We start from the raw sequence: 109,850 nt of genomic DNA on the forward strand, positions 1-109,850 counted from the left end.
TGTAGATTATGCAATAAGTTTTGTAAACGTTATTTTAGTCACTGGTATGATTTGGCACAAGAAGAGTGTGTTCTTAATAAACGCGTGGCTGAAGAAGATTATCAAACTCGTGAATATATGTTTTCAATGACTATTTGTTTCTGGGCTCATTTTTGCAAAACAACCAGGAACAAATTTACTGAGGTGACTGAGGTGACCGTCAGAATTGACAAATGTCAGATTGCCATTGCTAAAATCTACCGAAAATATACGATTGCTCTCAAACTACTGAAATTACCGGAAACGACCGAAGTGGCTCGCCACTGTAGGTAACGTAGCTGACGGGTTAAGTGATACTTTCCGCACCATTGATTACTTTAAAGAGCAGACAAAGATATTTAATTAGAAATTGAAGAAAATTTTAAGCATGAGTTTTGTTAATTATTGTTGCAATATATTGCAATACGTTTACAAATGAAATAAATGTTTAACTAAATAATCAATTTTTTATCTTTTATAATAATGTTAATGAAAAAGCTATTATTTGTTACAATCGAGCTCCTTTTCTTCCGGAATTAATGTTTTTAGAGGTTGATTACGTAAAAAATGTGAAATTCCATAATAAATTTTGATATACGGCGCAATTTTACATCCGAACATCTTGTAGGCCAAACAAAACTTCGACTTTCTTCGCTTTCGTTTTGTGAGAACGGCTCTTCGCAAAAATGTTCTGCTGTATTATTGATGAGTTTTCTGCTGGAATTATTAATTGTTTTCTGTCTTATTTTTCAAATTATCTCCAAAATATTCAGTAATAGCTCCAATAGTGTATTAACATTTAATACAGGGTTGCTCACATGCAGCACATTATTACAAGTATGTTTCTGGTGAACGAGTCAACAAGTTATTGTAAATTATATTTGCAAAGCTCAAAATAATTTTACTCCGATATTAAGCTGATATTAAAAAAAGAAACAGACAGGAATCAAAAATATTTTGTTCCGTCTCTGTAATGGAGTTCATTTTACTGGAACCTCTAACAAAAATATTCATTTCTCATTGTCGCTGAATCAAATGCAGGCTGTAGGCTTAAACTTACTTGGAGCTAAAGACAATTAAAAGGAGAATAAATGATTATATTAATAATGGGCTATATTTTTATTGGCATCATATCCACTGGTATTAAATGTAAACATTATTTTCGTGATCCATTAGATGTGATGTACTAATCAACGCTGATTGGACATAAGATGCACAAAGAGAATAAATACAAATTAGCAAATTATGCTATCATTATACTGGTCAGTACGACATCGATTGGAAAAACAAAATACTGAAAGTCAGATAATAGATATATAGGAAATAAATAATTGGAAAATTAAAAAAGTACTATTTTGAGGGTCATTACAGGGAAGCAACCAAAATTAATTAATTGTAAAAAATTGGTTCCGAGAAAACATTTAACGCGGAGCTATGTTATTGAACTTATTCATAAGAGGTCTAAACATCATTAAATTACATACGGATTATATTCACTCTGAAGATTTACTTTTCTATAACCTTACTGTTAAGCCTACATTTTTTGCTCAATAAATAGCTAGAAGTAGTTTGCTCAAACTATTTTAATATTTGTTTACATAATTTTATATTACATTACATTTACTTAATTTAGTAATCGTTTGCCAATTAGTAGGTCAAGGGGGTAAGTTAAAAAATAACCAGAAGGTCAAATTTCTCGGGCGTATTTTAAATTTTGCTTTATTCCTTATTCTCTAAAAATCTATTTTAGATATAAGCAGAAGTTTGTGAAAAGAAAGACATAAAAATACAATGAATATGCAACATATAATATTTCTACAGGAAATTAACTAAATGAAGTTCAGAACAGGTATTTGCCTGTGATTATAAATGACCAGTTCAAACAAGTTATTTTATTTTTAAAATTTTTAGTTTTATTAAAAGTAATTAGCTAAGTTTTATTCTCAAATATACGCATTTTGGCAATTGTTCTTGGATAAATCATTTTATATTGCAATTTATTGTATTGTTTATGAACAACGTGAGTAGTGAATAAGTACAATATAGGCTTCCCCCACTCCTGTCCCTTTTGTGGGCGTGTCCTCCTTCCCCACGACTCTCTAGCTCCTCCGCCTTTACCCATAATCCCTTGAAACTGGCCCCCATTGGATAAGCAACCAGAAATGCGGTTTAATCAATCTCCCCACCTCTAGTTTGCGATGGCGGCGAAGCCAATCAGAGCCCAGATATTTTCCCACCCCTAAGAAAAGCAATGGCGTCAATGAGACTTGATCATATTGTTCGCGTGACCATCTGCACCCTCTAGCGGTTCGAATGTAAACTAGTGTACCCTCTTGGAATAAGATTTTCTTTAATAAGGTAACCCCACCTAGTGAATATTGACCAAAACATTTATTTTAAAAACATATAGTTCTGCGAATGTGTACCCACGCGGGTACAAACTGTACTTTTATTGCGCACAAAGGACAGGGGAAATAAAGACGAAAAGTGTTGGATTTCTTTTCTCGGAACTGGAAGCTGGCAGGCACCACCAATAATATCTGCAAAACAAAAAGCTGGTTAAAATTTTCATTAATAAAGTAGGATATTAGAAACCATATACCTTTTTAATTTACTAAGCAATCTACCGTGCGTTAACTTCATACATATTTCCGCATGCTTCTGTTTTAAGGTATCGTGAAATATTTGACTATTTATCTGGGAAAAGTTCATATGTCGAAAATATTATGTGTATGTGGCCGTGGTAGGCTTTCTTTACTATTATAATTTTATTTTTATTATTTAATATTTACAAAATTAATTTGTCTATCTTATTGATGATTTTGATTTTCTTTGCTATTTTTATTATTTGTTTTTATTATTTAATATTTTCAAAATTAATTTAATTTATCTATCTTATTGATGATTTTAAGATATCGCAGTCAACTTTACTATTTCATCAATTTCTTTTATTTATTGCTGATCTTTGAGGATAGTGTACATACTTTTTTTCGTAACTTATCTGTATCTACCCTTTAATTTCCTATCAAGCCATAAAGCAAACTCGAAAGGCATCTTAACTAAAAAGTCATATACTTTAAAGCTGCTGCGACTACTACATGAAAGTGTGTTTCTATGCAATCTCAACAATAATGAAATCTGGACGCTTATATTAAATACTGTAATACTCTTCTCTGCTAACGCTCTAGGAGACGCTATTTGAACCCTGTTCAAAGAAAAACTTCTACAGCCCAAATAACCCCTCTGAACCACACTTAAGCGCATCACTCTTTCACTGTCTTGCAGCCTTCAGATTAATATTCCGTACTAACTACGTATGCCATACACGAAACGTTCTCTTTTCTAATTTTTTTCTATGCGCTACATTAACGAACAGGATCTAAACTTTTCTGTCTGTGTATTTTGTTAGCCACCTTAAAAAAATTTAAAAAAAGGTATGCGAACCTAGAGGATATTTTCCATATTTTTCACAAATGGTGACAACAATTAATGCAAGTATTATGTTTAATAATAATCCATCTTTCGCTATGACACGAAAACATCGACTTTTTAATTCTAACTTTTCTCATAGAGCTTCCCTTTAGTCTCTATCTGTTCTTTAACTAAATCCCCACCTTTTTGAAAAACCAACCTCTAAAAATAGTTAATTTTCTCTAATTTAAATTTGTACGTTTTCCGCAATATGTGTGAATATTTTCGCTAGAGCATTTAGTTACTTAGTACATGTCCTAATCAATATTTTAAAAATATAATTCTAATGATACGTGTTTACGATTTGAAGATAACGAAACATTCCCCAGTTTCATAAATGAGAGCTCACTGCCAAACTACCAAACATCACAGTACAAACTACCGTACTACGCCCCCCTGGACAAAATCAGGTCAGTCAGCGTCATTAATTCTACCTGCGTTAACGAATAGCGTATTGTTAATTATGGTTTAATACGCAGAAAATTTAAGTAACAAATAATTGCAATGAAACTCACTAACATCATAAATTATTAAAAAAAAAATTAGAACAGTTGGAATTTACTGGAGTAACCAATTTGGCACTAAAAATGGAAATTTTCGATACTCTACTAGGTGCCTACAATAAATTTTACTATTATTTTTTAATGCAGAGACACAACGATTTTGTAGTTTTGAATTTGATCAGGGGTATATGACCATAGTTTACGCCGACTCTAAAAGGCATGCAGTCTATTGTTTTTGAACGCCCAATTTTGTGTATTATGTTCAAAACAGAGACTCTCTGGGCTTACGACTACAGCTACCAGCTACTACTTTCAATAATATTAACACAAAAAAAGTAGTAGGTAGTAGGGCATTTCTATAATACGTGCAAAGTTTATGTGAAACTGACTGGAAGACAGAGTAATGCACCAATATGTTACTAAACATATTTCGATAGAATTCCGTAAGAGCTTACCTCCAAGTTTCCTCATTTAGTCAGTCAAAGCATCAAATGGGAAATTCCAATCCAACATATGTAGTGGTGGAAATATATCAATCGCCTACGTTACCGATGGTACCCGACTGAAGCTTCTGCGTCTTCTTTACCCCACATGCCTACTTAAAAAGATACTGGTCTAAGTCTCAATATTCCTGTTAAAAAAAAAGAGAGGTTCTATATTGCCATAAATATGTGTTTTCAAAATTTTACCTGAATGGTTCGTGATTCCTTATATATGCAGTGTTGGCAGCAATGTGGCGACGACTACGCTGAAACTTTCCATATCTCGTGTCCCCATGACTGGTCTGTTTCATATATCAAACCTCACCTCGCACGGGTTTGAACCTCCTTTTAAAAAAAAAAACAGGCAAGACTTATACTTATATCAAAGTAATACGAGGAACTTATATTTTATGCCAAAACTTATTTCATCACCTCCAAAGGGGAGTAGGGGTTTCTAAAGTATGGTAGGTACATCTCTTTCATTTTTTAATTAAAAAAGTGACACAATTACCCGACGTAACTCGATCCGGATCGTTAACGCGTCTCAAGATGGGGGTTTAGAGATGCTGAGGTCATTAAATTGATTCACTATTACCAGTACACACTGAAACCCCTTATTTCCAAAATAAAAAAATTGTTAACTGTTAACACAACAAAAAAAACTATTTTCTCACCAATTATATTTCTGGGTCGTTTTCAGAATTTGTCCAACGTAGAATCCCAAGAGGATAGGGCCGCAATTTCGAAAAATGTTCATGTCTCCCCACTATGCATTTGTACAAGAAGCAGGGCCGGATTAACAGCAATTATATTCTTGTCAGTCAACATACAGCCGCCGATTGAATTCTCGGATTCTGCTTTACTAGTTGCCATGGTCTGTCAAATATGTTACTTAAAAATTGTATATTTTTTTTTTACAAATAATATACCTTTCCTAAAATAATTCCGCCTTTGTCAAGTGGGACACGGGCACGTCTGTCCGCTTTGAAAAGCGCAGGCGTATGTATCTTCCAAAATGATCCAAGCAGGCCCGGATTGCCAGCAAATACACAACTCCCCGATTCAATTCTGAGATGTTGCTTCACGAGTTACCATGATCTGTCAAATATTTTAATTAAAAAAAAATCTATTATTTAGCAACAATATACCTTTTTAAAATAATTTCGTCTTTTTTCAAGTTCAACAGGACACGTGTGTTCGTTTCAGTTGGACAAGGGCACGTCTGTCCGCTTTGAAAAGCGCGGCGTATGTATCTTCCAAAATGATCCAAATTGTTAACCTTTTTTTGATTCCTCGTTCCCCGATTCAATTCTGAGATGTTGCTTCACGAGTTACCATGATCTGTCAAATATTTTAATTAAAAAAAATCTATTATTTAGCAACAATATACCTTTTTAAAAATAATTTCGTCTTTTTTCAAGTTCAACAGGACACGTGTGTTCGTTTCGAAAGGTTTCGTAGTCTGTAGCTCTGTCGAATTCTCCAAAATTCGTTAAACCTTCAGATATTTTCAAAATTTGTCCAACGCAGACTTCCACTCACGCAGTTTCGAAAACTTTCTGGTCTCCCCGCCATGCATTTGTACACGAAGCCGTTCTGGACTATCAGCAAACAGCACATCCGTCATTTTTCTTCTCGGATTCCGCTTGACGAGTTACATCGATCTGTCAAATATTTAATGTAAAACAATCTTATCTATTACTTTTACCCAATATTAAGTACCTATTCAAAATTAGTAGCGCCTTTTCGAGTTCGAAAGGTTTCGTAGCCTATAGCCCTGCCGAAATGGCATTGCATTTGTACACGAAGCAGGGTCGGATTGTAAGCAAACAGCACCCCCGGTCACTTTTCTTCTCGGATTCTGCTTGACGAGTTACATCGATCTGTGGAATATTTAGCGAAAAAAAAAATTATCTATTACTTTTACCAAAAATGAAGTACCTTTTTTCTTTAAAACAGTTCGTCCTTTTCGAGTTTGAAAGGTTTCGTAGCCTATAGCCCTGCCGAAATGTCATTGCATTTGTACACGAAGCAGGGTCGGATTGTCAGCAAACACCACAAGCGTCACTTTTCTTCTCGGTTTCTGCTTGACGAATTACATTGATCGGTCAAATATTTAATATAAAAAATATCTATTTTACCAAAAATACGTACTCTTCTAAGATAAATTAGCTCTTTTCGAGTTTAAGAGGGCACGTATGTCAACTGTAGGATGTTTTATTTTTATATTTTCCAGTGTCTATAAATTAATAAACAACAGAAGCTTCCGAATACAAAAATTTCAACATGAGTTTTTTTTTCTTGAAACTTAAAAGTTCTAACCCCTAAAACCATATTTTTAATACGCTGGCGGACGTATAACAATCCCCAAAAATTACCATATTTAAATTGTTACTATTGACATATTTCTATTCCGAACTGAACTCAATACATGCAAAAAAAAAACTAGCGAATGTTATTTATTATCTCCGATGGGTGGATGATTGAGAAACGTTTAAATAAATCTACCTTTCTGTCTCTGTTTTTCTATATAGGTCACTCATTCTCTCTATCTGTTACTTTCCACAATCCGAATTTACACTAGGCCCCCCAAAAATCTTGTAAAATTTTATCTGCTTAACTTCTTCGCGTTGTTCATATGGCTGAATTTTTTGGGAGATATATCGTGCGTTATTTGTATTAAAATTCTGTTTCCTTTTTACCTACTTCAAAAACGTAAGCGAGCATTTTTGGTTGTTTTATTAAACAAAAATTGATACTAAACAAGATCCGTCTCTCCGACCTCAGCCTCCTTTGATCACTCCCCAATTTTTTTTAATTAAGTATAGAAACCTCGTCGAACATATACATAATACTAGGTCAAAATGTTACGCGGTTACTCATTAAAGTCGCAATTCCGAAAGCTTCTTACCTATCTTTTTCCAGTCTTTTTTGTTTTATTTATCCGTATATGAAACACACATTGAACACAAAACTTAAACTCGTTGGCGATATTGCATTAAGCAACAAACGCGTATAACAGAAACGAACCCTTAACACAAACGCTTCTTTAAACTTCGACTGACACGTGAAACAACCCGCATTCCTACGAAAGGCAGGTAAACCAAGCAGGTCAAATTTTAAGCTACCCTCCAGTGTCGTCATAGGTTGGGGCATAGTAAATAGCGAATACAACAAAGCGGTAATTTATAATAATTTAATGTGCATTTTATTTAACTTAAGTTGTTTTGTAGAAAATGAGATATTTCTACAATTAATCAATATACTACGAGTACTTTTCCGCTTAATTACTATTTTTGAGAAACAAAAGGAAACGTTAGATTCCATTCAAACTTTTTCGGTTTTCATGATATCTCGCGTTTATTTAGAAGCTAATGGCCTGTGGCCTTAACCAGACGTTTCCAAAGCCTGGTTCTTAACAAACACGAAAAATAGAGTTATATTGCCACCGAAAATCTGAATTTATGTTTAAAAATGTAACTTCCCGTATTTAAACTATTGCCTGCATTGGCGCCTATATTTTATAGTTTTTTTTTATCCTATTTTTTTTGTTTTGTTTGCAAATGTGTCCATTTTTCGGGTACTGGATTTTTTTTTCTCAAATTATTACAAATTACTCAAAACGGAGTTAAAAAGAGACGAGGAGAAAAGGGAAGAACCCTTATTTCTCCGACACTGACCTCCGATGTTTATAAAAATTGACGCCTTGACACCCTCCCCGTGAATATTTTACAAAGGATTTTTAAAATTTAACTTCCAAATAACGCATACTCTCGCCTAGTGTCACAGTTTTGGGCCCCATTTTGCTATGGTTAGACAGGTTTATTCTTGTACATTGTCGGGACAAAAGAAGCATCTCCTTCATCCAAATTGACTTTTTCATACCTAATACAACAGCTGCCGGGCATCATCTCGCCTTAATTGTTTCTATTGAATTAATTTTAGTTACAAAAAATTAGATGATCGTCAAAATTGGCATAAAAAGATAATCAAGATTTAATTAAAACAAGAATATGCACAAAAGAAAAGAGATAAACTCCGACACGGGAAACAAGGAAATATCGCTGAAACGGCAACTGATCTAGCGCGCGCCTTTTTTAAAAATAATAATTTTTCAAAAGAATTCTAGGCTAAGCTAAATACCTGGTGCAACAAAATATTGAAGGATCTTCATGATCCTACCTGTGAGCGAGTAGAAAATTATTTGCAAAGAGGATAAAGGTATATCTTAATATAAATAGTTTCACTATTGATAATATGTCCCCTTTTAAAATGGCGCATTATTTGATACGTACTTTTTTTTCTTGTCAGAGCTTGTCTAAAACAAAAGCTTGATGGATGGAGGTTCTCCGTCAGGTTTTTTTCCTGTCGAAACAAGTTTGTGCGGCGTTCGCTTTGGATCTGGGGAATGGGTGGGGTTATACATATATAAGCTATAAGAAATTTTAATTTTTTATTCAGTTTCCACTCATACAATTTCGTGATAAGTGCAGAGTGAGAAAAATGTCCGAAGTCGAAAATTATCCAACGCAAGCATTGGATTCGTGGGGAAGATTTGTGGTCAATGCGGAAATAATCCGCGAACAAAAATACATTTACGAGGTAGCAATTACGCTGCCGGAATTCGGACTAGAAATTACCTCAGGTCTTAGCCCAGCAAGAATCTTCGCTCCGGCAGTGAAAGTGAGCTTTCTCCCCTACGTTTTGTCGGAGAAAAGAAGCATTTCGTTCGACGAGATAGACTTCACAGAATTAATACAACAGCTTCCACTGTTATTGTTAGCAGGTCCGACTGGTAAAGTTATGTATTTAACCTGCTTCAAACTCAGCTGTCTACAATGTGATGGTGAAGTCTTGGTCAAGATTGAAAATAACGAGGGTATACTCTATATTTCGAAAGACTGGGTACAGGAATTAATTACCATAAGCAAATTGGTATTTAAAAGAATACGAGTACTGTCTCGTTTGAACTTTTACGAGTACTACGATAGAATATTGTATTTGACTATACATGAAAATTTGCTGGAAGACGCCAAAATCTTTCCGCATATAGAATATTTATGTTCTACAGAAGAGAGTGAGCAGAGCTACTGCATGGAGGACTACATGCGTTTTGGAAAAATGCAGATAAAACAAGATATCAACAAAAGGATAGCATGGGACATACCTGTGTTTTAATAGAAATTTACCTGTAAACTAATAATAATAAATGTTTTTTTAAAATTCAGTGTGTGTGTATGTTTTATCCTTACCCCCATAATAAATAGTAAAAAAAAACAAGTAATTGCGTAAAATAACTTTATTAAAGAAAAAAAAAAATAACAACAAAATATAATCAAACAAAACATAGTACCACTGGAATGAAACCTTCAGAAATTACCCCAACAACGGAGATTCTCGCACATAATTTACCAAAAAAAAAATTTGCAGTGGAAAAGTCAAAGTTCAAAGCTGGCGATGCAGTGAGCATAATTCGCACAAAATCGGTTTTTGACAAAAGCTATGAAATTAATTGGACACCCCGAAAATTTCAAGATTGTTAAAGTAAGTGGTTCCTTCCCTCTTACGTATATTTTGGAAGATATGGAGGGGCGTTAAATCAAAGCTTCGTTTTATGAAGTCGATTTACAAAAACCGTACTACCAAATAGTCAATATCGACTATTTGGTAGTACGGTTTTTGTAAATCGACTTCATAAAACGAAGCTTTGATTTAACGCCCCTCCATATCTTCCAAAATATACGTAAGAGGGAAGGAACCACTTACTTTAACAATCTTGAAATTTTCGGGGTGTCCCAATTAATTTCATAGCTTTTGTCAAAAACCGATTTTGTGCGAATTATGCTCACTGCATCGCCAGCTTTGAACTTTGACTTTTCCACTGCAAATTTTTTTTTTGGTAAATTATGTGCGAGAATCTCCGTTGTTGGGGTAATTTCTGAAGGTTTCATTCCAGTGGTACTATGTTTTGTTTGATTATATTTTGTTGTTATTTTTTTTTTTCTTTAATAAAGTTATTTTACGCAATTACTTGTTTTTTTTTACTATTTATTATGGGGGTAAGGATAAAACATACACACACACTGAATTTTAAAAAAACATTTATTATTATTAGTTTACAGGTAAATTTCTATTAAAACACAGGTATGTCCCATGCTATCCTTTTGTTGATATCTTGTTTTATCTGCATTTTTCCAAAACGCATGTAGTCCTCCATGCAGTAGCTCTGCTCACTCTCTTCTGTAGAACATAAATATTCTATATGCGGAAAGATTTTGGCGTCTTCCAGCAAATTTTCATGTATAGTCAAATACAATATTCTATCGTAGTACTCGTAAAAGTTCAAACGAGACAGTACTCGTATTCTTTTAAATACCAATTTGCTTATGGTAATTAATTCCTGTACCCAGTCTTTCGAAATATAGAGTATACCCTCGTTATTTTCAATCTTGACCAAGACTTCACCATCACATTGTAGACAGCTGAGTTTGAAGCAGGTTAAATACATAACTTTACCAGTCGGACCTGCTAACAATAACAGTGGAAGCTGTTGTATTAATTCTGTGAAGTCTATCTCGTCGAACGAAATGCTTCTTTTCTCCGACAAAACGTAGGGGAGAAAGCTCACTTTCACTGCCGGAGCGAAGATTCTTGCTGGGCTAAGACCTGAGGTAATTTCTAGTCCGAATTCCGGCAGCGTAATTGCTACCTCGTAAATGTATTTTTGTTCGCGGATTATTTCCGCATTGACCACAAATCTTCCCCACGAATCCAATGCTTGCGTTGGATAATTTTCGACTTCGGACATTTTTCTCACTCTGCACTTATCACGAAATTGTATGAGTGGAAACTGAATAAAAAATTAAAATTTCTTATAGCTTATATATGTATAACCCCACCCATTCCCCAGATCCAAAGCGAACGCCGCACAAACTTGTTTCGACAGGAAAAAAACCTGACGGAGAACCTCCATCCATCAAGCTTTTGTTTTAGACAAGCTCTGACAAGAAAAAAAAGTACGTATCAAATAATGCGCCATTTTAAAAGGGGACATATTATCAATAGTGAAACTATTTATATTAAGATATACCTTTATCCTCTTTGCAAATAATTTTCTACTCGCTCACAGGTAGGATCATGAAGATCCTTCAATATTTTGTTGCACCAGGTATTTAGCTTAGCCTAGAATTCTTTTGAAAAATTATTATTTTTAAAAAAGGCGCGCGCTAGATCAGTTGCCGTTTCAGCGATATTTCCTTGTTTCCCGTGTCGGAGTTTATCTCTTTTCTTTTGTGCATATTCTTGTTTTAATTAAATCTTGATTATCTTTTTATGCCAATTTTGACGATCATCTAATTTTTTGTAACTAAAATTAATTCAATAGAAACAATTAAGGCGAGATGATGCCCGGCAGCTGTTGTATTAGGTATGAAAAAGTCAATTTGGATGAAGGAGATGCTTCTTTTGTCCCGACAATGTACAAGAATAAACCTGTCTAACCATAGCAAAATGGGGCCCAAAACTGTGACACTAGGCGAGAGTATGCGTTATTTGGAAGTTAAATTTTAAAAATCCTTTGTAAAATATTCACGGGGAGGGTGTCAAGGCGTCAATTTTTATAAACATCGGAGGTCAGTGTCGGAGAAATAAGGGTTCTTCCCTTTTCTCCTCGTCTCTTTTTAACTCCGTTTTGAGTAATTTGTAATAATTTGAGAAAAAAAAATCCAGTACCCGAAAAATGGACACATTTGCAAACAAAACAAAAAAAATAGGATAAAAAAAAACTATAAAATATAGGCGCCAATGCAGGCAATAGTTTAAATACGGGAAGTTACATTTTTAAACATAAATTCAGATTTTCGGTGGCAATATAACTCTATTTTTCGTGTTTGTTAAGAACCAGGCTTTGGAAACGTCTGGTTAAGGCCACAGGCCATTAGCTTCTAAATAAACGCGAGATATCATGAAAACCGAAAAAGTTTGAATGGAATCTAACGTTTCCTTTTGTTTCTCAAAAATAGTAATTAAGCGGAAAAGTACTCGTAGTATATTGATTAATTGTAGAAATATCTCATTTTCTACAAAACAACTTAAGTTAAATAAAATGCACATTAAATTATTATAAATTACCGCTTTGTTGTATTCGCTATTTACTATGCCCCAACCTATGACGACACTGGAGGGTAGCTTAAAATTTGACCTGCTTGGTTTACCTGCCTTTCGTAGGAATGCGGGTTGTTTCACGTGTCAGTCGAAGTTTAAAGAAGCGTTTGTGTTAAGGGTTCGTTTCTGTTATACGCGTTTGTTGCTTAATGCAATATCGCCAACGAGTTTAAGTTTTGTGTTCAATGTGTGTTTCATATACGGATAAATAAAACAAAAAAGACTGGAAAAAGATAGGTAAGAAGCTTTCGGAATTGCGACTTTAATGAGTAACCGCGTAACATTTTGACCTAGTATTATGTATATGTTCGACGAGGTTTCTATACTTAATTAAAAAAAATTGGGGAGTGATCAAAGGAGGCTGAGGTCGGAGAGACGGATCTTGTTTAGTATCAATTTTTGTTTAATAAAACAACCAAAAATGCTCGCTTACGTTTTTGAAGTAGGTAAAAAGGAAACAGAATTTTAATACAAATAACGCACGATATATCTCCCAAAAAATTCAGCCATATGAACAACGCGAAGAAGTTAAGCAGATAAAATTTTACAAGATTTTTGGGGGGCCTAGTGTAAATTCGGATTGTGGAAAGTAACAGATAGAGAGAATGAGTGACCTATATAGAAAAACAGAGACAGAAAGGTAGATTTATTTAAACGTTTCTCAATCATCCACCCATCGGAGATAATAAATAACATTCGCTAGTTTTTTTTTTGCATGTATTGAGTTCAGTTCGGAATAGAAATATGTCAATAGTAACAATTTAAATATGGTAATTTTTGGGGATTGTTATACGTCCGCCAGCGTATTAAAAATATGGTTTTAGGGGTTAGAACTTTTAAGTTTCAAGAAAAAAAAACTCATGTTGAAATTTTTGTATTCGGAAGCTTCTGTTGTTTATTAATTTATAGACACTGGAAAATATAAAAATAAAACATCCTACAGTTGACATACGTGCCCTCTTAAACTCGAAAAGAGCTAATTTATCTTAGAAGAGTACGTATTTTTGGTAAAATAGATATTTTTTATATTAAATATTTGACCGATCAATGTAATTCGTCAAGCAGAAACCGAGAAGAAAAGTGACGCTTGTGGTGTTTGCTGACAATCCGACCCTGCTTCGTGTACAAATGCAATGACATTTCGGCAGGGCTATAGGCTACGAAACCTTTCAAACTCGAAAAGGACGAACTGTTTTAAAGAAAAAAGGTACTTCATTTTTGGTAAAAGTAATAGATAATTTTTTTTTTTCGCTAAATATTCCACAGATCGATGTAACTCGTCAAGCAGAATCCGAGAAGAAAAGTGACCGGGGGTGCTGTTTGCTTACAATCCGACCCTGCTTCGTGTACAAATGCAATGCCATTTCGGCAGGGCTATAGGCTACGAAACCTTTCGAACTCGAAAAGGCGCTACTAATTTTGAATAGGTACTTAATATTGGGTAAAAGTAATAGATAAGATTGTTTTACATTAAATATTTGACAGATCGATGTAACTCGTCAAGCGGAATCCGAGAAGAAAAATGACGGATGTGCTGTTTGCTGATAGTCCAGAACGGCTTCGTGTACAAATGCATGGCGGGGAGACCAGAAAGTTTTCGAAACTGCGTGAGTGGAAGTCTGCGTTGGACAAATTTTGAAAATATCTGAAGGTTTAACGAATTTTGGAGAATTCGACAGAGCTACAGACTACGAAACCTTTCGAAACGAACACACGTGTCCTGTTGAACTTGAAAAAAGACGAAATTATTTTTAAAAAGGTATATTGTTGCTAAATAATAGATTTTTTTTAATTAAAATATTTGACAGATCATGGTAACTCGTGAAGCAACATCTCAGAATTGAATCGGGGAACGAGGAATCAAAAAAAGGTTAACAATTTGGATCATTTTGGAAGATACATACGCCGCGCTTTTCAAAGCGGACAGACGTGCCCTTGTCCAACTGAAACGAACACACGTGTCCTGTTGAACTTGAAAAAAGACGAAATTATTTTAAAAAGGTATATTGTTGCTAAATAATAGATTTTTTTTTAATTAAAATATTTGACAGATCATGGTAACTCGTGAAGCAACATCTCAGAATTGAATCGGGGAGTTGTGTATTTGCTGGCAATCCGGGCCTGCTTGGATCATTTTGGAAGATACATACGCCTGCGCTTTTCAAAGCGGACAGACGTGCCCGTGTCCCACTTGACAAAGGCGGAATTATTTTAGGAAAGGTATATTATTTGTAAAAAAAAAATATACAATTTTTAAGTAACATATTTGACAGACCATGGCAACTAGTAAAGCAGAATCCGAGAATTCAATCGGCGGCTGTATGTTGACTGACAAGAATATAATTGCTGTTAATCCGGCCCTGCTTCTTGTACAAATGCATAGTGGGGAGACATGAACATTTTTCGAAATTGCGGCCCTATCCTCTTGGGATTCTACGTTGGACAAATTCTGAAAACGACCCAGAAATATAATTGGTGAGAAAATAGTTTTTTTTGTTGTGTTAACAGTTAACAATTTTTTTATTTTGGAAATAAGGGGTTTCAGTGTGTACTGGTAATAGTGAATCAATTTAATGACCTCAGCATCTCTAAACCCCCATCTTGAGACGCGTTAACGATCCGGATCGAGTTACGTCGGGTAATTGTGTCACTTTTTTAATTAAAAAATGAAAGAGATGTACCTACCATACTTTAGAAACCCCTACTCCCCTTTGGAGGTGATGAAATAAGTTTTGGCATAAAATATAAGTTCCTCGTATTACTTTGATATAAGTATAAGTCTTGCCTGTTTTTTTTTTTAAAAGGAGGTTCAAACCCGTGCGAGGTGAGGTTTGATATATGAAACAGACCAGTCATGGGGACACGAGATATGGAAAGTTTCAGCGTAGTCGTCGCCACATTGCTGCCAACACTGCATATATAAGGAATCACGAACCATTCAGGTAAAATTTTGAAAACACATATTTATGGCAATATAGAACCTCTCTTTTTTTTTAACAGGAATATTGAGACTTAGACCAGTATCTTTTTAAGTAGGCATGTGGGGTAAAGAAGACGCAGAAGCTTCAGTCGGGTACCATCGGTAACGTAGGCGATTGATATATTTCCACCACTACATATGTTGGATTGGAATTTCCCATTTGATGCTTTGACTGACTAAATGAGGAAACTTGGAGGTAAGCTCTTACGGAATTCTATCGAAATATGTTTAGTAACATATTGGTGCATTACTCTGTCTTCCAGTCAGTTTCACATAAACTTTGCACGTATTATAGAAATGCCCTACTACCTACTACTTTTTTTGTGTTAATATTATTGAAAGTAGTAGCTGGTAGCTGTAGTCGTAAGCCCAGAGAGTCTCTGTTTTGAACATAATACACAAAATTGGGCGTTCAAAAACAATAGACTGAATGCCTTTTAGAGTCGGCGTAAACTATGGTCATATACCCCTGATCAAATTCAAAACTACAAAATCGTTGTGTCTCTGCATTAAAAAATAATAGTAAAATTTATTGTAGGCACCTAGTAGAGTATCGAAAATTTCCATTTTTAGTGCCAAATTGGTTACTCCAGTAAATTCCAACTGTTCTAATTTTTTTTTTTAATAATTTATGATGTTAGTGAGTTTCATTGCAATTATTTGTTACTTAAATTTTCTGCGTATTAAACCATAATTAACAATACGCTATTCGTTAACGCAGGTAGAATTAATGACGCTGACTGACCTGATTTTGTCCAGGGGGGCGTAGTACGGTAGTTTGTACTGTGATGTTTGGTAGTTTGGCAGTGAGCTCTCATTTATGAAACTGGGGAATGTTTCGTTATCTTCAAATCGTAAACACGTATCATTAGAATTATATTTTTAAAATATTGATTAGGACATGTACTAAGTAACTAAATGCTCTAGCGAAAATATTCACACATATTGCGGAAAACGTACAAATTTAAATTAGAGAAAATTAACTATTTTTAGAGGTTGGTTTTTCAAAAAGGTGGGGATTTAGTTAAAGAACAGATAGAGACTAAAGGGAAGCTCTATGAGAAAAGTTAGAATTAAAAAGTCGATGTTTTCGTGTCATAGCGAAAGATGGATTATTATTAAAAATAATACTTGCATTAATTGTTGTCACCATTTGTGAAAAATATGGAAAATATCCTCTAGGTTCGCATACCTTTTTTTAAATTTTTTTAAGGTGGCTAACAAAATACACAGACAGAAAAGTTTAGATCCTGTTCGTTAATGTAGCGCATAGAAAAAAATTAGAAAAGAGAACGTTTCGTGTATGGCATACGTAGTTAGTACGGAATATTAATCTGAAGGCTGCAAGACAGTGAAAGAGTGATGCGCTTAAGTGTGGTTCAGAGGGGTTATTTGGGCTGTAGAAGTTTTTCTTTGAACAGGGTTCAAATAGCGTCTCCTAGAGCGTTAGCAGAGAAGAGTATTACAGTATTTAATATAAGCGTCCAGATTTCATTATTGTTGAGATTGCATAGAAACACACTTTCATGTAGTAGTCGCAGCAGCTTTAAAGTATATGACTTTTTAGTTAAGATGCCTTTCGAGTTTGCTTTATGGCTTGATAGGAAATTAAAGGGTAGATACAGATAAGTTACGAAAAAAAGTATGTACACTATCCTCAAAGATCAGCAATAAATAAAAGAAATTGATGAAATAGTAAAGTTGACTGCGATATCTTAAAATCATCAATAAGATAGATAAATTAAATTAATTTTGAAAATATTAAATAATAAAAACAAATAATAAAAATAGCAAAGAAAATCAAAATCATCAATAAGATAGACAAATTAATTTTGTAAATATTAAATAATAAAAATAAAATTATAATAGTAAAGAAAGCCTACCACGGCCACATACACATAATATTTTCGACATATGAACTTTTCCCAGATAAATAGTCAAATATTTCACGATACCTTAAAACAGAAGCATGCGGAAATATGTATGAAGTTAACGCACGGTAGATTGCTTAGTAAATTAAAAAGGTATATGGTTTCTAATATCCTACTTTATTAATGAAAATTTTAACCAGCTTTTTGTTTTGCAGATATTATTGGTGGTGCCTGCCAGCTTCCAGTTCCGAGAAAAGAAATCCAACACTTTTCGTCTTTATTTCCCCTGTCCTTTGTGCGCAATAAAAGTACAGTTTGTACCCGCGTGGGTACACATTCGCAGAACTATATGTTTTTAAAATAAATGTTTTGGTCAATATTCACTAGGTGGGGTTACCTTATTAAAGAAAATCTTATTCCAAGAGGGTACACTAGTTTACATTCGAACCGCTAGAGGGTGCAGATGGTCACGCGAACAATATGATCAAGTCTCATTGACGCCATTGCTTTTCTTAGGGGTGGGAAAATATCTGGGCTCTGATTGGCTTCGCCGCCATCGCAAACTAGAGGTGGGGAGATTGATTAAACCGCATTTCTGGTTGCTTATCCAATGGGGGCCAGTTTCAAGGGATTATGGGTAAAGGCGGAGGAGCTAGAGAGTCGTGGGGAAGGAGGACACGCCCACAAAAGGGAGAGGAGTGGGGGAAGCCTATATTGTACTTATTCACTACTAACGTGAAACAAGCAAGTCATAAGCTTAAACAAAAGAGGACGAATGGGTTCACAGTGACGAACACATTTTTTTATTTACCTCTGCTGCCTAGAATTCGCAATATAATATTCACACATAAAGAATTTAATACGTTATATATATGTGAAAAAAATTAAGACCTGTAGAAAATTCATGAACAAAATAACGGACTGCTAGTGTGCAACTGCGAAAACATTGCCTTTGCAAAAAAATTGTATATATATTTTGCTGACATTTGTCAATGCTGCAAATGTTTATCAGCACCAATAGATATATAAATATATAATATATAAATATAAATAGATTTTTTTAAGTATTTGTAAAAATTAGTATGCCAACTTTTGAAAAACCGTACAAATTAATATGTTTAGAAATTTTAAATATCGCAGAAACTAGCAATATTTATTTTTTCAGGAGAAATATTTTAAAGAAATATGTTAGTATTTATTATTCATTTGTATGTATTTTTATTATTTTATTATTTTTATTTAATAATATTCATCTTTTTTTTTATCTACAATATACAATATCTACAAAAATATATTATCATGTGATACAAATGATAAAATCTAATATTTTATATTAAGTTATATCACAATCACGTAGTTCAAAGAGTGATTTAACATTGAAAAGCTTAAATAAATGGAAAAATTAAGAAATAATATAAAATGATCTCTTTTTTACACTCATTTGTCATAAATATAAACATTTATGGTAAAAAAAAAAACCTACCCATTATTATCTGTCTTCCTTCTAGTTTAGATCAAGTATGTTATACTAACATAGATTCAACTTATTTCTAAGATTGAAAGCGTTTAGTTTTAAAATGGCATTTGCGCTTTACACTAGAATTCAGCAAAAATACAAAAAAAGTCTATCTTCGCAACGAAGGGACCGATATCGGTCATCTTTGGTTTCAATCTCGCTAAGTTATCCGAAAAAAAATAACCCAAACGAGATCAAGTGACCGAAGAAAAGGACAAGTCGGCCCGTAAAAAGTTAAGGGGGCCAAACCAGAGAAATTCGTCTGCAGACACACACCCTTCGGCATGGTTAGCTGGCTTGTAAAAATGCCCGTCTCCCCACCTTACGTTCTTCAACAGGTGAACCCGGTTTACCTGTAGCTTGCTCAGTACGCGAGTGGAATCTGACAAGTGGCGAACACTGCACGATACTACCTACACGATAAAGTGAGCGAGCGCTTTGGTGCGGTACCGCTTTCGATAGTGAGCTTTTACGAAGTTTGTGTTTCTTTCCGATGAACGGCTGCTTCGCGTTGGATACCATTCCGTTGGTGGATTGTTAAAACTGCGGTACGTATTTAGGCTCCATATTGGGACCTTTGGTATTCATTATTTACATCTTTGGTAAATCTTTTTATTAAAACAAAAATCAATTCTAACTAGTACTGCTAATATGCGGTTTTCTTAATATAATTAAGATTTCCACCAAATCACAACAAAAAACGGCAGCACAGTAAAATTATTTTAGATAATACTGGATGATGGGTACATAGCAAGCAAATTACTTAGGCTACGAGGTGTTGATAAAAACACCCTTGTAATCATTTATTATGCAGTTTTTAACTGACACATATCATATGGTATACAGAGTGTCCAGTATAAGATAATGTACATGGAGATATTGGAAACAGCGCCGCTTAAATGGAAGAAAAGCAGCGTATGTATAAACCAAAAAATAATCTAGCTTTGTTTTATTTTATATCGATGCCCTTACATAGATACTGGGTGAAAAAGGAAAATACCCATTTTTGAAAAATCACGATATTTTCCTCATTATGTGTAACTGGAATGTTTAATTTTTTAGGATATTGTTAAAAAATACTTCGCTGCTAAAAATGCCGTCAAACAAAAATTAGGCTTGCTTACTGCTCAAGTCCGCTTTTCGCTTTCTTATGGGCGCCATGTTGAATTTATACGTTTACAATATCCTCTATAAACATGTGTAACATATTTATGTTTGGGCAAGATAAATCCGGAAAAAAACGAAAATAAGATTTCAGGATAGTAGGTTTTGATGTCGCTGCGTTTATTTTCCATCAAGTTGATCGTGCCAGCGAATTTCAGGCGATTCGTAATTATTGTCAACAGTCAGTCAGTCAGTGTCAGTTATGTGAATAAATTGTGGATTTTAAAATGAATTACTTTTCGAATAGTGAAAAGTATGATATGTTGGAGTGTTTTATTCTATACCGTAGAAACGAAGCAAAAGCCGAAGAAAGGGTAGATCTATGTTTAGGCGTCTGAAAGACAACCTTGTAAACTACGGGGTTTTGGTAAGATTAAAAGGAACAAGCTACCAAATGAAAATAAATAACTTTGTCTTACAAAGCTTGGTTGACACACCTCGTATATCTTTACGTCAAGAGCGTGTAGTGTTTTAAAGCGTCATAGATATCATCCTTATCGTGAACGGATTTTCCAGGGACTTCAGGAGGGCGATACTATTAGAAGAATGGCATTGTGCCAGTGGTTTATTCAGAAAAATAACGAAATATTACTTTATTTCATATTCTTTAATCTACTTCTTGTTTTTATAGTTCGTGCCTTGTGTAATATATGGGTGGTTATGTTTATATATTCCTCTTTCGAAAGAATTTGTTACTTACATTTATACATATTTAAGTTTCGCTGAATATTCTAGGGGATAGTAGCTGTTGGCCTACCGCGTTCTTGGCATACAGCGTATGTCACGGATTTTCAATTTTCATATTCAATATTGGATGTTTTCCAAAATAATGCACTTTAAAGAAAACATGAAATCAAAAAGATGAAATAATGAAAAATAAAAAGATATTATTAGAAGAATATTGGTTATGTATGACCGTCAGTTGAGTTCAAATAACTCCAGTCATGTAGGAAGTTGTGCTTAGATTGGCAAACGCATTGTGAATAAAGTTCAATAATTCCTCTACGGTATGGTACATTAGTTTATTCATAAGGACAAAAAGACGAAAATCCAAGTGTGTGCAATTGAGCAATCTGGCAGACCAGTTCTAGACTCCATTATATAAATATTGACATGGATAAAGTCAGCAACATATTTGAAACGATCTTAAAATCAATAATAATAATAATAATAATCAGAAAACACTTTTAAATTTGATTGAATCAAAATTAAAATACGGAGCGGGTGTGACGCATCAACGACGGTTAACATCAAGTGATGCAAATTTTGTTCGTTAAGTTAATCCTCTAAGAGGTCCACCATGTTAATATTGGAATTCGCGGATAGCTAGTCAAGGTCGCACACTTCCGGTTAAACATGGCCATTACCTAATCTGAATTTTGGAGATCGAAGAATTCTTGCGAAATGATACGCATCATGGCTAACGCGATACTTGTCTTCCTCGCGATGAACTTACTTTATAACCAAGATCCAGTCAAATTTTGAGAAGAGAGAGTGACAAAAGTGATTCTGTAATTTTAATATGATTCTTAATTAATTTATTATACCTACCTAGTTTCTAAAGGAAATACGTTTGAAATTTTTGAAATTGTTCCCTTTAAAATAAGAAACAAAATAAGAACGGTCAAAATGGACTTTATGAGAGACGTCCACAAGTCACAAGAACTGACAAAATAAGAACTGCAGAAATTTGACAACGAATGGGAATAGAATGCTCGATAACAAGGAAATTAGAAAACAGACCATTACAATGGTATGGTCACGTACAAAGAATGGCAGAACGCAGGTGGCCAAAACGAGTACTGGAATGGGAAACTCCAAGGAGAAGACAAAGACGACGGTCAGCACTAAAATGGGAGACATACATTGGACATGCGATGATGGATAGAGATCTGAGAGTAGCTTACTGGAAGAGAACTGTGGAGCATAAAAACGGCGAACTCGTAAAGGAAAACGCCGAAGAAGAAGAATAAAATTCGAAATTAATTAATTAAAATTTATTAGTTCAGCTCTTCTAAATTTTAAAACATTGCAAACCTTAGAAAAAAATATTTAAACTCTTTTTAACCAAAAGATTATTTAGCTTTTATAATTGACAATTTTTAAAAAATTATTACAATAATATTAAATATTCTTGACACTGATTGAATAGTGAATTTAACAAAGATCACACAATAGTGAATTTAACAAAGATCACACAAAGGCTGCGTGCCATATGTCTCCAATATACTTTATTAAATTGACATATATATCCTTTGCGCGACCTTAAGTTTTAATCATGATCAATGAGGTCATGACCATTTTCTATTTGTTTTCTTTCTACAAATATTTGTACTGGATCGAACTCAGATGATATATCGTAAGGTAAAGAAACAGAATATGTCAAAGAATAAACAATGGGGAGAAATTTAAAAGCAAATTTAAAACATGTACAATGTATTCAAAGTTAAGCTGATGCAGAGTAGAAATTACGACGTTTCTTAGTAAATTAAATGGATTTTTTTTTTAGATTTTTGCTCAAAAGTACAATTTATTTACCTATAACTTCGTATTTCCCGGGTCGATACTTTCAATTTTGTTTTGAATCTATTGCAATAACAATAACTTTGGATGATAACAAAAAACTAAAAACACATTAATGTTTTTCTATTCTTGAGAAGTGCCATGAAAATTACAATAAATTATGTAGATTTTGAGGCTCTATATTTTTCAATTAAAATCATCACAGTGCTCTACTTTGCAGAACACATGAAACAGTTAAAAAGCGGACGCACGGGAGAACATGCGAAAAGCTATGTCCGTGGGAACAACGATAACACACTGCAATTGAATTAACAAATAAATTGCTGATATAATTAGATGTTCTGAAACGAACCAATTGTACATTTCTCGCGTTATAATAATATATTAACTTCGATTTACATTGTCCTCTTGCTTGTTAAATTGTGGAGATTAATTGAGAATATTGGTCTTAGAAACAGGTGCTCGTCGGCCTTAAGCCACGCGAGAAAAACATTTGAAGGCAACAAAAGAAAACGACTCTGCAAGCACTTTCATACGTATTAGTGTTTATAATTTAAAGTATTTCATTTGCTAACTTGGACGAATTTACATTTAAAATTGGTCAAACTACGTGGATTAATTTTTCATAATCTGATATGACTTTCGCACTTAATTAAAAAAAAACAACTATAAGGACTGCAGCTTACATACGGATTTTTAAGGACTCAACATTTACAGATAAATGTGAGTCAGGAACCTAAACTAATACATATACAGGGTGCGGCAAAAAGGTAGACAGGATTTCAAATAGTGGTCGTTCGGTTTGTAAAACCGGCAACACTGTGTACGCACTCGCGTTAGGCAGACAAAAGTATGCAATTTTGAGTTATCGACATGGCTTGGAGTGGAGTGCATCGTGCTTTCGTTCTCGAGGAGTTTATTAGAAATGGGGAATCTGTAATAGCGACGCAGCGCGCCGTTCGTAAGCAGTAATCAGCATATAGTCCACAGGAACTTCATGAGCGACCTCTTCACAGTCCAAAAGCCATCGTTTGGTGTGCCATCTCGAAATTCGGCGTGTGGGGTCCTTACTTTTTCGAAGAAGATGTAATAACGGTAACAGTCAACGGAGATCGATATTTTAATATGCTTAACAATTTCCTGCGTGCAAAAGTGAACGAGTTGAACAATGATCGAAGAGAACATCTTTGGTTCCAGCAGGATGATGCTACATCGCACACAACGCGTCGTTCACTAAATCTTCTTTAAGAAATGTTCCTAAACAAAGTGGTGTCTTTACGAGGTGATCTTGGCTGGCCGTCATGTTCGCCTGATTTGTCGCCTTGCGACTTTTTTCTTTGGGGTTACCTGAAAGCGAGAGTTTTCACACATCGTCCGCGGACTTTGGGGAAGAATTAAAGGCAGCCATAAGTCAAGAAATTTCCTCAATTCCAAAAGAAATGATACATGGGTTAATGATGCGCTTCCGCGAGAACCTACAATAGTGCATCGACAATAATGGTCGTCATTTAAAAGATATCATTTTAAAAAAATATTTGCTTTATGTAGTTTGGTTTTTATTAACATCCCAAATAGTACCTATCATTTTGCCGCACCCTGTATTATTCTTCCTTTTTGTTTCAGATTTTCTTCTATATTTATCATTCAACTTGAAAAATTTAAGTTTTACATTAAAAAAAGGACCAAGGACCTGAAAACAGGCCAGTCCACTAGTATCGAGTGTCGAATTAACAAAATATCCATTAGTATTTACCGTGGAATAGTTGAGTTGAGACAAACGGAATGTTTTTTTTCTAACGCTATCAATTGTGGCGGATCGACAAATTCTCGTAAATAAAACATACCATCAGGGTCGACTTTACAGGAGTGGTTTATTATACACAAAGAGACAGCGAATCATGCGAAGGCGGCAAATTAGGGCGTAGAAAAATATTTTAAGAATGCAACTGTCCATTCTTCTATATGCTTTTATCCTTCATCGCATTTGAGCAGTAGCACAGCACAGGTTCCATCTCTCTCAAAATAAATAAATTTGATTTAATTAGTTATTTACTTTACTGTAAAAATTGTGATGTTTTTAATTGTTTTCTCTAAAACCTACATAGTTTATTATAAGAGACAGAAAAGAGATTTAAATACAAAACTTTAGGGTTTAATCTATACTGTCATTGGGCAGTGTCAAAACTAACAAATACGTAAAAAACGAAATATTGAAAGCCCTCAACAATCACATAATTAAAAAGCAAGAACACGTTACGCGACGTACCATCGTGAATGCATTTTTTTTTAAATAGACCAGATGTCTTTGCGAAAATGATAAGAAACAAACCTTTACGCTAGTCAAAAATATTGCCGTGAAATGTGTATATGATAAAATATTAAAATTAAATACTGGTTTAAAAATAGTTAATTTAGATTCCTATACCGTAAGGTTTTGGTCATTGGTACGCTCCGATGAATTACAATTTATTTATTTATTTATCAGAGTCCATTTCTACATAAAACTTAGGAAACATGCACAGTCAAATTACAGACTGATAAAAAAGTAAAAACTAAAAGTAAAAGCCTAAGCTACAATCCTACAAGCTAAGAAGGGAAAAATAAATAACTAATGTAAGCTTTGTTATGTTTGCTTGAATCTGATTCCTAAACCTACCCTAAAAAAGTTCAAATACTCGTTCTCATTGGCCAGTCGGGCTGCCCTTGCGATGAATGTATTACGTCCATAGTTGGTTCTGTGGTACGATACAAAAAATGTACTATTTAGGCAAATTATTCATATTTGTGCCAAAAACCCAATTTTTGACAGAATGAAGGGACAAAAACATCGGCAATTAATAAGTTTGAACAACAACATCAAGTCGGCTTCGTCACGACGAGGTTTATGGGTTTTCAAACCTAATGAGTTTTCAAGAGTCACATAATCGATGTTAGCCAAGTCAACATCCCACTTAAAAGCCTTATAGCGAAGGAAACGGCGTTTTCTTAAGAAACCATTTCGTGTTATTTTGCTTTGATACAAATACATTAATCAAACATTTTTATGTTTTAAAAGCTACAAGAGGCAAATCACGAACATTTTGTGTTCGAGAGGAAAATAAACTAGGAATATTTTGCAATTTTAAATGGAACGAAGGGTTGAATGGTACCTTTAAAGATTATTAAAGCCTTTTTTCATTATTCTATTTATCCCATTGCTGCATCAATGCTGCAGTCTGCTGAAGTCCCATAGATGTATCATTTCGCTTAAGCAAAGAGTGAAATCAATTTAAAATGAAATTACAGCTGAGTGATAGAATAGTGAGGCATATAAAGACTACAGCTGGTAAGGTAGGTCACCAAATTACTAGCTAAAACTTGGTCATCTTTTCTTTGTCTATCTCATCTATATAAATGCCAGAAAGGGGGCCTTCTCATTACTTTAATTACATATATCAATCTTGCTGAATTCAAACAATATAAAAATAAAATAAAAGCCCATAATAATAATTATTATTATTATATTTAATTCTTTTTACTCTCTACTCTACTCCCAAGAAACAGGAACAGTTAGAAACATTAGTATCCGATTATACCAAAGTTTGCGCATAATATCCTTTTTTGTCGGTTGTGGGATTAAAGTAGACTTCTGCCATAAACACGTAGGGTTTAACGAAGACGTAAAAGTATTTTTTCATTGACGGCCCAGTCGAGTGAAAGGATAGTGTTGAATCTCTCTTTTATGTCGAATCCGATTGTATTGCCTAAACCATTTCCGGAATCGTGATTGTACTACTGATTTTTTATAGGTTTGGTTATTACCTGTTAGTCACAATATGCATGTAGCGATATATCTTTTTACCATTTTCTACTTCCCGTTTTACTTAGTTTTTATAACCGTTCGTAAGCACAATTTATAGCAAGTAACGTTGTGGACCTGACAACAAACTTAATTTTATGTAAAACTGGCCATGTCCGTATGTTTATTACATTTTACAATGTTGCCAAGGTAGCAGTTAAAAAATGTTCACAAATATTTTCTTAGCTGGAACAGACCCCAATATGAATCACCAGTGCGTGATATTCGTATGTTTACAAAACAAAGTTTTAGATATTAGCTACGTCTTCTTCGATGTACAGGGTGTTCCTAGGTGAGACTTCCTGGGAAATGTAAAAAGTTATAACCGGCAGTGGGAAAATATCCCATACAAATTTGCTTACGTCCACAGTCCTAACTTCTTATATTCCGATGTTTAAGCATCAGGAAAGAAAGTGACAGGCACAATCATCAGGCGAAAAAATATCATTAGAAAAAAAAACCGCTTCAAGGCCTGCGATGTTACAACCTACTACTTGACTGGCGATTAACAAAATCTCTAATAAACTTACTTTACAATTAAATCGAACTGCGAGTAAAAATTATAAACCAAATGGATCTTTAGCGTGCGGTTAAGCATGCCAGACACGGAAAGTTAACTAAACAAATTGCGTTAAATTAAATGCCGTAACTGCGAATTCTTTCTTTAAAAGTAAGGACGACTCGTTTGACCTAGAACCACAAGCACACATTTTAAATCGGTTTGTATCAATGTCTACTTTAAAGGTAGATAATTTAATATTCAAAAGGTTTTAGATGTATTCTTGTAAGTATATCTTTTGGGTAAATTGAAATTTGTTCCCACAATTGCCGCATATAAACATGGTTTTTGGACATTTTAATGGTTTTTTTGACGCAGTTAATATTCAGAAGCTACGAAAGAACAACCTTCGGTTTTTCCAAGCGCTTGTTATAAATCTACACGATGTCACCAGTAACATTAATAATAACGAATAATGAACGAAGTTTAATCAACGCTGACATCGAAAATACTTATAAAATATGCGCGGAAGTTAAGAACTTATTTTTTCTACTTCCTACCGTAAAAGAGCCAAATCTGCACGCACGCGTGCAAAAAATATCACTTTAAGACATCAGCTTCATTACAGATTATGGTTGTAAATAGTGTTGGGGCTGGTCAATTGACTATCAGTGGTGCACTTCTTTTATTTTAAATCTGGAAAAAAGCTATAACATTTTTGAATTAATACATTTTGAAAAATATTAATCTGTCAAACGATTTACCAATAATTTTGACTAAAAATTTGTGTGATCTATAAAAGAAAACTCTAATAAATTTTCCTATCACTCGTCAATGACTGTAGATATAGCGCAAAATTACACAGGGAAAAATGAAGACAAATAGGAAATTTCGGGAAGTAATTTCACAAATACCACAGTGTTGTGTGCATAACCCTATCAATAATAAGGATATCTTAGTATCCGCATATATATATATATATATATATATATATATATATATATATATATATATATATATATATATATATATATATATATATATATATATATATATATCAGTTGTGATATCCCCTGTAAAGTCCGTTGATAGATATAAGAAAGTGACTAACTGATACGAATTAAGGAAAGACCCGGGCAAGCTGTAAGAATGAAATATGGCCGAACAAGTCCGTACTTTGCTTAGAATTTAATTATTTGGGGTTCTGTTCAATATTTATTTATATATGTATGTATTTATGTTTAAATCTAAAATGAAATTACAAGTTATTTTTATTACCTACTTAAATTACTTAAAATTATTCACATAATATATCAGTATCACTATCGCTATCATCGCCTGTTCTAATTATTATTTGTTCTATATTATTTGCAATATGGATATACGATTGTTCTGCTTTTTCGATGTTTAACAGAATTTGCCCAACTTTGTGGAGGGATTTTAAAAACTTCGGTTTCTATAAGTTTGAATGGCTTTAAAACTGTATGCCCTTTTGTAGGTTCAAGATTTGTAGAACCTCAATTAATTGCTTTTTGATATATGTGAAAATAAATGTCGTTATACATGTAGGAAGAGGTTTTAGTCAACTGTCTACTGTGATAATTTGCATTTTCCATTACAATTACGCTATTAGGAGGAATGTTTAGAACTAGTTTGTTTTTAAATCAACTTTCAAATAAATCAGCGGTGGTGTCTTCAGGGTAATCCAGAGAAGAATCTTTAATATTTTTCGCAGACAGAGAAAGTCCATTTGGAATCCAACCATCTTTAGAGCCAGAATGCAAAATAGTTTTACCTCTTTTTGATGGTGCGTTTGCTTTACACTTATCAGTTGAGTCAACCCAACCCTTTTCCGGGATATTATAGGTGTCGAACCAGGTTTCATCCAACTAAATAATTGGCCTTTGTTGTTCTCTGTAAAACCTAATTTTTTCTAGATTTTCCAGTCGACATTTCCGAATTCTAAAAGATTCCATTAAAACTTGCCTTTTGTCAATTTTTTAAAATCTAAAACCCATATGTTGAATACACTTCCATCAGGTAGTTCTGCCACATTTAACACCGGTTACATCTTTTTCAAGCCTTCTAATTAAGATATTTAATGTAGGCACGCTTTGTTTCTCGTATAACTGGTAAATTTTACGCCGTATTATATCTTGATCACTTTCATTTACACTCGAGAAAATGTCAGCACCGCTTCTTTTTTTCCTCTCTAAAATGGGATTATTCACAATTTTTCATACAGTTGATGTTGGAATTTTCGTCACTGTGGCCGTTTCTTCTAAAGATGCCTGCTTGTTGGCACCACGTTCAATGAGAGTCAAATAAACATTGTTTATAACTTCCTTAGTCTTAGTCTTAGTTTTCTACATTTGGGCGGGAGCATCTCCTGAGATACACTTGCCTCGCACATATTTTGCATAATCCGCACACGATTCAATACACGCTGTAATACACACGAAATAAGAATGATTACTAATAAACTTAAACTAAGTAGTATACCAAACCAAAGAATATTAAACACAGGTAGGTATAAAATTATTTTCTATTACGGACGATAATTTTACCTGAATTTAAATTCCGAAACTTTAGGTAATAATCTTGTTGCATTGTATGTTAATGACCACCCTTGACTAATCCCACTCAAAAGCAATTGGTCACTTTCTTATATCTATGAACAGACCATACCTAAAAATGTAGAAACAAACTCTGATGAGTCGCCTTTCGCAATCTTTGCGCCTAAATCAAACAGAAAGCCACGGGATTTATTAGCGCCTGAGGTAAATTTTCTAATAATAGTATGTTGATTTCGACAGTCAAAAGCTATGGCAAATAAACGACTGTACGTGCTGAAATCGTGACGTTCATTCTAATTATTTCAATTTTCGCCGATCGGATTGAATTTGCGTTGTAAAATAAGTCAGGTTGCCAACGAGGATCAGTGAAAACTGACCAATTTCTAAACTATGCACAATACTATTAGCACTTAGTTATTATATTGCGAATTAAAATTAATAATCCTACTTTCGACGTTAACATTGTGAAGGCTATACGGAATCATCTTTTAATCGTAATGAAAATGTATCATTATTTAGCAAATTTCGTCGTTGATATTTTCCGTTAAATTTTATTTAGTCCCTATGACATTATAATAGGTGACTGGACTCATCATTGATAAAGTGTCTACAACATAAACAAACATTTATGTACTTAAAATAGTGGCTTGCGGCGATAGAATAGGGTTTAGAAAATGCTATTTATATTTTTTTATTAGAATCCTTTGGTTGGTACTGTCTGCATTTTTGTTCTACTACACAAGAGGTAATGCCTTTATTCATTAAAATTTAATTTACTTAAAGTCCACAGAGGCAATGAAGGAGATTGAATTTATTTTTGGTTGCTAGAATTTTTTAAGTGTTACACAGTGATTATGAATTTGACAAAATAAACAGCGTAAATTTTAATACCCTAAAATCAAATTACTTGGCGAATTTCAAAAATCATCAACAAGTAACAAATAAACTAATAATACTCCGAAACGTTAAAAATCTCTAACCTGATGGGTCAAAAATGTGTTACACGATCTATATATTGATCGTTATGCATTTGTTTGTTGAATAAAATATTTTTAGACGTAGTTGTTATATATTTATTTCTTTTCACTATAGTTCCGTTAAAAAAAACATAATATCAAACATAAACGAATCGCTTGCTGAAAATAATAAAAATAGTTTGTTAACGAATGTTCTATTAAATAAATGTCGAAAAATCAACTTGGTCGATTCATAATTGGAGTCGAAGTCACATTGGCTTACAAACTAAAAAATTTAATGCATAATAATTTTAAAAAATAACATGAATTGCCACAACCTGGTTGTCACACAAGTACGGGAAAAATTCATTTCCAAAACGTACACCCTCTTCCGTTTGGTTACATAGCCAGGCATTCCAACGCTTAAGTAAATTTATCGGGAGAAAGTTGTAAATTTTCGATGAAGTCAGAGTACTTTCGCCCCAAAATTTATTGTCCGTTTCAATTTTACGTCTCGTATAAATAATCCTTTAAGCTGCCTAAAATTGGAAAAATATTCGAAAACAAAGTGATTCATGTAGCGGGTATAATTTGGTTCGCTTCGCATGGCGGTTTGAGCTGCCCTGAAGAATACTTTGGCGGTCACATTACAGTCCAAATGTGTACGTGTATATGCATCTCGCGCGAAATAAAGGATTTCCGCTTCAAGCTGCGTGGGCTATAATAAAAGCTTCCCCTTCTTTTATTTTGATATTTGATAAGAACGTTTTCAGTAAGAATTACACCTGGAGCTTGTTTTAGTTGTGTAATTTAAATGCTGCATTTGTATGAAAGGAACGATGTACCCACCGTATATCCTATTACAAGGGACTATAGACTATTTTTATCATTTTTTCCTTTTTCCTGAAATGTCGTCGACAGGCGCAAGTATAATAAGAATAGCTTGCTATTTAAGGAATGTAGATAAAAAATAGTGTTCTTACACTTTATAAAATAATATTTATAATTTGTAATAAAATAAATATCTCTCCATTTACTACTATATAGGCAATGTTTATGAAAGATAACAACGAACAAATTGATGATATATTTACCCCCATCATTATTTTTATATTATAGTAACTTCGTTTGTCATTTTGTATTGATTCTTTTTGCGGTGGTTATATTGAAAAGCCTATTGAATGCGAATATACAATAATACAGGTTAGTAACTCTAATTTTAATAATAATCTTTGCATCTATAAGGAATATTAGTACAATATTAAAGAGAATTTATGATGATATGTTCAAAAACTGTTGATCTAAGCCCCTTGAATCAGGAGATTTTAGATGTGAATAATTAGTTAACAAGACAAGACAAGAACAAATGACACGATGAAGAGATTTGTTGGCAGCGCAACGTCGAAACAATTGCACGTGCAGATTATGGTGTCGTTTATAGTTTTACGCCACCCTGTACAGTAACGTTATGGTCTCACGTAGGAGGAGACATTAGTCGTCTGCCCTTGAAAACAACTCCATTGTGTCGGTTGGCAGTTCGTTTCAGAGAATAAGAATAAAGTGTGGCGCGTTTCGACTTTTAAAAAATCTCTGTCTCGCGGATATTTGAATACAATAATTGCATCTTCGCACTAACGCGTGTTAGTTTAGTTTTGCGGATACAAAGATGGGCGGACAAATATTTGTCTGGGCGCCAATGTCGCATAGTTTTAGGTGACAAATTCCTGTTAAATGAATCATTTTAATGTAAATATTGAAAATCACCACCCTAAGGATATATAAAATATTATTTAATAGAATATGTTTCACTGGAAAGACATATTGGTAAATTAATTTTTAAGTTAGAGACGTCCAGTCTTCGTCAAACTATCAGCACTCTCTGATCGTCAACTAATTATTTATTATTTACTTATACACTTAAATAAATCCCTCACTTAAATTGCATTTTTCGGTCTGATGTTCACTTTCATCCCATTCTTTTTAATTAACATTTTTGTTTTATATCTTTATTGTTTTACTCTAGGGTCACATGAATCAGTTAAAAACTTACCACTATACGATGTGTTCTGGATTGATGACCAAGTTTAGTAAAATGTACCGGAACCCTGAAATATCTCCAAAGCTATCAAAGCTGGAATGATAAAATTCAAGACCCGGGGGTTTTTGAACATGGCGAATTCAAAAATGCTAACAGTAATGTTGTCAAATTTACTACTTTTACGTTACACGTCATAATTTTGTAAGTTTAAATGGATTGACCGATTTATTTTTGTTTATTTATATTTATTTTATCTCATAATTTCATAATTTTATTTCTGTTAATTACTGAACCGCCGCTCTTTCAGTAAAAAGTACCTGAACGTTTAAATAATATTTCCAAATTTTAAAATTCAATACCTGGGGGTTTTTGAACATGCAGAAATTAAAAAAATGACATTGCAGCATTTTGGAGGATTTTGAATATAGAAAAACGGGTTAATGGAATTATAATTATCAAAATCTGAAAAAATTACTGTTACGGTTCTTTTTACTGAAGCAGTTCAAACAAACACAATTTGAAGTTATGAAACTTTTTTAATAAAATAAAAATAAGTTGGTCAATCCATTTCAAATTACAAAATTTTGACGTGTAACGTAATTGTGGTAAATCTGACAACATTGCTGTTAGCATTTTTGAATTCTTCATGTTTAAAAATCCCCAGGTATTGAATTTTATCCTTAAAGCTTTGACAGTGTTGGAGATATTTCAGCGTTCCTGCACTTTTTATTAACCCTGTATATTGCCTTAACTTTATTATTTTATTTTCATTCATTTCTGCGAATGTATTTAATTCAAAATAATTTCTAGAGTCTCAAATATTTTACTATTGTCATTGTTATGCCGACCAATATATTTAATTCTTCTTGTGCCCATTATCATTGAAGTTTGTAGTTCACCATTTTTATGATATGTATATTTGTTTTCCTACTCTACTCTAAAATACCCAATTTTGCACTGATCAAGGGTGCGCTGAAAGAATCACTTTTAGAGGTGAGCTTTGGATGTTTTCGGTAGATTTTGAATGGTATTTCCAGGTTTGTCAATTTTGGCAGTCAAGCCGCACATTATTCAGTGCATGTACATTGTAGAAAAGTATAGTACGTAACAAGTTGATAAATTTCTTTAGTCGCTTTTTTATTAAGCACTCGTTTTGCTTCTACCTAATCAAATTTGTGATTAATTGGCGTTTATAAAACTTCTTGCATAATGTAATGGTTTTACAACATTTCGTTTTTATTATATCTTTTGATTTACTCATCACATGTTTTAAGTAAATGCATCTTCTTTAACTATTAGTTAGCTATTTGTAATTTTTTGAGAACAAGAAAAGACGTCCCAGGCTGTACCAGGTCACATTCCAAATCGCACAAAAATTTATAATGCAAGAGTGGAACGTTTTTATCCCAATTTGTTTGCTAGGTAAAGTTGTGTGCAACATAAAACGGCTCGGTAAAGTTTTCCAAATTAATCATATCATTTTAGAACAACAAAGCGACGAGACTGTTTGCAAGAAAATGGATAAAGATAATCACTGTTACCGATAAAACATAAAGGAAGTCTATGATTCCCTCGCGTTTCGGAAAGTTTTTGTCCGTTGTATTACCCCGAAGCAAGTTAACCGGAACAAATAACACACCGGCAACTCACCAGGAGACAGAATGTGCAAAAAATTATCCGTTTAACCGATTATTGTTCCAAGAAGTCGGACAAAACCGTTGCAAAATACCAGATGACGTCTTGGTAACGAAAATTTATTTATGAATGGACGGAGTGTGGGTATAGCGTGAAGGACACCCGTTCGTATTAGGTTGACTTACCACTTTCCAATTATAGAACAATGATCTTGTTACAGTAGGAACGTATTAAAATTGTCACGCATTCAATCGAAAAAACACTTATAGTCGCAAATATAATATTGTGTTTGTACATACTGTATTATAATAAATATTATATTTATATTTACAAAATATAAGAAGCTCCCAATCTAAATATTTTTTTAGCTGCTTCTGGGTAACTTAATTTTAAAAAAGCTCTAATTGGTTAAAATCTAAAGTCACTTGCCAGTCTCCCTCATGACATTTAATCACCTGTCTAACTTTAAAATATACCCGTTCACTTCGTACTGGCTCCTAAACAAGGTTGCTCTGAGATTTTATTGTGGACTTTTGGCAGGTATGGCCGTCATGGCATCCTCATAGCTGGTTTACACTCTACTTATTTCTTATTCATACATATAAATACTATATACTTTATTGTTTGGTCTGTGCCGGCTGATCCTACTAAATACCTATTGGATATTGATAAATGCCAAGTTTGACGTTTTCTATTTATTCACTATCTTTGACGTCGAAAAAGAAAGATAATGTTTACGCAAACAAAGAAATGATTTAATTTGAATGATGAAATGTACGTGTATCACAGAGAATATACAACGATAATTCATTCAATATGTTTTACAAAATCCACGACAGTAAACAGTGAAATACAGTGAAGTTATTCGAAATTTGCTTCATTTGTTTGATTCTTGAACTATCACAGAAAATAAAATATTCGCTATTCAATTCAAAGTTTTAATCGGAATGACGACGATATATAAACGATAACATATTGCGAACTCAGCACGCGCATTCATGCTTTTATCAAAAATTTCTCACACGTTCCTGGTAATTTTCTAGGGGAATTTAGTTGAAGATTATTTTACGCGCCATTGTATTACGAAAATCCTTTCTTGTTGAGCACGTTTTCCTCCTTAAGTACCTAATTAACTTACATTCTTTTTCTTTTAATTCATAATATTTTTATCTAATGTTTCAAGACAAATGTTAATAATAATAATGTTAAAATGAAAGTCTTAAATGCGATGGAAAATAACCATGATTGCTTAATAAACGCAGTTGCTGAAGAAATTCATCGAAGTGATTTTAAACATTTTAACTCAGTGGATGAAATCGTGCTGTGTTACAAAAATATACCCAAAAACTAACATTGAAAGAAAATGTAGCATGCTACTCTTAAAATACTATTATACTTATAATTCCTAATACTAATACATCTGGAATTTTGGAAGGTAATATTTTTTTAATTCATTCAGATTTCGTGATATAACATCAAACGCAAAACAAAGAAGTCGTAGTTATTCTTCATCATTCTCCCAATTTTTATCCCAAAGTATTCAAGGCAGTTTATTAAGTTTTGGTTAGTCAAATTTTATTTAAATTCATTATAAAACATACGTGAAAGATCCCGTGACCTTTTCTCTTCCAAATCGCGCCCACAAGAAACGAAATGAAATTTAAAATTGGAAAATAAACTTTTTTTTAAGAAACATAACTGAATAGGAATGAAACTAAATTGGAACTTAAAGGAACGGGGACGTGAATCATGACATTCAGAAAATTATAAATATTAATAATCGAATAAATGAATCGAAATGGAACTAAAAAATAAAGTAAAACATAAATAAAACTGATGCAGTATATTAGAAAACGGTTTTTGATCATCCTACTCATGTGTGATGTTCACTAAATATTTTCAGATAAATTTTCAAAATAGTATATTATGCAACAAGTTTGATAAACGTCATTTTAGTATGAGTGAAGAAGGTTGGCAACGTGTTGTTTATTATAATTTTTCTTCTTCATCGCTAACACACCGGAAATGTCCGACATGGCTCGCGACAGGCTTAGGTGACCATGAAGGGGTGAACAACGAATACGCTGTCCTCGTATCCAACATTATGTAATCAAAGTCGAACATAAGATCCTATTTTCTCGGTTAGTAATAATTATTGCAGGGCGTATACTGAAAGCATTAATGCTAGTTACCGACGATTAATTCTCACGTGTACATAATACAGACTATCTGAAATGCTTTATGGATCTTAAGCGTCCAGTCGGCTACAATAAACTCTTGCGACACGCCGTTGTAATTCGAAAGTTGTTTTTTATCTCAAGCCCAAGTCCTTTGACATAAAATGCCAAGTTATCTTATTAATCGAAAATAAACATCATTGCCGAATAAATATTTAGCTGCGCAAATTGCTTGACACATATTAATGAACAAATATGAGGCATTCCTAACCTTTGGAAAGGAAGGCAAAAACAAGACGTCTTCATTTTAAATGTTAATGAGAAATTCAATTTTCCTGCATCGAATATGATAAATATTAAAGCACGAACAAAAAGGTCTCTTTGTACTAATTCCACGGTTAGTGAAATTAGAGCAATATATCCAATTACCTTGAATTTGAATAAGTCGTACGTTCCTAATTAACATTGAGAGAACAATATTTTTCTTGTCAGTTACATGCCACAATAATTATTTAATTAAACGAGTATTAGAAGTGTATGTAAACCGAAAAATCAAAAGCACACCATTAATTTTGTTTATCGCCTATCGAAATCAACAAGAATAATTTCTGGCAATTAGACAACGTTTGTTATATTATATTATATTTATAGAAAAAAAATCAATACCGAGTTAAATTAACTAAAAGGAATCCAGTCAGCTCTTAATGCACCCAAAACAAAAACAAAATAAAACTTCGGTATAATGAAAGTAGGGAGAAAACAACCTGTCTAGAGTCTAACACAACCAGACGCAGTTGATTCCATCAAAGAAAGCACTCCCTTATAACAGTGTGTTTAAATTTAGTCCGCAATATTTAGGTCATATAAAAAGCCATCCCGCAAGAGATATTAGAGTTTTTTGGCCTCTATGATATTTCAAATAATCTTTAGGTTAATGAGTTGACTTTGATTTCTCACTTCTCTGTGATCTCTCTAAAAAGAAAGAAAAAACGCCTAGATGAGTATATACACACTATTTCAACAGTTTAATTGTTAAGTTTCACAGGAAAAGAGCTGCTGGCAATAACTAACAAGACTAGGAGGGCATTTTCATTCTTTTTGTGGTAAATGGTACAAATCTGATTTATTTATGCCTTATTAACACTGGCAAATTATTAGGTTATTTTTGAAAACTCGGTAGCATTTATTATTATTATTAGACTTTTTCTTCTACACCTTTGAAATTGGAGAATGTTTAGGAACCTGAGATTATGGTACCATTCTCACGAGCACATTATAAAAGACACCAGCTTTACTGCGGTCAACATACATCATCGGGAATTTTATACATTATACGTCTTAGAATTATTAAATATTGCCTGTTGAATGTGAAATGTAATGTGGAATATGTAATGTTTTGTTTGTTTTTTTATTTATAGAAATGAAGTGTATTCAAAATAAGAAAATGTAAAACGCATAAAAAATTTTTTTAGTCGATATTTATTCGATATTCATAAACCTCAGTAAGGCAAAATCATTGTACAGCATAAAATAAAGTGGGGAGTGGATGGGCGAGTAATGAATGAAGATTCTTCACACTAAAAGAGAAGATTTTCGTTTAATACAAAAATTTGAAATTGATATGACTTGAAAACGTAAAACTGTAAAGAGGAGAAAAATAATCCTTGAAACAATAACAAGCGCATATTACAGCAGTGCCATTAATTTCTATATATTTAAATCGAGTTAAATAAACGTTACGATAAATATACCGTAATGATAAGAAATGCGTTACTAGAAGTACTCGACTAATGGGTGGTAAGTCTCTCTTCTGCCAAACAAAGCTCTGGTCTAGTTCCTCACAAATTATCTCTAGCAATTAGATGTTGCCTATAGCCCTAAATTTGCAGAGTTTCTCATTTTTCTATGATCCGGCTGGTGTTACAGTGAAGTGCTAAAATCAATTTATTTGAGTTTCAATGTACTGAAGTGGTAAAGTGCTAACAACGGTTAATGCATTTGCATGCAGCAGTGGATTGCGTAGAAATATTTTTCGTTTGATGTTAAATAAGTAGTACATTTCTAGAATACAGCCGATACTCAATCACGCGTTTTAACATTGTCCTTGTGCTATTTGAAACTATACGTTATACTCGTGGAAAATGTATTTAAAACTTAAATAAACTTAATTAAACACTTAGTCCGCAGAAAGGTTTATTTTATATATGAAGTGCCGGCAGTCTATTTGCAATCTCATTAACTGTAGATTCGGAATGTTCCTCTATCATTATTTACTTTTTATTTATATTACTATTCAGTTAATTTCGACACTATAAATTGCATTTGAATATATTATGAGTTAGGTGATAAATAAATGCACGCTTAATAAATGCATTGGCAACGTTTTTCAAAAAACATAGATTTTATTAGCTTAGACGGACGATTAAAAAAATTTTTCAAAAAAACTTCACCATACTACAATAATACTTTTTACAAAACTTCTTGATTCCTCTTGAGTCGAACTTGCTAACGTCGAGCCATTCATCCTGTTGGCTACTTCGGAGCTTGAGTAGGAGCAATCCAGAAAAAAGTATTAAAAACATTGTTAAGTAAGCTGTAAGAAGATATATCGTGTATCGTACTAAGTAAATTTCAAAGAGGTAGGAAAGGAGGCCTATGAAATGCTGGGATGTCCGTTCGGGAAATTGGAAAAATGATTGTGAGAATTGTCTGTACATCGTCGCCATCCGCGTCTTAGAGGCACTGGGGCTTTATAAAATAATCTCTGATTGGGACGGCCCCTAAGGCACAACCAGCATAATCGGACATCGGTTCGTTTTGCCAACAACAACATGGGCAGCTACGTTTGGCAAAGTAGACTGGAATCAGGAGTGGAATAGTGTCATTTACAGTGACGAATCGTGTTTTTGTTTAGGGACTTACAACTGTCGAGAAAGAGCCGGCTGAAGAGGAACGCTTCAACTTCAATTTTGCATAAAGCGTGAGACTGGGCTTACTAGGGGCGTTGTGGTTGGGGGTGCAATAACAGTTGTAGACAGGTCACCCTAACTTATATTTTAACAAAACATGAATACTCAATCTTACATTAATATCGTGTTACAAACTCATGGACTCCAAGTATGTAGGGTAATCTTAACTCATGAAGATGTGGCAACCCAGCTTTTTATATTATACTCCATGTCTGATGACCTTGTGGGCTGCGGAGAAAGGCTTACATTAGATGTTGGAGTTGCAGTTGCACAGCAGTCATTATTGTATTTTTAAGGATTATTTTCAACCAATTTGTTTATTCACTCAGTAGTGTACCACATCACTCCGAACAGTTAAGACAAATAGTACATTGCAGTTCGAACCAAACTAATTTGCGTATTAGGGAAGGACGAAATTCTATTTCTATTAGGAAAGACCTGAAGAGTCACGCTCGCGCTTGCGGATTTATGTGCCAGTTTATGCCCAAAAGCTAGATTTCTTCACCTGCCATTGACCGCGAAAAAACTGACATTGGCGCTACACTACATAATATTATAATACACGGTTTTTGCTAGTCTGTGTTGCTGAAAAAAATTACAATGTATCTCGCACAATTTTTAATTGGTACCATGACAAAGCATTTAGCGCTGGTACCGTTTTAATTAAAGCAGTTTGCCTTGTTCGGCTTTACATCTGATGGTTGGTCCGTATTACAGTGTGACGTAATTTGAATTTAAGCAGTGCTTGTAGTTCATATGACCATTATATACTGAATATTATTCTCTGTAGAAAATGTCTCACTTCTTCCTCGTTGACAATTTTACCTTAACCATATTGCAACGTTGCAGTTATTCAACAATTATGAAACTGTCTAGGGGCATATTAGTGTTGTTCAGAATTGCTTAGTTTTCTCTTTAAATTAAGATTAAGATCGCACACTGTACGAACCTTTTCCTAATTTAAGTTCCATTAACCATTTTATTGCATATTGTTTATTTATATATCTTTGTAATTATTTAACTTGTGACAAAAAATATTTTTGCTGTTTTCTAATTCATACTGACAATCTTTATTTATTTTGTGCTATTTATTAGGTATTATTAAATTAAATTAATTAATTAAATTCTACGATTCTGAATAATGTTTAAATTTTAAGGCACTCTGAGCTTTAAAAAGAAAGTTTTGAAAACATTTTTACTCTGAAAAATTTAACAATTACATTAACATTGATTAAAAATACATTATTTAAATTAGAAAGCACTTTCATTGCAAACGTGAATAAGAGTAAAGAAATATAGAATATTCGGTATTCAAAAAAATTAAGCGAAGCGAAGCGAGAAATAGCAAGGTTTCTACCTCTTTCTGGAAACTCTGTACTTTGCGAACACTCACGTATAAATCATTGTTTGTTAGTCATGTTTCTTTCATTTCTTTCTTTCTCTCATTTTCTTTTCTTTGAGTATCGTCATTTTGTCTAATTTTTCTTATATTTCAGTATATTTCAGTACATTGTTAAAGCAGTGGTGACGTAAAAAAAATTATTAGGAGAGTAGATGAATAAGCTTGCAGTCATACAATAGCGTATCATAAACGTTAGTTAAGCAAATTTCATCAACTTAGGCCAAGAGTTGCTTAAAGAAATGACTGCGTTTGTAATAAAGCCCTCGAAATTGGGTCGACAACCAGAAGAGATAATTCGTCGCCTTTAGAAAGGAATTTAAGCTTGTGCTGGCGACAACGTTGCTGCGGTGTTGCAAAAAGTCAACCGGCTGCAAATTTATATACTATTAGTCAGTCTTGGGGCTCGACGGTATGGCGTTGCGAGCTCATGGGTGTGTACCACAATAGAAGAATGTTAAAATTGAAAATTTGCTTGCCGTAGGTTTCTTTTAGAAGAGTTAATAACATGTTTATGCAATAGTTATTTAATCATCATAATGTAGTTTCCGGTTTCGATTAAGTAGGAAGCAAACAACTAAGGAATATCAACTGTTTAGACCATATCCATAATTCGTAAGTTTCCTTTACTCAACGAGTTTACAATTTTCATTGAAAGTTGAAGAGAAATTTTGAACTCATTTTGTCGCCTACAATGTGTATAAAACAGAAAAAATTATGTAATGAACACTCCCGTTAATGTTAACAAAAATTAACTGTACTGAAAAATTCCAATGCTATTTTTATACTGCGAGAGTTATGCAAATAAATATTACGTTACCTTAGTTAATAACGGACATTATTTATTTACTGTTATAGTCTATTTTTTAAACTCATTTAGAGAGTAGTATTATGTTTATCGACGGCAAACCTTCTGTATTGTCTGTTTAGAACAATGAATGTAAAACAAATGTACAAAGGGTTGTGTGACTCAATCAAATCGAAATATGCGCTCTTCTAATATGTTTCGTTTATTTTTTCTTTGGTCGTTAAAAAAAGTTGAATCATATGAATATTTTCTTTGCATTAATTTTTTTTTAATTTTTAATTTTAATGAAGATTATCAAAATATTATGAAAATTCCTAACTAATTTTTTAAACAGGTCTTTCCTCTGATCTGCGAAAGTTCATCAAGGGAAAAATCATCTGATTCGATAAACTCATTTTCACTTTCCCATTTTTCACAACAATTCTACGATTGTGTAAATAAATTATTAAAAATTAGCAACCACAAAAATATAACAGAAGTGAACAAAAATGCACCGTTTTAAAAACCTTGTAATTATTTCATAACGAATCCGTGTTGCGTGGACTGTATATCTTATGCCCGACCAACGGTGAAGTATTTTATTATAAAATAAAACTACCTATTGAAAGTGAAAGTCAAAATCATGACAGGCAATTCAAAACGAACGCGATCATATTTGCGCCAATTTTGAATAGGTATCACAAAAATGCAACGACGACCTTGACATTTTTTTGAGCAGAAGTTTTAAGAAGAGTTATAAACTGAGTTTTCTTTATAATTTCAACTCGAACTAATCGCAATAATGGCAAGAAAATCACAAATCGTGTACATAATTTAAAATTGTGCGCTACAGGAAAATTAGTGTACTGTTAAAATAAAAATAAATGCATTTAACAGGTACAGTTGACACTATGACACCAGATGTCCGGGTTTGAAACCTGTGAAAGGTCAATATAATTATAAACAGGTCTATCCACCAAAGAGATGTTGTCCTATGACCGCGACCTATGGAACACAACGGACCAGAATAAAGTCTCCCTTGATAAAACAAAACCATGGAACTGTCTTCTTGGGGCATCTACCTGATGACCGTTCAATATCCACATCATCCTCACTATAGACACTGACATTCGTGACTGTAGAGCCGGATTTTGGATTTAGTTTCGAAGACTTTACAGTAAGTAAAGGCATCCGGAGGGTTCAAGTTCTTATAACTGATTTGATGGTTGTAATTAACAACCCCCAGTTCAAAAGCAGTTGCTCAGTAATAAATATTGTTAAGATGAAACATTACAATAGCAAATTTCAACAAGTCACCTGCGTTTCTACGTGCCTATTGAAGTCAGAAAACGTTATGAAGTGCTTCCTCTCCGAAATGACAGTTCTTTACTGAAAAAACACTTTTTAAAGATTGAATCAATATTTATCTTCGCCGTTTTCTCTATAATGGGAGAAAATCCTTGAGTGTATTGGGTTATGCTGCTCACAACTACGTGTTTTGAAAACGTTTTATTATAATTTAATTACATTTATTTAAAGAGTCGTATGATCAGAGGCGTTCGCTGAAAAACGCTGCACCTAAATAGAAGAGTTGCATTTCTCGTGACAGAACCACTTTCTACACAGATTTAGCCATAATTAAGCACACCGAAGTAACATTTTAACGCAGCACGTTGATGGGAATAAAACCATCGAATAAATTTTAAAACGAGTTATTTCTCGCTTGGACTTTATGTGTTTACATTGTATTCTGTTCCGGAAAATATTTACCAGTCTGCTTCTAATTCACTAAAGATCGTTGAGCTTTTGCTAGGTCAAAGAAATATACATATCAGGATCTGCAACATAAAAAAAAGTTTTATTAACAATTATTTGGATTTGTTTTTATTTATATTAACCCACTTTGAAAGATATCTCAGAAATAATGGACTGTTGACGTTAGCGATTTCTACTTAACCACACAAATCTTTATCTAAGAAATAAATTTCTTTGGCACCACGTTGAGCCCAATCAAGACTTGCCGATGCCAAAATGCGAAAAATTTCCTTTCGTCTGTCACTTCACCTGATTAGTCAATGTTTTTACCTAATGGAAGAACATTTTAGTAGATCTTTTCAGAAACAGAAGAACCAATTGTAGAATTAATTAAAAATCGAACTATTGGCATTTTAAACTACATATAATATTTTTATGAGGGAAAATGGATCTTAACAATATTGTGATAGTACCTAGAATATTCATGTGTCAGCTAGTGCACTCGGTAGATGTTCATTCATTAGATTTATTCCATGCGGCAGTTTACTTGTTTAGTCAATATCTAAGTGAATTGCTTAAATGGTTACAGTGCGTATTGTTCCTTGGTGAAGTCACCTCATATATCAAAAACAAATTCTTTTATCCATCCGAAACGATGTTTACAGCGTATTAATGGCCTTATTTAGAATGCCGAGAGTGATTGGTGTTCCTCTCACATACGCGCGTTGCATTCCACTTAGAAACCAAGCACCTTTTCACTTTCGTTAGCTGACTACGTGCATTTTGTAGCAACACGTATATTACAATATTTTTGAATTTGTGAATAATAACATATAAATATATATACCGCGTCTTTTTTGGAATAAAATGCTTATAATTATAATTAAATAAAAAAAAGTGATTGAATAACTGTTATATTTTAATATCTTAAAATGTATGAACAGTAACGGGGTACTGGTAACTACAGCAACTTTATAGATAGCAATGGGAAATCCCTTGTTATTTATATTCAAAGGTTGTAAGCAATAAAAGATGATGGCTGCTTCCATATTTGTAGCAATTTAATTTATTTTATATGTGTCATCCCAATATTTCAACCGATATTTTATTAGTATATCACGAGTTCAATAGTTAGTAATGCAAGGAATGAATGCGAAATATGTAATTATTAATTAATCCAAATGTATTTAAAAAAATGCAGTAGAATGTTTCCCATATTTTTAATCTTCCAAAGAATCCTACAATTTTTAGGTGAAAGTTTGAAGTTTTTCAAGTTGTTCAAGCGCAGCCATCATATTCCATTCCTTACTTTGAATAAATTAAAAGAGAGTTTTCTACTACCTGGCATACGTAAAATGCTTCATAAGTACCGCCGGGAGCCACTTAGAGCATTTCCCACACTTTGGTGATGAGTTGAGAGCTATCGGATGCTTTCTGTAGAATTAAAACATTAAATTGAATTTTGAAGTTTGCAAAAATATGATGAGCACTGAAAAACGTTCTGTTCTAAAGGTGTGAATTCTAAACAAAAAAAAAGTTCTGCTTAATTAATAATTTATTAATTAATTATTATTTTGTTATTTGTCTTGTCGCTAGATTTGAATTTGTTTCCAATCTTGCAGGTCTGTATGAAATAGGCCCCAATGTATAAGAAATGAGATATGTTCTTGGCGAACCATATTCCACATATGTAAGGGACAAGATTTTTTTCCTGAGATTTTCGCAATGAATGCCTACGAAGAATTGCGGGGCATTCTTACCCATACTGTCTATATTTGCACGTATATACGTTAGAAGATGTCCCCCATTACCATAATAATTGTACAATACCATTGTTAGTAATAACGGTTACGTGCCGTTATTATGCCGATCTCGCAATGCATTCCCACGTATAGCGTCAGTTTCCTTTTTTCGTAATTGCGAGATGAATCTTTGAGCTAAATAACAAAAACCGTGTTTAATTTAATTCAATTTATAAAAAACCAAAATACCATCCTCCAGTTGTGGCCACGTATTCAGAGTTTTTATTATATTTACTAGATCTGAATTACGTACGGTAGTTAAACCCACATCACGAGAATTTTCTAAGTAAATTCTTTAGGGAAGCCTTATCAATGGGTTCGAGTTCATCGGCTTTGACCTTAAAATTTAATTAGCTTTCTAAACGATATGGACCCTAGAAATTATTTTAATTGCCTACACAAAACCTTCGAGAAAAGCAGGATGGAAAGTTAATGTTCTTTCGTACGATAACTTAATGCAGGTATTATTTACTTTTAAATTGTGGATGTCAACATCAAAAGATAACGGTTGATTGGAAATAAAATAGAAATGGCGGACATTCTTATTCCACTGAGAAAAAAAATTGAATTTTCAAAATCGCGATGTTGTTTTACTTTTACTTTTTCTTCAAGTTACCAAGGAATCAATCTTTATAATTTTAAAGTCACGTTTTAATAAAACTTTATACTCAATAACAACCTTTACATATAGGCAAAGAATACTTATCTGTGTTCTTCTGGATGTTTGTTTTATGTTTCAATAAATTTTGGCTATATAAAAATATATTCTTATTAAGTTGCAACTATGTAAATGATTTTTTCGTTTATTCGTATGTTTTTATTACTTGTTATTAAACATATTTGTTAACTTGCTCAAATGTCTAACATGCTTTATTTTAAGATTTTGTTCGTAATGTGTCATTCTAGAGAATTGTTCATTTTAAGAATTCCGTGAGCATCTGGTGTACTGTGAGTTTGCATCATTTTAAAATAATAGGATTTTTGACTTTTAATAAGCATAATAACTTAAGCGCTACTTTATCATTGTTATACACGAAATTCGTTTGTACAGCGTAGGCCAAATTCGATATTTTTTGGAGGAGTTTGGTATTTGTAGCAGAGGTAGAACCAAGGATCAGTACATATGAACTGAGCTTGTTCTTTTGCACAAGTTCTAATATGAAAGCTTTGATACGTCGTTTAGTTTCTTAGTTGGAATTTTCAAATTTTGTACTTTAGCTAAACGGAATTTTAATTTTAATTTCATAAACGAGTGATTGAAACAGTTTACCAAACGTGTTGCATACTCCACTTTTTCTACGAGCATGAGTGTTTGGGTACATTTTTGCAAAAGAACAAGAATTCATTTGCTTAGTGGGAGTTCCCAGTTCCGTGTGGTAATATCTCGGAAATGTCCTACGTGAATCCCAGCCGTAGAACACGAACCTGACGTCGTAACACTTTCCGCACAATCGATCGATGTATAACTGGGAATTTTAGAGAAGAGAGTAGAAAAAAGTTAGATAGAGATTTTTTTCCAAGACAGATCTATTCCGAAACACCTAGTTTAGAAAGTTGCCTTTTTATTTATATTTTTTTACTAGATATTTGCAACACTGATAGCCATTTTCTCAGTTATTTTGATGTAAAGCTGACGGTTCTGCATGTGTTCCATATTACTCACATCACTCAGTGAATATATAGAAAGAGTATAATATGTATCACTTTAATAAACTTCTTCAGACACTCGTCACTAAAGCGTTGTTTATAAAACTTGCTGCATAATATACTATTCAGAACGTGTGTGTCTCTTTTCTTCTGTTGCCGAAAACTAATCTTAATAACGCTGACATAATAAAAAATATCAAATTCCATTTAAATATGAGATTCATCAGTTCGAAATAGGCATTCATACACATTCAAGTTGTGGACTAAATAGCAGTATGATGATGCGTGAATTTATCTTCGTAAAATATTGTTATTAGTTATAATGGCGTTACATAAACAATTTGTTATGTTTGCGGCAAAGCGCTCTTAGCAATAATTGAAACTATTTTAATTACCTTTAATTATTCCTTCGGACGCGTTATGAAGTGTAACGAATTCACAAGCGAACCTCAGTTTACTTCCTGCATATGTTTCTATTACAATTTCGACAGTATCCGGTAGTAAAATATCAGCACGAGAACAATTAATATATTTTACTATAGCATCCGGTTTTAAAGAATGTAAAATATTTTGTTTTAACAATTTTACGAGTTCAAAATTTCCCAGTTAGCAGAATAATTGCTGCAAATGCAGAAAAAACATAATTGAATGCCGACGTTAACATGTACTTGGCTTAAATTAGACAGCAGTTGTCGTTACCACCTCGATTAGACAAGATAGTAAGTAAGCAAAAACTAAACATAATTTTTGGCTTTTTTGGTTTATATTGGTTCTTAGAAATAAAGTAAAATTCGATTATTTTCTGTATTTTTATTGCTTAATTAAAACCTAAATTCTATTAAAACCAAGAGTAAAATATTTTGGTACCTGAACTTCAATTATTTTCTTTATCCAAGTTATCACCTCCTTAGGTATCGGTTCGTACCTAGCATAAACTTTCTGTGAAAAATGAAGAATAATGCGATTCAAAAATGTAACTAATAGCTCTTTTGTAGAGTTAGCTTGAACAATGTGTATATACGTCGTATGGGCAATTGTACGTTGGAAATTGAACATTCTTCTACTGTTTTAAATTGAATATAGAGATATATTGCTTTTTTTTGAATCATTACTTAAAATTAGAGAACCTACACATTTCTACCACCAAGCAGAAAGTTTGATTAGTAAAAAACTTTACCGTATTTGTCGAGAATACAAATGACTTCCGCTAATTGCTGAAGCCGGAAACTATAGGAGATCACAAAGTTCACAATTAGATGCAGTCATATAGCTGTTGTATACTGATTTAAGAAATGTAAAAATTGATGTGTATTCAAATATACTATTTTCTACTCAAGCGTGCTGAAATTGTCACTTTAAGGTGTCAACTTTGTTACTCACACTTCCGGTACTTTCGTCACAACCTTTGGTGCGATCGGATGTCGTCCGCATAGTATTTTGAAGTTTTTCATATCTGACTGAGTGAATGTATTCGTACCGTTAAATATGTAAATATAAAACTAACCAAAACTAATGGTCATAGAAAAAGTATACTAATTTGAAATTGTTGGTTTCCTTAAAATTGGAAAATGAAAATTACTTTAAAATGTACAGTGCGTTCAATTTACCTTGATAGCATTTTAATTGACTGTATTTTTTTTGTTTTTAGAGATATCAAGATAAACAAAAAAAACAAAGTTTAGGGTTAGTAGAAAAGTTTTTTCCAAGTGAGGTATAAAACAAAACACTAACACTTTTCTGACATATAAGCCTACATCATATTTTTTTAAATGGAACCCCTGTATATTAGATATATGTGTTTAATTAAATATCTTATTCCGATTACAATAATGTAACACATTTTATAATTTAGTCCAGACGTTTTTGACAAATCGGCCAAAATGGGAAATTTTTATATATTTTCAAAGAGTGAGCTGACTGATAAATGAAAATATGTTTATGTTTGACATATTAGTAAACAACGTTGATGGATGAATTATTGTCCAACTCATTATTGTCAAAATGGGTTTTCGAGAATTTAGCATCCGTATCATATTCTTCAAGTATACTTTCTGAATAATAAAAGTGCAACCGCAGCTCATCGTCAGTATCCAGAGCGCCGAGCTCGGTCAAAAGAGATATTTCGAAGGCTGGCAAAAAATTTACAGAAAACGGTAACGTACTGAATTATGCCCGAATCATAATGTTTTAAATGAAGAAAATAAGGCAAATATATTAGGATTCTTTGAAGCACATCCAGTTTCTTCTATTACTAGAATATATCAAGAGACATCCATTTCTCGGGGACCAATCCACTCAGTTTTAAAAGATTATAAATATAATGCATTTAAATTTCGGAAAACTCAAAAACTAAGTGCAGAACAATGTCAAAGAAGGGTGCAGTTTTGTTTGGATTTTTTTTTAAATAGACATAATGAGAATAATAAATTTTTGAAAAACATTTTATGGACTGATGAAAGTTCGTTCACTACAAGAAAGGGTTTTTGTAATAGACAAAATACGCGATATTGGTCTTGAAATAATCCTAGACAAATACATTAAATAAAAATCCAGGGGTAAAGTCTGTTCATAGATATAAGAAAGCGACTAACTGATGCGAATTAAGGAAAGACCCGGGCAAGCTGTAAGAATTTATTAAATTATTTTTATTACCTACTTAAATTACTTAAAATTATTCACATAATATATCAATTCACTATCGCTATCATCGCCTGTTTTAATTATTATTTGTTCTATTTTATTTGCAATTATTTGCAGCATCGCTTCTTTTTTTCTTCGCTGAAATGGGATTATTCACAATTTTCCATACAGTTGATGTTGGAATTTTCGTCAATGTGGCCGTTTCTTCTAAAGATGCTTAGTTGCAGGCACCACGTTCAATGAGAGTCAAGTAAACATTGTTTATAACTCCCTTAGTCTCAATAGAATAGTGTTTTCTATATTTGGGCGGGAGCATCTCCTGAGATACACTAGAATGACACATATTTTGCATAATTCGCACACGATTCAACACACGCTGTATTACACACGAAATAAGAATGATTACTAATAAACTTAAATTAAGTAGTATACCAAACCAAAGAATATTGAATTCAGGTAGGAATAAAATTATTTTCTATTACGGAACACAATTTTACCTGAATTTAAATTCCAAAACTTTAGGTAATAATCTTGTTGCATTGTATGTTAATGACCACCCTTGGATAATTCAATTCAAAAGCAATTGGTCACTTTCTTATATCTATGAACAGACTATACCAATCAATTAATGTGTGGTGTCGCGTCATAGGAGATTTACCCCTAAATATATCAGCAAGATGGTGCCCGTCATCATAATGTCGTGCAAGTTAAAAAAAATTTTCTGTCAAAAACTAGTGGACTAAAATATAAAGTGTGTTACATCATTGTAATCGGAATAAGATATTCTATTAAACACATATATAATATAGAGGATGTTCCCTTTAAAAAAATATGAAGTAGGCTTATAAGTCAGAAAATTGATAGTGTTTTGTTTTATACGTCACTTGAAAAAAAATTTGGCTACTAACACTACAGCCAAGAAAAATTGAACCCACGGTTCCTAATTATTTTTATTATTTATTTATTTATAAGATAGTGAGTTTTGAATAACATCAACTTCAATTCTAAAGGGGTAACCTGCTAAACACTACATGTTTAGGTGCGATGTTCTATGAATTCTATTATAGTATTATTTTAACAATTTTCCGATGTGGTCTGATATCGCGTCACTTCGTTTAACAAATCCTTAGGACTCAACGACCTTCTACCTATTTCAATGAAAGCAACAGAAAAAACCGAAGATGCTACGTAATGCCGCGCGAGCAGTTTGGATGCTCCATCCGAGTCAAAGTCCTTTGTTCAGAGGTCACGGTCTAACTAAACTATAACTTATCTAACTGGCTAACCGACGATCCGGAAAGTGGAAAGAAACTATTGAATAATATAATTTAATGAGGAGTTTTTGCAACTATTCCTTTTGAATAATGAGTGGCCTGCCTAAATGTAAAAGTTCCGAGATAATTCGATTGTTACAATAACAACGCTGAAATTGTATATCATTGCGCTTTCGTACGAAAAGTGAAATCATCGTGTTTTACAAAAATCCTTTTATTATATTTCTGTCGATTTTAGGACAGTCACTATGGAGAAAGACTTAATAGAAACTTATTAAGAATAGATTTTTTTACTTTATAGGAAGTTATATCACAGAACACTTTGAGACTAAATCCTAAAAGCAAAATTTAAAAAAAAATGACCCATTTGAGAGAGAAAATGCATTAAGAAATAAACGAGCTCTGAAACCAAAAGGACGAAGGAAAAATCTCATTTAAAACAGCACCGCTGTTATAACCTCGACAAACAAATCAACGAAATAACCTTTAATTTTCATGTCCTCCACCGCTGTCTGGTCGGTCTACCTTCCTCAAGGCGAATGTATAATAAGAAACTGCATGTCAAAATGCAGGCCGATTTTGTGAGTCAGTTTTTTTACTGAGAGAAAACAGGCGAATCGATCATTAAACCTATACCTAGACATGCCTGCGAATTCTGTTTTTCTCACGGTTTTTTTTAGAAGACTTTGTAAGTAGGGCGTATTATTGGGCAAGTTAATTTAAGCTTTACGGAAATTTTAAATATTTAAAATTATTATTAAAAAAGATTTTGCGAAAAGGCGGGCATTTCCAAATTATGCTCACATTAAGTCAACACACTAAAGCGAGATAAAACAATTTTTTTAAAAAATGTCACCACCAACAACAAAATTCAATAAAGCATTTGAAATTTTTGAAATTAAGTTCGTAGGAAGGGGGTATTGGAATTGTAAAAAATCGGAATGTAACCACAACAGCAATACAAATTGATTGAAAACAAACAATTAAAAATTATTGTCAGATTTGAAAAATGGAAAAATATACGAAAAAAATCAAAATCCCACTTTATTCGGGGCCGTGGACTCTAGCAAATCTCTAGGTTGAGCATCTCTTTTAATAATTTTTGACTTATTCTGTAAAAAGGGTTGAATTGAATAAATTACATCATTTCCTACATTATTAATCACCTACGCAAGCAAGTGATATTATTTAAGTACAAAATATTCTGAAAGTTCAAAACTCACCAATTTCAGAACTGATAGATTTTTAAAAAATGTTATTGCTTTTAACAAAAAAAAAAGGACAAAACCGTAAATGACAGAAAAGGCATTATGGAATAGTTTTTATTTCGTATAATTATTTATTAACGCCAAGGGTTCGTCTTCTCGACAATCATTGATATCTCCTAAGCATTATCATTTTAATTAATGTTTCACTATATAATTGGCGTATTACCTTCATACTAATTTTTCAAGCGAAAGTTTCTATGAAAATCAGGCATTGTTTCAAGAACAGATTACGATATATTTGCGTATTTTCAGACGAAACATAAACGGTGTCGTGTTTCCCAGACGGAAAGGGTTTCAATTTCTGACCATTAAAGAAGAAGCACGTTCCGTTTAGCAAATAAACGCACGTACCAACGTCCAAAGCAAAGAACATTAACCTCGGCTACCTCACGGGGCTTTTATAAAAATCTGACAACGTAATAAACCCAGACGTAGGCGGAACAGACGAATGCGCTCATACAGATATACGAGGTGCCTCATTTAACGAAAAAGTAAATACAAACTTAAAAAATTAATTAGATGGTTTTTCCAATAAATGATCATTATTACTTTTGATTAATGGGGGGGCTTTTATCTTCACGATTCTACGCACAACGCATTTTTGCTGGTTTAAACTTAATAACATAAACTTAATGTTCACTCAAATAGAACTCTAATAGAACTTTTTTGCTCAAGTGTTTATGTACATTTGCTTTTCGATTTTTCGCAAATTCGTGGAATTATTTATTGTTCGAAATCAAACCTAGGCAGCAATCTATAGCCAACAGCTAGTTTTGGTGCCAAAAATGTATGGAGAAAATATGCGTTCATATGTGACATCTAATGTAAACCATTTTTAAAAAGTAAATCAAGTTTGATTTGCGAGCCAAATTTCACAGTTTTTATTCCTTGTGAGTTAAGAGTATATTACGCAACAAGTACGGTAAACGGCACGAGTCAAGAGTTTATTTGGCACAAGCGGAGCGAGTGTTCAATAAACGAGTCACTTAAAAAGTTTACCAAGTTAGTTTTTAGGTATATTTTCGCAAAACAACAAGAATACATTCACTGACATGGCCGACAAAACTGCCAAACGTCAAAATTCGAGGCGTGAGAAATATCTCCGAAAACATCCGATTGCTCCCAAGCCCGTACAGTAAAATCTCGGAAATGTCCGAAGTGGCTCGGATCCGTGAGATACGAAACTCATGTGGTAAAGTGACGCTCCGACGCCAGTGCTATGGTTCCATAAACAGTCAACACAACAGTGGGACAAAAATTCTCGTTCAAAATCTGCGTCGAATTCGATGTTACACTTAACTAGTTTTTACAAAAATGATAAACTGCAATGGCAATTGAAGCGGTTTAATTCAGATCATATTGTTTAAATGACATTGAATAAAAATTTGAAATTTGGAACGCATGTGTACCTTGATTCATCTTTTAAAAAGAGTTACAAAAATTATAGTTTTCATTAAAAAAAAAACAACCAATGACGTCACATATAAAAAATTGCAATTTCAAATACCAATAGAGTTGTCCGAGTATATTTCCGAAAATTGATTTACTGGATTTATTACAAATTAGAAAGCACTTAATGTAATTGTCTATGGTGTGAGTGGTATTTATCCTCCGTTAATCCTTATATTTTGCTTTGCTGAATTGCTGGAAATAGATTTTGATTCGCACGTAGGCGACGAACCACCTCACCGAAATATTTCATACCGCATTTGTTTTTGTTTAATATTCAATGACAAAGTTTAATTATTATTAATTATTTATTTACTAATTTGAGACCCTTCTGATATGCTTTATTTGTGGTTAAGATAGATTTCTTCGTATAATGTTCTTTAATAAGTGTTTTTTATTTGATTAAATTTCCTCCTTTAATAAGAACTTGACTGATGGAAAATCAGTCAAGTTCATTCCCTTTTCCTGATTGTAAAGCGTAGCAAAAAACACTACTTACTGTTTAATTCTGAATTCGCAAAAGCCTTACCTAACATGGCACGACTTGTCAGGCAAATCTAGTACATTATCAAAGTAAAGCAGCTTCAGGCGAAACCAAAAAGCAACAAATAATTAAACATCCAATTTCCAATGCAATGCAATAAAAATATTAATAAATGTGTTAGACTTGATATTGTGGAAATTTAGAATCAGATGGATAAGTTAAGAATTTTTTTATTTTGTTGCTTCTAATAAAAAAGTCAAATTAAAATATGTAATCTTAACACAATTGAAATCAACCAGTAGTTCGGAAAAATGAATGACTTATTTGGAATGCCAACTACTCATGATTTTTTCGGAATGTTTCAAATAACTAATACAAAACTAGTTTTATTACTAGGTTACAACCTAATACACCTACAACAGATAGGAATGGAATTAGTATATAAATAGGCACCGCAATAAATAAATTCTAAAGAACAGAAATTTCAGTAAAGATATTATTGTCGACAAATAATAACTAATATGTAGTAAAAGCCGTAACCAATATTACGTATTTGAAAATGTCTGTGTGACTACCATCTATTTACAAGCGCTGATGCCATGCTCAATGAGGGCACGTTTATATTTTTATACCCAAAACAATATTTTTGGCGAAGACTAACGAAAACTGTAGCAGTTGTCACCTCTTTAGAACTTGCAAAATTTTCACTTATTAAGCGACTGGGCTTATTAAAGAAAAAAAATTAAAAAACTTGACCTACCGGTTCGTAGAGTTTCAGCGCTTTTGCGCAATCGTTACGAAATAAAATTTGCTCACTCCCAATCGTTAATTGCCGACAATAAAATAAAATTTCTGCAATTACTGCTGAGAATCTTCACGCGGTGGGGAAGCGTAAATAATAAAATATGGGATTTTATTTAAACGCGTTGAACCTAAACCTAAATACCACGAGCTGCGCAAATAATCTTCTTCGCTGGTATTTCTCTTGCGTAACTTACTCGTTTTGTCGTTCGTCCATCTTCACTAGAACGTTAAACAGAATCTTAAATGCCTCATTATGATTGTAACACGACATTCTCGAGTTTGAAAGCGATTTTTTTTATAATCGATCGCGATGAGAATAACGACTTGCAATACTTCATTTATATAATTTATAACTATAATTATTTGTGTTCGTAATACATGCATATAAATGTGTTACAAAATTCCTAGCCTAAATTTGTTGGTTTATTTAATAAGAGATACAGTTACAATGATCAATAGTTTATGTTGCCGCTGTTATTACCATAAATTCATTAATCCTCAATTGCTTAATGAAATTGTATAATACCAGCAAGCTGTTTATCAATACCGGCTAAGAGGGAGTTCGCCATATGTCGGAATGTTAACGTTGAGTATAATTCAGTTTAAATTTGTAATGAACAGTAATCATACCCCAAAATATTCATAAGCATGTCCACGAACAGAACTTCGAACTTTAGCAAAGCATGCGGTAAAATCTCCGAAAACATTCGATTGCTACCAAAACCGTGCGATAATATTCCGGAAATGTCCGAAGTGGCCCGGATCCGTGGGACAAGAAACTCACATGGTAAAGTGACACTTCCCGCAAGCTATATCGGTGTATAATTAGGTATTTTACAGAAGGGAGTAGACAATAGCATAATATGCAATAAGTGTGGTAAACGACATTTGAGTCACGAGTATATTTTGTACCAGCGGAGCGCAGCGGCGCTAGTATTTAATAAACGAGCGACTAAGTAAGTTTATTAAACGTGTTGCCTACTATACTTTTTCTATGACCGTTAGTTTTTGGGTTCAGAATTGGCAAACGTCAAAATTCAAGCCGTGCGGTAAAATCCCCGGAAACATCCGATTGCTCCAAAATCCATCCGGTAATATCCCATAAATGTCCGAAGAAGCTCGGATCCGTGGAATAAGAAACTCACGTGGTAAAGTAAGGCTTTCCGCACGCTAGATCGGTGTGTAATTAGGTATTTTACAAAAGGGAGTAAAAAAAGTATAGTATGCAACTCGCTTGGTAAACTTTTTAAGTCACTCGCCTCGCTCGTGTCAAATAAACTGTGACTCAAATGCCGTGTACCATACTTCTTGCTTGATATACTATCTTAACTTCCAACATTTTTTTCCGCATTTCATACTAGCGAATTATTACCAGGAAAAAAATGAAAATATAGATTTTTTGGAACTATGTTACTTCAATGGAAATTTAATACTTCAAGTTATTGAATACTTAAAGCGTTTCCTTTACTTTCATTGGAGCTGACACAATACAACTTTTTTTAGATACCAAAATACAAACGCAATACTATGACCATGTCATATTCAGATGCTGAGGCTGAAACTAGAAGAATGTTGAAATGACGATTTATTGAATGCTGCATCCAAAATATTTGCTGACTACGTCTAGTCTAGTTAATTAAGTCTGTGAAACATATCACTCCAAATATAATTTCATATAAACCCAGATTAAATTATTTTGTACTTAAACTAATTAAGCCATCATAAACCATAATGAAAATAATGAAAATAGTGATATTGAGACGAACATCACAATATATTGAGAATTTTTGCAGCTTATAAATAAATTTAATAAATAGAATATGGTTAGCAATACATTTTTGCTTCTCCATTGAAAAAAAAGTATATTAAGGTTATGTCCATAGAATAACCGAATGGTTTGATCCTACTAATCTTTTATCTTTCTTCCGTGGAAAGTAACTGGGAATAAAATTTGCAGAACAACATATGGACTTGAATTCTGTAATAAATCGTTTCGCATCAGAGGAGCTTATTGAATTTAGTCAATGTCCTAGATATAACTATTGATTTATGTAATAATGAAGTACGAATCGATTATGTTGTTATGTGGTTAAATTAGTTGCGCTGTTCAGTTAGAAGACTTTGAAATTTTTGAAATTTTAAAATTACTTTCACTATTTTGTTCCATATAATATTATCTAGTATATTGTAAAGCAGGTGAAAAGCAATAAGTTTTGAACACAGTCGTTTCCGAGAACTACAAAAATATAATCAAATGTATTTCTTATTTTTAAATATATAAATTAGTCTGTTTTATCATACAGAAAATTTAAAATATGTAGCATATTTTGCAGTGGTTGTTTCTCAGTGATCAATTAATTTTCTTAAATTTTTGTATAATTATTTTGGAAATTGTAGCATGTGGAATCTCTATAGCGAAATTAAAGTGTCAAAATGAATAAGAATTTTAAAAAAATTGAACTATTTGGTAAAATAATGACTTCTAATACTAAAGCTTTCGCTGGTCAGGTGCATTGTTCGCTCACTAATAAGCCGTTATCTGCCACTTATGCAAAAAAAATGCGGCCAGACTTGAAAAAAAATATTTTCTCTTAAATAAACCGCTGCTGATGGTAAACGTAAACGCATCATGCCCTTTCGCTGATTGTAACCGGCATCCCAATGTGCGAGAGAGCGGTTGACCTTGATAGAGCCGTCAACCGATTGATTCTGACGTTGTTGCCACTTAATGTTTCGATTTCAAAATCGATTTTATTGATCGATACTCGTTCCTGTTGGTTAAAATATTAGGGTATATTCACAATTGTTTATTCAACATAGTATTGTTGATGAACAAATAAGTATTTAAAATTAAACAATAATTTAAAAAATCTGATTGCACAAGGATATATTAATAAGAGCCAGTGAAGAAATATTAAAAATACAAATCTTTACGGAATGATGCCGGGAAGCTAAACGTAACGAGTGCTCAAATTGAACATCCTCATTTCCCATGGTTGTTTTCAAAGGGTCTGTTCCGGATTGATTCAGCTCCTTCCTTCCCTTCCTTACAGTCTAAATTTCTAACCCACTAATTATATGTTACATGTATACAATTTCATTTTCTATTTTTCCAAAAAAATGCACTTAATTAAAGCTTAAAAATGATCCTTTCATTTTTTAACAATAAAAATATGACGTCATTTTATACAATTACTTATTCGCATATTGGAAGAGATTCGACATTATCAATAAATAAACTAAGTAGTTAGCACCGAAGCAATATTTACTGCTTGACTTCGGGCTACTGCTATGTAGAATACAGTAGCAATTGAGTTTGCATTGGTCGAACCGAAATATCTATATTTGTTTGTTTGCCAGTCAGTATCGTTTTATCCATTTTGTGATTTTAGTTATTTTTTTGAACGTTGAGAACTAATTTTCCAATAATTTGCAAATGTAAAATTCGTATGAGTTATCGTTCAAATTACCCATAAATTTTTTGTTTTACAAAACTTTAGAGCCCGATATATAACTGAACATACAAATAGTGTTTGCCGAATTTTATAAAAAGGACCACAATAGCTTTAGGATTCACGTTTATGTAGGCTGCTAGTTTTTAGACATTTAATAATGTATTAATACAAGATTTAGCGCAGAAAACAAAAGCAAAGATGTACTGGTAATGACTGAATCAAAGTAGATTTGTATATATTATTCGATGTTTTTTCCAATGATTATAATTCTTTTAGTTAATGTGATAATTTTTATTAGGCTACACAAATTTTTCTGGACCTTTTTTTTGGCCGTTGCGTACTATTAAGATCCTTTTCAGAATTTATTCAACCATCTTTAGGAAATGTTGACAATTATTATTGGCCCCCTTGCTCGTCCAGCCGGCGTGTGTATTCGCTATTGCATCTACCCATTTAAGGTTGAGTGCTTCGTAGTGCGATCGCCATCCTATGGTCGGATATGCTTCAACGGTTTCCTTGTGGGCTTCATTATTGGCAGTCGCATCTTGTTATCTGCAAGTTCGTCTTTAGCTCTTAAAAAATGTTTATGTTGTGTACTTTTTCGTAGCACCTCGACTATTGACAGTGTCTGCGTAAGTAGCTTTTTTACATTTAGCAATTTTCCGCCTTTAAATCTTTGGAATTCAACCCGAAAAGTTAAGAAAATACCATTAAAATATCAACACAAGTTCTACTGACGTTTCGATATATTATTAATAAAACGTTTTTTGATTTTTAATTATTTCAACTCGATTATATTATATTGTCTTGTTTTAATCGAATGCCCGTCCTTACCAATTAATAATTGCATTTTATCGCTGCATCGGGCGTATTTCCAACGATAAAACTAAACGATTTATTATTAAGCGTAGTCGCTTGGATAAAACCGCAAAATTGCTAGATGAACTCGACCTTTTAAAGCGGATTTCGTCTTGTTGCCACCATAAATCGATTGCCTTTAGTATTTTAACGCATATCAGATAACTATCAGTACTGAAGACTAATTTTACAGACAGAACTAATTAAAATTGTAGAGTTTTTTGTACAAAACAACTATTAATTGTACTCAAACACGATAATGTTTAAAATATATAACTGCCGGATTTTTGGTGCTGTGATCTGAGTTTTATGTTCTGCACGTTGAGTGGTCCAAATTTTTTCTTGCTCTTTTATATTTAGTTATATAAATGGGGAAATAGGGCTTTTTTATTGTTTGATACAAGGTAAAATAGTTAAAATTTCAATATACTTCTTCAGAATAGAGCAGTTTGCGTTTTTCGAAAAGTATTATTTCAATAATAACTGATATAGTATATTTCATCAATACTTTTGATTTTGTGTAAAAGGAAAAAGGATGGTAATCAAATATATGTTATGCAAATGATAAAATCCTCATTATTAGATGAAAAAACTTTGTTTATATGATCTTAAGTTATAAAAATAAACTCTGCTTAGCCATTTATACTTACCAACCATTTCTACTTACCAACATCTATCACAAAGGGATTTGCCATTTTAAAAAGGGTTAATTAATTAAAACCATCATGAAACTATTAGTAGTTATTTTACATAAACCGTCAAAAATAGTCAAAATATATTAAAACCACTTAGTTGAAATAAGCAAACTAACCAATTAAAAGTACCCGCTAACAAATAATTTAAATCTAAAAAACCTAAAGAAATAGAAAATTCGAGTAGTAGGGATAATAATGACCTTGCATTCCATTATTTATTATAATTCGTTGAACCAATTGAGTGAGATAACAACAGTATTACAGTATTGCTAACAAAATAACTGCTCATTTACCTGAGGAACAATATAACACAACACCATCAAATTTTGACGAGTATAAAACCCTGAACCAACTAACTCAGGCTTAACGAACTTTGTTTAAGCGGAAGTGCTGTTATCCGCACAAAAAACACGAGCAAATTATTATGAGGTTCATAATACCCATTAATATTCTCGTGGCGAAATAGGACCTTGTTGTATATTTTGATAATTCGTATTTTTAAGAGAATCGTTTATTGGACTATTTGCAATAACAAATTAGATAACCGCATGGTATCAACCATATTTAAATAATTACAATAGACAACTACTAGCAATTACACGCTTCAAGATCTAATCGTGGTCTTTGAACTAGGTGATTTGAATTGAATAATGAGCTCTGCGGCTATTTTTTCCTCAACATTGCGGTGCTACTATCGCTATCGTTTTACTATACTCTCGTTTGAATATATAATATTTCCTGTTTGATTTTAGCGTAATTTTCCGCCACTATTCATTTTAAAAACACGCATTCAAGCTATAATATTTTAACCAATTAACTAACCAATTAGTTTTTGCGGAGTGCAACAATCAACATGGCCGAGTTGAGTATGGGTTTAGAAGTAGTAGGTTAGTTTGTACGAAAATGTCATAGCCGCCTTAGCTAATAGATATATGGTATTATTGAATTTCAGGACTGAATCATAAAGAAAATCATACTATATACATTTCTTTTTAGAAAAAATAAAGTGATCCAAAATTACGCACCATAGTATATTTAAGGAGTTTCTAATAATAATGTAAATGGTAATGGCATTAATTCTGGTTCAATTACGGACTGCGACTTTTCTTATAACTCAATTTCAGTGACTGAAAACCTTTTATGGTAAATGGTTTGCAATTTTATATAGTATACTTGTAATTATTTCATGAATAATAATGTTTTTTACATAATTTATTATTTATTTTTTTATGGTTTTATAATCAATTGTATCATTTTATAAGATTGTGTTAAGTATTAGTACTATATGACGACTATTGCCACAACAAACAAGAAAATAAGTTTAAGGCATACCTTAATAAAAACTGCAACACGCAAGAAATCTGACTTGAGAAATTCAACTTTAATGGTTTTGAATTTTTCAGCTACTTTCATACGAACATTTTAAATGTCATAAATAATGAAAATCAAAGATTTTGTCAATAAGGCGAGTTTTTAAATTGTGAGTTAAAGAATTTGCCAAAACAAACGAACGATAATGAATCCATGTTTTAATTTTCAGAAATGGACGCTGATAGCAGTTACGGCGGCAGCGATACGGCTCAAGACTCACACACAACCCATGACGTCAACGATCACAGTTCGCACCCCAGCCATGATGAAGTGACAACCACGGCGGTCCATATAATTCCGACGGCGGTGGAAGAGCAACCATCTAACCAGTACTATCACAAGAACGAAATAACGCTACCCGTGCACTACGACGACACAGATTTTCACAGCGACAGGCAATCGAAGCCCAATCAGCCCCATTACTTAAGCACAGCAAATTTAAATATTTCCGAAAGCCTTGGTCGTCATAGTAACTTGGAAGAAATGAGTAAGAATTATAAAAGTACGAGTTACCTTAATGCTGAGTCGCCAGCCAGCATCAAGAAGAATGTGGGCATCGAGAATCCGGCTTATCAGGAAGACGAAGCTGCCAATAATGGCACTGGTGAGTGTTATTCAGGAAGCTCTATCAATACTAGACTGAACCTAATGCAGTCAATGACGAATTTGTGAGGCAAATTTTATTTAGAGGCGGAGGGGTAATAATGGGTATTCTTATGGGTTTTATATTATTTCTCACTTTTTCAACCCGTTTGGATTTTTGAAGGTAGCAATCGTAATGTAGAATAACTACTAATTTGTGTTGCATATGCAGTAAACAATATATCCGACACGGAAAGTTTAATTTTTTAGCTTAGTAAATAATTTACACTAATTGCATATTATCAAAATTATACATTACTTTGTTTTAAAAATAAATATCTCTGAAAGTGATTAATGATCCAAAAATGTTTGCAAATGAGAACTACGAGGGCAGCGCCAAAATTTCCCGACCTGAATATGAAAGAAACAAAGTAGAGTAACATGTTTTTATTATTTTTCAATATAATCTCCCTTAACTTTAATACACTTATTACATCTCTTTATTAAAAACTCAATCCTTTTAAAAAAATATTCTTTTGGTTTGACCGCAAAATGAGCTAAAACAGCCTCTTCTAACTCAACTTCATCATTAAACCGCCGTCCACGTAAACCCTTTTTCAAATATCCAAAGAAATAATAATCGCTGGGGGCCATATCTGGAATATAGGGAGGATGATCTATCTAAAATGGCAGCTTGTGCAACACCAGCAGTATGGACAGGTGCAATGTCGTGCAAAAGACGCACGCCTCTGGTCAGTTTTCCTCGACGTTTTACGTAGTCTCACAATTTAGCTAATAATTTGGCGTGATATTTACCGTTCATAGTGGTATTAGTTTCTTTAAAATCTATCAAAAGAATTCCTTCACAATCCCAAAAGATAGTGGCCATCACCTTTTTTTTTGTCTGGCAGACACTTAATTTTCTCGGTGATGCCCTTACGGCGCCACGCCATTGATTCTTTTTTCGATAGAGGGTCATAATAGAGAACCATAATTTCATCTCCCGTCACAATAATTTCTATCACAGGCTTCGGTTCCGACCCACAGAGTTCCAAAAAAGACCGCGCACACTCGACACGGCGTTGTTTTTGAATAGCCGAAAGGTTTTTAGGAACCCATCTTGCACTAAACTTATGCATACCTAAATGACCACTTGTATCAGAAAGCTTAGTAATTTCTGAGATTTCCTTGACCTTTAAACGTCGATCATTCAATACCAACTCTTCCACAATCGCAACAATATCTTCCGTTATGACCTCCATTGGTCGACCAGTTCTTGAATCATCTTCAAGGGACTCCTGCCCCATTCGAAAACGTTGGTTGTACACACCATCCAGATTATTTAATAAGTTTAGGTGCTATCCCTTCTTTTGTTAAAAACTTTATGACTGCTCTACATTCGATGTGCGTTATGTGCGACATTTTTTCGGACCCGTCTTGTTTAAAATGAATGCTGTCAATAAAAAACTATTTGACGCAAGACTTCAATTTTCTTTTCGCAGCCTACTAACATCAATGTCAGGCCGGGAAATTTTGGCGTTAACCTCATATTTCAACACAATTGAGAAGAACATTATCAATCTATTGTTTTGAAGAAAAGAATGCCAAATATGCGTTAACCGAATTTACAAACAAGTAATTTTGTTGTTAAATGCTAATTTATTTCTAAAGATCACCTTTTTCTTAATGCTTGTTTATTTACGACTGTTATTTCGATTTCCGTTTGGATTTTCTTTTTTAGTTATAAGTAATAAAGCTATATATATATATATATATATATATATATATATATATATATATATATATATATATATATATATATATATATATATATATATATATATATATATATATATATATATATATATATATATATATATATATATATATATATATATATATATATATATATATATATATATATATATATATATATAATATATATATATATATATATACAATATATATATATATATATATATATATATATATATATATATATATATATATATATATATATATATATATATATATATATATATATATATATATATATATATATATATATATATATATATATATATATATATATATATATATATATATATTATAACAGGTTGCCCTAAACTTATCGATTTTATTTTCTACAAATATTTAAAGGAACGTATAAATAATTTATATAAATGAGCAAGACAAAAAGAATCCCTATTACTAGCCGTTTTTTCAATTTTAAAATTTAAAATACTTGGAATGTATCTGTTTCAGTAAAAAGCACTTTCGACACATCAAAACCATACAATGGTGACATAGCTCTTGGCTTATCTTCGTCGCCAAAACACGACGAACCAATGACTGAGGCAGTTAATTTAGAATTGATTAATCTTAAACCAGTTGGTAAAGACGTAACGGGCCCGTACGACAATGGCGTCAACGGAGTTACGGGAATCCCGATCAAGAAAGAAAACGATGCAGAAATGGGCAACCCTTATGATGAATACTTCGTTCCTGTTAATGAGCATCGTAAATATATGAGGTAAGCGATTGTAATATGGTCCGTTGGGGAAGACCTGTTCTGCCAGTTTCGCGTGAGTCAGCGTTTCAGATTCTAACTGCGGAATTAAAAGCTATTTAGAACGCGAGGTCCGAAAAGCGTATTAACGCTGTTAAAAGTTTTTTTTTCGTTTATACTTGTGTGGGCTGCTCTTTTCATTAAATACAAGGTGTCCCTAAAAGATACAAAAAAGTACTAACCCGAATTACTGAGAGCAAAATACTACGATTCAATCTCAGTACACCTCAGTCGAAGACGCATAAATAAGTTTTTTGGGGAGCACCACTATATTTTATCTTTAGATACCAAGTTTGAGCAATTTTAGCAACCATTACCAAGAAATCTTCCTGCAAATATTTAATTTCTTATTCAAATTCCTAATATCTGAGAAACTATTGAAAGAATCAACTTTTTAAGCTACAAGCAATTGAAGAATGAAAATTTTATTTAAAAGTTAAATCCACTGGGCACAAGTGACAAGTTCGTGGCAGCACTCTTCCAGTACCTCTTGGGGACATCCTGTATGCATTCCTAATTTTTTATTATTGTTTTTTTTATAATTGTGCTTGAACAAGATAATCCATTGCAATAGAATAAATAACGGTGTTTGTCATGACATTTATTATAAAGGAAGATTTAAGTTTATATTTTTATTACCAAGCTTAAACCAAATTAGCACGTTAATCATAAAAAATATGCTAAATCATATCAGAAGTGAATGCAATAATTTTACTGTGATATTTATTTTTATTATATTTTATTATTTTTATTTATTGTACAACTGTAAAACTGCGTATGTAATCACCAAGTATATAATTTGTAATTCTTAATTTTCCGTTGTTAACGTTATTGTTCGTTTTGTAAACAAATATAATGGTATCGAGAAAAACCTCAACCCAACATAAACTGCATACTTTGATTGAAATTCGAAAGCACCTTGCTCGAGTAGAGATGAAGGTGGAAAGTCAATAAAAATGTTTGCAAAGTCATTTCAAAATTCAAAGAAATTTAAACCAAAACGATCGCTTTCGCCAACCAAATGTTGGATCGAGTAAAACTCGAGTTTGGCAGTATTTTTAATTGTTCCGTGATTTTGTGCGCAAAAAAATAATTAGTAAATGTAAAAAATATGGAAATGCTGCTCGGGGCATATGGCTAGCGCAGCAATTGATTTTATACTTTGAACACGTATAAAGTTGTTGATCTGCCGCGTATGTTAATTGCGAGTATGTTAATTGTGAAATCAATCGAGAAAGTGTAGAACCGAAAGCCTGTTAATTGCGTACTTTTTGGTTTGACCAAATATTCCGCGGAGAGATCAGATCCATCGCATGGGAAGTTATGGTTAAAATGTTGTTCAAACCGCGTTTCATGTTTTTGTGTAACATTGGCTTAATGGAGAAATATTATTTACACGGACTTGATCTTCTAAATAACTCATATTAAATTTCAATAAATCCTACAAGCTATGTAATAAACATAGAAAGAACTTTGGCCACAAGTAGTAATTGTTGAATGTGAATTGGTGATGAAGTTTTTAAGTTAAAGTTTCGCCATGAGGAAAAAGGGTAAAATAAAAAATATATATATTTGGAAACATCAACTACTCTAATTAAATGGTTAAATTATAACTTCGATTTGAATATATGACAAGAACTAGATATTCCACGAAAACAATTCTTCGATAAATCTAGACGAGTGGGATGCAAGTATGAGAGAAATACGATTATTATTTTTGGATGCCACTTTCAATTTTTGTAAAATCGTCTTTCGCAGTGTATCGGTACCTATTTGTCGCAAGAAGCCGAATGTCCTCTCCAATTGTACATACACTTTTGCACGTGCTGCACTCAACATATTCTCTACGTTTAAATTAAATTTTAACAGCTCAAAACTAGAAATAATTAAATGCAATGTCAAATAGTGGATTTTTGCATAGATAAATATGAGTTAAAAATAATAAATAGTATCAAAATCAAAAAACACATAGTGTAAAGTGACTGAACATCCTGTATAAAAATAAGGAAAACCGAACCAGTGATTGTCTAACCAATATCTTAGCATTTCAGCTCAAATATTTGGGGCATAGGCCTATGCCTACAGGTAGACCTATAGCAACCTATCTAAAAATATATGCTTTAGAACAACAGCGACAACATATACAGAGTGATTCATAAATGGATACCAAAATGATAGGCCGTGATATTTGGTCAATTTTAGAGGGAAAATGAGGAAAATATTCTTCATTATTCTACATCAGCATCACAGTAAAGTAGCTATATTTTGAGAATATACAAATTGTTACTATCAAATTAAAGTACAAATGAAAAACAAAGTTTTACTAAAAAATAGGCACCTCGTTCAGTGATAAAAATTTGTAATAGGAATTTGTTAAAAATTGAAAAACGAGTCCAAAAATATATCAAATATATTGAATATACTTAAACCGTATTAATGTTTCATTCTGCTGTGGTTTTAAATTTTTAATTAAACCGTATTTCTGACTTTTTAGAAATAAATTAACCAGATTTTCTATCTCTCCCAGTTTCAAGCGATAAACAAATGATGGTAACTTTTTAAGAAACCACGAAAACCAAGGGTAAATCATCCTAGTCGAATGTTGAATTGGTTCCCCCTTTTTTATCTTATGGCAGGTGTAGTTTTTTAAAGCAGCCCATCGTTCATTATAAACTGTAAGTTTAAAAGTTTAGAACGTTCTGTTCAAGGCAAATTATAATTCTTGATTTTATATGGACTTTTTAATAAACCCACTTTTCTTTTCCAAAACAGTTGCAATGGTTATCTGCGATATTTATGGGTATCGACATTTATGGTTATTCCGTTAGCTTTTTCAAAGCGCACGCACTCTTTAAGCCGCAATTTGTTGGTCGCCAAATTTATTTCACTAGGAACAGGAAGGCGTGCATAAATTTTACGCCTTGGTTTCAAACTGCGTCATTAACGCACGATCATTTTTGAAGCGGCCAATATGCAAAATAAACATGTAGACGCAAAATTTCGTTGTCGCCTTGGAACCATTTCTAAATTCAAAAAAATTATCCGGTTAGAAAGGGAAGGTCGGCGTTCAGTCTGATTATCCGTGCCATTGACCAGTGGTGATGGTGGTGGGTGACTGATTTCGATTAGAATTCGGTTTTAATACGGCAAGGTCGTCGGAATCAAACCAGAGAGATGCAAAAATTGCGTGCTCTAATAGGGCAATCAGAACTTAAACAATTATTCATTAGATGGTAATTTAAACCAAGGGGAAGTTGACACAAATAAGTAATTCGAAATTATTCGATATTTTAATTGCATACGTAATTATTTGTTTTATGATTTAATGCTCGCAGTAAAACGAGAAAAGGTAGAAACAGTGTATCATTCGCTGAATCCATCATGGCCGGCGGTGACACGAGTAACGGTTGCTGTGAAGACACCCCTGTGGAATACCCTCGGTGGATGACAGATTTGGACAAACCACGGTACCATCATTCTTTCATGTATCACGCCTACACCGTCTTTTCTTCAAGGGCTATCTTAGTTCGGGGATATTAATTGATTCCATAAATATCTTAAATTTGGGTTACAGAACTGTATAAAGGCTAAATATAATCTGCATTAATTTTTCAAAGAAAGTTCCACAGGCTACTGTAATATTTTTTCAAAACTTCTGGAATCCTCCTGCGTCGGTTTTTGCTGAGTGGAACTTGCTGACGTTTCGTAAAACCAGTTTCCGTCAAGCTCTGAAGAAGCCAACAGGATGATTGTCGAAACGTCAGCAAAAACTGACGCAGGAGGAATCCAGAAGTTTTGTAAAAAGTATAATCTTTCTTTCTCTTTTGGAATATATGATTTTTTTTAAAGAAGTTTTAATAGATTTAGTTTGCCTTTGGTATTTATAAATTCGATATAATTTGACGATAATTATCTCTCTCGTATTTTATCCATATCCAATTTCGTTGTAACGTGTGCATACGAGCTGTAGAAGTCAATTTTCTTCATTTTCTTTTTTGACAGTTTACACTTTTCAGGTTGAGAAACCTTCTGCCACTAATAAAGAACGAGAGAAAGTAGACAATGCTATTTAAAAAATCACATTAGCACTAGATGTACTATATCAGAATAAAATAAAATAAAATAAAAATCGGCTGCATTTAAAATTTTATTTAAAAGTTTTAAAGGTGTTAAAGTCGATAGATAATTTAGAAGTAACTTCATACGTTCCGTTTAAATTAATAACGTTAAACTTAAAAGTGTGAATATTATTACAAATTTACGTAATATTAAACATTTCTGTTAATTTTGCTTTAGAACTTGAAACATCAATCTTAGATTTTTTTTTTCAAGAATGAATTTTGCCCTGCAAAGGCCTATACAAAGAATCAAAGTGTAAAGAGATACTAACGGAAGCGGAAAATCTCAAACAAAAATAAAAATTCTCATCTGCAAAAGATTTTTAATATTTGAGTTGGTTGGTTAACTTTAATTTGTTAATAGTGTTAAATATAATTTTTAGTATTTTTTATTTAAGGTGGCAATTATTATCCCCAGAACTAAAGACGTGGAAGTTCAAATTATTGTAAAATAAACCTTACTGGGAATATTTGGTGTGCGGTAGGTGTGATTGGGTGATGGTGCTGGAAAGGGAGGGCTTTATATGCTATTAAAAACGACCACATATTGAAAATGATGCAATTTTACCATGTAGTATAGTAAAGTAATACTCGGGAAAATTCAACCTCATATTGGGTCTAGGAAATTTAAATTTAAATACCAAATTGAATTTATTTTTACAAAACTGACCAACACTAATGGGCTTTTTGTGGTACCTGGAGACTGCATCGATGGTATTCTATCACACGAAAATATTTCTAATACTTTGACTAGTCAAAGTGAGGGCCGCCGTTTATCATTTGATTTTTACATTCTGGCGAAAAACGAGATTTATTTTGTTAACATTATCACACAAATTTCTCCTATCTATTTATACTTTTCGAAACAAAAAATTGATTTTCACAATTGTTTATTTGAAAGATTCCACCATTTTCTCAAGCTTCCAGAAATATTATTTAATTAGATGTTTCATAACACCATTAATTTCGAATTCTTTGCAACACATTACAAGAATTTTTTAAAAGTTTTTTGCATTATATTCATTTAAGTTCAATTTTAAAGTGCTGATAGGACGAACAATGTGTTTAGAAAGTCAATAACAAAAGTCTTCCTTTAGGTTTCATAATTTGATGGTTATAAATACATATGACGTTTTGTGTAAAATAGTATGATATTATTTTTTATTTCTTTTATTGAAAGCGAAATATATGCAAAATTATTTTCGACACTCCCGGACTGCTTTACGCAACCAACCTGGGAAATTTCACCATATTTAATAACTTAATCATAATATATACCGGTAGATCTGTACTCCTAATGTTGACCTATCCGGTATATTGATCACCAACAAACAGTATTTTACATAGACCGCTAATTTTTAGCGTAATTTGGAATTATTTTAAAATTTCATTATTTTTTCCAAAAAGATGGACACTTTTTTAATTAATTTTCCTCAAATTTTTCAACCATCGAATTAACCGTTTTACAGCAAAATAATGACAATTTTAAGTGACTACTCGAAATAATTACAGAAATACTATCACTGTCAGGCGCCATCCAGACTCGTAATCAATGATATGTTAAGTTTTACCATACTGTCAGATTCCTACAATTTTATTTTTAAATATTCATATTCAATTTTTGAGCCTACCGTTTATTATTTGCAACCACTTCTCAAATTTCATGTTACGTTCATGTTATAAGCACTGAAATATAGAACAACTTTTCAACATTTCTTCAAACGCAAATTCTGTGTATCAAAATAATACTTCGCATAAAATTATTAAACATATATTTCCTTGTTAAACTCGTTGGCATTGTTTACTTTTTTAATTTAATGATGTAAAGCATTTATGATGTTTTTTGATGTAATGTTCTGCTGCTTTTAATACCTGAAGAATGGTTAAGTCACAGAACACACTTGCAGCGAAAAGAACTAGTCATGAATTTTTATTCCAGTTTTCCGTTTTGGATTATTAGTCCCGACTCAGGCTGCACCCACCTCCAGTTCCTCCTAATCCAGTAATCTAGAGCAGGGTTTTGGAGTTGAGTGTCGGAGTAAGCTTACCTGTTTCTCAGACCTTATACATGACCTTGTTTCAAACTTTCGTATTATTTTGATCCACGACTCACTTATGATTTTGCCTTGATTTCCTATAAAGGCTTTTGTATAGGGAAAATAAATATATACCTCACTGAATAGAAATATTGTAAATATTTAGTGCGCAATAACTGTGGAAGTAGCAAATCGTATCTCATTCACATTTACCTTATTTCAGAGGCGAAAAACTATACGTCACTATGGACAAAAGGAACAAGAAAAGTAGAAACAAATGCCTGTGTTGGGGGATATGTTTATGCATCGTGGCTGCGGCAGTGATTCTAGGCATATTAGCAGCAGGTAAACACTTTTAATTAAATATTTTAGACTTTCAAAAACCTTGCGGTTGAATATAGTTCCCCATTGGCGAGTACAGTATGCATATGCATTAGACGTTTAATTTATAGCAAAAAATAAGCAACAAGGTGTAAAAGCCTTTTTTTAAAGAAATAGGTAATGCGTACTAAGTGTATCTCGGAAACAATTAGCGACTGATTGGGCAATTTACATTTTAAGCAACAACAAATTCCAGTTACGGATTTTCTATCGACAACCCCGATAAATTTAATAGTTAGACTCGTTACTTGTTAGTACATTTTTATAAAATACATCAATTGTCAATTTTTTTTCTTTGGTACACAAACCAGATAAAATCACATGTAATGTAATCCTTTTTAATATAAAAAAAAGTAAAAACACAAAAAGATTAGAAATTACATGATGAGTGTCTACCAGAAAGTCTAAGTTTTCGGAAACCATCGGAAATTGTGAACAAATCCAAATCTGAACTCTTAACAGTGGAAGCAGGGAAATATTTTGAAAGTTGTTAGTGTTCCTGAAGGGAATAATAAGTGGGGGCTATATTCAAAATAATCCAAGTACGTGCTACATAATTCAAAATTTTACGACTCGTGGATCCTCCAAACGCTTACTTCATTTAAGTATTAGATTATTATATTAAGTTTATCATTAACATCCATAAGTAATCCCAAAACAAGACATTTTTGCTAATGGTGGTCATACAAATGCGACCAGCGAAGGGGTCTGATTGCCCATGATATGCAGACGCTTTCTTAGAGGGTAGCGTCCTACCAGCATTAGAAGTTGTGCGCGACTGAGATAGAGAGCTCACATTTGGTCCTGAAGTTTCCATGATTAGAACCCTCAACGGTCTCAGTCCCGTTAAACTCTCCTGAACCATTTATTCAAATAGTATTTCTCATATACCTACCGGGTGTTTGGCAAAGTTGGTTATGGTCAGAGTAGAACCAGAAATAGTATATATAATCTATGTACGTGGATTTTGCGGAGAAACTAAAATCACTATAATTAATTTTTCATCAGTACAGACATTTGTGTTTTTTTTAATGGAATAATTAAGTATCATACAAAAAATGTGGGAGGTCAAACAATAAGATCAATACAGAGGAGAAATATAGTTGCTTGATTATTTGACGTTATTTTGTTCTAAAATTTTCTTTGTTTTGGGTTTTCTATATTTTTTTCAATTGATAATCCGCAAGACGGTGGATCGACTTCAACACAATCTGAAATTTGAATGTAAGTTAATGCCAAAAAACACGATACTGCTCAACAAAATGAAGTGCAATAAGAATTTTTTTTTTGTTTAGTCTACGGTGGACATGATACAAAATGTATTTCAATATATTTCACTTTAAATATTGTCCTCACAAATCTATTCCTTATACACTAGGTTAATTAACTACTGCTCGACGTGTAAATGTGCATAAGGAAGTAGGTATAAGGTATATTACCGGTGAATTCCTAATAAAGCGTAACAATTTCACTTTCGTTCGATCTAAAAATACAGTTCAGTCAAGATAACGTTTTATGCTATCAAAGAGTGGGTAGCAGACAAGCCGTTAATTTAAATAATGGCTTATAATTACGTCGATTCAGTTGTCAGTCGGCAGCAGCCGGAATGCAAGCAAATCATTACATTATTTCGATATTAGCAACACTAAACCAACACTAAGCCGCATTCATCAGAACCAACCTCATGTCACTATCCGCTGATATTTAATCATAAAAAATGCGAGAAAGATAAATAAATATAAATAAAATAGGGTGCTTTTCAGAAATGTCCATTTAAAAAAAGTGGCAACAGAGTATACATTTTTTTACATGGGACACCATGTATATTTTAGAATCATTGAAATGAACTGAAAATATTCCTCGAGAAAAAGGTAAACACAAAAAAAAGTGGTAATTGCAAATTGTAATTTTTGGAGTGAAGCAGGTTAATTTTTAAAATAAAATCAACGGGTATTTTTTTTTTCGTCTAAGCTTGATTTTTTTATTTCGGTTGCTTCCTTGTTGACATTGTAGGATTATTTTGAAGGGCTTCTGTAACTTTTTTTTTCTCAAACTGACTACTATTAATCTTCTGAAAATTACTCACTGTTTCCACATTCCTCTATGCTGTTATAAAACAAAACTTATGGTAAATTCCCTAACTTAACAACTACCAGTTCAAATTTGTGCTCTCTATTTGTGTGTTGTACATATACATGTATGATGTATGATTTCGGTTTTAGGTTTACCGGGTTCATTTATTCACACTACAAATTTCAAAAAAATACCATACACATTTTTCGGGAATTGTGTTTTAATTTCACTTTTTTAAATAATCGATCGATAAAAGCTTTAAGAGCGACCAGGTGAAATTAGTTAACAATTTTAAAATAATTTATTAGTGAGTTAACAGCAAGTGCTTTTTTAAAATCAAGGTAAATTTCTGTTGCTTCCACATTATAGATTAGATGTAGTGAATGCGAATGCTACAGTAAACCGTTGCCGACATTTTTGTGCTCTCAAGGAAAGCAAGGTCTTTAAGATTTAAACGGTAGGTTGACTGCCGTTGAAAAAATGGAACGATTGTGTAATATTTACGCGATCCAGTTTCATTTCTGTTTTTTTTCTACGTTTTAGTGCCCACGACTGATCGTACATATTATGCATGTGGAAACACAAGCAATAATTGAAATGTAACTGTCGGGTTTTCTGAAAATATTTAGATTTATGAATTATCGGTTATAAATTAATTGTGTGTAAGTTCTTCCGTGACACTGAAATAAAAAAACAGAATTGCTTCCGGAAAGAGAACAAAAAAAAATTAAAAACATTACATTGAATTTTTGCAGGTACTCAATATTACTCAAAAAGATTTTTTTTAATATTAAGGGTTTTCGAAACAACAAGGGCAATTGCAATACGTCATAAACAGATAATAAAATACAGTATTTAAATCTACAACAACACAACTACAAATATGGCGCTCGTATGAAAATATTAGATTGATTGATTATGATTATTAGAGGGGTTATTTTGTTTTGTAGCCGCTATTATTTGCAGATTTTTAAACCAGCTTTAATTTAGATTAAATAATAGAATTTGAAACGGTTTCAAGTAACGATAAGGAGTGTAGAATATCTATCTAAACTCACGCGCCTTCTAATTTATACGCTTTACAGCAAACTAGGACAAATATACCTAAATAACTTATCTAATACCATTAATGCAATAAAAGTTTTAATCAAAAATAATGTTGGCTATTCTGTGAAAAAGCGATGAATTGACTATCAGACAACCTAACCATATCCTAAGGAATTAAAAAATACAACAAGAACATGCTCTTTAAATTAATCAAGCTAAAGATATTGATTAATTTGATATTGCTTACATAACATAAATACCTCTTCAGATATTCAAAACATTGAAATTTTGACCTAATCGAAATTGTTAAAAAAAAGTTTTTGGGTGTCGTAAATCAAATACGATATAATCCATGGGATTCCATTTCAAAAATACCACTTTGTAAGTTTTAGAATTTTAGATAACCTCTATAATATGAAAATAATATCCCAGGTAAGAAAATATACCAAAATTAAAACTTATTGAAGAAAGTTAGGTATTTTGGTTGCAATATTCTGTGTAATATAGAGTAATTAACCCAAAATTGAACTTTACTAATATAGATAAACTAACAAATTGGACAAGACAAACCTAAAAAACTAAATGCATCGAATATTTTCTTTCATTTTCGGTTGTTTTATCCAAAATAAAATACATATATATCTTTCAGTTGGAGTGATAGGCAACCAAGGCCCAATGGAAGTAACCGCCAGACATTTTGACGGATCTCAGGCGGAGGTTAAGGAAGGCAGTATATTCGCAGCTGCGACGAGAGATTCTGGAGCGAAAAAGTCATCTGAAAATCTACCGGCCACACCAGGACCACCCGTAAGCACCGTCTCAAGCTTGCTACCATCTACCGACACATCCATGATCGAAGTACCTCGAACACTTGAATCGGAAATTGTCATCGATAATCTGCAATACTCAGATGAGTTAGCTATGAAGAACACTTCGCAGTTTATGACTCTGGCCAAATCGATAGAAGATGAACTCAAGAAGAATCTGTTTAGCAAGGACATTTTGATGTATGGTCCCGCGGATATAGAAGTCAAAGTTCTTGAGTTTTCGCCTGGAAGTGTGGTGGTCAAATACAGAATTGGTTGGAAATTTAAGGAAGGTATCCACAACGCTCCAGATCCGATTAACGAAGAGGTCCTCCAAAGGCGACTCGATACCCTCCAGTATCGTAAATCCGGCTTAATGGATATTTACCATATAGATAATAAACCTACAATAAGCAACAGAGTGTTAGACAAGTGTCGTTTTGAAAACAACGGCTGCGAACACGTTTGCGAGTTTGATTACCACAAATTAGACTTCAAGTGCAGTTGCCCCGATGGAAAAATTTTAGCTGAAAATGGCAAAACATGTGAAGTAGTTTCGCATCTCACGACAGACAATTTGGAACACGAATCTGAACCAAAGCCCGAGCCTGAGCCTGAGCCTGAGCCTGAGCCCACCATGGAAACGGAACCGCCTGCACAGCCGGAACCATCTGTTGAACATAAACCGTCAGAAAAGCCGCAACCTGTGGAAAAGGAATCATCTTCAGAACCTTACCCTTCTGTCATACCAGAACCATCAGCTCAACCGGAACCATCCACTGAACCCGAACCAACAATAAAACCACAACCACCTTTAGAGAGAGAACTATCTCCGGAACCAATTTCGCCGTTCATATCAGTATCATCAGCTGAACCAGAACCAGCTGCTGAACCCGAGCCAACAGCAGAGCCAGAACTGCCGGCATTACCGGAACCGTCGGCAGAGCCAGACCCATCACTCGAATCCGAACCATCTGCTGAACCTGAACCAACAGCGGAACCACAACCCTCTGCAGGACCAGATCCATTCGCAGAACAAGAGAACTCTGCAGAATCAAAACAATTAGCAGAACATGTGCCCGCGTCAACAGCAGAACCGGAGACATCAGCCCAACAAAAGCCTACTTCAGAACCAGAATCATCAGTAAAAAATGAAGCCGAACCGACAGTGGAACAAAATCCATCAACAGAACAAGAACCATCCGCAGAACCAGAACCGTCAGCAGAACCAGAACCGTCAACAGAACCAGAACCATTACCGGATACTGAAGCTAAGCCAACAGCAGAACCACAACCTCATGCAGAGACAGAAGCACCAGGCACCGAAACAACTTACTCAACCAAACGCGAACCATCATTAGAGTCATTCGGCCGACGTGACCCGTCGATAAAACAAGACTCTTTGTTGGAGACTTCGGCAACAATGACACCAGAAGCAGTAACTATTCTTGAACCTGTAGGGGCAACCGAATTAACTCCAAAAACTAAAGTTCTCTCCGAACACGAGTTATCCATCATACGCGAACCACACCCAGTCGAGGATCAGGAACACAAACTTTCATCTGCAACAGAGGCTATTGAGAAGTTAGAACATTCAACTGAACATTCAGCCAATTCTATAAATGAGCCTGAACCTTCTGTAAAATCAACGTTTCACCCCAACGAATTGTCAAAAACCGAAACAGAGAATGACTTTCAAGAAGAAGTTCAAACAACAACGTCAGAGCCCGAAGAGCATGATCAATCTAAATTATATTTCAACCCCATAGCTCAGGTGCACAATGAGACAGGTAACCTTAGCTCTGGTCAGTCAAATGTAATACCCGCCCATACTGAATCTGAAACAGTTCAAACTGACATTCTGTCAGTTGAACCAATAGAACAACAAACTACCGTAATCCCACTAGAGGCATCTACTCAACCAAGTGAGATTAAAAGCAGTGTGCATAATTTAGAAGCAGAAACTGAGATGACTTCCAATATCAATCCATCTACCGATCAGTATGTGGAAATTATTATTAACGAAAGACCAACGGAATCCAATAATGAAGATTCTAATGCAAAAATGGTTATGTCTAATGTCGTAACGGAAGCTACAGAACCAAGAAAAGAAGAATCACACAGCGCAATGGATTCCGAGTCTGAAATATTGCATGATAGGGGTGAAAGTGGGATAACTGCAAGACCGGCATTCGAGGTTCAGGAAAATTTCACTAGTAATGAGAATATAATGACTTCAACAGAACATAGTTTAAACAATAATAACGAACAAAACATTCTACATATCCCCGTCATAATCCAGGCGAGTAGAGAATTTGAATCCACGACTCAACATCAAGTTCTATTGAACAGTGATAAACCAGAATCTATGGAAAAGAAGCTGGTACTGAACGAAACAGTTCAGACAACAACTCATGAAAATGATACTACGAAAACCATAACTAACACAAGTTTGGAAAATAGCACAACTAATCCTAACGCGGAGAAAATAACCGACTTGCCCACTGATAATATATCTCCAACTGATCTTTCAACAAATTTTCTTTCAAATGAAAATATGGAAAAAGTCGATGTTACTACGGAAGCCGATATAGTCACTACTACCAGAGAAATTCTGAATGCTAGTTTGGCTGACGACAAGGATAGCTCCGCAGACTTTATCAACAGAACAGAAGTTAACAACCTCCATATTTTACAAGACCCAAAATTTATAGAAAACTCCATTCAAACTAGCGGTGAAGCGAGAAAAATGGATTTTAATGACTCCAAATCAACTCTGACTTTTGACAAGGCAAACGTGGTAGGCGGAGACCTAAACCAAAGCGATCAACAGTTCCACACTGAACATCCTCCACTTTTGGAGCATAATATGTCGCCTTTTTTGCCAGAAATCGAAAATGAGACAATCAACAATATCCTCGTACATCCGGATGACTCTTTCAACGAAAGTCCTTACTTATTCAACAACCGAGAACATAGTGAAAGAAATGTGACGCAACCACCCGACCTGCACCATGATGAGATAAATCACACCAATCCTTTTGATCCTAACCCTACCGATGTATCACTCAGTGTTGTTCCATTAGAGAACGAGATAAACGACAGCAAGATTGAACGTGGCAATACTGAAAAGACCTCAAGTTTGAATGTTTCTGACAATAATACATCAAGCGAACCGAATGAAAATAGCACAATTGACAAACCTCTAATTCGTACAAACTCCTCGGGTTTTAACATAACGAATGCTCTGGAAGAGGTGACCCTACCTCCAGAAATCGTTAACAACGTACATAGCAACAGCTTCTTTGAAACTGTGCTAGGAGTAGGTGAAAAGAATGATACGTCAGGATCGTCCAGCGGTTACAATTTCAAAGGGGACACATCGAGCACAGAAGATTTAATAGCATTAGAGACTACCACAAATGATGAAAAGGATGTTGGCAAGACTATCACTTCAACTGAATATTACTTCGCATTTAATAGTACTAGCAACACATCGGATACTTTAAACAACGATATAAACGTGCAGCCGACAACTATAATCAGCTTGGAGGCTGTAACCGATAACACCGAAAAACAATCTTCCAATCAATACGAAGTTAAGGAAATGGCGGCCGACGTAACAACTACTGAAAAATTGTTTCTAACCACCAGAAATAGTTCCCAAACTGACGAAGATCTTTCTGTGGCTCCTCTAGAGTCGTCTGATGGAAAACAATTGCCATTCGATGCCACTGGTTTCAACGATATTTCGGACGAGGAACAAAGCGTCTTGGACAAATTTGAGCACCATCCGCAAACTGATACCGAAAAGATACTGGGAAATTACGAAAAGATCGACAGCAAAGATTTTTTCAGTAAGGTCCAAGACGATGTTATCACAACTATGTCGCCAGAAATAAACAGTACAGAGTCGAACTTAAACTCGGTGAAACCAGTGACAGAAGACTTTTCGCTATTTAGCTTTCCCAGATGTGCTTCCGGTCAATTTCAGTGCGTCAATGGAACGGCCACCAAAGATAACAAGTACTGCATTCCTGCGAATGATAGGTGCGACTCCGTTTTGGATTGTAGCGACGGCTCTGATGAAGTTAATTGCGTCGAGGAAGGATGTCCCAACAACTTTAAGGTGAATTTTGAGATTTTCCGCGTAAAGTTGTTGATTTAATGTAACAAAAAATTTTAGTGCGCCAATGGTCAGTGTTTGAAACGACACTTGGTGTGTGATGGAATTGTCAACTGTAATGACGGAACTGATGAAAATAATTGCGGTAAGGGAATGCTTTGAATACATCGCTCATATTCATTCAGCCCAGTAAATTTAGCAAAATCTCCGCGTACCCTTTTGCAGATATTCTTGCCTTCGCATAAAATAACCATTACAATAAACTGGTTTTCAAATTATACGCTGCCTATAGTCATATTTTTGGCTGATAAAAACATAATAGATATATAAGTAGAAATATAAAAAACGTTAAAACTACTCGAAGTACAAATTTTAGAATTCAAAATAACCTAAAGGATTGTTGAGTTCGTACATTTATATATATGATGAAATCGCACTAACAAAAAAAACACATTTTTGAGCGGAAGATGAAAATATATTTTGTCACTTCAAGATAGTATCGATTAAAAATTGTGGCAGACAAGCTTCGACTTGTTGGCGACATGGCTGCTTAGGGTATAATGGTCGATTTGAAAACAAACAAAACGTTTTTTTTTTGTAAGTGACGGTGTAACGACTTTTAAAGACGTGAGGGGGTGCCCTCTACTTCAAACTACAAAGAATTTTAAATATCTGTACTCTTATTATTAAGAACAAATGACATAACCCGCTAGAAAATTCCAAAATTCGACTTTCCCAGAGAGATATCAACAGTAAATCAAGCGACGAACCTTAAACGACTGGAATCAATACTTTACTCTCCTATTGATTTCAATAACCCAAAAACAAAAAACCGTTACTCATAATCAACATCTCGAAAACGGTTTACTTAATCGACATAAATAAAATAACACCGACACCATGTCTATCCCTAAAAAATTGTCTCGATTATTCATTGTGTTATTTGAAATTTGGAAAATTTTGAAATCCGCTTCGCTAAATTTTTCAATAACATTTTTACCGACAACCGTCGGTAATTTTGTCAGCGAACGGACCAAAAAACCTGAACGGTTTAAGCCTAGCCTTTTCATTCAATTAAAACGGATTTAAGATTTTTGGTTTTTGATCTTTCCAAAGAAAAGTAAAAACAGGAATATTTAATGCGGAACAAAGAGATGGAATGATTTCCTATATACCTTATTATTATCTATGTTTTTATTATTTTATTTTCTCCACATGTTTCATTATGTAACTGGTTAGTGGAAATTGCAATATAGGCTCAGTCGATGTTCAGTATTTTAAATCTACCGAAAATATATAACATAAACAACATATCTGCTGTCTTTATTTAGTACCTCATATGGAGAACTAGTACAGAGCTAGAGATAGTAAAGTTATAGAGCATCTGACACATGCTAGTACGTAAGTTGGTTGAAGTAGTCTATTATTATTTCGATTATGGACTAAAAAAGCATAAATGAAAATTAAAAGACAAAAAATAGGTTATGGTGATAGTTTTGGTTACTACCTACTTTGGCTTTTAACCGATAACATTTCTACTCCATGTGAAATCCGAGAATAGAGGATCTTAGTTGCTTTGCCTCTAGTTTTTAGTTATTTCATTGTTTATCGTCAGACGGAATTAACTATAACGTAATTGTAGATCAATGGACGTGTAATTTCGACGAGTTACGATGTGGAAGCGGGCGACGCTGCATACCGTTGTCGTGGAAATGCGATGGCAAATCTCAATGTCCGGATAATTCAGATGAGCGTAATTGTCACCTTTCGCAATGTCATGACAATTTATTCCATTGTGCTGAGCAAGAGTCTTGCATACCGGCCGGTTGGCGATGCGATGGAAAAGCCGATTGCGCCAACGCGGAAGACGAGAGACTTTGCGGTAAGATGGTACCATTACCCCAGTTTCCTGTATAAACGTATGCACACGAATGGTTCCTTACAGGCCACCAAATTTATAAAAAAGCAAAATTTTGGATACTTTTTTACAAATTTGCTCATGTTAAAGAGGTTACACCAGTGGCGTCCGTATGGAATGTAGTTTGAATATTTTGGATAAACGAAACGATATGCAACTAGTATTTTGGTAATTAAAATTAACTTTTTTAACAGGTTAATTAGCGCATTGGTTCCGTGATGAAATTGTCTTTAGTGATCACCAGTATAAATAAAATTGAAATTAACTGTGACCATACCCGAAACGGATGTGTTCCCATAAGAAAACAATATAATTGGACACCCTGTACAAGGTGAACTACGTTTTCGGCGACAAACTCATAAATTACTTCGTTTTAAAGTACAGGGTGTTTCCCTAAATAAACTTTGTTTTTGTTTGTTTTTTCTTTTAATATTACCTTTGATTTTGAATTTGGAGCAAATTTAAATTTTTGCTTCTTTTTCGTATACGACTTACCATTAATATGCATGAAGAAATGGCTATTAACTATTTCCTTATTAAAGTCAATTACCCAAAAAAGACGTTCTGATCTTTAAGGATTGCTATCTATGCTATGTATCTCTCACTTTTTGGTCTCGACTTTCGACCCCTCAGAACTTGGGAAATATGGTTATAAAGACTTATTTTCATAAAAATGATTTTCTAGAATTGTATCAACGTGGTATATAGAAAACCATTGTTTATTTACAACGAAGAATCTCGCTTACAATTTGCGGACACCATAATAATTTTATAAATAAGCGAGTATTGAAATAATGTCATCTACTATCTTTGACAGAGTGAACCAGAGAAGTTGCTTATGGAAATATATCTTATTCAAAAAATATAAAATTTGTGTATATGTGTGTGAATGTCGCATAGACTTTATTAAGCTTTTTTATTCAGCCACCTACCTTCGTTTTTACTTTTTCCAAAATTGAGAGCTGCCATTTTTTCTTAAACATATTTTCTGGTTGCATGTCGAAATGTCGTGTGTGTCACCTTATTGTAAAAGTATTTTTTCCTCGATATTAAAATGAATATGACGGAATCAAACTTTTACCCACAGAATGTGGCAGCGAACAATTCAAGTGTCGAACTGGTGGCGGGTGCATTGCCATAGAATTGAGGTGTGACGGAATTCCTCAGTGCGGCGACAGATCGGACGAATGGCACTGCCTTGTACTGAGAGATATCAACGGCACTAATGAAATTTTTAAAAACATTTTACAAGTAATGAGACGAGTCGCACATTATCACATTGGACTAAATCTACTTGTGAATTACCTTTGCAGGTCGAACTAGAAAATAACACATTTTACCCCGTTTGTTTGGATAGCGGCAACTGGAACGGGACTTACGCCGATTTAGCGTGCCAGAATTTAGGATACGCAGGCGCTACTCAAATTAAACCGTTTACTATTCCGTCGGCTGAATCCAAAATTTTCTACAGACTTGAGCAGACGTACAGCTTACCGCTTATGTCGCAACTTACAAAAATCGAAAACCAAGATTGTAAAGAATTCGCGTCGCTGACGTGTCAGGATTTCGGTAAATTGTTGACACCTCGTCGTCGATCACCATGCTCCATAATGTCTCCTTTTTCAGAATGCGGCAATAACGGAAATCAAAATTCGGCGCAAGCGCGAATAATCGGCGGCAACAAGGCTGCCGCGTCACAGTGGCCCAGTTTAAGCCTGCTTTACAATAAGCGACGAAATATTCAATGCACTTCGACGATCATAGCGCCAATGTGGATAATCGCTAGTCACTCTTGTGTCGCGGACAACGATCCACATTTGGCGCCCAATGTCGAAGATTGGATCTTATATGCTGGCAGTGGTAACTTTTTCGGTGGAGGGGACAATGCCAGTGTAGAGGCGCACGAGATTCGAGAATTTGTTCCTCATCCACAGGTAAGCCATTTTTAGATATATGTAATAATTGTAGACCACGAGAGTATGTCTAAAGGAGACCAAACAAGATACTGATAATTAATTTACCGCTTTCAACAGTCAAACTGGCCATCCAGATGGACTAAATGAACCTGTGTGCTCTAGGCCTGTACAAACTATAGAGGAATAATTATTATGTTGCATCCGAGCATAAAAAAGTTTACAGGATGTCGTATTTAAAAAAGCAAAATCTTTTAACTTTCAAAAACAAACTATTCCATTTAATTTATTTATGTCAAAAATGTTTAAGTCTTGAACTTTGGGAATTTGGGAATACGCTTATATATAAGGGGTGTTTTTTTTCAATGTATAGAACTTTAAGTTGATGAATAGTTGATGAATATGATTTCTGGCATATGACCGCCACGGCTGGCGCGGATGTAGTCCAAACTGGACGTCCAATTTTCGATGACTTTTTCCAACATTTGTGGCCGTATATCGGCAATAACACGGCGAATGTTGTCTTCCAAATGGTCAAGCGTTTGAGGCTTATCCCCATAGACCTATGACTTTACATAGCCCCACAGAAAGTAGTCTAGCGGTGTTAAATCACAAGATCTTGGAGGCCAATTCACAGGTCCAAAACATGAAATTAGGCGGTCACCAAACTTGTCTTTCAATAAATCTATTGTGGCACGAGCTGTGTGACATGTTGCGCCGTCTTGTTGAAACCATATCTCCTGGACATCATGGTTATTCAATTCAGGAATGAAAGAGTTAGTAATCATAGCTCTATACCGATCACCATTGACTGTAACGTTCTGCCATCATCGTTTTCCTCAATGCTACGCTCTACAGCAGCAATAGCTTCTTCTGTACGCATCGTACGGCGTCTCTGGGGATGCGAAGTTATCAAACGTGGATGGACGATTTTGTCGACGATAAAATGGACGTAGTGCGCGATACGTATTCCGCACAGAACCATTATTTGCGAAATAAAATTGCACTATTTGCAAGCGTTGTTCAGGCGTGAGTCTATTCATGATGAATTTCCAAACCAACCCTAGAATAAATCACTTGACAGCTGTTAAATCGGTCGCCATCTTGAACAGTAATGCCAACTTAAAGTTCTATACATCGAAAAAAAAATCATGACTTGAGATGAGACTAATATCAGTTAATTTTAAAAAAAGTGTAAATGGAAATATTTCGTTTGAGCTTTTTGCCACCCTGATATTTTGTGTACTTCTTTCATCGTTTTTTTTTATTAATATATTAAAAATTGTAAAATTAATTGAGAAAATTTCTACAGATTCTCATTAACTAAATTGATATGCTTAATTTTAAAATCTATAACTTATGTGTTTTTTCCAGGCCAAATATTTACAGTACGAGTTTGTCAACGACGTTATCTTAATTCAGCTTAAAAAACCATTGCCACTAGGGCGCAATATAAGTACCATTTGTCTACCAAATATGGATACAAATTCCAGGCAATTGTGTGTGATATCTGGTTGGGGAATCAGCAAACCTGGAGGTAAAAGATTGTGTAATATTAATTAAAAATTAATAATAATAAAATTAATATGATATCAACATTTTTATTATCTCCTTCCTTTCTGATTGTCATTTAATATTAAATACGTTTATATATTATTTAAGATGCCACAAAGGAGCAATATCTTCACTATTTACCGGTTCCTATAATGGACAAAGAAGAATGCAATTCCACCAAACATTACAATGGTCTACTAAATGAAGACAAAATCTGCGCGGGATATACAGACGTGGAGAAGACTCCCTGCTACGTAAGTATCTTATTAAAAAACAAACTATCAGACCAGGAAGATATCCGCTTAGATGATATAAAAATGATAAATGGAATATGAAAATGTGTTTTTGAAATTTCATTTCATTTTCATTCAAACTGTTAATAATCCAGTTGGCAAGATTTTCAAATGTAAACAGATATATATGTTAAAACCAAAATAAAAAATACGTATATTTGGAAAGATATATCGATATATTTTGTGAAATAGGGAAATTATTTTAAAATCGCAATTACTTCATTTGCCACACTGACAAAACGTAAATTTTACTAATGAAATTGCAATCTGCTTTTTATATGTGACTGTTAATTTTTCCAGGCCCTCTATATTCCACTAATTGAAAACCATTTTTATGGTTAGGAGAAAGATGAAAAAGAGTTACAATCAAACAACATTTTCAAACTGTAGAATTTAATAGCCACTAATTTAAAGTAAAATTTGTTGGAAAAAAAGTATATCATAAAAACTGGTACATATGTATATCAAAAATATTACAAATGTGTATTTTTTATCTTAATACGGCTTCAGCAATGTTGGTAAAATACAAAAAAGTCAACCAGTGGGTCACCTAATACAACGTTCTACACACCTTTCATAAACTACTTTAATAATAAATAAACATTATTAAAATTTTCTTACAATCAGTATTTATTTATCTTTTTATTTTGTCCGTTTTATGACTTCCCAAGGGCCACCGGTATGGGTTATTACTTATAACTCGCTAGTAGAAGTTTAGATCTTAAGCTGAAAAAAATCATATATGATTAACAGATTATTTTGTATGTAATTATCATGACTTTTCAAAAATCCTCAATTATACAGGGTTTTTAATTTAGATACTATAATATTTGCTTACCAAAATTTTTAGGGATTACCTGTACATTCTCTCCTCCATTCTGGTTAAAACACATTACATTCTGTACAAGTTACTACAATTATTAGTTTCCTATTTTAAAAAATAACAAAATTACAGGTGTGGTCAATATATCAAGTCAATATCCCTGTAACCTGCTTTTAGTGTGGACAATATGTTGTTGATTTAGATGTTAAAAGTAGCGGTAATATATTTTTTACTCATTCCACAACAATTACAGAACGACGAGGGGGCGCCACTAATGTGTTTCTCAGACGTGGATGATCGGTGGGAACTGCAGGGTATTCTCAGCCACCACGAAAACTGCGGCATGAGCAAACACCCTGCTATCTATTCAAGTGTAAATTCAAAACTCAGGAGATGGATTACCGACACCATAGGTGAGGCGTTAAGAAGCGGATGAACTAAATAACGTTGCTGTGATCTAGAATTGTTAGAGACTGTAAAATATTGTTGATTGTTGAAATGTAAAAACTATTTAGGCGCGATAATCCGTGCAAAACGCGGAGATGTTTTTAGCTGAAGCGCCGTTCTTTGACTTCGGTATATATAGCGTGATTCAAAAGTAAATGTAAAGTTTTCAAGAGCTTATTTTTCTCGAAAATGAACAAAGTTTCTACAGAGACCTGGAATTTGTTTACTTTAGTGAACTTCAACCATAAACCACAAACGCGCTTTTAAAATTTAATTTAGAGCTATCATTCTTATAAAACTTTGTGGAGAAATCGGAAATTTTTAAAAGCCACATGGCATATTCGTAGGAATTTATTTTCTTATTTTTATAAGGTCGTCAAATGTTTAATTACTTTCAAATCACACTGTATTTCGCCGTCAAGCTGCTCAAGTGTTCTTTGTCGATTTTTAATAAGTAACAAATAATTTTTGGCCAACGAAATTTCTTAGGTGTGCCAAAAAGCAGACACGACTGAGGATTGTTATTCTATAGCTATTTATTTAAACGTTCGAGGCTATGTAACTTGCAACAAACCATCCCATAACGCAATAACCCATGTAGTTGTAAGTATAATGCTTTATATTCATATCCGCTTGTATTTTAATGTAGGTTTGCTGATTTACATTCCTAAAATTATATAGGTGTCCTTTATTGGACGATTTTGGAGTGTATGGGGATTAATCGTACAGACGCAACGTTTCTATTGCGTGGTTGGAAATCTGGATTGGTTAGTAAATATAAAGTTAGTTTGGAGTTTGAACTATTATGAACAAAGTATAGTCAGTTTAATTAATGGAATTATTTCAATTTAAATGAAAAAAAAACAGTGTGTGACGAAGCAATTAAAAAACAGTGGGTTTTGAAAATTTCACATTTGTTTGGTGATGCTGAAAATTTTTTAGAAATTGTACAGTCTACAAAATCTCTGTCGACAATTTTTACTTTTTCAATACGTTAGCAGGCTCATATGTTAATGCAATCTTTGATGGAATCAAAGTACCCCAGATATACAGTATTCTTGCTCTGTAGACAATCTCCTTATATTCCAAAAGACGTCTATAACATTGTTAGATGCCCTATACAGCGTGATCCCCTTTAACTAGTTCATCTTAAATGCCCGAAAGAAATTAAAACTGTACCTAGTTATATAGCTTTTGGAAAAATTATACAGAAAAAGTTATTTTAAGTAACTATATACAACCATACTTTGTAACCTTTTGGGGCACTTAAGGTAAAAACGTTGAAGAGAATCGGCATTGTAAGGAATATACAAGGTAGCCCATGGCCAAAAAGATATCGGAAAGCCTTTTCTACGAAGAAAGGAATGAAAACGACCTTTTATGATGTACTTATGAGTAATCCTCTTAATCAACACATTGGACAAGTGTTTTTTTTAGACACTTTCTGTTGGCAGTTATAATTTCTGATACGTTTTCTGTGATCCACCTTGTATTGTAATATGTGCAGATATGTTGTTCAACTACCATAATATTCCTATGAAGGATATCAAAGCAAATCAACGCAAACACGAAAAGTATAATTAAACCACTAGAAGTTGCCCAGAACTTATACCATATTATTATTATTCTTAACGTTGTAAATATTGTATATTTTTCTGCTCATAAAGAAATGAAAACAATTTATGTAGCAGTATGATAATACTTAGTATTAGTTTTTGAGGAACTCGTCCAAAAAACCGTCCCACCACTTTTGCTAGTCAAGCATTTTCGTGCCAATGTGCAAATGATGGGGTACCTTTAAAGTAACTCTTTATATTTTGTATATAGAATTAAATTTTTTTCATTTACTATTACTTTTACGTTAATAAATAATTACATAATTTAGAACCAGTGTTTTTTCTTTCCTTATTCGCAATACGACTAACGAATAAATAACCAATAAATATAAGGTTAACACCCTACATTCAACGTCTTGATCCTTCCTATCCATTTGTGTAATACTAGTCCTCTATCACATGTGCTTCAATCGCTATTAAAGAACAAGATATACAGACTAGTTCCCGTTATCACAAAGTTATCTTTGCTACTGCCCAGATGTATGACCTACCAACTGAAAATTTCAGTTTTCGGTTCGTTTATTTTTTTTATAGGATTATTTTCAAATTTACAGAAAATCCAGAAGTACCTAATTAATTTTGCACTTCATCCCGTACCGAATTTCATTTGTTTTAAATTAAACAACTTTGATTTTTCTATTGTCTATCTATAGTCTATATGATCGTGGTCAACTCAGAACGGTTTGTCTCAAAAAGTTTCGTAGCGCATCTCATGGAAACACCAGTTTTGACAAAATTTCTCAGTAGAGGGTGTTATTATTGCCCTAAATGAAACACATTCCTTCCTGAAAAATCGAAAAAATTATGAACTACGATCATATAAATCGTTCTAATAGGCCGGAAATTTTAAAACCTTTATGTTTTATTTATTTGAGTTTTCAACATATTGCCTCTAGCTTTTTAAGCTGCTATAATTTTTATTTCCACTGTTAATTCAACATTAAGCTAGCAAATTGTTCTTGCCCAATTGTTGTTGCTTGGTTGTAAATTGTCACAGTCACATAACACGAAAGTGTTTAAAGACATGAACTCGGAAAAACAATTGATGGTGCAAGCATAACGTCATATATTTCAAAACAACCATTTTTAGTGAGAAGAAAATTTTCAACACACCTACACTAAAAGGTATAACCGTCTTTTATATAATATTAATCTTTCCTGCAAAAAAATGGAGTGTCTTTTTTGTCAGAGTACTGCAAGTGGTTTATCAAATAAAAAAGGTAGAAGCTTGTTTTTCGTTTTGCAAATAATTTGTGGAACACGAGACTTATAACTACAAATACAAATACAAAAGTATATATAAAAACAATTGAGACAATCAGCTAAATGAAATGCCTTAAAATGTATATATTATAGATGGTATTATAGTATATAACATTAATAGGAATTAATAAATAATGTACAAAAAATATTAAGTTACAAGTTTGCACCATTTTCTCAGTCTCAAGCATCGATGGAGCTCTAATATATGTATCATAAATATACAACATTGTTATTTTGCAATAGATTAATATAATTTTTTTCAGTACCGATAAAATAGACATAGCACATTAAAATTATTGACCGAACAGATTAAAAATAGACAGACAAAATAATAGTGTGTAATATTTTAATCCCCTGTCAAACTTCAGGACTAAGAAAACTGTGCAACTAATGAGCTAAATTTATTCTTCACTAACAAATTTTGGTTGCAAGGCGACCTCAAGGTCACTAATAGCTTGGTCCATCTGAGTAAACAAAATCTTAATTGATCCAGTGATATCATTGTATTGTTGTAACGTCTTAAGAACATTTTGTATTACTTCCCGACTTTCCTCATAGGTAGCAAGATTTGCTACTGCAAGTCGATCCAGCTTCTCTGAAAGTTCAGTTATCTTGGTAATATTGACGGAGTCGGTAAAAGGTACAAGATTTTCAAATGTTCTAATCAACTGAACAGTATCCTGCAAGTCTGGATACAATTCCAGCAAATAATGCCGCTTTGCTTCAACTTCCAGCTCACTTTCACCATTGCAGGGATCAAGGTATTCATTGATAGTAGTCATATGTTGTAAAATTGATGTAATCGCGTCTCGACAACTTAGTGCTGAAGAAATCATGGTTTGGGTGTGTAGAAGCAGATCAGTTATGGACTGCGATTTAAGATTCAAAGTCTTGTCTTTTGGGAGGATTTTCAATTCTAATGCTTCGATGCGTTTTTCTAACAAGTCGATAACGTCCATGTTTTAAACACTCTACTAAAACTACAAATTATACCCATCAGTTTACAGTAATCCTAACCGAAGTAGCTACTTACTACGTACGCGACGCCAACCTTGCCAACAATAATAAAAATCGGAATTACAAAACACCAGAACCCATAGACTAAAAATTTAGAATAAAAAATCAAAGCAAAGTATCTGCATATCTTCCCGTTGAAAATAATGACTTAGAACATGAGAAAATGACGTCAGAGCGTTACCATCGTTGCATGCTTTATGACAAACGAATTATAAACAGTGTATTGTAAAAATTAATTGATCGAAATTAGTAATTGAAATATAATTTTTAGGTTACGAGTTATGTTTTTCATTTATTGTTTTTATTATTATTAAAATCAAATGCTCAGGTCGCTATGCCAATTTTTGTTGAAGGTGCAGGGTTAGAAATTATTAAATTAATGCACATGCGTATACAGCACAAATCGCTGCTATAAGGAACAGTTCGCGCCAGGAGCAACTGGACTTCTGCCGGTCCTTTTTGGTCCTTCGCAGTCATAAAATAATGTCGGCGTTAACGAGCTCTTCGGAACCAAAAATGTAAATATACCAAGAGAGTAAAGCTTTTAGAAGCCGTTTCGTAGAATTTAGAAAGCCTTAAATTGCATGGTAGAATTAAAGCGGAAGCACGAAGTTAAAAGGAGCAAACACGTGCATGAACGGCAGCTGTAGTCGGGAGAAATCAATAATTTGATGGAATTGAATCCCGTAATTTAAATTATTGCAAAAAGTGGTTTTGCGTATAATAAAAATGCTATTATAGTTATGATTTAAAAAAGAGTATAGTTATTTATATTTTTTTACTGCTCGCACAAATTGAGGTAAAAATAGAAGTTGCGCAATAAATGAACGTTATGGTGGAAACTGCTGAAAGAAACCGCAAAATAAAACATTTATTTTTATTATTAGAAACCAAGGAGTGCTTAAAGTTTTGTACATATCAAAATTTTCTTATGTAGAAATAATATATACTTCGCTGTGGCAGCTCAAATTTTTAAAAGTAATTGTGCTTTTTTTGGAAAGGAGTTAGTATAAAGCACTTGGCTTTGTCGGTACTTAAAAATGTAAAAGAAAAAAAAACAATCTCTTGTTGCATTTAAGTCGATAATAAAAGACATCGTAACCGGACATTTTAGAACTCCATATTTAATAGACTATTTTGCAACAAGTTTTTTAAACAGTTGAGAAATAAAGATGATGCATACATACTATCCCTCCCAAGTCATAATTAAAATACCAGAAATGCTAAAAATGGCTCGTGAGAGTGTTTAACGAAGCTAACATGCATGATAGGTATCTGACTAAAATCTATTTTTAATTTAGGTAATTTAGAAACAAGAAGAATTATTTTTAATGATTGATTAATTGACTCTTTGACCCTTCTAATTAATTTATAGCACTCACTACCCGAGCACAAATTTGAAAATTACGTTCTTCGAAAAACCGAACCATTTCCGGTTATCCCGAAAGCATATTGTTCATGCTGATGATCTTTTTATTTGTCAAACATTCTCTTGCATTTTTATCCATCGGATTATCTAAAAAAATTGAAAAATCAATATACAGTGTGTTTGTTAACTAACACATAGAGAAATTACCGCCTAATTTTAAGTCGAAAATGTGGCATAAAATTTGTTGGAATGTTGCTTCGTTTTTGAAATACAGGGTGTTGAAAAAATAAAATTTTATGCGTTTCCTTTTTATTATTCATTTAGTATTTTGTATTCATTTTAATCTTTTCAATTAGTTGACTGGCAAATTTCCTCAGAATTTCTCAATAATTTATCAAAATAATGATAATTACTGTTGCTGTACCTATCTTAATTAAAGCCACATGGGCAATTAAAATGATTGCTTACTATGAAACTGTTAGAGACAAGGGAAAAATTTAAGAAAGTAATTTGATTAAAATTAATTAACCGCTAGTATTTATTTTTGCGAAATTATGGTACTCGTTACCCGGATCTTCGCCAGTGAAGTAAATAAACAGTTTAAAATGGGCACAAAATAAACTACTAAAACCTAATATTATGTGTACCAAAATTAAATTAAATTAAAATTTTGCTAGTGGCATCTTAAGTCGAATCTGTCCGATCTCAGAAATGTAATTTTAAGATAACAATTATAAAACAATATACAATAAAAATCACGCAAAATTACACGTCAAAACGTGGCAACACTATTACGTGTTGCATACAAAAAAAATTTCACCCTGTTTGTCAGAAAACTTATAATTAAGCTTTGAAATGGGAATTAGGGTCTATTCCTTTAATTTCTCCGAAATTACTGCTTAATTCTGAGAGGGCTGTGTCTACAAAATGATCTGTTAGGTGTTGGGAGAAAAGCGGTGCAACTCCTGGAATCTCGATTCGTTTAATGCGGTTGTGGTAGAACCTATTCTACAAATTTGTAAATATTGAATTAGAATTTTTAGCAGAATTGAAAAATAAAATAGTATAAAATAATTTTAATATGCTGTGTGTAATTACCAAATAGCCAACGCTTCCTTGCTTTCAAAATTCCACGACAAATGTTTATGTGTAATGTATAATATGCTAGAAGATATCTTTGAGTTGTTATAATAACAACGTTGTGAAAGAACTAATGGGCGTTTCTAAATTTTCGTAATTGTTTTATTTCAGACCTTTCAAAATGTACCTTCACAACAAGTAAACCTTCATCGCCCAAAAACCTCTCAGCAATATTTTTGTTCATTCTCGAGGAATATGTTGGAGCCGTACTCACCTGATTTGTTATGGATTATTATTTTGGGCTTCGTTATCGCGTTTATTTTGGCATTTGGGATTGGTGCAAACGACGTTGCCAACTCATTCGGTACCAGTGTGGGTTCCAAAGTTTTGACAATATTCCAGGCTTGTTGGCTAGCGACGTTCTTTGAAGTGGCTGGTGCTGTACTTATCGGTAAATGACATGCTTCTCCTATCCGATGAACTTATGATTCTGATATACAACATTCTCGTAGGATTCAAAGTATCGGACACCATGAGGAAAGGCATATTGGATGTAAATGTTTACAAAGACGCTGAGACTGAACTGATGTTGGGCTCAATAGCTGCCCTAGCGGCAAGCGCTACATGGCTCATGGTTGCCACATTTTTTAAGCTACCCATATCCGGAACTCACAGCATAGTAGGGGCCACCGTAGGATACAGTTTAGTAGCCAGGGGGACTAACGGCATCCATTGGAAAACTCTAGGAAAAATCGGTTTGTAGAATACTTAAATGTAGTCATAGTCGCTTAGAAAATGCATGTCAAATTTGTAGTTGGTTCATGGTTCATCTCACCGGTGCTAAGTGGAATATGCTCTGTGATCTTCCTATGGATAATAAAAAAATGCATACTCTCAAGACCGGATCCTCTCGAAGCGGGACTGACATCTTTGCCCCTGTTCTACAGTTTTACAACTTTGATTAACGTTTTCTCCATAGTGATGGACGGACCTAAGATGCTCTATATGAATAACATTCCTTTATGGATGTCGGCTGTAATCAGTTTGTTAGTCGCGTTCCTATGCTTGACCATCATATGGCTAGTGGTAGTGCCATGGCAACGGAAGAAAATCAGGGCAGATTTGGCTAACGAACGCAATGAAGTTAGTTTTAACATTGGAAGGTCGTCAGGTAATACTTTTGCACTAAAATACCTAGTTTCTTTAAAATTTCGGGAATAATGAATAAATAAATGAAATTTCCAAAGTTCATTTCAAAAGTAATGTACTACTAACACTAAAATACTACTAACACTAAATACTAATATCATTTGTAATACTAAATAAGCCATTTTTATAAAATTAAGAAACTATAAACCGACAACATTGAATGTTATCTATCATTCCAACCAACTGGTACTTTATCAACACAATTGCTTAAGAAATAAAGATGGGTGAAAGAACCAAAACATATTCTCCAGCCCTGAAAATGAATAACGGTTTAAATAATTTGTTCGATGATTGTACAAAATTTGTTCCTAAAAGTATGTACACAAGAAAAAAATAAATTAGATTTTTTAAAATAAAATTGAATAATTGAATATTATTATAATAGTAATAATATTATAATATTATTATAATAATGAATAAGATGGAAAGTTTGTATAAATTCACGTTACCAAATTGATATTTACCGTAAAGATTAGAATTTAGGTCTAATGAGCTAGAGAAAACAAAACAATTCATTTTTAGATACTTCTCCGGAGGAAAGCCCTAAGCGATCTAGTCGAGAGTTTGCCGTCTCAGAACGTCAATTAACAGTAATATCAGAAAATACGGAGCTTCAGTCGTTAGACGCCAAATTTAAAACTTCCAAGTATATTTTTTCGAAGGATATTAGTGATAGCAATGGTTACATTCAAGCTAAAGAGACTGAAGTGCAAACTAAGTAAGTACATATGTATCGGTAAATCCTGTGTAAGTTCCGTGCAATATTGGGTATGGTCTGTTCATAGATATAACTGACCAGTTGCTTTTTAATGAGATTATCCAAAGGTCAAAATAAATAAGAACTAAAAGTTCAGATTTTCACGAAATTATATATTATGACATGACAATTGTTTCGACAACACCGTGTCTTTATCAAATCAAACATTTGATAAAGACACGGTCGAAACAATTGTCATGTCGTAATATATAATTTCGTGAAAATCTGAACTTTTAATTCTTATTTATTTTGATAAATGGATTTTCATCAAGTAAAAGCCACCTCAGTTCAATTTATCCAAGGGTGCTTATTAATATACAACGCAACAATATTATTACCTAAAGTTTCGGAATTTAAATTCAGGTAAAACTGTGGTCCGTAATAGAAAATAATTTTATGCCTACTTATGTTTAATATTCTTTGGTTTGGTATACTACTTAGTTTAAATTTATTAGTAATCATTCTTATTTCGTGTATAATACAGCGTGTGTTGAATCGTGTGCGAATTATGCAAAATATGTGCGAGTCTAGTGTCATTGAACGTGGTGCCAGCAAGCAAGCATCTTTAGAAGAAACGGCCACATTGACGAAAATTCCAACATCAACTGTATGAAAAATTGTGAATAATGTCATTTCAGCGAGGAAAACAAGAAGCCATGCTGACTTGTTCTCGAGTGTAGATGAAAGTGATCAAGATATAATACGGCGTAAAATTTACCAGTTATACGAAGAACAAAGCGTGCCTACATCTTAATAGCGTCATTGTATTGGACAATGCAAGTTATCATGGTAGACAGTTGACTAAAACTCCTTCCTCATGTGACACAAAAGCAAAAATCCAAAACTACACGTATAATAACGACATTTATTTTCACGAAGATTATACCAAAAAGCAATTAATTGAGGTTCTACAAAGCTTGAATCTACAAAAGGAATACGTCTGTGATAATTATGCAAAAAATCTAGGGCATACAGTTTTAAGGCTTCCACCTTACCACAGTATATTTAATCCCATGCCTTAATGGAGAAAATTGTCGGTTTCCGGCTGTGTCGGTTCAATTTTTGTAGGATGCATATGATTTTTTTAAATAATAAATTTGTTACTTATAAATTGTTAATATTTTAAAATTATAAATAAATACAAAAGTTTTTGTCTTTAAGTTAAGTTTGCTATAAAGTAACGTTTTACTTTTTTCTCTATGATAATGCTTCAAAGAAGCCTTTAAGAGTACGTAAATTTTGATCAGTTCGGATATGATATATATATCCGCAAATTTAAATAAGAATCGACAATTATTTTAACTAATTTAACTCCTCGCATTTAATAAATGGAAAATTATTAAGGCATTTTCTTTTCCACCAAATTGGAGCGCATATTAATATTTTTGCGCATCTTAATTTTTTTCCCTTCTCTAAAAGACTTTGTAATGTGGTATTTATATTTTTTTAATCGATTCAATTTGTTGCTTACTGTAGCATTTGGCTGCACTTCATTGTATTAATTGTATTGAATAATTGGTGACTTCTAACTGGGGGTAGTTATTTTATATTGTTCTGATTATACATATTTCGTATGGCATATACAAAGCACTGTTCAAACACAAATCAACAAAGAAAAAAAGTAAAAGGGCAAGAAATATATAGTCTAATACACTAGATCATAATAACTACAAACAGTACGTTTAAAGTTTGAAACCTAGCTCAGCGATCCATTTTATCCATTCTTCTCTTCTCTCTAGAGACAGTGAAATGAGAACTTTGCTTTACTTAATGGACATTCTGCTGCAGTATGTGCAAAGTGTCCACAATCGCAGTTAGGACGGCCAATCATTCCGCACTTATTGGTCTTGAAACGGTTAAGGGTTGTCCCACGTTGTCTTCGAAATAGTGAAGCCAGGAAGGCAAAGTATTGGATTATTTGTGCCCATTCTTCTCGCCAACAATCCTCGACTTTGAAATTATCAGCTATTAATTGTTGGCCCAAGAACCATGGAGGTTTTCTTGACTTGGGGCGTTTGATATAATTTCTAAAATGTTCGTGGATGGGTTGCTAATCATTGCTAATGCACTTTTTCCACCCTTTGATCAGAGCCGACTTTCTTCGCAGGTCAGGGAAAGTGATATTTGATAAAACCGGTAATCACGGAACTGGAGTACTTCTGACAATGCTCGTTACAGTTACAGAAGCCGCCATTTGCGGGAGAGTTCATTTAACCGCAAATCATCCGACAGGATATTTCCGTTGTGAAATCAGATATTTGCTGATATAAATTTTTAGAGATCGCGATAGGGAGATAGCAGGTGTAAATGTTAAAAAGAACAAGAGCAAGGACAGAGACCTGCGGAAGGCCGTCGTTAAGATGGACGGATTTTTCGAGCATGTTATTTAATAACATTTAAATATTTTAACAAACATCGACATCATTCCGACCCTACAAACCAGGTCATATAATATTTTCCACCCTCTAATCTAATCGTCCAGAGTTCAGATTTGGTTGCTATAGCTCAAGAATCTCTTCTTAGGAAGTTTCTTTAGTGTACTGTTATTTATTATTTTTAACTCTAAAACGGTGTACTATATTAAATCGAAATATCAGCTCTAATATTACAGTCATTAATTTCTATTAAGTCGTGTGTCACATTAATATTGTATTCTGATGAGTATATAAGAGTTTAAAGTAGTTTTTTGTTTCTGTATGATACTCTTATGAACATAATTTTGTTTGCAGGCCTAAAGACCTGAAAATATGCGACAGTTCCTCGAATATCAATCCCGCCCTTTCCCCCAGCTCAAGCGGAGTCCCGTTGATAAACAACAAAAGTTACAATAAAGAAAACTGCCCCGACGAATTTCGTGTTACTTTACAGGAAAATCCCGAATTACTAACCGAAAATAAAAGCGTCTCAAAACTGTTTAGTTTTTTACAAATTTTAACGGCCGTGTTTGGAAGTTTTGCTCACGGCGGAAACGATGTCAGGTATACACTCTCTCGCCTTCCTGTAATTTATTCATAACATATGTATAATCCAATATTTTCAGCAATGCAATTGGACCATTAATCACGCTATGGCTTATTTACTCCGAGGGGACGGTTGCGCAAAAATCCGAAACGCCCTTGTATATTTTACTGTACGGTGGGGTCGGTATATCTGTGGGTCTGTGGCTGTGGGGACGTCGCGTAATCAAAACCATTGGGGAAGATTTAACTACGATAACGCCATCTACGTGTGTTCTTGTCGTATCGCACCATTGTTTTAAACGAATAACCCATTTTATTTTAGGGGATTTACAATAGAAATTGGTGCCGCTTTTACCGTGTTACTTGCGAGCAAAATTGGAATTCCCATTTCTACAACGCACTGCAAAGTTGGTTCTGTGGTGTTTGTCGGGTATTTTAGTTCATCCAAAAAGGGTGTTGATTGGGGCTTGTTTCGGTAAGTTTTATCAGAATTGTCCGTTTTCTGTGAATACTTATTCGGTTCAAAACACGGGCTGCCCAAAAACCTTCCATTTTGGCAGTTGTTCCAATTTTATTATACAATTGGTTATGAAATGTTTCCCAAATCCTTAAAGTAAAGCACAGCTTAAAACACATTTAATTCACTAACCTATCAATCATCACCCAAAAACGCAATATATTATGCTCGTTACTTGTGTAAACAATTTTTTTTAAATGTAGCTAACAATAAAAGCATAAACTTTTTAACTTAATTTTAAAAAAATCGGTCTTGTATCACAAATTCAATCTTTTTGACATGAAACTTAAATGGACAAACACGTATAATAAGACCAACTGACTATACCAACTATCCGCTTCCAAAAAAAGGGTTTCTTTAGAAACCTCGTATTTATTTGGTGGATAAGTAAGGAAAAGTTGTATGTTTGAATATCTACTTCTATTTTAATATAAATCTTGTGGTCAAATTTCTATAAATTTCGTTATTATTAAATAAAAATAAATGTATACAATTTTTAATTTTCACTAATTTAAAACATTACCGTTATGTAAACCCTGAAATTATTGCAGGAACATTATCTACGCCTGGGTCATAACGGTTCCCATAGCTGCGTTACTATCGGCCGGGATTATGTTTCTCCTAAGTTACCTTCATTAGACAAACTAGAGCTGTGGTGTTAGTTTATAAGCGTAAATGTTAAGCATGTTAGCTTAGATTTAATTTATTCCTGTCATAATCGGTAAAACAGCGCCTATTAAATTATTTGAAATTTTATTGCCTCTATATACATATTTCGATTTTAAAAATGTTATGAAAGGTTATGATCTTCTCTGATGTCTGGACGCGAATGAGACACGACTTTAAGAGTTTGCTCTAAAGCGATTGGGGCAATAAATACTAGTTGTAAATGTTCACCCATTGTGTATCCATTTTTTTTTCTTATTTCTTAAAATTGATTTAATGCAATAATGATTATTCGTAATAGCCGTTTTGCAAAAAATAGCCTTAAAACAACCACGAATAAGCTAAGGTGACTGAAGGGAGGAGATTCAGTAGCGAGTACTTATTTTTATATAATTATAAATTCATTTGTTATTTTCCTCAAAAACTTCAGATTTTTTCGTTATTATTTTAAAGATTATTTTTAACAAAACAGCTAATATACATCAATCGGTACCTGTACATATACAGAGTTTTCGGAAAAGCTGGTGTACATCAGAAGGAACATAGAGTGAAAATAAAAGCAAAATTCGTATAAAAATCTCGTATACACACACATCGTTTGGAATATCCGAATAGAAAATCAGCCCACCAAACATGCCAGTTATTTAAATTTTTTTTAAATAACTATGAATAAGATAATGGAATATGATACTTTGATATAGTAATAGTACATTTCTTAAATTACCATGGATTCTGTAAATATCAAATGTTTTTCGAATTTTGTTAATTCTTTGACCTTATCGAGCCAATAATTTTATAGAAGTGAGAGTTTTCATAACTATTTTGACCTCTAGTTATGTTTTTGTCAACTTTTCCAAATTATTCTATCAATCAAATTCCATCTAATAAAATTTCTCCAATAAAAAAAATTCAATAAATATTTTTGTCATTTATCACGTCCCGACTTCAAAGTTGAAAATAAATCAAAGTGTATAAGTGATGTAAAAAAGTGGTGCATGAAAGGCACTTCTGTGATTCCTAAAGAGTTATATAAAGCGCGGCTTTTAACAAACAATGGTACTTTAAAGTACCATGAAGATTATAGTACAATCCAAACGGCGCTCCGATTTGTTTGGGTCGAATGTTATGGCCATTATTGACTTATTCTTTTCAGAATCTATTTTGTATTTTAATTCAATATTATAAATTTAAAAAGTTTTTCTAAAATACCATATGTGTGTTATTGCTTACCCCAAGACGAAAATTATAGCAAAGGATCTACAATTAAGAGACAAGAGAACCGCCAGAGAAATGACATGATGAAAAAGAGATTTACCAGATTAGCACCTTTTCGACAGTATTTTCTCAAGGCACGCCGAGAGGAAAAAACGAGTTATGTCTGAGGAGCATGTAGCAAAATTATATCATATACAGGGTTCCCATAAGTAATGATACATAGCAAAATTTAAAGAAACTTACCTTAGCCCAAAAGTTGATATTAACATCAAAGTTGCAATTTCATTTTTATTTTTTTAATAATTTCTCAAATAATCGAGCTTTTTGTACAAAATTTGGCAAATCGGGGTTTTTGCGCCTAAGCCGATTTTTAATACGACATAATTGTTTACACCTTTGTTACACAAACAAGGCGTACCTTTTAAATTTCACTTAGGTTTTAATAAATTTCTTTACTGTTAATCAGTATATTGGGTGTTTTTAAAAAATTTTGGATAGTTTTCCGATAATACATAAATTGTTTTCCAACGAGGAGATACGTGACATTATGTGTTCATTCGCACAAGAGAATTAAAATGGGCTTCGACTACATAGAATTTACGAGGGCCACCTTATATATTTCGGGATTTGTAATAAAAAACTATAAGCAACCAATAAATATAACTTTATTGTTTCTCAAATTCACCCTGATGATCATATCATGCATCATGCATTCGATAAAACCAATCATCAAAGCACGTTTCCTACATCGATTCGGGCACCTCCAAAACATGCTTTTTAAATCGCTTCTTCTGGTGTCAAAAATCGTTGCCCACGTAATTTATTCTTAATATATAGGAATAAAAGGAAGTCATTAGGTGCTAAATGAGAACTATATGGGGGATGGCTCATCAAATCAACGTTTTTAATGCTCAAAAAGTTCTTTGTTTGCACTGATCGTTCGGCGGTTGGTTTTTCTAATTTCTTCGAAGACTAACCAAAGAAACAGTTGCAACGTGGCCAGTTTTTCTGAAAAAAAGAGGCTACCATTTATTTCGAGGTGCTCCGCGCACAGAGCACGAACAACTTTTGTGGGGTTTGTCTCATTCTTATTATTCTCATTCTTACTTTCAAATTCATATGCATAGATCCATGATTCATCACCTGTCACGATATCGGAGACATGTTTGGAAGCACCGCGATCGTATTTTTATAGCATTTCCTTAGACCAATATACACGAGCCTTTTTTGAGCTGATGTCAATTTTTTTTAGCGGTAAAATGTTCATCCAAAATTGTATGTATGGTGGTCCCACTAATGTCCAGAATACCTCAATCTCATGGTAAGTCACATGACGATCCAGCAAAATCAGTTTCCGCACTGCATCAATGTTTTGTCGGACAACCACCGATTTTGGACGACCTTCAGGAAATTCATCCTTAAGAAAACTACAACCACGACTGAAGTCCGAAAACCAGCGACAAACAGTAGGCCTAGACGGTGCTTTAACTCCAAAAGTTAATTATTAATTAAGTTCCATTTTTAACAGTCGCAATTTTTTTAATTTATCACAAAAAACACAAACACTGATTACAAATGATTACAGTGCGGAATAACCTCAATTTTTTGCAAACGGAATTGGCCGATTTTCTGGATAATCTATCCTTAAAGAAGAACAATGATTTTAAGTCAGACATCTTGGTTGCCTAGGAGTCCATGTGGTTCTTTCGGGCACATGCACAGGATTGAAAATGCCGCTGAATCATTTTAAAACAAGGAATTATTTAAAATCAGGCAGTATTTCAATAAGTGTGTATCTAAATGCTTTACAGTGAACATTGAACATTTTTTGCCGAATAGAAATCTTTTTTTATGAATGGTTTTTTATTTTACTTTAGTCGACGTCGAAGTTTTTTTGAGTGTGTACTACCATATTAACTCAGTAATATGGAATATTGGAGCTGGTCAATTGACCACTTCTTAATTGGCCGTTCAAATGACCGACAATTAATTGACTAGTCAAATTCCATGAAAATGTTTTAAATAACAGAGAGTAGAGTGTTATCTATCATTATTTAATAATAATAATATGTTTTTTATAATAAATTATTACACGTTTGTGATATCCAATTTACCTATAACCCTCTTAGGGACACCCGAATACGATACTTAGCGATTCAGAGAATCCCAATAAAAATATCCACTCCATTCTCAGAACGCGATGGCGACGTATCGCACAATATAAATAAATAGTTATAAATTTCATTGTATTTTTAAAATTATTTCGGTCAACTGACAAAAAAAATTGACCGGTCAATCCCACAGCCCTAGTATTATCTAGGTATTGATAATTTCAAACCCAAATTTCTGGAAGACAGCAACTCGGAGCGAAATTTAAAAAGTATGCCTTTTTTGTGTAAAAAAGGTGTAAAAAGTGAATCTTTATTAAAAATCTGCAGAGACTAATGCCCATAAAATTTGCTGCAAAACTATTCACGAAAATTGATTCCTCATGTCACAAAACACCGATTTGCCAAATTGTGTAAAAATCTCGATTATTTCAGGAAATTTAAAAAAAAATCAAAAATAATATTGCAAGTTTGACACCCTGTATCACAGTTAATATCAACTTTTGAACTAAAATAAGTTATTTTTACTCAAAGAGTCTCCCATTTTGCCATGTACCATTACTTATGGGACACACAAAAGGTAATAATTTTCGGCGCATGCCTCTACATTTCACCCACTAACCTACACGTTGGAATATTTTCTTTCTAAACAGCGATGTCCACAGCTAAGTCGTTTAACGAGATCTAGGCATATTTTCACAAAAAACTATCCCCAAAAGCCCGATTGACTAATTGAACGACCATGTTGGTAGTCGAATGGCGCAATGTCATTGGTTAAAAATAAAATTTTAAATTTAAACCTCTTTTTTTTATAGTTGTTTCATAAGTTCCTGTATTATAGGCATAAGCAAAGCCTCTATATATCTACTAGCTATATGGTGTCGAGAGACCTATTTGAAAGAAAACGGCGCAAATCCGGATTTGAGTGTGACACTGATGGCATGCGCGGAAAACGTCAGCCCCTCTATACTATGTCATAGGTATGTCGTACAAAATTATAGATAATCAGGAAAGTCACAGAAAATGAGTTCCGTGAGCACCCTCCAAAAATCCCAACCAGAAATATAAAACAATCTCTTGTTACTTATCTGCTATTAGTATTCACCAGTATGAATAAGAAAAGAATACCAATTACTTCCCCTCTCGCTCTAAATAAAATTTACTTCACAAAATCGATATTCGCTGCATTATCAAACCCATTTTAGATTACATCAAGTTCGCTGTTAATTTATCCACGTTTACATATTGAACTTCTTCTCTATTTAAGATTTAAATTACATTTAAATAAAAACTTTTTAATGAGAATCCCATATGTTATTAAATGTAAACCATTACCGTCGCCCTTATATTAAAAGCTCTTTTAAATTGTCTTGATCTTCATTTAATATTATTCACATTTGGTAGTCTAACCCTTTGCTTTAGCTGAAAACACAGCACTTGTCGTAGAACTCTCTCTTAGTACGCCAGCATTGAAAAAAAGTTTAAGCTACAATATTTAAAATGCCTAATATCCCTATAAAATATAAAGAAATAAACCACTTAAATTAACAAGTTACAGGCGTTTTTTTGTAACTTTGGACAGAATTAATTCAAACTTAAATCAATTGGTGTTGAATTCAGATTAAAGGATTACTAAACTAATAAAAACATTATTAATAATTTGATAAATCCATTATGATCATTCAAACAGATTTAAGGAATCCTCAATGATTGATGAACAACCATGCATCTGCCTCTGTTCCAATACTTACTTGCTTGGATATACACTTGACATTTCAAGTTACTAGGTCTTAATATAATGGCGGAATAGCGGAGGAGGATCTCGCCCGTAATAGGCAAATAAATAAATATTATTTCAGTCTATCTATACTAATCTATATTGTAAATTATTATTATGCATCATATGTCCTCATCGAAAAAGCAATAAAAATAAATATATAAAAATAATCTATTTTACTAATGATCGGAAAGTTGCTTACACAACATTATTGATAATAATAATAATAATATGAAAAGTTGATAAATTTACTGAGATACCACCATTGTTTGTGTAATATAATGAAACCACAAAATAAATTAAGCTATTTCCTATGAAAGGAATGAGGTAATAACTATTCATCAACTGTCACTTCATTTATGGGCTCTTCAATGGTAACTTCATTAACATTATCCTCTAATGTTATTTCATTTACAAAAACCTCTTCCTCATGATGTTCAATAGTGTGACCAAAAATTTCTTCTGAAAGAAATGTACCTTCTTCCAAAATCACCTCCTCTTGGGGCACTTGCACAAACTGCTCCTCAAGGATATCCTCATTTTGGATGTCGTCTTCTTCTTCAGTGATCAATTCTTGTTTGAGAGATCCAACATCGATAATTTCAGGTTCCTCCTCCCTTTCAACCATAATTTCGGTTTTTATATTTTCGCAAGCAATTTCACTCTCTTCAATGTCAACTTCTACCTCGTCTGGTTGCGGTTGAATCACCTGAGTTTGTACTACGGGGGTTTTGACTATTTTTGCTGGCTTTAAGATGTAGGCTTTAGATACCTAGAGCAAAATATAATTACACAATCAAAAATCTGGAAAAAACATAAAAATACTGCCTTATCACGTAAAGAATAACTATAATAATAATTCAAATTAGGAGAACTATAAATTGACCTAATTGTTACTGAGATATACAGTAACCAAATTAGAAGAAACTCAGAAACTTAATACAAACTTTTTTACCAAATTAACAGTGACATTAATATACAGATGAAAGCAAGGATTAGGAAAAAGGTACGCTCTTTCTCTTTAATTAGGATCAAAGCCAAACTTGTACCAAAAGAGATGAAAACTATTTTGAACAATTCTTCAGTCAGGCAGATATTATTACAGTTATAACATTGCTGATGCTGTAAATTACTAAAAAAATTACAAAACTTTGACAGATGCTTGGACAGACGTAAAAAAAATGGAACTTACTCTATGATAAGAATTATAGGAGCGGTACTTTCCAATTTTGAAAACATGAACTGGAGGTTCAAAATTTTTCTTCACATGGGAGCACAGTATATAGTAAACTGTATCAACATTGTGAACACATTATATTTTCACAATTTTTGATTTCTTTGTTTAAAGAATAATTTTTAAAGTGTAGTGCAAATAACCTGAATTGTACAAGTTAAGCAGTGATTACTTTTCTCTAAAAGTAGAAAAATGAATATGTTTAATCTTGGTTGCTATAATACCTGTAGGCTGCTGCCAACCATGCTGTTTTAGAACCGGATGAAACCCAAACTACCCATAATTTCCATTCCAACGAGGGCTTCTCTAATTGAAGCCAGTTTAATTTTAAATGTTTATTTTTTCTCAAAATTAAAGTAAGTTTTTGTTATATGGTTGGCAAAACGTTAGCAAGTTTGAATTCAACAACAACCGCAGGAGAAATCCAAAAACGTCATAAATAGTATTAAAGTAGCCTCTGGAAGTTTCTTAGAAAAAATTAAGTTTTTGTTTTACCTTTTTGAGATTTGCTTTCAGCAATCTTGAATAATTTGTTATTTAATTCTCTCCTCTACCATGGTTACTGAATACATGTTGTTATATTTATTAATACTATGTTATGTTATTATACTATGTACATTTCAATCAACCATTACCTCTCCACCGGGCTGCGGCACAACCTTTAGAATGACATTTTTCCCTGATGCTGTTTTCACCATGACCAAGTTAGAAGTAAAATCGATGGCTTCCTGATCAGTTTCAACTTCTTCAGCTTGAGCCACCTCTAAATTTTCGACACTAGAGAAAAGACTAGTATTATTTTTGTTGAATTTATAAGTAACATTAAAATTAACAACTGATAAAATGAGATTTGAGAAATTTGTACCTACTGTACATAAAGGAGATTTAATTTAAATGATTCTATTTCCTTGCTAGGTTTACTGTCTTTAAACAACAAAGTATCAAATGTTCCAATAAAATTCTGACCACCATCTAATATGTTGTAACCTATTACAGACAAAAATATATAAAAAAAATTACCAACCCTCTATCTGCAGGGTTGACAGTGAGCCCGTAATGAATATCTGCATTCCATGGGTTAAACTTTCTCTTGGAGGTAGTTATTATTTCTCCATTTTCACCAATAATATATTCACTGCCATTTTCATCATAGTCTGATTGACTTTCCTCACTACCACCCTCTATTCTTTCAATTCTCATCAACTTGCTGCCTTTTTCATAGACAATATCAGCATGGTCTCTACGTGAGTTGGCTCTCCGTCTTCTTGTAATTGTATAGTGCATGGAGTCATATCCCTCCCGCCTCATCATTTCGGGAAGATATCTTCTTCGGGCGTTGATAAACCAGTTGCTTATTTGTAAAACCGTTAATCCAGTTTCTTGAGACAACACATGCTTTTCAATCTCGGTAGGGTATGCATTGAAACGATGTTCATATAGCCAATTTTTTAATATTTTCACTGAATCTTTAGGCAAATGACCTCTTCGTTTAACTGTTCTTTCAACATATTCATACTGTTGTTCATATGAGGGCTCATACTGAGCATACATGATCTGGGATGGCTCTTCATCAGAACCAGATTCATTTTCCTCTGCGCTACTTGTAGACTGAAATCTTGATTGTTCTAAAAAGAAAGATATTAATATTTCCTTCAGTGACACATCAAATATTTACAAACCTGTCTCATGAACTTGGTAATGGTGAGTAGACATAGTAGCTGATTATTCTACAAAAAAATAAAAGACTTACATATTTAAAGAAATCATGATTTATTCATTCAATATAGTTTTTAGTCCAAATAATGGATAACAACTATATAAAATAGTGATTAATTAAATTGAAATCAGATATGATTAGGAAATACCGTGTAAACTGTTTTAGGTCAACGCAATAGAAATGGCTGACGTCACCGTTAAAGGGAGGGGTCGGGCACAACATTTTTTCTTCAAGGGAAAACAATAATTCCACCGAAACATTAAAAATATCCCAAATATGAAGAAAATACTTTCAATTATTTCAAATTTAAAACTTTGATGACAAATATTTAAGCAAATGTCATCGAATGTCAATATTGTCAATTATGGCAGGTTAAGTGACGTTTATTACAAAACGAAAGCAGAAATCAGAATCCGAAGTATCAAATGATTAAATAGCTAAAGTACCTGTGATTTAAGGCAAAAATTAAATTGTTTTCTGCCGTAAAACAAAAAATGAAAGTACTGCGATGCTTACCAAAGACTTTTTGGGTCGACTCACATAACAGCTACCAACAACTACCTAACCACTTTCTGTGATTTCCATGGTCACGACTATGATGTCGTCATTCCGAGAAAATATTTAATTTTTATATCTACATTAATATTTAATATTTTAGGAGTATTCGTTATTATGATTTTAAAAACATAGATGTATTTTCCCTAAAGATTCTAAAAAAATAACAAATAGAAATGTACATATATTGTTTCCAAGTTGCCGCAACCGTTAATACAAACTTCGGCTTCTAGGGTTGTCGATCAACAGAAATCATTTCATTACAATTCATCCTCCAAAATATTTTGATTTTTTTATGAAATCTCAGGTAGCCTTTTTTTATAATTATAATAATGATAAACTATCTATCATCTGAAATATATATTTATAATTAAGTAGCCATGATCAATAAAAAAAGATCGTTCGTTTCCAAGATTTATTTAAAAGATGTACGTATTTTTCATTTCCAAAAAAAACGACGCCCGCCACAGTTCACAGAGCATGAAATGCTCTTATTTCATGAATCATCATTACTGCGATCTTGTTCTCACGCCTAAGCTGTTCCAATGTATTTTTGGCTTTATAATGTTTACTACAAATTTCGTTGTGCGGTTTGTGTTGTTACTTATTACTGTTTTATGCAATAATAATTATACCAAATACTTATAGAAATATTCTAGAAACTTATTTAAATAGAAGTAACTTATGTTTTAATTCTGCATTCTGCATGGATAGTTACATAATATACAAGGGATTATATTGGAAAAAAAGCGAGAGAAAAGTTTTCGACTTACTTTACTCCCTACTCTAAAATACATATCTAAAACGTATGCTTCATTAAATACTGTCGCGAATCACTTAGTGCGTTTCCGGTACTTTCACGGGTTTGGAAGCCATGGGATGTTTTCCGTAGATATTGAAAACACTGATGGTATTTTAACGTTTGTCAATTTTGATAGTTCTGCATCCATCACATCACCCAGGTGAATGTATTCGTGCTGTTTTGAAAAAATGTTACGGTGGTACAAAATCACATCACGTTTATAAAGCTCATCATCAATGAAACGTCAAAGCACTTTTTGCACAAGTGTAGTAATGTATTTTTGCATTAATTACACAAACAACTATTAACTACTCACGTCAAAGATATATACCTAAACAAAACAGCTGTATAAACTAATAACGACACTGAATTGGAAGGAATTTAATTAAATTTATGATATCGCGAGGAGACAATAACTCCAAGGCAATGATTACCTAAGTAGTTCGTAATTATTTAAATTAAATACCGCCGTCAAGCTTCCGTAAACAAATATTTCCAGTACCAATAATTATGTTACATAAAATTAGTTATTGCAATTTTATAATCGATAGCTTATCATACGCTGGCATCTTCATTGATCGATAGGACAATCGATTCTCCAAATATCTTTAAAAGAGCATGCAGTGGGAAAAATAGTTTCCGCTGCCAATCTACCCGTTCGGTGTCTAGAAGAGAATTTACTATACCGGATACGGTGTTGCGATAACTATTTGCTCTGAGGTTTTCTTTCATCTCAAATTGCTAATTTTGCCGGTTGCAAGTCTTATTCCCAAACGTCTCATAAAACGTTTTTCCTAAGTCAACAACGCAGTTAAACGACTGTTACTTACAGCATTAAAGTTTTTACATTTTTTAAGAAAAATAAAACATTTAGTTAATTTTGTGAAGAGCTCTCTTCAAGTTTGGGTAAATTACTTTGCCACATGACATAAAAGGTACCTTTCACATTTGAAAACATTAAAGTATAAAACGGTAATTTTAAGTTCTTTTCAATTAATTAAAAATATACAATATGAACAATCTAAACAAACGATTTTATTGATGATATCTATTAAAATATTATACCATTAAATTCTACGTAGAAAGGAAAAATTTCCATGACTCTTGAAACGGTAGATATCCATGTTCGATTTTTACCATTACGTTTTTATGAAGCATATACACCCAAACCAGTTTTCGTCTATCCCCTTTAGAAAGGGGAGTTCCCCTTTCTAAAGGGGTTCAAATTTGGCCCACCCTGTACTTAAAAACCATAATGGTAAAAACTAAAAAAAATCGCTGTAACGTTTTTGCCATGGAAAATTTTGTGTTTCTATGAAAACTTTTCCAAAGCAAATTTTTACGTACTGGTATATGAAATTAATATTTTTATAACTAATAGTTTAATCGTTTTCAATAGAAAGAACGATTTTCATATGGGGCATTCATTACCTATTTTTCGCTCTTGATAAAGGCTAATGCAATAGACGGAAGCACAAAGTGATTTATCCGATTATTTTTAAATTTGAAAAATGTTTTCTTGTTATTCTATATGTCCTATTTTAATAGGATTTTTGGCAGATATAGAAATATAATGTTGGTTTAAAAAATAAAATGAACATAGCAAACAGTAAAATTGAATTTAAAGCGCAATAATCAATGAAAAACACAAACAAAAGTTGAAAAAGAAAGAAATATAAATGAAAGTAAACGAAATCATAATAACAATTACTTCCATATGATAATATGAGAACAACTGAATTGATTGGATTGAAACGGATTTAAATTAGTAATGCCGCATGTCCTGAGAAAAGGAATATATGCATTTGCCTTATTTTTACGATACACCGGCAATTATAAAGAGGGTTGAAAATTTAAACAGTTTTTCTCGATATTCTTAAAAACGGAATTTTGGCACATACCCCTTTGGCATTTCCACGCTTCAATTCCTGTCTAGTTAGTATAGGCTTAGGGCTTAGAATACATGGGTAAATCAATTAAAATGGATATCGTTAATATCAATCAAAAAAATTATTTTGGCATCACTCAATATTAATATTTCGATTTTTAACCAAATTCATATTATTGTTATGAATCCAAGGATAACACAAAAATATTTAAACATTAACTTTTTTTTTTCTTTGGCATCATCCGCGAGGTTTTTGAAAGCGCTACGCTTCGGGCTGCTAGTCAGATAGCTGGGCTCATCAACAAAATGTTCCATTAAATCAGTATTAACAAATATTCCAATTTAAT

At 33.2% G+C, this 109,850-nt stretch overlaps 4 protein-coding genes and 2 long non-coding RNA genes across 14 annotated transcripts; 3 read left to right on the plus strand and 3 right to left on the minus strand.

Moving 5' to 3' along the window:
- Window positions 1-2,401: 2,401 nt before the first annotated feature.
- Window positions 2,402-6,307, minus strand: LOC132697057 (uncharacterized). Of its 2 annotated transcripts, XR_009618112.1 has the most exons (7): window positions 5,865-6,307; window positions 5,623-5,815; window positions 5,404-5,572; window positions 5,149-5,350; window positions 4,682-4,819; window positions 4,448-4,623; window positions 2,402-2,558 (listed from the first exon to the last, which is right to left on the minus strand). It is a non-coding gene; the product is annotated as an uncharacterized LOC132697057 (long non-coding RNA). The 2 variants fall into 2 exon arrangements; XR_009618111.1 differs by having other exon boundaries at window positions 5,404-5,815.
- A 7,654-nt stretch (window positions 6,308-13,961) lies between these two features.
- Window positions 13,962-17,860, plus strand: LOC132697079 (uncharacterized). Of its 2 annotated transcripts, XR_009618117.1 has the most exons (7): window positions 13,962-14,396; window positions 14,446-14,638; window positions 14,689-14,857; window positions 14,911-15,112; window positions 15,442-15,579; window positions 15,638-15,813; window positions 17,704-17,860. It is a non-coding gene; the product is annotated as an uncharacterized LOC132697079 (long non-coding RNA). The 2 variants fall into 2 exon arrangements; XR_009618116.1 differs by having other exon boundaries at window positions 14,446-14,857.
- Window positions 17,861-19,387: 1,527 nt separating this feature from the next.
- On the plus strand, window positions 19,388-86,547 carry LOC132696400 (uncharacterized). 3 transcript variants are annotated; one of them, XM_060661203.1, is made up of 13 exons: window positions 19,388-19,552; window positions 61,237-61,671; window positions 63,915-64,182; window positions 70,596-70,717; window positions 74,523-78,808; window positions 78,866-78,950; window positions 80,448-80,687; window positions 81,811-81,974; window positions 82,037-82,292; window positions 82,350-82,657; window positions 84,011-84,173; window positions 84,299-84,444; window positions 85,560-86,547. In XM_060661203.1, exons 2-13 carry the CDS (start codon window positions 61,239-61,241, stop codon window positions 85,740-85,742), a joined length of 6,654 nt encoding a protein of 2,217 aa, XP_060517186.1. In that variant the 5' UTR covers window positions 19,388-19,552; window positions 61,237-61,238; the 3' UTR covers window positions 85,743-86,547. The 3 variants fall into 3 exon arrangements, with proteins under 3 accessions (XP_060517186.1, XP_060517189.1, XP_060517188.1); XM_060661206.1 differs by lacking the exon at window positions 19,388-19,552 and adding an exon at window positions 60,545-60,557; XM_060661205.1 differs by lacking the exon at window positions 19,388-19,552 and adding an exon at window positions 61,107-61,176.
- A 1,250-nt stretch (window positions 86,548-87,797) lies between these two features.
- On the minus strand, window positions 87,798-89,726 carry LOC132696585 (dynactin subunit 3-like). The gene is made up of 2 exons (XM_060661493.1): window positions 89,666-89,726; window positions 87,798-89,612 (listed from the first exon to the last, which is right to left on the minus strand). Exon 2 carries the CDS (start codon window positions 89,589-89,591, stop codon window positions 89,034-89,036), a length of 558 nt encoding a protein of 185 aa, XP_060517476.1. The 5' UTR covers window positions 89,592-89,612; window positions 89,666-89,726; the 3' UTR covers window positions 87,798-89,033.
- Window positions 89,727-90,073: 347 nt separating this feature from the next.
- LOC132697083 (sodium-dependent phosphate transporter 2) lies at window positions 90,074-101,247 on the plus strand. 2 transcript variants are annotated; one of them, XM_060662358.1, is made up of 10 exons: window positions 90,074-90,167; window positions 92,270-92,549; window positions 92,611-92,853; window positions 92,913-93,269; window positions 93,830-94,025; window positions 96,794-97,042; window positions 97,105-97,290; window positions 97,347-97,499; window positions 100,675-100,743; window positions 100,830-101,247. In XM_060662358.1, exons 2-10 carry the CDS (start codon window positions 92,354-92,356, stop codon window positions 100,921-100,923), a joined length of 1,743 nt encoding a protein of 580 aa, XP_060518341.1. In that variant the 5' UTR covers window positions 90,074-90,167; window positions 92,270-92,353; the 3' UTR covers window positions 100,924-101,247. The 2 variants fall into 2 exon arrangements, with proteins under 2 accessions (XP_060518341.1, XP_060518342.1); XM_060662359.1 differs by lacking the exons at window positions 100,675-100,743; window positions 100,830-101,247 and adding an exon at window positions 98,093-99,967.
- Window positions 101,248-103,392: 2,145 nt separating this feature from the next.
- LOC132696194 (iroquois-class homeodomain protein irx-3-like) lies at window positions 103,393-106,865 on the minus strand. Of its 4 annotated transcripts, none has more exons than XM_060660895.1 (5): window positions 106,775-106,865; window positions 106,221-106,268; window positions 105,566-106,166; window positions 105,177-105,318; window positions 103,393-104,079 (listed from the first exon to the last, which is right to left on the minus strand). In XM_060660895.1, exons 2-5 carry the CDS (start codon window positions 106,252-106,254, stop codon window positions 103,642-103,644), a joined length of 1,215 nt encoding a protein of 404 aa, XP_060516878.1. In that variant the 5' UTR covers window positions 106,255-106,268; window positions 106,775-106,865; the 3' UTR covers window positions 103,393-103,641. The 4 variants fall into 4 exon arrangements, with proteins under 4 accessions (XP_060516878.1, XP_060516882.1, XP_060516880.1 ...); XM_060660899.1 differs by having other exon boundaries at window positions 106,705-106,786; XM_060660897.1 differs by lacking the exon at window positions 106,775-106,865 and adding an exon at window positions 106,407-106,616.
- Window positions 106,866-109,850: the final 2,985 nt, after the last annotated feature.

The sequence above is a fragment of the Cylas formicarius genome, unplaced genomic scaffold (assembly GCF_029955315.1).
Source record: "Cylas formicarius isolate icCylForm1 unplaced genomic scaffold, icCylForm1.1 PGA_scaffold_1__22_contigs__length_36826433, whole genome shotgun sequence".
NCBI lineage: Eukaryota > Metazoa > Arthropoda > Insecta > Coleoptera > Brentidae > Cylas > Cylas formicarius.

Excerpts from the sequence above, each read along its gene's own strand:
- LOC132696400 (XM_060661203.1), top strand. The coding sequence starts at position 61,239 with ATGGACGCTGATAGCAGTTACGGCGGCAGCGATACGGCTCAAGACTCA. Across the intron at positions 82,658-84,010 it reads AATTTGTTCCTCATCCACAG|GCCAAATATTTACAGTACGA; the intron begins GTAAGCCATTTT and ends TGTTTTTTCCAG. Across the intron at positions 84,174-84,298 it reads GGGAATCAGCAAACCTGGAG|ATGCCACAAAGGAGCAATAT; the intron begins GTAAAAGATTGT and ends ATATTATTTAAG.
- LOC132696194 (XM_060660895.1), bottom strand. The coding sequence starts at position 106,254 with ATGTCTACTCACCATTACCAAGTTCATGAGACAG. Across the intron at positions 106,167-106,220 it reads TTACCAAGTTCATGAGACAG|AACAATCAAGATTTCAGTCT; the intron begins GTTTGTAAATAT and ends CTTTCTTTTTAG. Across the intron at positions 104,080-105,176 it reads TGCCGCAGCCCGGTGGAGAG|GTATCTAAAGCCTACATCTT; the intron begins GTAATGGTTGAT and ends ATTTTGCTCTAG.
- LOC132696585 (XM_060661493.1), bottom strand. The coding sequence starts at position 89,591 with ATGGACGTTATCGACTTGTTAGAAAAACGCATCGAAGCATTAGAATTG.
- LOC132697083 (XM_060662358.1), top strand. The coding sequence starts at position 92,354 with ATGTTGGAGCCGTACTCACCTGATTTGTTATGGATTATTATTTTGGGC. Across the intron at positions 92,550-92,610 it reads GGCTGGTGCTGTACTTATCG|GATTCAAAGTATCGGACACC; the intron begins GTAAATGACATG and ends ACATTCTCGTAG. Across the intron at positions 97,043-97,104 it reads CACGGCGGAAACGATGTCAG|CAATGCAATTGGACCATTAA; the intron begins GTATACACTCTC and ends CAATATTTTCAG.